This window comes from Dermacentor andersoni, chromosome 1, assembly GCF_023375885.2.
Source record: "Dermacentor andersoni chromosome 1, qqDerAnde1_hic_scaffold, whole genome shotgun sequence".
NCBI lineage: Eukaryota > Metazoa > Arthropoda > Arachnida > Ixodida > Ixodidae > Dermacentor > Dermacentor andersoni.
The window spans coordinates 164693886-164838064 of NC_092814.1; the positions used below are offsets into that span (position 1 = coordinate 164693886).

Genomic DNA, 144179 nt, shown 5'->3' on the forward strand with positions numbered 1-144179 from the left:
TGACTTGTTGGGACGATTTGTCAAAAAAGAATCGCTTGGGTCCGATATGCAAGGTTTTATACCGAAGTGAAAAAGGTGTGGCTTTGCTTTTCGCATAGTGATAAGGTGCTTGCGCGCGGTTAGAGTTTGAAAAAATCTTCGCCAATGCTGAATGCTGTAGCCTTCAACTTTCGGCCGTTTGCCAAAATTGCGTCTTTTGTTTTAAAATTACAAAATTTAATGATGATGGGACGGTTTCGGCCGGGAATTTCATGTTCAAGGCGATGTGCACGCTCGATTTCATCAGGCTTAAGTTTAGGCACTCGGAGCAGTGGCGGATGATTATTTCCTCTGAGCGCGCGAAGGATTCGTTGGAAGAAGTGTCATATATGCCATAAAATATCAAATTATTTCGTCTAGAGCGGTTTTCAGCATCCTCTAGTCGGCTTTCCAGAGTACAGACACGACGAACCGTTTGAACGGTATCGATTTGTACGCACTGCATGGGGTCTATATGCTGACAGCTGGTCTCCACAGTGGCCAGTCTCTTACTCAGGTCCGAAAGGGCGTTGGTTGTTTCTTTCAATTGTGTTTTTAACTCTTGGACATCGCCCAGCAACTTAGACTGCCCTGCAGATAGCTTTTTTAATTCTGCAAGAATGGCAGCCATGTCAGGACCGGGATTTGTCTCGATATCTCCAGCGAGCAGCAAAAGAGAGCGTACAACCGATATGCAATCACCAATAGTAATTAGTAAACACTGCGGGCTTGGCAGCTGGACCAGAAAGTAATTATTAGATTTTTTAGCAAATAGGCTGTTTGGTGGACTAACCTGCATAACGGGAGGAAGCTGGTTTGACGTCTGTTTAGTATCACAGCCACCAAGCCCACAGAGGGATGTAGAAGGGTGAGGCAGTTTTAAAGCCGGCGTTCCCAGGAGTGTCGCTGTCGATGGTTTCTGCCACGATGAAATGAGGACCACAGGCTCAGATAGTGGTGTTGTTTTCCACTCCCAAGCACTAGAAAATGGTAACACTGATGCACGGAAAGTCCACCCGTCATTGCCACGGGGCGGCAGCTTGAATACGGGCATCGTTATTGGCCAAGTTGAGGCATGGGCAGCAGGCGAAACCGGCGTACCAGTTGAAGCACAGGGCTGTACAGCGCTGTCGCTGGGTGGCCCCGCAGATGCGGGCAAGGACCAAGTCGAAGAAGGGTTGCCACAGTAACCATAGCTTTGTGGTCACTGTGGTACACTGACGAAGAAATACAGAGGGCCCGTCTGGAGCATAGGCGGCGGCAGCAGCGAGAATATGTGTGTCGACGGCGGGCGAATACGGATGCCAAGCGTGAGCGTTGTGCCCGTCACCAGACCCCGACTGCACACACTGCCGCACGCCACCGCCGCACGTTCACGCTGAAGTTGTTCACGCCCGCTGCCGATGGTGGTCAAGTCCCCGGCAAACCACAGTCGATCAACACCACACACGTGGTGCTAAACGGGTTGCCCACAAACTTCCGTTCGAACCTCGGCGTCGCCCCGGGGAAACTTTCGGATGGATTGTAGCCACGTCGACGCCTTGCGTTTTCCAACTCGCGGTACTCGGGGTCCTGACGGGCATAACGCTTGCGCTTGGCATCCGCGGCCCGCTCCTCGTCGGTAGTATTCGTCCGCCGTCGCCGCACATATTCTCGCTGCTGCTGCCGCCGACGCTCCAAACGGGCCCTCTGCAATATACTTCGTCGGTAAGAGGGCATGGTACTCGATGGTCCCGACCCGTCGGCCGCTGCGCGTTCGGCGGCAGCGGCTTCCCGTCGCTTTCTCGCCCATTCGCGCTGTTGTTCACGTCGGCGCTCTTTGAGGGCACGTTCTCCTTCTTCAGAGCGAACTACGCACATACTGCCCATAGCAGTAGTAGTAGAAGGAGAAAATAGAGAGAGAAGGCAGGGACGTAAACTAGAAATGCGTCTGGTCGGCTACCCTACCTTGGGGCACGGGAAAGAGGGAATAAAAAGATAGGATAGAAAGAGGGAGGGGAGGGGGAGGAAAGCCGCGGTAAGCTCGCACACGCACGCGGAGGGCCTGAGCGAGTCAAAAGTGTTCACATGGGCCATAGGTTCCATAGAGGTTTCTGCCCATGGCATGTCCACAGTGCATCTGCTGATAACGTCGCTAGGGCGATGACTACGTCAGAAAAAAACGAGGCGCAACGATTGGTGGGCAGATGATGACGTTTTATTTTTTCTGTCTATGTGACTCGATAGACGGAGGGAAACATTTTCAGAACCTAGCCATATACAGCTTCGCTGTAAAACGTGAACACAAGTTGGATGGTCACCTTCCAACTTGTGTTCACGTTTGTGAACTTGTGACAGATCAAGCGTGATCTGTCGTCTCTTCTCTCTTTTTCTTTCATTTGTGGCGCTAAAAACCCCGCCTCAACATCGAAACCAACTAGTCAAACAAGAAGGCCTTCTACGTCTTATTCAATTCGGGTATCGCACATACTGACACGGCTTCTAACATTGCGATACGCGAGGCAAGGTAGTGGCCAACACAAGCACTCGTTTCGCCTACTTTCTTGAACCGCGATGTGTGTACTATATATGTCTGCTTGCTTGCCAAAGATTGCTTGTTGAACGCTGCTAAACTTCAATACAAATCACGTTTCTGGGCTTTGCTATTTCTAGAGAAGAGAAAGCAACAACATGTTTCAGTTTAATGAGTGCCAGAAACCACCAATTCCTGATGGACTCGTCGGTATACAACCAATATGTTGTCATGTAGTGGGTTCTACTCTTTGGTTGTTTTTCACCGTAATTATTTATAACGGCCCAGTTTACCAAATGATTGGGTATTCTCCAAGCACACTACGTATTAAATAGTAAACTTTGTTTTCAAGCCTTAAACTCTTTTACTTTGGCGTGCATACTCTTTATTTCTGGGCACAATAAACCTTAAAAAAAGCAGAAATAAATCTAGAAAAGGAAAATATATAAATCTAAATAAAAAGAATTAGTCCCGGACCAGGACCTATTTTTCTTCAACTGCGAGGCTTTTCTTTCGAGGCACCCGTATGGGTTTCCTCTGTAGCAATTGCTACGATTGGGTAGCAATTGCTACAATTTTCCCTTAATTAATTACTTCTCTTCGCCTTCCGGGTTTCCGCAGAACTATTGCGTCAGAAAAAAATCTGTTTCGCTGTTCTCTGCTTTTAATTATAATGGCAACAAAATAAATATGCCAAAAGTAAGAATCTATTGGCGTCTCAGCGGGATATCGTTGCGGGGACAAGGAAGACGTGCAGCACCAGGCGGCGCGCTGGCGGCGAACGAGCTCGCCGAAGAGATCCCGAAGCTCCTCCGTACGCACGGTTCAACTGGTGAGTTCTGCCCCATGGATCTCGAATCAGACCCGCGCCATTTCACTCAGACGGACTATCACGTTGGCCAGCATGTGAGTTGGGTCCTACCTATTATAAGCGAACTCGCTCTTTTGCGCATCTGAAAACAGTTCTCGATATCGACATACACAGTCCAGGAAAAGATGTGTATAGATATATTGTGGTATTACTGCAGGCGCATCCAGGAAAGCATGGCAGACACTCAAAAGTCATGTGTGGTAGCTTACTGATATTAGTGAAAGGAAAAGTATCTGATCAATGCATTTGTTAGACCAGCACTGACAAAGTGATGGATCGGAATACGAAAGCCGGAACATTCAAGAAACACGAAGACAGCGGTATGGATTAGGGAGAAAGCGGGCGTAGGCAATATTTTAGAATGGAAATATCGCTATTATTTGCCCAAATATTATATCCCTTAATCTAAACTTTGAGAGTAAAAGAAAGAAGAGTTGGACAGGCCGTGCGGTCCAAAACGCAGATAACAGGTGGTGTATTAAAGTACACAATATGTACCAAGGGAATAGAAACACAATCGAAGGTCTATTATTATGCGCACCGGGTGCGACGAGGTTGGGAATTTTGCAGACATAGGATTAAGTCGGCGGAAGCAGGACACCGGTAATAGGAGATCACTTCCAGAGACCTTTGTCTGGCAGTCGATATAAAATGGCCTGTTGTCGACGATAGGGACTTGCGGTTGCCCCCGGCAGGACGACGGTCGGCGCGGTAGTCGAAGCCTTGAGGGCATCGTCGCCTTGAGTTGGCATTGCAAAGGTAGCCATGGACCGTCCTCTATGCGGATTTCTGACGTGGCGCAGCTATTCCACGATGAAACAGCTAACTCCAGTTTGCACGACTTGTTCTCGGTGAGATGAGCACTCGTACGTTGCATCACCATTGCCCAATTCTCACAGCGAATCCGTACAACATCGACCATAACGCAAATTATTATCACCAGATGGTGCTCCAGGTAATGCTGACGCTACGAAACGCACTACGAAACGGATTTGTGGCGGATGGACGTGCTTTTCGGGGCTCCGTGGCGACGACGAAATCATAAGTTTTTGTGCATGCTTTGAGCTTGCTTCTGTTTTTTATTTGCTGGTTTTTTGCATTTAAATAGTAATTGGGGGGTTTTCCTTTTCTTTCCCTTTTTTTGTCTCTCGTATTTCGGGTGCGCGGGTGTGCTTCGTGTAAATTTGTTTTGCAGGATGATTAGAGCGTCCTTTCGTGCCACGTGTTCCAACACGTGCAGCCGGGTGGGACGTTGAGTGTTTGTAGTCTTTAACTAGTAGCTTGGAAGTGGCAAGACAAATAGCTATTAGCGGTTTTACTGTGCGTGTTTGGTAGAAAAGTGAGAGCTTGGCCGCGTGGTTGAGCGCGTGCGAGAGCGTGTCATACCTTCGGTCTCCGAGACATTGTTTATTTTTGAAACAGTGGTGACAGTTGCTTTGCGGCATTTTGAGGATTTGGATCCTGTGGGTATCGTTTTTTTCTAAAAGGCACGTGCTCTGCATTGCTATAGTATTATAGTATTTGCAAAAAGCCGTGCAATACATGGCGAGAAAGCCGGTAAAGCAGGCAGTACGGGGGGGGGGGGGGGTCCCTCAAGGCAGATGAGGAGACGGGTGAGAATGGAGAGGGCGTCGAAACAACCGGCACACAATGTGATGTCGATACTAGGCGGCATAAAATGGAGGCTTTCCAGGAAGAGCTTCTCCAACAGGTGCAAGAGCTCAAAAATGAGCTAAACAGTGTGTCACAATCCACCCCGTGTCGTGAACAAGGGAGGGCTTCTCAGCGTGGTGGTGCTCAAAGATTACTGACCGGCGAGCTGCCGTGCTCGTCGGTGTTTATTGTGGTGCGGGTGACCACTGTTGCCTGCCGAGCTAGCAGGCCGCCGAGCTTGGCGGGTGAACCAAGATTATGTCCGAGGGGGCGTCACCTACTTGCTACAACCCAACAGTGGTCACCCGCACCACAATAAACACCGACGAGCACGGCAGCTCGCCGGTCAGTAATCTTTGAGCACCACCACGCTGAGAAGCCCTCCCTTGTTCACGACACGGGGTGGATTGTGACACTGGCGACGAGGATGGGATCCTCCTGACTCTTGCGACGAAGCTGGCGACGAGTACCTACGGAGCGTCCCACGCCGCCGCGAGCGGCGAAACACCGCCCCCCGTTGCTGTCGCCATGCCGCTGTACGGAAGGCTCGAGCCGTTCGAGGGAGATGGGTCCGCCTGGCAAATTTACGAGGAACAAGTCCACGTGTTCTTCCGGGCAAACGACACACCCGAGGCCAAACAGCGGGACATTTTCCTGGCCAGCTGCGGGACCCGCGTCTTCAGCCTCTTGCTCGACCTTCTGAAGCCAGCCACGCCGCACGTTAAGACGCTGGGTGAGCTGCTTGCCATACTGCGCTCGCATTTTAACCCAGCACCGTCCACGCTAATGGAGCGTTTCCGCTTCAACAGCCGGAGCCGCCGGGAAGGAGAGACCCTCGGGCAATTCGTTGCTGCGCTACGAGGGTTAGCGAGTGCCTGCGCCTTCGGGGACCAACTGGACTCGCTGCTCCGGGACCGTTTCGTCTGCGGAATCAACAACCCCGCCATGCAGACGCGACTCCTGGAGCTTCCCGACCCGTCGCTGGACGACGCCGTGAAGGCAGCGCTAGCAATGGAAGCTGCCGCCAAGGACGCCGGCGAGATTTCCCGTGCGACTGGCTCACCGTCGGCGGAAGCGGCGGTCAACAAGTTCGCGACAAAGGGCAGTACCTGCGGTCGCTGTGGTGGTGCCCACTCCCCTTCACAGTGCCAGTTCTCTCAAGCACAATGCTTTACGTGCGGGAAAACTGGGCACCTGGCACGTGTATGCCGAAGTGGGAGAACGAACAGCAAGCAGCAGCCTGATTCAAGCCCAGGTACAACACAAGCCCGCGGCAGGGTAGCCGTCGCAAGGGTACGCGGCGGAGGCATGCGGCAGCAAGCTCAAGTTCTTCCTCGGCCAGGCTCCACGTCGTGGCCGAGGACCCGCCGATTTTCGACATGTGGCACACAGGCTTTGTACCGTCGTCTGTGCCGCCATACATGCTGACCGTCGAAATCTGCGGGCACCCCATTTCCATGGAGCTGGACACGGGGGCCAGCGTGTCTGTAATGGCCGGGAAGCTCTTCAAGCGGACTTTCCCCGGCGTGTCCGTCGAGGCTTCGGGCGTGATGCTGCGCAGCTCCTCCGGGCAACTCTCCCAGGTCCAGGGTCAGGCACAGGTCAGCGTTCGCTTTGGCGACAGGGAGGCAACCCTTCCCCTTTACTTAACGAAGGGGTCGTCGCCGACGCTGCTGGGCCGAAACTGGATTCATGCATTGGGCGTTCGTCTGCCACAGTACCAGAAAGCCAGCCTGCATGTAGTGCAAGACGTTCCGAGCCTCCTGACCCAGTTCAAGTCCCTGTTCCAGCCAGGGGTGGGCACATTTGCCGGCACGACAGCTGGCATCTATGTACCTGAGGGAGCCCGGCCACGTTTTTTCAAGCCTCGCCCACTGCCGTTCGCCCTGAAGGACGGGGTTACCCAGGAGCTGCAACGGTTGCAGCGAGAGGGCATCCTGGTGCCCGTAAAGACATCTGAATGGGCCGCTCCCATCGTGCCAGTCCTCAAGCGAGATGGCAGTGTCAGAATCTGCGGGGATTTCAAAGTTACCATCAACCCCGTCGCTACCGTCGAGAAGTACCCGCTGCCCCGGATTGAAGATCTCTGGTCAGCATTGTCCGGCTCTGCAGGCTCGTTATAATGTGCCGCATCTCCCGGTTGATTGGCTGAGCCTGCTCGCTGGACACCGACGACGCCTCAAACTCAGTGCGTAGATTCTCGTACTCTCGACGAATCTGCACGATGTTGTCCTCGAGGCGAATGACCTCCGAGCGAAGCTTCTTCTGGACGAGTGTCGCTCCTTGCTGTCGACAGCCAAAAACTCACACCTTCGCCACATTGAGCAGATGGAAAGCGAGGAGCTCGTTGTCCAGAAGAAGCTTCGCTCGGAGGTCATTCGCCTCGAGGACAACATCGTGCAGATTCGTCGAGAGTACGAGAATCTACGCACTGAGTTTGAGGCGTCGTCGGTGTCCAGCGAGCAGGCTCAGCCAATCAACCGGGAGATGCGGCACATTATAACGAACCTGCAGAGCCGCAACAGGCAGCTCAAGAGCGAGGTCTCCCGCAGCAAGCGCAAGCTGCACAAGGCTCAATCAGAGAAGCAGAAGCTGGCTGCTGACCAAGGATGCCGTCCCGGGCCTTTGCCGGAGTCGGGAGCTCCAGTTTTCGCCAGGAACTTCCGTCCTGGCTCACCCTGGTCTGCCGGACAGGTGGTGTCTCCTGCCAGCGCCTCATCGCTGCTCGTCCGCATGCCAGACGGGGCCATGTGGCATAGACACGCCGACCATGTCAGACCACGCCTCGGGACCCGGCCAGCACCCTCGACTGCCACTGAGTTCCAGCCCGCAGGAGGACTAGCGGCAGCACCAGTCGCTTCTAGCGGAGTACCACCTACCTCGGAGGCGGCAACCGTAGCCAGTGGTGGGGCACCCGTGGGACCGGTGTCAAGCCCGGCACCACTCGCAAGGCCGACCACTACGGACCCCCCGGATGGAGCAAGGCTGGCTCAGGCAGCACCCGGCGTTGCCACACCCGACCCGTCAACACCGGTGCCCAGGCGGAGTACTCGACGGCGGAGGCCACCAGACCGTTACTCGCCTGGGTAGCAGGCACTGTCGACCCAGCAAGGGTAGAGGCAGAGCCTCATAGTGTGAACTTGGACGTTTGTTTTTTATTTTAACAAACAAACTGGGGGTGAGGGGTTGTAGCAAGTAGGTGACGCCCCCTCGGACATAATCTTGGTTCACCCGCCAAGCTCGGCGGCCTGCTAGCTCGGCAGGCAACAGTGGTCACCCGCACCACAATAAACACCGACGAGCACGGCAGCTCGCCGGTCAGTAATCTTTGAGCACCACCACGCTGAGAAGCCCTCCCTTGTTCACGACACGGGGTGGATTGTGACACAGTGAGCGTGAGGCACGGAAGGTAGTTGAAAAAAGGCTTGAAGCAGCCGAGGAAAAGCTGAACAGGGCCGCCATTGTGAACGGCAATGTGCGTGACAATGGAACGCTGACCCCCGAGGCGACACGCGAGGGAGGATCAGAGAAATACGTCGAACGCAGGCAGGGTGATGAAGGGTTAGCTGGAAAGAGCAGCACCTACCTTGAGGCCGCTACGCGGAAAAAGCAGGAGCCCAGGGGACAATCCCCCTTGTCGAGTCCGAATCACGCGGAAAATGGCAAAGGGAAGCAGGGAGAGGTAGGAGAAAGTGAAATGGTCATTATCGCTGGCGATTCAAACCTGGCTGGATGCTCAAAAGCAATTGTGGAGAGGGTGAAAGGCGACAGAAGAGTGGCGGTAGGGACATTTCCAGGGCGCACACTTGGTTCTATCATGGAGCGAGCAAAAGAAAAGCTCGCGGAAAATGCCCACGTGCGCAACTCGTCATAGTAGCAGGTGGGCTAAATGACGTCCTAAACAGGAAAGGGCCAGGACTAGCCCAGCGCTTGGCGAAGGGGGTGGACGACTTGCGTGAGCTATCCCCTCAGGTGCAGATCGTGGTGTGCACGGTACCGGAGGTGCCTGTGCGTGACAGTCACGTACAAAGAGCCGTAGTGGCTGCTAATGAGGCAATCTGGAAAATGAGCCGAGAGAAAGGCTTCGAGGTTGTCGAAGTAAACAGGGAAGTGAGAAGTTGTGGTGGTTTTAAACGAGACGGGATCCACTTCAATTACAGGTTAGCACGAGAAGTGGGCTGGCGACTTGGTGGTCGCGCTGTTGCTTTTTTAGGGGGCCCTCAGGCGCTCAGGAGGTCAGCGCAGATAGTAATGAAGAAGGTCCCCTAGGGGAACATCAGAAGAGCATCGCCGTCGATAATAGAAAAAGGAGGAAAACAAGAAAAAGAGTTCGCCATGCAATAGGCTACATAAACATGCAGGGCGGCAGAAGAAAGGAAAAGTGGGCAGAGATTGAGGAGCAGGTACACAGAGAACAAATAGGGGTGTATGCGGTTACAGAAACGCACCTTAGAGACTCAGAAGAGCCGCCAGTTATTGATAATTATGTTTGGGAAGGGTGCAACAGAACTAAGTCGGAAAGAAAGGGAGGGGGAGTCGGAACGCTCATCCATCAGGGAGCCAAATGGAAAAGAGTAAATTCACAATGTCAAGAGCATCTTTGGTTATCAGGTACAATGAGTGGGAAAGAAACTTGGCTGGGTGTTACATATTTGTGGACCGGAAAAAATTGCACAGAGAAGAATAAAGAGTTAGTGGAATGCATAAGCGCTGATATTAAGGGTTTCGGGAGTGGTGCTGAAATTGTCCTATTAGGTGACATGAATGCCCACATACAGGATTTAGATGGCTATACCGACAATAACGGGAAGTCAATGCTGGACCTTTGTGAGCAACATAACCTCGTGATCGTGAATACAGGGCCTAAGTGTGAAGGACAGGTCACGTGGGCAGTGGGAAACCGGCAATCAACCATTGATTACTGTCTGATGACAGAAGGAATTCATGATAAGTTGAGAGAAATGGTCCTCGATGAGGAAGGGTTTAACAGCATAGGGAGTGACCATAAACGCATCATATTGAAAATGGGATATGTAGTTGGGAAAGAGAGCAAGGAGAGCAAAATGGCCAGTCCAAATTTGAACGCTGAACAAATAGCAAATACAATCACTAGAGTTGAGGAAGAACTTGGCAAATGGCCAAGTAAAGAGTGGGAATATGGTGAGCTTCTAAGTGTAATAACGACAGAAATACGGAAAGAGAAACAACATGTTCGTTGGAAAGGAAAAAAGAAACCAAAAAGCTGGTGGAACAAGGAGATACGAGAAGCGATCGCCGAACGACAGAAAGCATCTCGAGAGCACAGGCAGGCAAAGAAGGCGCAGTTGTCACAGGATGAAGTAACTAGTAAATGGGAAATATACCGGGAGAAAAAGTCTATGGTTCAAATACTGGTGCAGGCAAAATTAAAAGGTGAAAGTGAACGTTGGTTGTCAGAAATACGTGAGAAAAAGAAGGCCGCACCTAGAATATTTTGGAACCACATAAACTTATTAGGCAGGAAGTCAACAACAATACAACAACATATCCTAGACGAAGATGAAAGCAGACTGGAAGGAGAAGCGGCAATAAATTACATCCGAAAAATAACAGCCGAATCTTTCCAAGGCAATGACGAGGTTGTATTTGAGGAAAAAAAGAGCATGAAAGAGACCCAGGAAAAGGAGCTGGTTCTGACAAATTTAAACTGGAAGAAAGCGGAAGAGAAAATTCCTAAGAGCACAGCCACAGGGCTAGACGAGGTTCCCGTTAAGCTGATAAATGAACTAGGACCAAAAAGTAAGGAAGCTCTGGTGAAAGCAGTGGAAAAAACTTTAAAAGATAGACGGATACCAGACAGTTGGCGACAAAGTAGAATGAATTTAATTTATAAAGGTAAGGGGGAGAAAGACAGAATTCACTCGTATAGACCGTTGACCATTACATCGGTAATATACAGGCTAGCAATGCAGGCAATCAAATTAAAGCTTCAAGCATGGACAGAGAATAATGGCATTTTGGGAGAGCTTCAGAATGGTTTTAGAATAAGTAGGCGTTTGGACGATAACTTGTTTGTTCTTACTCAGTGTATTGAAATATCAAAAGCAGAAAGCAGACCGTTGTATGTGGCCTTTTTAGACATTACAGGAGCCTACGACAACGTAGACCGCAACATTTTGTGGGATATTCTGGAAGGGGAAGGCTTAGGTAACGATTGTATACAGCTTTTGATAGAGATTTACCTAGAAGATACCGTTTGCGTTGAATGGGAAGGGATGAGGAGAGCGGAGAAAGTTCATATCAACAAGGGACTGAGGCAAGGGTGCCCTTTATCCCCGCTGCTGTTTATGATGTACATGGTGAGGATGGAGAGGGCGCTGGAAGGAAGTAATATCGGGTTTAATCTCTCATACAAACAGGCAGGTACAGTAATAGAGCAGCAACTCCCAGGTTTATTTTATGCGGACGACATTGTGTTGCTCGCTAACAAGCAAAGCGATTTGCAACGTCTGGCTAATATCTGTGGACAGGAAGGCAACAATTTAGGTTTGAAATTTAGTGTTAGAAAATTAGGTGTTATGGTATTCAATGAAAACAGTGAACAGACAGTGGAGATACAGGGCCAAGAAATACCTCGGGTAACAGAATATAAATACCTTGGTATATGGATAAACGAAGGCAATGGATATATGGAAACACAAGAAAAACCATAACAGTCAAGGGGAAGAGAAATGCAGCCATAATGAAGCACAGAGCGCTGTGGGGATACAATAGGTACGAGGTCCTCCGAGGTATGTGGAAAGGGGTAATGGTTCCAGGACTTACGTTTGGAAATGCGGTTGTTTGCTTTAAATCAGGGGTACAATCAGGACTCGACGGGAACCAAAGGTCAGTGGGTCGCCTCGCATTGGGCGCTCACGGGAAGACTACAAATGAAGCTGTGCAGGGGGATATGGGCTGGACTAGTTTTGAAGTGAGGGAAGCTCGCAGTAAAATGGAGTATGAAGAACGGCTGAGGAATATGGAAGAAAGTTAATGGGCTGGGAGAGTGTTCAGGTATCTGTACAGGCAAAACATTGATTCACAGTGGAGGAAAAGAACTAGGAAGCTTACCAGCAAGTATGCGGCCTGTGGGGTGGGCAACACAGCAACAAGGAAGGTCAAGCGGAAAGTCAGAGAGGCTGAATTAATCTCATGGGTGGCGGCAATGGAAAAAAAACCTGCCATGAGTAACTACTTAAGAGGAAAAAACGAAATCAGGAAAGAAACCATCTATGATAACTCAAAGGGAAGCTCATTACTTTTCGAAGCGAGATCGGGATGCCTTAGAACACGCACCTATAAAGCGAGATATAAGAAGGAAGAAGAAGCATGTGCTTGCTGCGGTAAAGCTAGGGAAACGACGGAGCATACTTTACTAGAATGTGAAGACGTCTACCCAGCGGTCGATTTAGGCACCACTGGCCTCCTTGAAGCCCTTGGGTTCAGCGGGAGCAGTGGTAAAGCAAACAGGTCCGCAATAGACATTAGTAAGAGGCGATTGGAGGATTGGTGGAAGAAAAGTAGGGAAACGAAAAAAGACGGAGACGTACAAAAGCACAATTCGCAATAGGGGATCAGAAAGTTTGGACGCGGTAGTTCATAGTGTTTTTTTTTTCTTTTTTCATTGGTTAACCTAGGTAGGACATTAGGCAGCATAGTAGCAAGAGCTTGGTGGCGCAACCCACCGCCCCGTTCCAAAGGGGACGCTTATAGGATCCATCCATCCTACGTGGAGGTTCATCTTGAGTGAAAGCAAGCTGAATCTCATCAACAAAGGCAAAGGTGATAAGGATAAGGCGAGCTCGTACAGGCCAGTTACATTAACGTCGGTGATATACAGAAAGGAAATTCAAGCCATCAAATTAGATATGTCGAAGTGGGTAGAAAAAAATTATACAGTGGGTGAACTACCCCATGGGTTCAGACCAGGCAGACGCACAGAGCATATGCCTGTACTAACTCGTTGCATAGACCTTTATTGACAGATATTAACTGCGCAAAAAAACTGGCACAAAGAAGGAACAGACGACACAAGCGCAACTCTCAACTATAGTTTATCTCAGGCAAAACGTTGACACGTAAGTACTTCATCGTTACATGATCACCCTGGTGGTGGAACTGAAAATCACAAGAAAAAAAGCGTAAAGACCAAACGGACAAGAACAGCTATCCCTTGACTAGGCTGGAGTTACAAATTTGTTCATGAACTTTAATGGGCGTCGCGACACGTGCTGCGCAAGAAGGCAAATTCTTTTTCTGACAGTGTGATGGAGGGCTGACTGACACATGCATCATCCATGTTTCTGATATGAAAAGCCTCGATGATTTCCCTGTTAATTTTTTGTTTGGCAGTCGAAAAGATGCGCGTATTCGTTGTTTGTTGCGGCAACTCATACATCGGCCAAAGCGGTTGCTGTATTAACATAAGACTTATGGTGCATGAGTTGGCCCGCTCCAACTCATCCGGCACCCATTTAGTTTATCACTTTAGTTCTAGCGGCCGTAACGCTTCGTTGCCAAAGGGTGCAAAAACAGGCAAAGGGCGAAACAGAAAGTCCCTGGACTGATGTATGCGGGTGACATAGTGCTACTAACGAACAAAGTAAGACATCTACAGGGACTTTCGAATATGTGTGGCAACGCAACGACAAATATAGGCTTTGGGTGTAGTACACAGAAATCGGGAATTATGATCTTTACTGAAGAGATGAGTGATTAGGTGTTATCAATTCAGCAGCAATTTAAACCCATAGCCCGTCGTGGTTGCTTAGTGTCTTTGGTGTTACGCTGCTAAGCACAAGGTCGTGGGAAGAAATACCGGCCAAGGCGGCCGCATTTCGATAGGGGCGAAATGCAAGAACACCCGTGTACTTAGATTTAAATGCATGTTAAAGACCCGCAGGTGGTCAAAATTAATCTGGAGTCCCCCGCTATACGGTGTGCCTCATAATCAGATCGTGGTTTTGGCACGTAAAACCCTATAATTTTATTGTGATAGCAATTATATGGTCACTCCAGGCGTATTTCTGCCGTCGCCGTCGGCATCGCCGTGAAGTTCCGTATACAGTCTAAGGGGGATAAGATCGTCGCCGAGCGCCGTGTGCTGTACATGCGAGTGAAAGCGTGCGATGATGAGCCGGCGATCGCGGTTCGATTTCGCGCACGCAAGCGAGGAAAGCGGGAGGGGGTAGAGGAAGCGTACCATCTTTCGTCGCGCAGAAGGATCGTGGGGGAGGGTAGGAAGGGGGGCGCGTTCTACGCCGGGCGGCCCCGGCGGCCGCGCGCGCCAGCCAGGGCCGCTGTATTTTGAAAGCCATCTGCGACGGGGACAGAGACCGCCGCGCGCTGTGTTTTCGCGACTTAGTTCGCGTTGATGCGAGACGCAGCACGAAGGTCATGCTTCTTCACTCTAGCGTTTTGACAGCGAGTTTCCGCGGTCATCGAGAGATGTGTTCATATTTGCTTGCGCGCGCATGACACCATGCTTGTTAATTTAGTTAGTATGCCTATGATTACAAGTTTATACGGCCAATAAAACTTCTATATCCTTACTCCGTACAGATAGGTGTCCACTAATTTGCTATCGCAATTGATCCTTCGCCTTTCGGGTGGAACAGCGACGTTTTATAGACGCCTGCAACCGCTACACAAACACCGCCTCCACGTGCACGCACAACGCGTACGTCGCGTGCGCCACACCAGGCAAGGCAGCGGTTGCGATCGATGGACTCGCCGAGCACGCCGCCTTCAAGCTCGCTATGCGTGCGGACCGGGGGTTGCGCGATGGAGACCTCAACTCCTTCCGTACAGTGTTCACCAACGTCAAGTGCGTCATTGTGGACGTATGCAGCATGATGAGCAGCGTCACCCTCACACATGTCGATGACCACCTACGACAGATCACTGGCAATTACAACGATCTTTTCGGCGGCTCGGACTCCATCATGTGCGGTGATTTGCGCCAGCTGCCCTCCGCGCCAGCGAGCTGTGCAGACGCAGTAAAACGCGCAACAACGTATTCAACACCCAAGTTACTTGGCATCACCTCTCCTACTTCCCACTTGTGCAAGTCGTCCGCCAGAGCGACGCCATATTCTCCTCTATACTGTCAATGATCGGCGATGGTCGTGCGCTCGAAAAGGAAGAAGTCGACATGTTTCACGTTCGCTTAGTTTCCAAACACTACTCAAAATGCCGCTGTCCTCAGGCGGTCAGACTATTCTACTTTAACAAGGACGCCGAGGCGTAAAACACGCAGGACGCCGTCCAAGACGTGGATGCTATTCACGAGGCTATGGAGACGACGCCATCATCGACTACCGCAGCGATGCTCACTGTGAGAGGGCAAAACGTCGTCAATACTGGCTTACCACTGCTGAGGTCGCTAACCTGCCGAGAAAAGTCGTACTATGCTTAATGAAGCCGTACATGCTTACCCTCAAAATTGACCTGTCTGACGGCTCAGTTAATGGAGAGGTGGGTCGTCTCAAGGACATGCAGCTCGACGAAATGGGCCTCCCCAAACGTCTTTGGCTCTACTTTCGCTGTCAGGCAAGTGGCAACATTGCTCGCCTCAAGTCCAAGTCTATTCGTGAAGTTGCTGGTCCTGTAGTTCCTGTCGATTCCGTTCCCACCGAACTGCGCACTGCCACTGTAACTTTGGACAGAAAAACGGGCGTGTCCTGCCATCGCAAGCAGTTCCCCGTAATGCAAGCGAGTGCTGTTACTATACATAAATCACAGGGCGGGACATACAGCCAGGGGGTCTACGATTATCAAAAGCGCCACTCGCAGAACCTTCTTTATGTTGCTTTAGGCCGAGCCACCACTCTGGACGGTCTATTCTTAACGAACACTGAAGACTTCCTCTTCTACCATGGAAGAGAAAACCCCGATCGGGCCTTGTTGGACAAATTTCATCGATTACGAAACCATCCACTCAATACGATCACCGCCAAGTGGTTCGCACACCTTAGCGCTATGCAACATCAACGTGCGCTCGTTGCCTGCGCACGCCTTCAAAGTCTCGCACGGCCACGTCGTCTGCGAGGTACCACTACTATGCTTATCAGAAACGTGGACAGACACTGCCGTCGACTTGCTAGGTTGCAAGTGCCTTGGCCTCGCAAAACCACACGATCACCGAACTGCTGGAGTCGCCGTTTATGAGCACTTCGACGGAACCACGCTTTTACTGCGAAGCGTTCCCTCCAACTCAACTCGTTGCCTCAGATGAGTTGTGACGATGCGTGTACCGTTAAAACATCACAGGGCTTCATTGTCGCAGCATTATACCTCTCACCAAGAACTTCGCGTACCGACGTCACTAACTTCTTGCTCCATAAGTTCCGCGCGGTGTGCCTCGAGGATGCGCCGGTGATCATTACTGGAGGTTTTAACGTCAGTGTGCTTCAACGTGAAAACGATCGAGTGCATTGTCGTGTTCGTTGATGCCGAATTTGGACTTCACCTCCTGTAGGACGTCAGGCTGCCTACTACACGCCACAACACCTGTTTGCATCTTGTGTTCGGAAAGGGTGTCGCATCCCGAGTGCACTGTGTGCCATTGCCAACCTACTTCAGCGGCCACACGGCGGTTGTCGCGGTCGTCGAGCGAACTGTGTTCCACTTATATTCACATGTGTTTACATCATAATACTATATCTGGTGCAATTCGTTTCTACCCCTCATTAATTACCCCACGTACTTCTGGTCATGTGATTATTGCCTTACTACATTTCTAAGCACATTCGAGCGAGCGCTCCATCGCATATGTGCCCCGCGCGCCCAGTGTGATCTGCTGAGCGCGCGATGGCGGCCACATCAGGGCGACAACGAGCCGAGACCTCTGCTGCAGTTTTACCTTTATGTGCGCTATCCTCCCTCGCGCCGTATGGGCAGAGTTAGCTAATCTGCTCATTTCCCGACGCACGGCATGCATGCAATACCACCCGGATCGGCAACACAGAACGTATATAATAGACCCTCGCACCTGCACGCGCTGTCCACGGGAGCCGCTTCTCAATGCCACCGTTTCACACGCGCCTTGTCGTGGTCATCCACTCTCTCTCTTCTATCGGTTTGGCTACGCCGGGGCACACCTGCTTACTTAGCAAGCTCACGTTTACTATAATTCATATTGCACCTAAAGCTGCTAGCCTTACTTCGTATAACATTACAATGCGTTGCTATCGCATTCATTGCTTCGCCCTCGCGGCTAAACTGTGACTTTTTTATGTCATACCCATGGTCAAGCAATATAAATACCTGTGCGCATACATAAACGAAGGAAATATTTACTCAGGCACCAACCAATATAATCTGAAATTAAAGGCGTACTACATAGATAGAGATGTCCTGAGGACGAGAAAAAAAGATTAAGGAGATGTATAGAAACATTCTAGAATGAAAAGCATGTATAGCATACCCTATTAACTCAAGCAGGCTAGGTGACTATTTGTCACCGCCCCGTTTCAAAGGGGATGCCAATAAGTCATTATCATCATCACCACCACGTCATCCACTCTGTTCAAGCTGAAAAGACGGTGAGAATGATCTCACCCTTTCTCGTCTCGAAATCTCTGACTGAAGTCTTTGGACCAGGTTACAAAGCATCGAAAATGGCAAGCGGTGATCGGCTACTGGAGCTCCGCGATTAGAAATAGCATGAAAAACTAGCCAATCTACTGTCCTTTGAGGATGTTCCAGTGACAATTACCCCGCACCGTACCATAAATACCACCCGCGGTGTCGTCTTCGATGCTGATTTATTGGAGCTATCTGAAGCTGAACTCCTGGAGGGCTGGAGTGATCAGAGCGTTATCAGTGTCAAACGAATTAAGATGAGGCGGGATGGAAAAGAAATCCAGACCAAACACCTAATACTTTCGGTTCAAGTGTTTTGCCCGAGACCATCGAGGCGGGGTCCACCTTAAGATTCGTGTTAGGCCATATGTACCAAATCCCCTCAGATGCTTCAAGTATCAAAGGTTCAGCCACAATTTACAGTACTGTCGAGGCCGGCTGACTTGTGCCAAGTGTAGAGACAATGACCGTTACTCTGAAACCTACCGGGACACTCGACACTGGGTCAACTGTGATGGCGAGCATGACGCATACTCGCGGTCCTGCCCATCTTGAAAGAAAGAAAAAGAAATAGTCCCAATCAAAGTAAAAGAAAATGTAACGTTTAAGGGGGCTTGTAGGTGGGTATCACACCTGCCAGCGAACCGCTTTGCTGAAGTGGTGCGTCAGGGGCGGTGCCACAACGGCGCCCGGCGGCTGTCTGGCCCACACGCAGTGAGCCGGCGGTGAGGCCTTCTGCTCCCTTGGTGGCTCCAACTAGCCCTGCTCCGCCACCCCAACAAAAGGGACCATCGACCTCCGAGCTCGTGGCCTCAAAGGCCTCTTCCGACGTATTGAGGCCGTCACGTCAAGCGTACCGCTCGCAAGAGCGCGTGTGCAGCGCCTAACAAGAGGCGATGGACACAACAACCAGCCAGACGGCGCCACCAGCGCCTAAGGAGCGGCGAGATTCTCGCGATCTCTCCAAGAAAGACAAACCTAGCCTCACGGCACCTGCCAAGGGCCCCGTGGCTGATCTTCGTCTCTTATGCTCACAGCACAAACACTTTCTTCATTATGGAGACACAAATAGTACAATGGAATGTTAGAGGACTCATTCATAACCTCGATGATATTAGAAAACTCCTACTCAAACACAATCCAAAGTTGCTCTGTGTTCAAGAGACACATCTGAAACATACGAGCACTAACTCTCTTCGTAATTACACCATCTTCCGAAAAAACTGCGACGAGGCTAACACCGTTGGTGGAGTAGTAATAGTAGCCGACAAGTTTGTAGCTTGCCGACACGTTGCCCTTCAGACGCCCCTTGAGGCAGTGTCAGTTCGGGCCATTGTTTTTAGTAAATCGGTCCCTGTATGTTGCATTTATGTACCCCTGAAACATCATCTCGAAAAGACAGCCTTTTATAACCTCATTGATCAACTTCCCGAACCTTGCATACTCGTGGGAGATCTTAACGCTCACAACACGGTGTGGGGAGGCTCACGATGCGACGCGAGAGGTCGACTCATTGAAAACTTCCTTTTAAACTCCTGTGCGTGCCTCTTCAATAAGAAGGAACCAACGTATATAATCCTCACCATAATTCATACTCGTCAATAGAACTGACGATCGGCTCCCCTTCTATTTTCACTGATTTAGAATAGCTTGCAATCAAAAATCCATTCGGAAGTAATCGTTTCCCAGTAACGCTGAACTTAGTAGCCCGACTTGGCTCCCCTCCGTATGTCCCTCGCTGGAAACTGGTTTCATCTGACTGGGAAGCTTCTAGGGAATCCACCTACTTATCACGAAATGTTATAAATAAGTTTACTATAGATCATGTTGTATCATTCTTTACCGTTTTCATCATTGACGCTGCTGAAATGTTCATTCCTCAAACAAGTGGCACTTCATTCAAAATACGGGTTCCTTGGTGGAATGACCATTGCAGGGAGGCACGAAGGAGACAAAGCTTGGGGCAAGCTACGTTAATGTCCTAAGGCAGAAAATCTAATAGAATTTAAACATGTTAAATCCGATGAAAGAAGGACGCGACGACATAAAAAGAGTGCAAGCTGGCAGAGGTTTCTCTCAGCTATATATTCGTATACTCAAGAGGCTAACGTACGGGACGGGCTAACAAGGCTAAAGGGACGAGAAATTCATCCGTTACCTCTAGTGAACGATGAAGCAAACATCTTGGAAGACCAAGCAGACGCTCTTGGCGAACACTTTGGGCGCGTTTCCAATTCTAATCATTACTCCGAGGCATTCTTAAAGCACAAACAAATAGCAGAACGCAAGGCCATCGACCGCAAATGCCGACAGAACGAATCCTATAACCTGCCTTTTAACATTGCCGAATTGAGAGCCTCCCTGGCTGCACGTCAGAGCTCTGCACCTGGACCTGAGAGGATCATGTACGGCATGATTAAATACCTCCCCAGTGATACTCAAATAACGCTACTCGCGCTTTTCAACGCTATATGGATTGCCGGCTACCTTCCTACTGCATGGAAAGAAGCCCTTGTCGTCCCGATTCTGAAAAAGGCAACGACCCCACAGTAGTAACAAGTTACCGCCCAATCGCCCTCATGCACGAGTTGTATTTGCAAGCTTTTTGAAAAATTGATAAACCATTGTATTTTACACTTCCTTGAGTCAAACAAAATTTTTGATCCATATCAGTGCGGTTTTAGAGAAGGGCGATTTACAACCGGCCATCTCGCGCGCATCGAAGCAAATATTCGCGATGCCTTCGTACATAAACAATTCTTCTTAACCGTGTTTCTCGATAAGGAAAAGGCGTACGATACAACTTGGCGTTACGGAATCCTGCGGGACCTGTCGGCGCTGGGCATCCACGGCAAAATGTTAAACATTATAGAAAGCTACCTACACAACCGTACATTCCGGGTGAAAAGGGCAACGCACTGTCGTGTACATTCATACAGGAAACTGGCATACCCCAGGGAGGCGTACTCTGAGTCGTTAAGATGAATACGCTTCGTACGTCATTAGCACCAGCTATTTTTTATTCCGTCTACGTAGACGACATACAAATAGGTTTCAAATCCTGCAACCTTAGAGTGTGTGAGAGACAGGTACAGCAGGGCTTGAACAAGGTGCCCAAGTGGGCAGACAAAAATGGATTTAAAATAAATCCCCACAAAAGTTCTTGGGTTCTGTTTACAAGAAAGAGAGGCCTGGTTCTAGATCCTTTTGTAGAACTGTGGGGACAACAAATAGCTGTCAACAAAGAGCACACATTTGTAGGTGTTATACTTGACTCCAGGCCTACTTTCATTCCACACATAAAATATTATAAAGCAATATGTCTCAAAATAATAAACTTACTGAAAATCTTATCCCACACAACATGGGGTAGCGACAGGAAGTGTTAATTGAATCTTTACAGGGGTCTATTCGATCACCATTGGACTATGGTGCCGTAGTATATCGCTGTGCCGCCCCGAGCGTGCTAAATATGCTAGATCCCGTCCACCATCTGGGTATCCGCCTGGCCACTGGGGCATTTAAAACAAGGCCTGCCGAAAGTCTATACGTATGGTCATGGTACATATGGTATGGTCATATACGAATGGTCACTCCATTTTTAGAGAACATACATCAGCTTCACCTACTTTCTCAAAGTGCACTATAATCAGGAACATCCGTGTTCCACAAGCGTTAACGACTTGGCGTGTGCAACACTTTTTTGTAATAGACCCTCTTAATAATAGACCCTCGTAATAGACTACCTTTTTCACTGCGTGTGAGGGAACTTAGCGAAGAAATGGATGTCCCAATTCTCGAACATCGCCTAATGCCTCCAGCTAAGCTATTAACGCCCTGGGAGTGGCAGATGATAGAATGTGATGTATCCTTTGTAGAGGTCACAAAGCAAGCTCCTGAGCTCGAAATCGCAATGAATTTCCGTGAACTTCAATGGAAGTACTCTTGCTCCGAATTCTACATAGACGCGTCAAAGTCACATGCTAGCGTATACTTGCTGCTAGCGTATACCGCTGCTGTTTTACCCTCTGTTTCTAAATCTGATGTGTTGAACCCCCTAACAAGTATCTTCACTGCAGAAGCCTATGCAGTACTGTCTGCGGTAAAACATATAAAGAAATTAAAACTTGAGAGAGCAATAATATTGCTACGGAACAATATGTGCGATCACGAAAAGGCGAGCAGTGCGAAGACGACGACGGCGATGAGAAGCTAGCGCGGGCTGTTACCTCTTGGCCAAGCGCAGCGTATTTTCTTGTAAATATACTTGCACATAGCTTTTCGTCTGCGTCTTCCTACGTAACATATCTGGTGGAGGTGAACGTTCCCTGTACCTCGTCACGGAGCTTCGCAGTGGACGGTACGTCGAGCCTTCCTTCATGGCTCCCGGCGACGACAACCGGACTCCCCCGGCTCTGACACCTGCTGCCACTTCGACGACCTACATCACTCTCCCCGCGCCCCGTGATCCTGGCGTATTCTCGGGCAAAGATGAAGAAGACGTCGATGTCTGGATCAGCCTGTATGAACACGTCAGCCGCAATAACCGGTGGGACCCTACTATTATGCTCGCCAACGTAGTCTTTTACATCGGTGGCACACCTAGAGTTTGGTATCGTACGCACGAAGATGAGCTCACCAGTTGGGATTCACTAAAGACACAGCTTCGGGACTTGTTCGGCAACCCCTACGGTCACCAACTTGCCGCGCAGAAGGCGCTTTCCGGCCGTGTGCAGACGTCAACAGAGCCCTATGTCACGTACATTCAGGACGTCTTGGCTCTGTGCCGCAAAGTTGATACCCACATGACTGAGTCAGACAAGGTTGCCCACATCCTCAAAGGCATTGCCGATGACGCCTTCAACTTGCTCGTTTGCAACAACGTAGCGATGGTGGATGCTGTTATATAAGAGTGCCGCCGCCTGGAACTCGCTAAAAGCCGACGTATTGACCAGCACTTTGCCCGTCTGCCCAACACCCCAGCGACATCTTCCTGTGCCGACACTCCTCGTCCCAACAACACTGCCGATGTTACCAGGATCTTCCGGCGTGAGATCGAGGCCACCTATCCTGCTGCCTTCGACTCCAGTCCCACCAACACATCTGCAGTCACGGTCTCACTGATTCAGGCAGTTGTCCGCCAAGAGTTCGAAAACATGTGTCTTCACACCATCTGCTCGGCCCATCGTCCTGATACCCGCCCGGCTTCTTCGATTCCGCCCCGTCCCGCACCTTCTTACCCACCACGTTTCCGCAACCCATCCGAATGGCGCACTGCTGACGACAAGCCCATTTGTTTCCACTGCCATCGAATCGGGCACATTTCTCGGCACTGTCGCAGTCGCTGGAGTTCCCCGACCCGGTCTACTTATACCGCCGACTCTCGCCCCCCAGGTGGCCCTTCTCGTCCCTACGCCGCACGCTCCGATAACGCCGCCGCTGATTCTCCTGCACCGAACCGCTCCTATTCTCGTTTGCCTTCGCCCCAACAACGACAATCTCGCGCTCCCCTGACAGACTCGGTAAGTCTTGTAAAAGCGTTAACGCCTTTACGAAAGCATACAACTCCTGTTTTTATTGAATTTTACTCACTTTTGTGTAACATTTATTATCTCATAGACATGTAGTAATATGCTGGGTTCCTGACCACAGAGGATCGAGAGTAATGTGCTTGCCGACGAAATCACTACATCAATAGCATCGCAAGGTATTCATTCCGCTGCTGCCCTTGCCATAGACATAAAGCCTTTCTTATGAAAGAAACTGCGAAGCCACTGGCAACGCTTGCAAAATGCTGAAATGAGCAATAAGCTTCACGTGATTAAGTCGAAATTAGGTTTCTGGCCCCCAACTACGAAAACATGACCAGATGTCCTATTCACTCGACTCAGAATAGGACACACATTTGGCACTCATAACTATCCGTTAAGTGGCAACGAGCCTCCACCCTGTGGTAGATGTGGTGACGGGCATCACGTCTTCCTGGAGTGGGCATGCCGAAAGAGAGAGGAAGAAACATTTTCCTCTTGCGTACCGTTGTTGTGTCCCTCTTCATCCGGCTATGTTCCTTGGCAAAGAACCGCTTTTTAAGACCAAGCTATCCTCACTATCTTGAATGATGTCCTACATGATATACGCCCGCTATACGCAACTGAGCGTTTCGCGACTCGGCGCAAGGGCAACTGACGATCGCGGCTCAATCTCGCGCGCCGCATGTGGAGGAAAGCGGGGAAGCAGTGCGGGAGGGAGTGGGGGCGGCCTCGGCCAACACCACCTAGATAGCACAAGGCCTTTTCACTCCGATCCATGACGTCATTTTACCTAGCCCGGCTTCCATAGAATACAATGGGGATGATCCCGAGTAGGCAACAGTGATTTTGACGTCACCGCTTTCGTCACCCCAGCCTTGTCAATGGGAATTTAGGGCCATGTTTGTGACGTCATGGATCGGAGTAAACAGGCCTTGCGCTATCTATAGGTGGCATTGACTCGGCTCCGCCAATAAGTGCGTACGTTGCATGGCCGCGCGGTCGCTTGCGTCGTATCTCGAAAGGTATCTGCAGATGGCTCATACCTTTCCGCGCTCTGTGTTCTCGTTGCTCTTGAGTTGAAGCAGTAAAGCGTACGAAGGTCACCTCGCTCGCTGTTGCTGCTGCTGCTGCTGCTGCTGCACTTGCTCACACCAGCGTTTTGACAGCGAGTGTCCGCGCTCATCGAGTGTGATCTGCTCATGTTTGCTTGTGCGCGCTGACGCCACGCTTGTTAATTCAGTTAGTAAGCGAATGTTTCCAAGTTGATACGTCCGATAGAACTACTATCCTTACTTCGTATATAGCTGTCGACTAATTTGCTATCGCAATCGATGCTTCACCTTTCGGGCGAAACTACGATTTTCTTTAATTATATGACGTAATTTGTGTGCCGTTTTTCTGACACGGCTTTCTGATGACGGTGGTGCGCAGAATGAGCCAAGTAAAGATCTCGCAATAAAAGAAAACCTGTACGAGAGCGGGAACGTTTGCATGCCACCGCGTTCGTTGCCCGAGTTCCCCATCAGGCGCCAAGGCGAAAGACCCGCGGTCTGTGGCCGCCAGCCGCACAGGCGGCGGCGACGCACAGGTTTCTTTGCTCCAACGACGATGGGCACGTGCCAAAACATGCCAGATCGGCCGCGTCGCTGACATACGACGCATCATTCCGCGCTCGAGTGGTTTCAGATAGCCAAGGCTTTAGGCTGCAATCATGCTGCAACCTCGAGGGACGCCACAGATGGGGTTTGCTTCGCTTATCGCACAAAAGTGTTCCGCCGCATTTATCGTTCGCGTGACGACGCGTGTTGGCGCCTGCGCGAGCGTTCTCGCTAGGACAGCTGCGTAACTTTTGCCACCATCTGAGAGAACGCAAAGAGCAAACACGAGCGTAGGCCTCCTCCGGCATCCCTCCTCAGAGGATCGAGCGCCGTATCACGGGGACGGACTGGCAGACCTCGGGACAAGCAGTCACTTTCGCGTTGGGTCACCGCTTTTCTTCACAATGCTGACGGGCATGATCAGGTATACCTGTGGTCGTTTTCTTCTGCCCGTCTGGCTTTTACGACGCACCAGCTATTTGAGCATGATACCCATGAACGAAGCCCCTAATCTTGAGGCGCGATCTTGTCGCATTCAGCATCGCAAATGAATGGCCCGCCTTATGCATTAACGCAGGGGCTGTTGGCTGGGTTCCAATTCACCGTACTGCCACGAAGCGACCCGTGACTCGCAAGGCACGTCGTGTTGTCGATGGCTATGCGTGTAGAAAGTTAGTCTTATTTTAACTATAACTTTTCTGTCTTTCTTTAGCCTGCCTGTCGCGTTAACGAAAGAGTACCGCTCCCTCAGTATAACGGGAAGTCTTTACCGATTTTGATCTACATGCGGCTGGTTTTTTTTATCGCTGTGTATGTGGTGGCGTTAGCACGAGTCATTGGTGCTTTCTTTTTTGAGGTTTGAATTCTGATTGCCTACTTTCGTCGAGAATAACAATACGTTGCTTCGCATTCAATTGTCGCGTATAAATGCATTTCGTGGCCATAACAAGCCAACAAGCAGTATACACAAGCACACAATTTTGTGAAAGGTGCATGCTTCGCGTTCTTTGCTGACAAAAATTTTGTGAAGGGACGCCGACAGACGCTGTTTCACATCTTTTTTTCATCTTACTCATTGTGGTTTTTACTATAGATTGTACTTTGTATTTAGCTGCAGAACGTGCGATGTCTATTTAATGACGCTTACTGCGACCAGGACCATCGACGGATACTCTTGCGGTACTGGCTTGTGGACTCGTAATAACCGCACTCACCGTTTTTTAAAGCGATATATTTTTTTAGGTTCTTTGGTCACTTCGGATGGTTGGATGATCTCGCACTATAAGCAGTGGTCTACTAGTGGTCCAAGCTAGTAGACAAAACGTTGTATACCAGCTTGGACCACTAGGTATGCGCCGGCTGCTGTCTGGCCTAGTAGGCAACTTGTGCCCGAACTGACACAACTTCGCCGCTGTGTGTGTAGTATTTGGCATGCGGCCATTCTTATACAGCGTCTCAGAATGTGTGTGCCAAGGTGACACAAATGGGTACATATCCTTAAACATATTAAAGCGATAGCGCACCATCTATAACAGACACTTCCGCGTCGTGTGCCGCCACTCGATGGATAGACATTGCATAGAAGTTGCAGCCAGGATTCTGGAGATGATAGGTGTTGCGGCGGAGTTCCCACTGGGATGCTGTGATTACAACAAGACGCGTATACTGTGTCGTGGTATCATTCGGCACTGTGTTTGGCTGCGAGACTGCCACTTCGCTTGTCTGCTGATGTGCCCATAAGGTTTCGTGATTCACGGATATGGCATGGGGGTATGCAGCAGGTTACACAAGAAAGCTATCGCTGACTTTGACAATTGCCTTAGATGGTTTCGGTTACAATTTTTATTATTTGCAAACGCCTCTGGTCAGCCTCATACGAGCAATTATAAAGACGGCTTCAATGCGGGTCTTGAATCGTATTGTTTTGAATCGATATAACGTACCGGCTTTGTCGTATGACTTTGCTTTGACTGTGAAACAAGCACACTTAATTTAGCAGCTACATCTTATGCGTCTGATTTTTTAGGGGGGCTAATACTGAGTGTCTCGTTAGTTTGTTCGCCCAGTGGATAATCAGCTGTTCCCATGGGGGGTCACACCCAGAAGCTCACGTGACTGGCCAGGACGAAACATTTGTGACATTCTTCGCGCGCTAGAAAGAAAAGAAAGTGCGGCATTATCATCACTAACCAAGGCATTAATCCCGGAATGCAAATCTCTCTCTCTCACTCTCTCTCACACACACACGCACGCACGCACGCAATTTTGGGCCAGTCGCCCACATTTGTTCTCTCTCTTTTTCCATACAGTGATAGCGATTACAGGAACATTATAGAAAATGCCGACCTGGATATGTCCAGGTTTCGGAATTGTGCCATTGTTAGCTACAGCTACGTACATGCATCTACCAAATGGCTTGAACCTGGTTTTCAGCAACTTAATTTTGTTATTAATCTTTATTTATTTATGAATACTGCGATCGTTTGTCAAGATTGTATCAGGGTGGACGAACATTTTGTCACACAACACAAACAGCCAGGCTCAAGATAAGTACAATGCAGGTCATAATTTCAAGTCAGGCGCTTTTCAAACGATGACACTTAGTCCTATGTTACTGAGGTTGTTCCATTCTGTTATGGTTCTAGTTAACTCTAGTAGATAATGGCTTAATGGTGAAGGAATGACGTAGCCGAGTTGCACAGCGCGTGGGGTACGTTTTCCAACGTAACAGATTGGTACCGTTTCGAAAGATAACCTCTCATCCAACCTAATAACTGATCGTTCCTTATTATGTAACATAATTTATAAACAAGCTTGTTGTGGGAAACCTTGTAAAAATCCTTCCTCAAATCCATAAAGATAGCGTCGGTTTCTTTTCCTTCATTTACTGCAGTACCGAAGTCATGGGTCGTTTCGGCTAAATGTGTAATGGTTGATAGCCTCACCGAGACCCATGCTGCCTGTTTGTTGAAACACTGCGCTCTTCAAGAAATTCAACTATAGGCTCATGTATTATATTTTATTTTAGTTTTATTTAGAACATGCTGCAGGCCCAGTGAAGGGCCCTGGCAAGAGGAACAACGTGAGCACAAGATCAAAAAGGACAAGGCAAGATATGAACAAAAACATCAATTCACAGAACGACCTGTTCTAAGGCGTCAATGTCAACGAGCGAAGATATTGGCAGTTGACTCCACTCGGTTATAGTACGTGGGAAAAAAGAAAATTTGAAGATGTTTGTTGTGGCAAAGTAAGGTGCTAGCGTATTAGTGTGCCTGTTTCGTGTTGACCTGGACGTTATCGGTTTAAGATACAAATCAGGAGCCATTGACAATTTAATTCTTATTTTTTAGTAGAAAGATGAATTTTAACCATTGTATTCTGGGCCGAGCTTCTAAGGACTTTATGTTATGTTGAAGCATTAGAGTAAATGGGGAGTCACTGGAACGGTATTTGGAAAATATAAATAGAACAGCTTTGCGCTTAACTCTTTCAAGCGCATTAATATTAATTTTTTGTGAGGATCCCATAGAGTGCACGCATACTCAAGTTTTGGTCTAATCATGGTGTTATATGCCAACTGTTTAACGCTTGAAGGAGCTTGTTTTAACCTATGTCGAAAAAAACAAAGATTACGAAAAGAAGATCATACAGTTTCAATATGTTGATTCCAGCTAAGGTTATTCGTTAGTGTTACTCCAAGGTATGCATATTTTTTGACCTCTGAAAGATGACGAGTTGGAAGATTATATGAAAAGGAATGACTGTTTCTTTTGTTAGTGATCCGCATAAATACTGTCTTGTCAACATTTAGTTTCATCCCCCATTTAGTACACCATTCACTAATATTATGTGGGTTAGAATTAAGTAAAATCTGGTCACCTGGAACATTAATTTCATGAAACAAAACACAATCGTCGGCAAACAACCTAATTTGAACAGTATGAGTGATGACGTCTGTAACATCATTAATGTAGATAAGAAACAGTAGTGGTCCAAGGACACTGCCTTGCGGGACACCAGAAGTGACTGGAAGTTTGCTAGAACAGTGACCATCGATATTGAAGTTGAAGTTGAAGTTGTTGAAGTTGAAGTTGAGGTTTATTTTCTTTCAAAGATGAAAGAGGGAACTGCGACAAAAGGCGGTAAAGCCTGACGAGGTCAGAGTTCCCCAAAACAGCCGATACAGCAGTGAGCAACACAGAAATAAATATTAACATAGTATGATAGTAAAAAATACATTGCTTCAAAACAACATTGCATCGAATACGTTGCATCATAGTATGATAGTGAACAAACTACATTTCATGAAACGACAGTATTACCGTGAAAAATGTTACTTTTAATACAAAGACAGTGCACCATAAATCAAAGGCAGTGTATAAACATGGCATGAGGTCGATAAAGAAAACACACACATAAACAACTTGATACGAAAACAAGAGATGCTTCGCTAAGTAAAAAGTGAAATTATATTGAGTCAGTGCTAATTAGTAACTTTTTTATGTCTTTTTTAAATTTGTTCTTAGGGAGATCAAACATGACGCTTAAAGATGGGTTATTGAGAACAACTGTAATCTGGTAATCGAGCTTTTGTTTGCCGTAATTTGTCCTCGTTTTAGGGACCAAGTTTCTGTGTTGCCGAAGGGGATATTTAGAAGGAGGGCGGTTTGGAGCAATGGAATACAAACGATTACGATGGATGTACTGTAACAGGCGATATATGTAAACATGGTTTGCTTTAAGTAAATTATGCTTATGATAGAGTGGTAATGTTGGTAGGTTTTCGGGCCTGCCATGGTAACCCTCAATAGCCCGCAATGCCTTCTTTTGCAAAAGCAATAACTTCTGTAAATTACTTATTGTTGTAGTGCCCCAGACCAGTGCACAATCGGACAATTTGGAAAAAAATAGTGCATAGTATATGGACACCTTTAGGGAAACGGGCAAGAGATGGCTGATCCGGTAAAGACAAGCTACAGTTCTACTAAGGTCCGTAAGAAGTTTTGAAATATGTGTGTTCCATGATAAGTGCTCATTAAACCAGACACCAAGAAATTTCTGAGTTGTTACCTGTTGCAGTTTTGTGTTGGCGTCTTTCAGGTTAAGTGTGTAATGAACAGAGGCATTAATAGGTCTGAAAATTATGTACCTCGTTTTTGACAAGTTTAAGCTAAACTTATTCGCCTGCATCTAGGCGTATAATTTTACCAAATAAGCGTTCACGATAGTTTCTAATTCCGGCAGAGTACGTGATGTGAAAAAAATATTTGTATCGTCAGCGTACATAACCAAATCTGGAGAATCAGGTATGTTACAGATGTCGTTTATATACAATAAAAACAAAAGTGGACCTAATATAGACCCCTGCGGAACCCCTTCGGTAATGCGCAAACGGTCCGAAACAAAATTATTCCATTTAACGTATTGTATTCTGTTATTTAAGTAATTTTTCAGCAGGTTTAGAGCTATTCTGCGTATCCCGTAACTGTTCAGTTTACTCAAAAGAATTTCATGCTGTACGCAGTCAAAAGCTTTCCGGAGGTCTAAGAACAGACCGAGAGTGTATGCCCTGGATTCAATGTTGTCAATGATCTTTTCTTTAACGGCGAGTAATGCTTGCTGAGAAGATTTATTTTTCAAAATACCATATTTAGAAGGGTTAATAACGTTATGTACGCTAAATAACTTTTCTAATCTACTATTAATGGCTCCTTCAATTACCTTCGATAACACTGGTAACACGGAGATGGGACGATAGTTTGTGATTTCATTTTTATTTCCTCCTTTATATATAGGACAAACAAGAGCAATCTTCAATTCACCTGGGAACGTACCACTTGTGAAAATCAAATTTATAATATACGTTAGAACCACGCATATTAATGCAGACACATACTTCAATGGTATCGCTTTGATGTCGTCATGGCCTGCTGAGACATTGTTTTTTTATTTTCCCAATGTAGGTAGCTACTTCTTGTGGGATCTTAGGCAGCAACGAAATAGAGTTAGGTAAAGCGATAATGAGGTTGCATACGGGAGCATTAGACAGAGCTTGATCTAATGTAGGCTTGCCAGCTTCAATGAAGAAATGGTTTATGGTGTTATGGTGGTGCTAATTGAGTTCCGCTAGCTTGGGAATTAGATGCAGCGATTTCCGAGTGGTCCCTGCACTTGTGTTTGTTGATTAGTTCGTTTATCTCACCCCAAACTTTCTTGCGATCATTATAAATTCTGCAGAACCGTTTTGTATAGTAAGCTGTTTTTGCAAACTTGAGGTCATTATTTAGTTTATTCCTAAATTTTTTGAACTCTCTAAAAAGGGCTGCATCGCGAGTACGTACAAAGTCATGATACATTTTATTTTTAATACGTATCCTGTTATATAACACTTTATCAACCCACGGCTTTCTAGATTTTCGGAAATTGTGTTTTACCTCAATTGCAGGAAATGCAGCATTATAACATTCCATGAACTTGGCAAGAAAAGCAGTATACGCTTCGTTGACTTCAGATATGCTGTATACGTTCTCCCAACATATATTCTGAATAAGAGTCATAAATTTGGTGAGATTTTCATCGGAAATTACCCTAGTTACCCTCGCGGCATTTTTCGATACTGTCTTAATGCGTTTCACAGGAAGAAAACAAAAAATCGGGATATGGTCACTGATCACATATGAAATCACATACTGGTATGTGAATCACAGTATGGCCACATACTGAAATCGGTTAAATAGATAAGCAGAAACCCAGTTAACAATGAAAGAAGGAAGACCAATAGTTTCAAGTTTTTGGAGAAGTTTACTGTGTGGAACTAAATCAAAAGCTTTCTGAAAATCTACCAATATGACATCCACTTGGCCGGAAATGTCAAGACCCTGAGCGAAAGTGTGAATTACTGATGTGAGTTAGGTGACCGTAGAAAAGCCTTTTCGAAATCCATGCTAAAAGCCGATAATTTATTGTTGTCACCAAGAAATGTTTTAATGTAGTTGGCTATAATATGTTCAAGAAGTTTGCAGCATGATGAGGTCAACGATATGGGGCGGTAATTAATACAAAAATGCGGCATCACTTTTCTTGTGTATGGGAACGACACGGGCCACCCTCCAATCGGGTGGTAGACTTGAAGACAACAGAGAAGCACGAAAAATGATGACAAGAAAGTGCGCAACCATTCCAGCATAACGATGTAAGAATGCATTAAGTATTTCGTCTGATCCAGGAGTTGCTTTTGTTTTAAGATTCAATAGCATTGTAAAAATACCAGGTTGGGATACAAGATTATGTACAGGCTGGGAAGAAGAATCACGGGTTGTAAAATTATTTGTAGGTATGGAAAACACACTGTGAAAGTACGAATTGAACTTATCAGCAACATCTTTTTTGTTGGTGAGCAACATGTCCTCATGCATCATTGCAGGCAGAGATTTCTTTTGTTTGCTTAAAAAATTCCAAAATGTCTGAGAGGCCTTTCGAATGAAGCTCGGCAAAACATATTAAAAGTAATGTCGCTTAGCAGACGGAACTGCTTTGTTCAAAGAAACCTGCTTCATTTGAATGATGGTGCGAGGGACACGTGCTCTTCTTAAGCGTTTACGTTTTCTTTTGGGTTTGAAGATTTCTCGCGTAATCCAGGGATTAGGTTTGCCAGTTCATTTGGGTCTTGTAGGAATAAAGTGACTGATACAATATTTGCACATGTTGTTAAATTCAGACCAAAGAGCGGACGTGTCACTTTCGTCAAAACTGCTGAGGCACAGATCCAAGTAATCTAATACACTCTCATCCCTGGCATTCGAGAAATCTTTCACAATCACGGTTTGGCCGGTGCGGCACGTTTATCAGCGACGAATTCACAAGTGAAGCACACCAACTCATGATCAGTCCTTGATGGATCGAAACAGAAAATGTTTCCAGAGAGCGGCTCACAAAACCCAGGTCAAGAACAGAGTTAGATAAACCATGAATACGCGTAGCTTTTCCTACTACCTGTTTCAAATCGTGACAGAGCATAATATCAAATAAATGTTCAGTATTAGCGCAATGTCGCGAGTTAGATGAAGCCAAATCCAAATTAGAGCCGGGTAAGTTAAAATCGCCGACAAGAAATATGTTATCGTGTTTGAATGATGACATGTCTTCAGACAAATCGCGTAAATACTGGGCAGGGGAATCTGGAGCTCGATAAGCTGCGAATAGGAGGATGGAACGGCCCCTAAAAATAGTTTAAGAGAGATGATTTCATGGTTATCGATCTGAGGAATTAAAGTAGCTTGGATATTGTTTTTAACCAGAATCGCTACTCCACCACCTCTTGATAATCTGTCGCGTCGATAGACTTGATAATACTGAGGAAAGACGTCTTTATTATCCATTTAATCGCGAAGCCATGTCTTGGTTAGGACGACATGTGGGTTGTAACCAAGAAGATTATCCTCAAGCTGCTCGCTTTTATTGATTATGCTCCTCGCATTTACGTTTATTAGTCTGAATTCCTTCGTAACCTGCTCATTACGTCAGTCATCCTTTCGTGTGCGCTGCGATTGCAGTTTCACCGTTGTGCAAGAGGTATCATCCCATGAAAACCTTTGGCCAGCAATGAGCAACTTATCATTCACTAACTTCACATTTATTTTGCTGCCTCTTTCCGCTTTAGCACTGTCCCATAACATTTTTCGTTTCCTAAGGGTTTCTTTCGAGTATAGTCGTGTTGAATCATATATCTTTTCCTTTCAGCTTGTGTGCGTTTTAAGGACATTTCGTTTTTCATTGTAATCTTGGAAAAATATTATCACAGGTCTGTTGTTACTGTTGTTTCCTAAACGATGAATTCTACCGACAGAAGTGCAATGGCCATCAAGTGTTTTGGAGAAGATTTCAGTTAGTACCTTCTGTTTTAGGTCGCATTCTGTCTCGTCTTGCTCCTCACGTACACCAAAAACGATCAAGTTGGAACGTCTACTGTAATCTTCCATATAGACCAGTTTTGACTGTAATGTGTTAATTGCGCTCTCTAAATTGTCAATGCGTTCTCTTTGTTTTTCTAAATCCGCAGGACGTGCACTATAAGTCAGATATAGTTTTCTCTAAATTTCCCTGATGTCTTCTAAGAGCTACAATCTCGGCTGTTAACTTGGAATGTGCTGTAAGCAACTGTTTTAATAGGTCTGAAGTGTCCTCATTTGATTTATCAGGCCCGTGGTTCGTTTCAACGTCACCGCATAAAAGCAGTGTGCCCACACAAGAAACGTCTTTAGCAATGTTAGCACAGTGCTGTGGGCACGGCAGGACCAAAAGACCGCGGCAGTCACTTCTAATTGTAGTGGAATAACCACCAACCTGTACAAAGTAGAAGAACGATGCGTAAGGCAACATGCCTAAGCGTGGTCCGCTATGCCCACTGAAGTTGAAGTCTGGCTGTAGGTCTTTTAAACGTGGGTCCGGGGAGGTCACATGACACAAGGGGGGCATTGCTTGAAGAAGGTAATCATCCTGCCAGGAAAAGATATCCCCCACATTTGGCATCACATAGTTGTGAAGGCATGTGTCGACTGCAGCGGCATCCTGCTGAAGGGTCAGTTTGGACGGACCGAGTAGTAGAATAACCTGAACAAAGTAGAAGAACGATGCGTAAGGCAACATCCCTAAGCGCGGTCCGCTGTGCACACTCTTTTAAGGCGAAACCCTTCAGTAGCTCGTTGCAATGACTCATACTTAAAAAACGCGGCGTCTAGTCGAGTGGTACAAAATATATCATCATCAGCAATGGCTTGCATCTCTGTAAGCAAGTAAGTAAAGATGCAATGGCTCATACTCCCTTAAGGCAGAGGCTACAAGCGTTCAGCAAAGTGAAGCGAACAGTGCATACATTCTATTAACTGAAATCACCCATACAACAAACATAACAGCATACGTTTCAATAAAGAACAAGCATAAAACAAGCATCCTAACCATCAATAAAGCATTGCATACCCCCCTCGGAAGTACACTACGGCCGAGGATGCTTGCCAAGCGAGAAACGAGGTGCGACGTTTGAAGCGGCGGGAGCAAGGCGTTCGACCGCAAGCGCTGCTTTACCCTGCTGGGAGGATGCAACTTAAAGTCGAAGAGAAATGTCGTTGGCGCGAGTCTGACCCCGCAGCGCGCGATGCCGCTGCTAAGCGTCGAAAACGAGGCGAAGAAGCCCAACTGCGAAAGCAGCAGCACGACGATGTGAGACGGCGAGGTAAGAGGCTGAAGTTCGCAGACAACGGCTTGCCACACGTTTACATCACACTGCGGCTCGTTATGTCTTGCAAGAAGTCTGACCCCTCGGATCGTATAACTTAAGGCATTACCAAGTGAGCAGCAGGCTTTCGCCTTCACGTGTTACATGAGTGTAACATGCTGCCGAACTATCTAGAATTTTGCAGGGCGTAGACGTTAATCAGATCGGCCGATAATTTTGAATGAACGTTTTGTCTAATGTCTTAAGCAAAGGCGTGACACTGTCAGTCCTTCAGTCATCGCGTAACGCACTTTGATCAAGGGACCGAGTGAACGACATACACAAATACTTTGAAGACCACTCAGGCTTGACAGAACAACGTACGCCTGCGCGCACATCAAACGGCTGATGGTAGCCACGCGCGTACGCGCCTACTGTGTACGCGCGTACTAGGGGAGGGTAACAACAAAAGAGGAGGGTAACAACGCGTACTAGAGGAGTAACGCGCGTACTAGAGGAGGGTAACCACAAAAATAAAAAGATTTTTACAAACATGGCCATCCACCAATGCCAAGGCTTGGCATTGGTGGATGGCCATGTTTGTAAAAATCTTTTTGTTTTTGTTGTTACCCTCTTCCCCCCCCCCCCCCCAGGGTACCTTCCAGTATTTATTTCATTGACAAGGGAATAAAACGATAGTTGCAAGTAACACTCTGTTGGTGTGTGTTTCTCTTCTGTGGGTGTCGTCCAAATGTTGCGTAATCGAGCCTCTAATATGCTATACCAACACGCCCAGTCCTCAACCTTGATAATATTGTCATTCTTCCAGTCTTTTGGGACCCTTGTAGTCGATAGACACTTCGTATAAATAGCCGCCAGTTTTCCAAGCATTATGTCTTCTCCATCTTTGATTAAATCAACAGTTATTCCATCTTCTCCTGCCACTCTTACTCGTTTCATGCCTTGCAAAGCCCTTCTGACCTCATCGCTAGTTATAGATGGAGTATCTGCAACCTGTTCATTACTACTGCTTCGAATGAAGGTATCGTGGCTCCTCTAGGTACTGTACAGGTCAGTATAGAATTCTTCCGCTGCTTTTTACTGTACCTTCGAGATTGCTGATGATATTACCCTGCTTATCTTTAAGTGCATACATTGATTGCAAATTGCATACATTGAGTGCAAATTGACTTAGGCAACCGTATTGGGCAATGGTACACCCAGTGATTGGATCCGTTGGTCGGATCACTGTGGTGCACGCACGTTTGCGCAGACCGACGTCATTCAGTGCCACCGGCCAGCAATGTGAAGGAAGGAAAATCTGCTCCGACAAGATCGCGCAGCAACGACACATTTCCGGCGTCACTGAGCTTCATAAAGAGTCACGTCAGGGCTTCTCCTTAGTTTTTTTTTTCTTCCTCCATGCGCACTAATAACGAACGCGTAACATCTGCACGCACGCGATGGCAGCGCACCAGTTTCACTCGCGAAACAACGGGCGCATGTCTGCTTACCATTACTTCAAGATGAGCGCTTTTTCGACTAAAGTATTGACAGCTCTGCAACAGCTTCAGCGTCATATGCCAGCGTTCAACGCGCTGGCCTGTGACGCTGGCAACAATGAAATAATACGCAAAGGTAATATTCGCTCCTCAGATTTGTTACTCCTATTTGCTAATATTTTGGGACTAAAAGGGCTGTTCTACTTTTGATAGTATTTTAATGGAAAGATCTTTCCCACAGGGGCTTTCTGGGGTCTAGAGAAGGTCGTTTTATTTTGATTTCGTTTTAATTAAAATATTTAGTTCCGCAATGGCACTCTGGAGCTCTTTTTCCTTCTTAGTTAGTTTTTTCTTCTTTTTTTGTTTATATCTAGTGTTACGTTTCGCCTACAACGCGCGGTAATGCCGGCGCGGATGCAACGGACGCCGGGGCTTTGTTCAAAGCGGCGGACATTTTGGCCCGTTCAACGACGCCGCAACGCCTACCCGCCAAGCGTGTCCAGGCGTGTTTCAGTGCCACGTGTCTTCGTGTGTGCGTGTGTGTGTGTGTGCCCTCGCTTGTCAAAGCGCGGCAGCCGGGGAGCGGAGTTCCCCGAATGAGGGGCCTGGAGGTCTCTCGGCTCAACCGCTCGCGCCGTCGTGGGCCCCTGCTGCGCCGTCCCGTGACCTTCATCCCGTGACCTTCCCTCCTTCCCTTTTGGACCGCGACGCCGAGAGTATAAGAGCAGCTGCCCCCGGACGCCAGGGGAGAGGCTCCGATTTGTACTGTTGAGTTACGTGCTCTCCCGTCTCTCCAATTCGGTCGACCTGACCGGCCGCTCTTTTGCTATGTTAGAATAAACAAGTTGTTCTGTTACCAGTCTTCTCATGCTTTGCCGGGACCTTCGGATGCTTCCAGTGCCCCAGGCCGCCAGGCCAACGCTACCCTTGGGGCTTGCGACCCATTGGCAATAACGGGCGTCAGCACCGAGACCCCAACAACTCGGGCCAGCGGTGCGATTCCAACATCTGGTTGCCAGCGGTGAGATCGCGACAACGGAGGCCAGCAGCGAAGAGATGCGGTTGACTGTATGCTGAGCAGCACAACGACCATCCGGGAGCAGTGCAACGAGCCCTGTGTGATGACTGGTTGCCTGCAGCGGAACGACTGCGCGGAATTCTTGGCTGCAAGGTTTGGTGAGTGCGGGACTTTCTTCTTCTGAGTTTTGCCAGGCTTTTGTTAGTGTTAGAAACAGAGCTGGTAATTGGGGTTGTCGTTGCTGCCGGGTTAGTTTGCGGCAAGACAATAGTAGACAGTAGAGAAAGCAGCATTCAGAGCAGCCATGGATTTGAAGTCGTTGCGCAAACCGATATTGCTGGAGCTTGCAAGAGAGTTGGGTCTGGATGTCTCAGACAAACTCAGAAAACCAGAACTGCTAAGGGCTATTCTTGAGTTAGAAGCTGAGGATGACGAGCTGTCGGAATGCCTTGAGACCATTGAGGAGAGGGAGCGTGAACTTAAAGAACAGAAAGAGAAAGATGAGCGTGAACGAAAAGAACAGAAAGAAAAAGAAGAGCGCGAACACGCTTTGGAAATGAAGCGTCTCGAGGTAGAGATGGAACGCGCTCGTAATGGAAGTCAGGCACACGGTGTAGGAGAACGAGTATTGTTCAAAATGACTGACCTGATGCGGCCGTTTAAGCTTGGAGAGGACATTGGTTTGTTCCTGGTTAACTTTGAGCGAACGTGCGAGAAGCAGGGGTTCTCTCGGGAAACGTGGCCACAGCGCTTGCTCACTTTGCTACCCGGCGAGGCGGCCGACGTAGTCGCTCGCTTGGAGAGAGAGGAGGCAGAGGATTTCGACAAAGTGAAATCAAGTCTGCTAAAAAAGTACCGGCTGTCAGCGGAGGCGTTCCGTCGGAAGTTCCGGGAAAATGAGAAAGGCAGAAGTGAGTCATATACAGAGTTTGCGTACAGGCTTATGTCAAACATGCAGGAGTGGCTCAAAGAAGAGAAAGCGTTTGGTGACCACGAGAAAGTTCTGCAGTGTTTCGGGCTAGAACAGTTTTATAGTCGGTTACCTGAGAACGTGCGGTACTGGGTCTTGGATAGGCCAGACGTTAGTACGGTGGCTAGAGCCGCTGAGTTAGCCGAGGAGTTTGTGACGCGTCGGGCTCGCGGAGCTAAGGACGGTCAAAAGGGTGAATTTGGCTCCAAGTTTGAGAGGCCGAAGTTCACACCCATGAGAGCAAAGGGGGATACACGTAGTGCGGATGCGAGTGAAAGCAGTCCGACCGAACGTAAGGAGACGGCGGCAACCGAAGCCGAACGCAGAAAGCGGTTCGAGACGAGGCAAGCGCGCGTTTGTTATACGTGCCAGAAGCCGGGTCACTTTTCGGCGCAGTGTCCAGAAACAAAAACACAAGTCGTGTTTTTGTCTATATGCAGCACTGACGAGAACATGAAGCTTCTCGAGCCTTACATGCGAGACCTCCTCGTGAACGGGAAAGAGTGCCGAGTGCTTCGCGATTCCGCAGCTACAATGGATGTAGTTCACCCCTCTTACGTAGAACCCGATATGTTCACGGGCGAGTGCGCATGGATCAAGCAAGCAGTGGAAGCTCATAGCGTGTGTCTGCCGGTAGCAAAAGTGCTTATTGAAGGACCTTTCGGAGCACTTGAGACGGAGGCCGCAGTGTCATCTATGCTGCCCCCCCAGTACCCGTACCTATTTTCGAACAGGTCCGATCACCTCCTGCGCGAGAAGGGGCTTTTGTTTGGTGAGGCTAGCGTTCAGGCCTTAACCAGATCGAAGGTTCGGGAGCTCGCTGCAAAGGCGGTAGTTGCGGGGCCGACGTTGTTGAACGATGAAAAAGGGTCAGAGGCGCAGCAAGCTAGTATTCAGAGCACGCCTGAACGGGATAAAATTGAGCCTGTAGCGTTAAAGGCACCAGATACTGGAGAGGAAATCCCCGATGCGGGAAAGTTAGAAGAGCTTCCGGTCGAGCTTCCGGGACTAGGCTCAGTGACGAACAGGAAAGACACCGATCAAGTCATTAGTGACTTAATAAGTAAAGCATCGCTGTCGCCTGAGCAGAAAACAGAACTACACCAGCTCTTACAAGAGTTTCAAGGTCTGTTCTCTGAGAGGCCTGGTAGGACTTCTGTCCTTACTCATGACATAGAACTTACCTCCCCAGAGCCAGTACGATCCAAGGCGTACCGGGTGTCACCCCGCCAGAGCGATATTATGGAGGCTGAGGTAAAGAAAATGCTACAGCTCGGTGTTATTGAAGCGGGTGAGAGTGATTATACTTCCCCTTTGATTTTAGTTGAGGTACCGGGCAAGGAACCTCGTCCTTGCGTCGACTACCGCAGGCTTAATTCCATCACTAAGGATCAAATTTATCCGATCCCTAACATCGAGGAGCGCCTTGAGAGAGTGAGTAGCGCTCAGTTTATTTCCACCCTAGATCTTGTCAGGGGTTATTGGCAGGTTCCACTTACAGAAGAGGCTAGTAGGTATGCGGCGTTCATTTCACCAATGGGGACATTCCGTCCTAAAGTTTTGAGTTTTGGTTTGAAGAACGCGCCATACTGCTTTTCAAGCCTCATGGATAAAGTGTTGCGGGGACAGCAAGAATTCGCTTTACCGTATCTAGACGACGTAGCGATATTCTCCGCATCCTGGCCGGAACATATGGCGCACTTGCGGGCAGTGCTAACCCGCCTGCGCGATGCGGGCTTGACAGTCAAGGCTCCCAAGTGCCAGTTAGCACAGGCCGAGGTTGTCTACCTCGGACACGTGATTGGTCGGGGTCGACGCCGCCCCTCTGAAATAAAGGTGGCCGCTGTGCGAGACTTCCCGCAACCGCGTACGAAGACCGATATTCGGTCGTTCTTAGGTGTCGCCGGCTACTATCAGAGGTACATCCCCAGGTACTCTGATATCGCGGCTCCCTTGACGGATGCTCTAAGAAAGACAGAGCCGCAAACAGTCGTCTGGGATGAGACGAAGGAAAGAGCTTTTAGCGCCCTAAAGAGCGCCCTAACCAGCCAGCCTGTGCTACGATCGCCCGACTACACAAAAGGGTTCGTTGTTCAGTGTGATGCTAGTGAGCGAGGCATGGGCGTTGTACTGTGCCAACGGGAAAATGGAGAAGTAGAACACCCCGTCCTGTATGCTAGTCGTAAGCTGACCAGTCGTGAGCAGGCGTATAGCGCCACCGAGAAAGAGTGTGCGTGTATCGTGTGGGCCGTTCAGAAATTGTCATGTTACCTAGCCGGCTCGAGGTTTATCATTGAAACGGATCACTGCCCTCTCCAATGGCTGCAGACCATCTCTCCCAAAAATGGCCGCCTCCTGCGCTGGAGCCTCGCTTTGCAACAATATTCCTTTGAGGTGCGTTACAAAAAGGGGAGTCTCAACGGTAACGCCGATGGCTTAAGTCGAAGCCCCTAACGTGAGAATCAGCCTCAAAATTGCTTGTTACTGATGTTTTTCTTCCTGAGGCAGGAGTTTTAACGTATTGCTTTTGTATAGTGTTTCAAAGTGATGATGTGCTTTCTAGTGCAATTTTCCGATTTGTGGACGCGTTCTGAGTGCTGCTAAACTACTGTAAGGAACTAGGCAGCAGTATAAAAGGGGAAAGAGCCTGGCAGGGCTTAGTGAGGGTGGTGCCGTGCTTGCTGACTGAGCGGTTGACTTTCGGCGTAGTTCTAACGCTTGCCGGAAACGAGAACAAAATGTCAACTCTCCCGAAGTCACTTTGCAGTGTCCTGTGTGCACCTGAACGTGAGAACTAGGCCTTCTCTGTGCACTGCGCTCAAGAAACGCCAAAGGACGCCCGACTTCGGTTATGGGCATCATCGAGCGACATCCCTCCGGACAGCGGATGCAGTCCCCTGACCATCGGGATCTCCTTCCCCCGGCGGGGCGGTCTGTTACGTTTCGCCTACAACGCGCGGTAATGCCGGCGCGGATGCAACGGACGCCGGGGCTTTGTTCAAAGCGGCGGACATTTTGGCCCGTTCAACGACGCCGCAACGCCTACCCGCCAAGCGTGTCCAGGCGTGTTTCAGTGCCACGTGTCTTCGTGTGTGCGTGTGTGTGTGTGTGCCCTCGCTTGTCAAAGCGCGGCAGCCGGGGAGCGGAGTTCCCCGAATGAGGGGCCTGGAGGTCTCTCGGCTCAACCGCTCGCGCCGTCGTGGGCCCCTGCTGCGCCGTCCCGTGACCTTCATCCCGTGACCTTCCCTCCTTCCCTTTTGGACCGCGACGCCGAGAGTATAAGAGCAGCTGCCCCCGGACGCCAGGGGAGAGGCTCCGATTTGTACTGTTGAGTTACGTGCTCTCCCGTCTCTCCAATTCGGTCGACCTGACCGGCCGCTCTTTTGCTATGTTAGAATAAACAAGTTGTTCTGTTACCAGTCTTCTCATGCTTTGCCGGGACCTTCGGATGCTTCCAGTGCCCCAGGCCGCCAGGCCAACGCTACCCTTGGGGCTTGCGACCCATTGGCAATAACGGGCGTCAGCACCGAGACCCCAACAACTCGGGCCAGCGGTGCGATTCCAACACTAGGGAAGACGTATCGATAACGTCTCAGAAATGTATGGACATTCCAGCCATTCGAGGAGATCATGGTGAGACACGGGGTTTCTTGTGATGTCCCTTTCCAGATTTTCCCTATTCTAATGACCACCCTGTCGTCACGGCTATCGATAATATCAGATATAAACCCTTAAAGAAGACATCTCAACCAGTTTCGAATCTCGGACTCTCCGTTCTCGAAACCGACCTTCAGCAGACGGCGCCACCCCACAACAGTGGCAAAATGCTAGCGTAAAGAACAAATGACTCACAACGCCAAGTACAGGATTCGGTGAAGGAGAAGTGCAACACGGGGTAGGAAGGAGGAGTAAGCTGAAGCCTTGATTTCTCTGAACGGGATGGTCGCATGATATACTGCGAATGTTTTTCGGTAACTGACACTGCGGCAAAACGCGAGGTCTTACAGCGCGTAAAATGCGCTATCGCTGCTCAGAGCTTCGTAGCTTGGGCAAAACTGCAACTTTCTTTTTCTTTTGTTTCTGCACCTATCATTAGAGAGTGCGTGTAATTTGCTCAATCGGAGCCAATCGCATCTTCCAATGCGTGAAAAACGAGCACTTTGAACTGCATCGAAAAATGCCCTGGACAGTGCTCGTGCCAGGCTTGGCGTCACCACCGAGGCTGATGGGAGCCTTCGTGACGGCACTTTCGGAGCTGTTCCAACTTGTACAAGGCACTGCTCCTTTCGGTTCGTGCGAGTCATTTCTTTGACTCGTTTTGCGTTCTTCGCGTGACGCCTGCCGCGTCAAGCACATCGTCTTTGTCACTTGACCAGAGAGGGCAGAAACACGCTGAGCACGCAGAAGGAGATAAAGCCTGTCAACACAGAAACACAGAACGACCGTCGACCCGACTGCTATCAGGTGGTCACGCCACAGAAGCAACGTCACCGGTCCGGGGGCAATCCTAAGGCGGTGCACTGACAACGCGTAGTGTTTGGCAAGCGAAAGCCCTGTCAATGCGCGGCGTCGAGGCTGCAATCTCCCCAGGCTGGCCGAGGTATCGGGAGTGCGTACGCGTGCCCTTCCACATCGAGAGTCTACAAGCTCGCGTGCATTGCCCATGCGCTGTCCAGTCTTATCACGCCTGTTGTCGCCGAGCCTTGCAACCCGCGCAACGCGATAGCGTAGAGCGGACACCAGGGAAATGTGTCACAGAAAGCGGCGTCGGTAAACAAGAGTCTCTATAGAGCAGTGACTGTCGATGCAGCACTCTGAGACAGACGAACGAGTCCGGTCGACTTCTGTCTTTGGCGCACTATACCCAGTGCTTTCTTTTGGCATCGCATAAACGAAGGGCAGCTTTGTGACAATTATCTGCGTTTTCCCCAATATATCAGCTCTCCCAGTGGCAGTTGCGGGCATGAGTCGGTGTATTTGGTACACACCTTTGATGAACGCGTTCACATGGATTCGGAGTCGGCCTGACGCCGCACACCTGCCTATGACACATGTCCGTATGATAAAAGAAAATATATTTATTTTAAAGTAATGCACGAACAAAAATGAGATTTTTTTATACGGTGACGAACAAAGTAATCCCGGCTCTCCCACTGCGCTGTCTAACATAGCATAAAGGTGTATATCCGGGGAGTGAGGATTATACACATAACGCATGCACAAAACTGAACGCGGTTCTTCCCGCCACGGTACAGCGTTTTGCTGTTGAGCCTCGAGGCCGCGGGTTAGACTCCCGGAAGCATTTCAATGAAGGGCGGAATAGAAAAATATAGAAAGGTGCTCATGTAGGCCATGCCATGGGGTGCACGTTAAAGAATCACAAATAGTCGAAATTGATGCGGAGTCCCCCCTCCCTACGCGATCTCTGATATCCCACGTGTTACTTTGAGAGGTTAAACCCTGTAATTTAGAACGAAGTTCTAGCGTTTGCGTTTGGACCAAGTCACTTGGATTGGCCTGCTTCCAAATTTGTTTCAATGAAGGTTATCAAATGCGATACTGCTGAGTAGTGTGTTGCGCACCGCACTTTTTTTTTTGTTAATGCTTTCGGCCTTCCCAGTTATCTACAATAGAAGCCGCTCGATTGCTTGCGCTGCGCATTCTGCTCTTCAGGATGCCCTACTTTGATGCCACGCACTGCAGTGACTGACTTATGCTTCTGTGCGCGTGATGTCAAACTTACCCGCCGTGGTTGCTCAGTGGCTATGGTGTTGGGCTGCTGAGCACGAGGTCGCGGGGTCGCATCCCGGCCACGGCGGCCGCATTTCGATGGGGGCGAAATGCGAAAACACCTGTGTACTTAGATTTAGGTGCACGTTAAAGAACTCCAGGTGGTCGAAATTTCCGGAGTCCCCACTACGGCGTGCCTCATAATCAGAAAGTGGTTTTGGCGCGTAAAACTCCACAATATAATTTTATTGTCAAACTTAGCATGACCATTCAATAACCTTGTGCGCTTTGCTGCCCCTTTATCGCTATATGGCGATTTTCTGCCAAGTGGGCCCAACACAGGGACGCTTTCTTGAGGAACCTCCCCATGAACGTGCCCTGAACGTTTTGAACACATGCTTTGGCATTTGTCGAACAGTGCATGATACGTTCAACGATGGCTTATGCAGGTTATTCAAGGTAGGTATAGTCTTCAACAACGGTTAGCAGAACTTTCTTTCTGGGAAACTTTGCACTCGGACTTACTGAGTGCCCCTCCATCGTATAGGACACCGAAGGTCAAGTGATATTGTGAGTATGTGTCTCCCACCTGGCTCTAAGTTCGAGGCTTTTACAACAACAGACTGTTCGTGAAAAACAGCGCTTTTTTATAGTCGGTTAATCTCCGCGGTGACTGAGTGGCTATGGTGGTCTGCATGCTGAGCACGAGGCCGCCGGTTGAATTGCCAACAGCGGTAGCCGCATTCGATGGGTGTGAAGTGCAAAAATAATACTCGTGTCCTGGGCTTTGTGCGCATTTTAATGGAGTACTGACGCAAAACTTTCCTGTCCCGCTTTTTTTACTTCTTTAGATATATACCTGACCAGGTGTTGCTTTCGTAAATTAAGATGAATGAATGAATGAACGAACGAATGAATGAACGAATGAATGAATGAATGAATGAATGAATGAATGAATGAATGAATGAATGAATGAATGAATTTACATGTAGTGTATGCAGCACTGCGTACCATTTAAGGGCAATATGTTCGCCCGCAAGGCCGGCTAGCTCTGAAGTCCTGTGCACAGTCTTTTGCGGGTTTAAAACTATCGTTGTTGAGATCTATACACACCCCAATAATGCAAAGAATTAGATTTTGTGTTCTCTTTTTCAGCATCTCGGAACAGAAGTACCGCTTCGAGGTTAACTAAGAAAACATCATTTATTCCATGCGGGACTCTGTAATAAATGAATGAACGAATAAGTAAGTAACTAAATAAATGAATGAATAAGTAAATAAATGATCAAATCAATCTGCAGATACACCGCACATCTTGGAATCTATGGTATGGTATGAAGAACTTTATTTAGGTCCTGAGGGATCAGCCTGGGTCTGATGCTGGCCGCTCCCACATCGGTACAGAGAGGCCGAGCCCCTCTGCCGTCACACGGGCCCTCTTGACAGCCCTGAGTTGGTCCGCCAGCACTTCACTGTGCAGCATCCGCTGCCACCACTGTTCACCTCGAGAACCATCACCGGCCAACGCCAAGGAGCGCCAAAGCGTGTGTCCTAAATCGAGCAAACCCCCACACTTACCACAATAGACTGAAACCCCGCAGTCCGGATTAATTTTATTCATGATGACCGGGTTAGGGTACGTTCGTGTCTGCAGAAGCCTTAACGTAGTCGCCTGTGGCCTATTTAATTTAGAATGTGGCAGGGGGAATGCCCTGTGCCCTAAGTAATAGTGCTTGGTGATTTTGTTGTAGGTTAACAGTTGGTCCCTGTACTCAGGAGCGGGAGATCCAGTCCCTTCAGGGAGTACACGGCACACTAATCCTCGTGCCTCCCTGTGCGCCACCTCGTTGAGGTTACGCGGGGCTCTCTCCACTGTCCCCATCTGCGCCGGGAACCAACTGTATGCCAAGTGATATCCCTACCCTGCAGCAGTCTGTTAGCCGGTTCCGCAACAGGTCCTCTCGAACAGGCTTTAATCGCAGATCGCGAGTCACTAAACACCAAAACTCTTCTTGAATCAATTAGTGCTTGAGCAGTAGCCACCTGTCCGGCGACCCCATGATCTTTGGTATAAATGGAAGCGGCATTTCTAACGCTCCCTTTGACATCTACCACCACCACCGAATAATCATTTTTAGCATTAATCCATGCGGCGTCAACAAACGCAGACTCCTCCTCCTGATTCTTTGCCTCTCGTAACAAAGCCCTAGCTCTCGCGACCCGCCTCCCTACATTGTGCACAGGGTGCACATTCCGCGGTAACGGACGAACCATGATATTTGCCCTAACGTTCACGTTCAACTCGTGTAGGGGCGCCCTATCATGCGACACCGTCACCGATTCTTCAATTGACTCTAAAATATACCTACCCGCTGGTGTACCTAGCAACCGCTCTTTCTGTGCAGTACGCTGAGCCTCAGCAATTTCATCTAAAGTATTATGCAAACCCAATCGTAACAACATATCGTTTTACGTAGTCATAGGCAAACCAAGCGCAGCCTTGACGGCTTTTCTGATTAATACTTCAAATTTATTTTTCTCCCCCCTATTCCCATTTAGCATAGCTGCCACATACGAGAAATGACACATAATAAATGCGTGAACTAAGCGCATCGCACCTTCTTCTCCTAAACCCATATGCCTATTAGAGATCCTTCTTATAAGTCTTATGGCCTCCTCCGTCTTCTTGGTAATACGCTGAATGGTGCTAATGTTTGATCCGTTCGCTTCAAGTACAAAACCCAGGACGCCGATTGCTTCAACTTTGGGTATCACCGACCCTTCCCTAGTATGAATTCTAATGCAAGGCTCAACTTCCGGTACCTAACCCTTCGGCCTACGACCCAGCTTCTTAGATTTTGAAGGTCAACAACTCCGACGTTTTAGTGGAGCACTTGAGCCCCATGAGACCCAGATACTCCTCCGTAAGCGTTACCACCTTCTGCATCCTAGCCTCAAGCTCTCCATCACTACCACCGACACTCCACATAGTCATGTCATCTGCGTAGATAGAATAGCCAATATCCTGGACAGTGTCCAGTGTATTAGCCAACTTCGACATCGCCAGATTGAATAACATAGGCGAGAGTACGGATCCCTGCGGAGTACCACAGCAACCCAATTTAAAGGCTTCCGACTTTATCTCCCCAAACCTGAGACATGTCCTTCTATCCATGAGGAAAGCCTTGACAAAATGGAAAAGCCGCTGCCCCATATTAAAGTCCGATAGCACCCGTAGAATGAAAGAATGTCGGAGTTTATCGAAAGCTTTTTCCACATCAAGTCGAATTAGTGCCTTAGTATCCCTTGTCCGCCGGTCAAGGAGCTGATGCATAATCCTGATCATAGTATCCTGAGTCGAGAGGCCAGGCCGAAATCCTATCATCGATTGCGGGAAGACTCCATTGCCCTCAACATAACGCGTTAGCCTATTTAAAATGACATGCTCAGCGACTTTCCTCAAACACGATGTCAGGGAAATGGGTCGGAGATTTTCAAGCCCTATGGCCTTCCCCGGTTTGGGTATCAGAACAGTAGTTGCAAGTTCCTATTCTTCCGGGAAAGAGCCTTCCTTCCATCGGCAATTGATCTCCCGCGTAAGGAACTCAATTGACCCGTCGTCTTAATTCTGTAACATTTTATTCGTAATGCCATCCGGCCCTGATGCCGATCGACCATTAAGATTCTGCAGCGCCAACCTTATATCACGTTCAGTAAATTCCTCATCAATAGCTGCATTTTCGTCCCCACTATATTCCAATATCACGTCAGGTGTGTCGTGCCAGGTCTCCAACGGAAGGTATCTCTCAGCCAAATCCTTCAGCAACTCCTGCTCCGTGGAGTCCCGACACGCCTGATGGACCAGCTTATCTATCACAGTCCTCGGATTAGATTTACTATTTGTCTCATCTAGTAAATGTCTGAGCAAACTCCAGGCGCCTCCCCTCTCAATGCCACCATCAATAGAATTGCATACTTCATCCCATTGCTCCACCACCCCCCGAACAAAAGTAAGATCAGGTGTCGAATCTCTACATGTCGACGTGCCACATCTGGTGGAATACGAAGGGTCTGTAATCAGAGTTAAATTCAAGTCTAGTGCCTGCTACCATAGTCTCTCCCCCTTAATAGTGCTATAAACATACTTCCACACATGATATGGTGCATTGAAGTCCCCTCCAATAAGCAACGGTGCATCCTTAACCAGATTGGTTGCCTTGTTCAAGAGAGATTTGAAACTCTGCTTCGTGTCCCGGGGGCTACTGTACAGGTTAAGCAGGTAAACGCTCCTCTGACATGACCTTCGCCGACCTAAAATTACCTCCACCATAATATATTCAATCTTGCAATCCGCCATGTGAAGATCATGTCTAATATACGCCAACCTCCTATTAATGAGAGTAGCCAGTCCTCTGCCCTGTTCATTATCCTTAACTTCCGCTTTGAAATCCGTTAAGGTCACGTTAGACGTCAGTGTTTCCTGTAACATGATAACCTGAGGTTTCAAACCATGCGTTCTAACAAACTTCTGCAGAGACGCCTTCTTATGATTGAACCCCCTACAATTTCACTGCCAAATACTAAATGAACTATTTAATAGAGCCATCTTGACCACGGAAACTTGGTGAACTAGTTTTGAGCTCAAGTCCACTCAGTGACTTACCCTGCTGGGCTAGCGGCCGAGTGCACTTCCGCTACATAACAGGGACCACCGTCTCGTTTAGATATATTTCAATTTTGGCTAATCTCTGATCCGTGATATTTTCCCGTTCTTCTATCCGCTCCAGTCTACTAATGATCTGATTTACACTTTCTTGCAATGTCGCCATCATTGCTTTAAGCTCGGAACCGACTTTGCCCTGAATCCGCACCGTGGAGGATAGGGCCCTCTTTTTCAGAGCAGGCGTCTCCTTGTCCGCCATGTTCTCTTCTGCGACCTCCACAGATCTTGGTACCTCAACCGAGTCATCATGTTTCCTAGCATGTCCTAAGCTATCGCTGTTACCGGAAGGTAAGCCGTTCCTTAGTTCAGCTATCTCTTTGGTAAGCCCGCCAATGGCTGCTTTTAAGCTATGATTCTCTCTCTCCAATTGCACAATCCTATCCCTACCCTATTACCATCCGCATGCTCCTGGCGCTGCTCGCGCGCTCGGCCGGCGCTGATGCGGCCCTTGACCTTGTCAACCCAGGTGGTTTGGCTTCCAGCTGCGCCGCCGCCTCCACCAGCTGCAGGAAAGCGCACCCGCGCCTCCCTAGAAACGGAGCGGCTCCTGGTCGTTGGAGTCCCAGACGATGGCCGCTGCCTCGACGTGGAGCGGCTCCTAGAGCGCGAGCGTCCCTTAGAGCGTTGGCGGGCGCTCACCAGCTGCACCATCTCGGCTGCCTCCTGTTCCTCCGTTAGCTCCGCCCTGGCTCTCTCCTGTCGTGGAACACGCACGACGTAGAGAAGCTGGTATCGTTGTCTGCATTGTTTATCCGCGGTCAGGTGTCGTCCGCCAAAAAGCTTGCAACAAGGCACACAGTTGTGATCCTCTTCAGGGTTCCGAGCCCCGCATCCTCGGCATTCAAAACAATCGGGTGCCGGACAGACATCCGCTCGATGTCCAAGCTTGCCACACATATAACATACATCCAACTGCTTTCGATACAGGAAGCACCGGACCAGAGTTGGCCCATATCTGACGAAATTGGGCACATTTAACCCCTCGAAAACAATGATAACTTATCCTGTGTTCTTGATTCGTTTGACCGCCATAGCCAGCGGATTGAGATCGTTAACGATGTTCCGCTCAAGAGTCGCTGGGCCATCCATAATGTCTACATAGCGAATGACCCCCTTACACGTAGTGTGGGGAGCCGTCTCGTTCGCACTGACTTCAATATCCTTGTCTGCCGCTCTGATTGACCTGAGTCTCACATATCGTCCAGTGTTGCTCCTTTCTGGCGTACTAGCCACAAAGATATCTTGCGTAAAGTTAGGGCAAATAACATGTTCCCTAATCTGCTCAATACTGAGGCCTGCCGCCTCTACAATTACCTTGCCCACCACTGTAGAGCTAACTTTCTCCAAATTCAGTCCACCCCGTGGGCGAATGACTATATTAATGTGTTCTTGTGGAATCGGTGGCATGCGCGACGCCTTCACAATGCGATTCTTGATTGCCGAGCCTCCGCGCCGTTCACCTGCGCCCCGTCGTTCAGGCATCTCGCTTGGCGAACCGCCATCACCCAATCCAGGCCTCGTCGTAGCTCTAGATTTTCGGCTGGACACTTTCCGCCATCCCAGGTCTTCAGTAATGTCCTCCGCCAGGAGCACTTCCCGTTCAACGTGCATTAGTGCCATGCCGCGCTAGGTCTACCAGACGCTAGCTCTCGGCCAGCGCGGCGTGAGCACAAAAGTTCCAATAAAGTCCAGAAAAGGGGTGGCCCACTTCAAAATCAGGTGCTGAATCTTCTCGTCTTCACGGGGGGTAAAATGACTTTTAAAAAAAGTCGAGCGAGGTGGGGTGGAATCTGTGTCAAGTGGTTAATTAAATGCTATAAGACTGTTCCTTTTCCAGAACGTGTTTTGCAGCAAAGCGATGATGTACCTGCCCACTATCTTGTTAATACCGCAAGATGGCGGCCATGATAACATCAGTGCTAGCTATGTATAGACACGCTAGTACCATCTTTCTCGTGGCAAACTCGGTTTTCCAAGGCATATACCTTTTGAATGCCTCTGCTAATCTCAAATTCGCTTAGCTAATTCTCATAAATGATATGGAAACAGAAATAGACACGCATAGTAGGAGTTCACGGCTCAGATGGATATTTGAAACGCCTAGACAACTATAGTCGCATTGTGTGCGTGTGTTGTGCGTGTTTATGTTTGTGCCTGCGTCCGTTAAAAGGTGCGGGCATGCGTATTTTCAACATCCGACTCTCTCATGAATAATGAAGAACAATAAATTCGTGCTCACCCTCCATAGCAAGCTACTTACACGACTCTCTTATGTCGATCTCTTCGTGAGTTGCAATCGAACCATTTTCTTATCATGATGCATTGTACACTGACAGGGCACGCAAGATGTCGTCAGCCTGGCTGTCTATTCCCTTAATATGCACGAACTGGCAGACAAAAGTATTTGGTGTTCGTACAGTGTCTTACCAAAATGGCATTATGCACAGTTCCCCTAGCTTTTCACGAAAGTTATAAATTATTCAATGTTTTTGGCGTTCATCCTTCTCGCCTATCTTATGTGTTTTTCTTTTCTATTTTGAAATTTTCTACTCTGAATCCAAAGGTCTGCATAAATAAATAGAAATGAAATCAACTTTTCATAGCAGTAGCTAGAATGGAAGCATTCTCTACTGTCAAAGTCTAGAGGCAGATTATAACGCTTTATTGTCAAGTACAGCAGTTTATGAACGAAATAAGATTTTGCAACTGTCGAAAAAGAAAAAAAAATGTGAATAGATGTGCTAAGAAAAAAAAAATGATGTCTGTGGTACCGTGTCATGATACGCAGCACAAGAAAATCTTTATAAAGTCACATAAAAAGCCGGTGGTCGGTTAGATTAGAGAAAACATAATCCTACCATTTCCTTAAGCTTAAGTTTTTTGTGAGAAAAAGTTTCATAGCCTTATATCTCCATAACACGTGTATTTGAGGATAGCTAGAAAATTTCCCTTTGAGCAGCATTCTTAATCTGAGATCTCCATGGTATAGGTAAAACAGTTGCTTAAAAGAAAGAATTATAGAAAGGAAAAAGACAACCCAAAGATAAAAAGAGGGCAAACGCTGAGCTCAAAGTTTATTAGAAAAGACGCCTCAGAGAAAGTATCTGATAGCGTTTTGGCACTTCGCGGGCTTCTTTTAATCCCACCGGATTCGGTTCCTTCTCGCCCGCTTATTGTCACGTATTGTACATTGAAGGTGGTTGCCCTAAGGGGCGTTCCCCTTCCCCTTTCCTTCAGTGGCATTCATCGTACGACATGACCTTCTCACCGCCGGTGATGTGACTCACCGGGGGGAGATAAACTGCTTCAAGTTTTATATGGGCTGTAAAAGCCCAGTCCCTCACTGCTGACCGTCGCAGTGCGAATGAGAAAATGTGCGAAAGCTATGGGATCGCTCCTGCTGCTCGGCCAACGGCTAGAAAAACGTCAGCCCGTAAGCACGTTAGAAACAGGTGAGCCGCTTCGTCGCCTGTTAAGTGTTTTTGCGTTAGCATAATTTTCTCTTTGTCCTTCAGTTAAAAATATTGAAATGCAATATGCAATGATAAAATGCGTGAGGATGCTGTGTAACTGTAACTATATATTGTCATTTCGGAGTATCGGGTGTATACCATGCGCTCTTTCAGACTTTGAAGACGGGAGGATTCATTATCTCGATAACATTTCTCATCAGTTTGACTTTGTTATTGAGTAGTATTAGGAGCATGTCTTGAGCTGTCTACGAGCTCGCTATGGCGTTCGGCATGGCGAATACTATGTACGTGGCAACTTCCACTCCTGGTTATGGCAGCCGCAGTTTGAAAGAAGCTCTCGTGTGGAGAGTTTGGTGTGTTTTGGTGTGCAAATTTGGTGAACGACGAGTGGTAAAAACTATATTACAGAGCCTTTCTCTATAGCGTTCTCTAGAACCCATAGTAAATTCAGCTCTGTAAAAAAAAAAAAAAAGAAAAGATTGCCGTAGTTGCTAGGCCATTCATAAGCGAGTTTACCTGGAATCCATCTTGGGAGAAAAATAGCGTCTCCTTAACTTCTACCAGGACTTATATCACGAGAAGCACTGGGGAGCTTGCATTAGCTCCTACCTCTCACTCGTGGCAGTCCGATCACATAAAAAATAATAGAGAGAGAGCGAGAAATGGTGCTTTACTTCAAAACGGGAGACAAAAAGGGAGACGTTAAAGAATTGAACAAATATAGGCACATTAGCTTACTCCCAGTATTATATAAAATATTTACCAAAATGATCTCTAATAGAACAAGGGCAACACTGGACTTTGGTCAACCAAGGGAACAGGCTGGCTTCAGGAAGGGCTACTCTACAATGGGTTACATCGATTTCATTAATCAGGTTATCGAGAAATCCTCAGAGTACAATAAGCCTCTCTATGGCTGTCATATTTTACGAAAAAGCATTTGATTCAGTAGAGATACCAGCAGCCATAGAGGCATTACGTAATCAAGGAGTAGAGAGCGCTTACGTAAATACCTTGGAAAATATCTACAGAGGTTCTACAGCTACCTTAATTCTACACAAGAGAAGCAGGATGATACCTATAAAGAAAGGAGTCAGACAGGGAGACACAATCTCTCCAATGCTCTTCACTGCGTGCTTGGAAGAAGTATCCAAGCTATTAAACGGGGAAGGCTTAGGAGTAAGGATCGATGGCGAATATCTCAGCAACCTTCGGTTTGCCGATGACATTGTTCTATTCAGCAACAATGCCGACGAGTTACAACAAATAATTGAGGACCTTAACAGGGAGTGTAAGAGCGGGGTTGAAGATTAATATGCAGAAGAAAAAGTTAATGATGAATAGCCGGGCAAAACAAGAGTTCAGGATCGCCAGTCAGCCTCTAGTCTGTGAACCCTGATCATGAGAAGGAAATTCATAGAAGAATAAAAATGGGTTGGATCGCATATGGTAGACATTGTCAGCTCCTGACTGGAAGCTTACCTTTCTCATTCAAAAGGAAGGTGTACAATCAGGGCATTTTACCAGTGCTGACATATGGGGCAGAGACTTGGAGACTGACAAAGAAGATTGAGAACAAGTTAAGGACCGCGCAAAGAGCGATGGAGCGAAGAATGCTTGGCGTAACGTTAAGAGACAGAAAGAGACCGGTTTGGATCAGAGTGCAAACGGGTATAGACGATATTCTAATTGACATCAAGAAAAAAAGATGGAGCTGGGCAGGTCATGTAATGCGTCGGTTAGATAACCGTTGGACCATTAGTGTTACAGAATGGGTACCAAGAGAAGGGAAACGCAGTCGAGGACGGCAGAAGACTAGGTGGGGCGATGACATTTGGAAATTCGCGGGTGCTAGTTGGAATCTGTTGGCGCAGGACAGGAGTAATTGGAGATCGCAGGGAGAGGCCTTCGTCCTGCAGTGGACATACAACAGGCTGATGATGACCTCAAAGCGCAGTATTGCACGAAAATTTGGTTTAGCTTATAGTTTACATTTTTCTGTGTGTATGTGTGTGTGTCTTCTCTTGTGCTACATTTCGCCCCGAGATCTCGCAAATATTTCAATTATCATTGGCGGCACTTACTAGGTATCGCCTGTGCTAAAGTGTACATCCTACGTTCGCCGCCACAACTCTGGCCATCATTCGGTAACTGTTTCAAGGCTAGGTAAAAAGAACCACATACACTTGCTGCATCTCCTTAATGCTCAATAATCTGCTCCTCTAAGTTTTCTTATGAGCATTGATTCAGGTGATTTTATTGAGCTGTGTTCAGAGTTCAGTCTTACGCGGATTGTTTCTGAGCCTACTCGCGGTACTAATATATTAGACCTTATTCTCGCAACAGAGCCACATAGCTTAAGCCCTGTCATGCAGCTTCATGGCTTTAGTGACCCTAACCTACTGCAGTTCTGAATTTATATTCCACTGAAATTTGCTGGTGCTGAACGTAAGATGATCAGGGATTATAGCAAAGCAAATTACGAACGAATGAACAATGAACTTGAGTTTTTCTTTCAGAAAACGTTTCTTCCATCATTCACAAATACTTCTGTTGAAGCGAATTGGAATTCATTTAAAAATATTATGTCACTTCTAGTGGACAAATATGTGTCCCTACTAACTATATCTAATGACAAACGTAACCCATGGTTTAATAAATCACTTAGATCACTCGGAAATAAAAAGAAAGGGTTATATGCTTCTGCTAAATGGCTACCATGTCCCTCGTCATGGTCTACATATAAGGATGTTTAAAATCTTACTGTTTAACAATATATGAAGCGAAAAAGAAGTATTTTTCCAAAGATCTGTCCTGATTTGTGCACACTAACCCTAGAAAGATTGGCAAGCTATCTCTCCTGATCGTGACATTACATAACGCTGACAATGTTCCTGTCTCTGCATCTGAGTGTGCTTCAACTTTCAATTCGTTTTTTAGCTCTGTGTTCACCAATGAGGACTGCTCCTCCGTTCCCTGTGTCTCCGACCTTCATTATCGCTTCATGTCCCTTATAAATATTAGTGTTGAAGGCATTTCAAAATACGCCATCTAAAGGTGTCTACATCATGTGGCATTGACAATATTAATTCTGAAATGCTAAAGAACATGTCAGCTATATCCACTCAGATTTTGTACTACATTTTTCAACAGTCTTTATCAAAAGGTCTTCTTCCTGCTGACTGGAAGATAGCCAAAGTTATTCCTATATTCAGAGGTAGAAACAGAAACTCACCTGGTGACTACCACCCCATTTCACTAACATGTATTTGTTTCAAGCTTCTCGAGCACATCATTACCTCCCATCTATGCAGCCATCTTGAATCTAATTACATTTTCTTTCAAAATCAACATGGTTTCCGTAAAGCGTCGTCTTGTGGCACCCAACTATTGGAATTTACGTCAGATTTACATTATGGCATGAATAATAGCAAAATTATTTATTGCGTCTTTCTCGACCATGCAAAAACATTTTACAGAGTTGCTCACTGTCGTATAATAGCTAAATTCACTGCTCTTAGGATTGACTCATTACATTATCTTGGCTTCGCAATTTCTTATCTAATCGGCAACAGTTCGTATCTGTGAATAACTTCAGCCCCTCCACATCTGTTGTAACGTCAGGTGTACCCCAGGGTAGTGTGTTAGGCCCTCTTCTTTTCCTAATTTTTATCAATGATTTTCCGAGCAACATTTTCTCCTGCATACGACTTTTCGCGGATTATCCCTTTGTGGGATAACGGGACAGATATATGTCCCGCTTTTTACTCTGACAAAAATGCATTAGCAGCCGATGCCAGTCAAACGCAGTGTAACAGTAATGTGCTGCCATCTATTGTGGGTGTCTGAAGATGTTTTCTGCCAATGTTTTGAAGAGCTTCCATAGGTGACGCTTCAGGTTCATAAAAATGAAAATTGTGTTGTTTAGAAAGTTGCGCTCGGAATTTTCGCTCCCGTAGGACTCGATCAACGAGAGTTCGGCATGAATGGTAAGATTTTCCTTTTCTGCCCATTCAAAGCAATGCTTATTGCATGCAATGATGTGAGAAATTTGAAAATCAGAGCAATGGGTCGCGCGATAGTGATGTCAAAGCCAGGATACTCTAAAAGCGTACCCTTACTTTGCTAGGCCTAATTGACCCGAACTTCAGATGTGATACATTCTTATTATTTCTGGTTTTATGAATTTGCAGTGGATTCGCTCACACGCGAAGAGGCACTGGAACTCTTTTTCAGCCTGCCAGATAAGTCCGAAACAAGTGAGGACGAGGCACTGAGTAGCGAGGATGAGTTCGTTCCGGAGCTTGCACCACCAGATTCGAGTCCCGACGAAGATGACAACGAAGCAGGTCCATCAACAGGCAAACGAAAGAAACGGCGACCAACAATTTCAAAGAACAGGAAGAAAAGCAAGCGGGAAACAGTCGAGCCGTATCAGGAAGATGACGTGCTAGAAGAGGAAGTTGGTGACAAGTGGAGTACAAATGAACCGCCGATCCGCGTTGGGATTCCAAAATCATGGGACCCTCAGTTCTCAACAAAGCCAGTGGTGCGGGCAGCCGACTGTTTTTATCTGTACTTCGACGATGAAGTGTTGGAAATGATTTTAGAGCGCACAAACCGTGCCGGGGCACTAAAATACCATAAGAAGTGGGCGGTGCTCACAAGTGATGAGCTGCGCGGTTATTTTGGATTGCTGCTTCTGATGAGCGTGTCCCCACGACATCACTTTTATCATTACTGGAGCCGTGATTCACTTTTCAACTGCGAAGAAATCGCCAAAGTTATGTCTTTCAAGCGCTTCCAGTATATCATGAACTCCCTTCGTGTAAACGACCCAAGCAAAGAAAAGAAAAGAGGAGAAGATGGTTATGACAGGCTTGCTAAGCTGCGTCCCCTCATTGATAAACAGAACAAGAAATTTCAGGAAGAGTACTCGCCGTCATCTCACCAGGCAATTGACGAGAGCATGGTTGCTTTCAAAGGAAGATCTAGTATGAAACAGTACCTTCCAATGAAGCCCATAAAAAGAGGGTATAAAGTCTGGTGCAGGGCCGACTCAAAGACGGGGTATTTGCTGCAATTTCAGGTGTATGAAGGGAAGAACGCACAAAGACCGGCCAATCAAAGCCTTGGTGAGCATGTCGTTCTTTCTCTGTCAGAGAACGTGCAGCCTGGAACGCGGCTATTCTTTGATAACTATTTTACCTGCACTCGCCTAATGGAAACTCTCGCTGAGAGGAGCATCCTAGCCGCAGGGACGGTTCGCACCAACAGAAAGGACTTGCCCGAAGAACTGAAGCGAAACAATAAGCTAAAGAAGGGAGAATACCTGTGGCGCTCCAAAGGTCAGGTCACAGCCTATCAGTGGCGTGACACTAAAGATGTTCACCTCTTGTCGAATTTCCATGATCCGACAGAAACTGTCGAAGTGTCACGGAAGCTTGCCAATGGCTCTTCGGTTGCTGTGATCTGCCCAAAAGTACTGGCAGACTACAACATGTCGATGGGGGCCGTAGACAAATTTGATCAAAAGCGAAATACCTACACTTCTGATAGGCGTTCCAAGAAGTCCTGGTATAGGATATTTTATTTTCTCTTCGATGCTTCTGTCGTCAATGCATTCATTCAATACTGCGCCAACAATGACATAACATACTTGTGGTTCCGGCTTGTTCTAGGAAGGCAACTCATAAATGGACAAACGTTGCACTACACTAGCACAGGACCATTCCGGAAGAACAAGGAGGGCTGAAAGAACGGCCAAAAAATGGTTGGAGTCTCAGAAGAAATTCGGTTCACAGGGAGCGGCCACAATCCACAAGTGCCCACAAGGCGAAGGTGCAGGTGGTGCTCCACCACAGGAAATGAGGTCCGCACAAAGTTCATGTGTGGGGTGTGCAAGGTGCCCCTGTGTGCCACTTGATTTGGTGCCTTTCACACTAAATAGGCACAAAAGGGATCTCAGCATGGTGCCTTCATGAGACAACGGGACAGTGTTGTCCCACTTCCGAAATCCACGGAATGTGCCAATGGGACATATATGTCCCACTTTTTTCTAATAAACTAGGCATGTTATAATCCTCAAATTTGTTTAGTATCATTTGTGAAGCCTTCAGGAGCTCAAAAATGCAAAGCATTTCCCTTTTTTGCTAGAAAACCATATATGAACTCACAAAGGGTTATTGCGTAATTTACAGAACGATTGACTGTCATGATGATCATTTAACTTTGCAAAATGACCTTCACCTAGTTAATCAGTGGTGCGACCGTTGGCAAATGACACTTAACACATTTAAGTGCTGCGTTCTTTTCTTCACTCGTATGAAATCATATCCTAAGTTTCTTTACAAAATCTGCTCGTCGGAAGTTCCTCGTGATTCTACTTACAGATATATTGCCATTTATTTTTGTACTAAACTTGCCTGGAGCTTTCACATCGAGAAGATATGCGCTAAAGCTAACAGAACTTTAGGCTCTTTACGTCGTCATCTGCACCTTTCGCCATCTACCATCCGTCAACAGGCCTACGAAACTTTTGTACACCCTCAATTTGAATATGCTTCATCGATCTGGTCTCCTCATCAACAATACCTACCTCTAACTACAGTCGTCAATCTAGCATTACCCAAATTAAACGCGATGTTCCCCTGCCGGACTTGGATTCCCGCCGCTCTGTTGCTCTTCTATGCCTCTTTCATAAATACTACTATTACTCATGGGCCATCCGTTTGTCGCTTGAAAGTCCTTCTCGCACATCTACTCGACTTCATAATCATCTCAGTGTCAGGCGCATTTTTGGCCGCACACACTCTTTCAATAACTCTGCATTGCCGCCCGCCATCGCACTATAGAATAGCCTTACAAATAATATTGCCTCAATAAAAGATCCTGCCAAATTTCATGAACATTTGGAACTTCACATGTTCGCTTGACTATGCTGTATTTGTATTGTATTCGCTTTTGTATCGTTTTTCGACATTGTTTTCCATTGCATTCCTTTGTATGCATTTTTTCCAATGTACAAATTTATTTGTTTCTCTTACTATGTAGTTCCCTTTTTTGCGTTAAGTATTTGTCATTTTTTGTGCTCCTCCGAGCCTGTAGGGTAAACTGAATAAATAAATAAATAAATAAATAAATTATGTGCTGCTGTCAGAGACACGCACGCAGAATTCTCCAAATTCCTTTATTCGTCGCAAGAATCCGCCACTGAAGTTTGCTTTCAGTGGGTGGCGCAAGCGATATTCGCTTGAGGCAAGGAAAGAGCTGTTAAGCGTTCACTGAATGTTCCACCAAGTTTTCATTCATTCTCGTCGGGGTCCGCCTTGGGGAACGGCGTCTGGCATTGCCTCAAGCAAGATTCCGATGGTCAACAGGTCGTGACATTTAATTTCGACGTGCCTTGTGGGTTGAGCAGAACTTCTGAGATTGAACGGTTCCATCCCAGATTTCGCCTCAAGCGACTGCCACGAGCTCACTTTGGCAATAATTAACTTTTACACTGAATGAAGTTGATCAACAGGAATCGTGACTGCTGACAGCAGCTCAAATAACCTTAAGATTCAGCTATTGGAACATCCTAAGAGAGAACTGGTCAATGTGAAGTGTTCGGAAGTATGTATTCAGAGATGAAATTAGTTTGTAAATGCGTCACTACACATAAGATATTCAAGCAGAAATTGTCCAACGTACCGAGTTTTCCTCGTTTGCTCATATTCTGATTCGAGTGGAGCTCTTCAGGGCCTTCTTTAGACCACTCGGGGAGTTTCATGCGAAACGAAAAAAAGTGCGAAATTCAGGTCTCCAACCAAGACAAACAATGACTCGCCAAGCCGGCCTTGAGAAAGTGGATGTCCAGCGAAGATGTTGAAAACCACCACTACAACTGCTGAGGAAGGTATGCAATGCTTTATTGCTTTATAGTAATGGTAGTAATGGTAATTTTGGCGGCACGTCGCCGCTGGTCGTATTGCCATTTCTTTGTCCATTTGCCGCTCCTCGTATTCACACTGCTCTTCGGGAATCCTAACTATGCGTTGCCTACCCATAGCGGTACTGCAACCGCAATGAAGCCAGTTGCTAGGTTGGTTCTTTGATATAAAAGAAGGCTAGTGACGTCACTCCTCACGTCGCACGCTGCCGTCGCCACGGCAGCTTGCGCAACTGTAATATTTACCAGGAAACGTATGCTGGGAGCGCTACGTGCTTCGCGTTGTTATCAGTAGTACCATATCATAAATTATGTGGTACGGATGCTTGTATTGTGCTTGTTTATTGAAACGAATGTGGTTCTGTATATAGTATGCACAATTCCAAGGAATGTATGTGCTTTTCGCTTCACTTTGCTGAGTGCTTGAAGCCTGCTTCACCTCCGTCGCGGGTCGGCCCGGCATTGTACTACTTCCGGGATAAGCCCAGATTTCCCCCCACGGACGACGACACTAAAGATGCTGACCAAGAGAGGCTAACAGCTTCGCTGCAAAAATTATTTGACGTTTTGATCCCATACTGGCTTGTTGTTCACAATGCAGCCATGTCCACTGTGGGCTGAGAACATCCGACCATAAGTTTCTTGCATTCAGTTGCACTGCTATTCTTAAATACGCTTGCCTCATACCATATTGATTTTATGTTGAAAACTCTTAGTGCTTGTTTACTGCTAAAACGTTATAACTTGCTTGCAAAGGTTATCGTTGTTTTAAAGAAGCTTTAAAAAATCCACGTGTGCGTTACGAGAATGGGACCGACTTCGTATCCTTTTAAGAAACTCATAGCATATATATTACTTTGAGCTTAGCTAATTAGTGAACAATCATTAATTTATAAACATTTAGAGTATATCACTTTAAACGCAAAATCTTCAATAGAGAAGCTTTAGAGCGTATTGGAAATATCGAAATAATTTCTTTCTGGGGTGTTAGATGCTACGGTCTTAATTTTTTTTTCTGGGATGCGAAGGAAGTTCTCGAGATTTAAAAAATAACCGCCCGACTAGTCTCTTGCGCCCAGCGAGATTAGCGCTGCCAAACATGGTACCAACGAACAATCGATGCTGCATAGCCGCAAGCAAAAATAGACGGTTTTAGTTGGGCGTCCGCAGCAAGCTACGTATACGCAGCACGCGAGATCGTGCGTACGCCGCGAAGCGCGCTCCCGCGATGCGGCAATAGTTGGCCGCACGCAAAAGAAGGGGATTGCTGACTTGCACGCGTAGGAACCAGTATTGCAGAACTCAGCGCCGCCATATGCCACTTTCTGTCAATGTCAGCCGCCACGAAGTCAAACCACAAGCCGGAGTCATATCTTCGGCAAGAGCGATGTCGAAAAATGCGCTCTCGTGGACACGTGAGAACACGCGAGGACGTCCCGCAAAGCCCGCAGCGGACGAAAAGCTGCGTACGCAAGAGCCTGTGCGCGCTCCTGTGTGCTGCGCATGCGCGCTGTCACATACGCGGCTTTACTGCGTACGCAGAGCTGCTGCGGACGCCCAACTGTCTAATGATGCGCGCGCGCGTGTTTCGCCTATTTTTCTCCCTTGTATGTCACTGCCAATACCTCGTACGCAGTGACCGCAACTGCCACAAGCCATACATATAAATACAGGAACGTCGGTTGAGACATTCGGAATGAATTAGATAAACTGAAAAAAAAAAATGAATGAACACTAACCAGATTCGAATTGACGCGGGTATATTCCAAAGGCCGTAGTCAAGCGGTAATGGTACTGCCGCCACGTTGGAAGTACAGTTCTGGCTGCAGTACCATCAACTGCCCTTTCTGAAGTACTGGCTGCAGCACCATAAACTTCTCCTTCTGACAATACTACTGTGTACAAGAACTTTCCGTGAAACCATGTATGTTTTTATTTCACTCCCACAAACCATTAGTTAACCCTTGCCCCCTAATACTTATACTAAAACCACACTAATAACTTTTTGTATTAATCATCAGCATCCCTAGGTGTACAAAATGTTTGCGAGTGAAGTGAGTAGATGCGGTGGGCTTGCATGTATGAAGGAAGGGAAAAAAGACTCGGAGAGAGAATGACGGTCAGGCTGCTAGCCTCGGCAAGCAAACCTCCTCTGACGTCACCCCTCCTTTTGGGGGGGTTTCGTGGTAGCTTTTGCTGACGCCCTGGTCACCATCGCTTTCACCGTCCGCAATGCGCGTTACTTTCCCCATGATTCTCTGCGCGCTTGGTGGCTAGGAATTTACGCGTGCTTATTATGTGGTGAGGTGAGAGACTACTTTATGTGAGCCTCTCCATATATATATATATATATATATATATATATATATAATATTTACTGGGCTTTAAAATTGTCACGTGATGCTTCCTCCTAGTCTTTTTCCTTACTCCATGCGTGCATGAGCCTCAGAGGAAGGAGACCCTGCTATGAGAGCTTCATTGTATCCGAGTAATCAATTACCTCTCTCTCAATTAAAGTGTTTAGGCGATTGCAGCATTTATGGTATTGTTGAGAAATTGAAGTTCTCGTTGTCTTGCGGCGAATCAATTATGAAGGCGAAAGCCTTAGACGGCTCTCGGGACGAAAATTGGTCCGTCCGGAGTTACGTCGTCGGGCGTTGTGGCAGCGAAATTCAACGGCAACAAAATTGGGGGTCGAACCCTCGGCCTTTGGTGTTAATTACGGCAAAGTGAATTAAGACACAGTTATAAGGCATCGCTTATTAAATCACAGTTAATTAAGGTAGCATTAATTAAGGCACTCGTACCCTCGACCTTTGCTGGGAGTCGAACCCACTTGGAGATTTGGGCAAACTGGCGATATCTCGAAGTTTGATTCCTTTTGACATCGTGAAGAACGTCAGTCGAACCCACTACCATTGGTGTTAATTAAAGCGAAGGTGATTAAGGCGTGGCTAATTAAGATATCGTTAAGTCACTCGAGTCCACGAGCTTTTGTGGCAGTGTAACCCACGACCTTGGGTGTTAATTAAGGCGACGTTAACTGAAGGGACACTAAAGGCAAATATTAGGTCATACTAAAGCGATAGATTAGTGCTCGAGAATCTCTAAGGAGTCAATATTATCGCCAAGAGAGCCTTAATAATCGAGAAATTCAGGCAAATGCAGGACATGATAAGAGACTCCCATGGCAGATTTAAGTACTTTCCCGATGACGAAAGCACACCTCAGTTAAATTCTGTCACTTGTACTCAACCATTCGTTGCAAGAAAGAATCCTTGCATTGTATTATCAGACGATATAAAATGCTATTTGTCCAGTTCTATTTCATTTTTAGAAAAAATAACTCGTTGAATTACCCTTGACAACGACTCGGGCGGTCTCGAAAGGTTTCGTTTATCTCGACTCTGCGCCGCCACTGCTTTCGCGTTTCAGTAGTTTTATTATCGCATAGTGCTGCGCTAGTTTTGCTGGTTCGCGAAACTAGCACAAACTGCAAATAGCAGACAATTCAACTTCCGCGTGATGTTGCGGTATGCCCGAACGGTCTACGCCACTTTACCAAAAGTAACCAAAAAGCAGCTCAACGGCGAATCCACCGCTCCAAGGAGGAAGGAAACTCTTCACCACTCTCTCTTTATCTGTCTTTTCTGTCTTGGCTCGGTACCGCCCTCTGTCGGGCGCCGTTTTATTCACCGACGGCAGCAGAGTGTGGTGATGGCGTATGCAACGTCACCGCTGCCTCGGTTTGGTGGCGGGAGATTTGAATTTAGGAAAGGGATTCGGACCCTTCAGATGCAATTTTCTCGTAAACTAAGTCGTGGTACAAAACAAGCGTTGCGAAGTTTCTGGAATGGTATTTAAACAGGGCACGTCGACTTAGTACTTGCCTTTAGTGTCCCTTTAAGGGACAGTCAATACAGGTATAGTTAATTAAAGCACAGGTAATTAAGATGACGTTAATTAACGCACTTGTACCCTCAACCTTTGGTGGGAGTCGAACACCTTTGGGGATATGGGCGAACCGGCGATATCTCCAAGTTGGATTCCAATTGACATCGTCAAGGTGGAGAGTCGAACACAGGACCTTTGGTGTTAATTAAGGTGAAGCTAATAAAGGCATGGCTATTTAAGATAGCGTTAATTAATACGCTGTAACTCACGACCTTTGGTGTCAATTAGGGCGAAGTTAATTAAGGTAAATGTAATTAAGTTATAGTTAAGGCCCACGACCTTTGGTGGATAGGAAGTCACTACGCATTAGAATGAAAGCGTCCAGTGATGCATGAATGTCTCGTGACCGGGCAGGCTGAATTTACCTTCATCCTCTTTAGCGTATGCTAAAGTGACGGTCAACTTTTTGTTCACACTCAGATATGGGTCATTCCACGCCAACCGTGGCGCTCTAGAAAAATCATTTCTCTCAAATAATTACGAAAAAATTCCACTGATATAAGCGTTACTTGAACAGTATTTCCGCAAAATATTCTGAACTGAGAAATTTTCGGCCACGTGAGCGCCATTTGAATTTCACGACATGATGGAAAACCAGGGGCAAGAAAGAAATTCGCCAAAAATCGACCTTATTGCGCATTATTTCAAAATTTGGGGTTTTGCGTTGTCTGAACATTGATGTTTCATTATAAAACAGTTTCACAGAATAACTTCATGGTTTTACTCCTTAGCACCGAGATGAAAATGAGCAAATTCTAGCGTTTATGCCAAATTTTTCACGAGAGAAGGTCAGGGGAGGAAACCTGGAATTACTTTTATAGAATTGTCACTAAAGCTTACTATCTTCTAGGATAATATAGGAATAACTTTATAAAATGCCAGCAACCGACGGTTTAACATGTCGGGACATTGGCCAAGCGTCGACCCGGGGTTATGCCTTACTCTGCACTACCCCAGTTCGACCCGTTTGTGGTGGGTCGTGAGGCTTGTGCTTTTCGAGCGAACCCCGGGCCTATACTCGACGGTCCATAGTTTAGTGTCCTTGTCTGTAGACTGCAGTGCACTTTGAAGTTCAGGCGGGTATGTCCTGGAGGTAGCTTCGGTCGCGAACCTGGCACAGTCCCACGTGATGTGCCACTGGTCCGCCGGACTCACTGCACAAACACCGCACACACCATTCGGTTAGAGTCCTGGGTGAAGCACGTGTAGCACTTGCGGGGCGAGGAGCGACCCGGTCTGTATCTGCCTTATGATGACGGCTTCCTCCCGACTAAGTGCCGGGGGGGGAGGCGCCATTGTCCGTCGAGCTAAGTGGTAACACTTGGTACTTCGCCCTAACTGGTCCCTCGGCCCTTCGTTTCGAACCACCACACGGTCACTCTCGGGGGCGAGGGAAGATAAGCACTCGCGCCGCCGAATGGGTCGTCTCGTTGTGGTTCGGTGTGGACGCACGCTCGCCGGCGTGCGCCTGGAACCACTTGGTACGTATGGTGCTGCCGCCGGTCTTCTATCTTCTAAAATTATATTTTCGCCTTTGTGATGCTCACGGGCTCCAAAATAAAAGCCTTAATTTGGCAAAAACGTTATTTTGGCCTATGTTCAGACGTTAGTAACACGCTAAGCTGGTTCATAAAAAAATAAGCAGGAGAGCGGATATCATTGGGAAGAATAACACCTTTCACGACGGAAATTTTATTCAAGGTAATTTGCGTTTTCATTGAGAAAAAAATTTTTGAATTTGAGTCCCACCATTGCATTACTTTGGTTCATGCTTCCACTTCACCTGATAACATGTTGGCAGGAAATGCAAAGCAGGGTGGTGCACATGGTGGTCTGTGTGGTGAGGAATAAAAGCCGCTATCACCAGAAGTTCGTAAAAATTCGAATCTTGAAGGTATGCTTACTTAAGGTAGATCGACACTGCGCACTTCCATGCTATTGGAAGTACACATATATGCGGGCGCCTAGGCGTTAAGTGGTAGAGCGGGCCACAAATCATTCATTTTCTCAGAATACTTTCATAAATGTAGTCTGAGAAAATGGTTTCCTGAGGCATGACATCACAAAGGCCCTGTGGTTCGTGTTCCAATAAAAACCTTGCCGACTACTGTCTATCTGACCCGAAGTAGCAGGAAGAATAGTATAGACAGCACAGAAGCAGTGAAATACGCTCGAGAAAGCTCCACATAAAAAATATTCACCATATAATCGGTCTGTTTTCACTGCTTTCAGGCGGACTGAACGTGTTTCGTTCAAGTGGGGCTTAAAGTTCGCGCTCATGAAAGTGATTTGTGGCCCGCTCTAACACTTCCCGCGTAGGCGGCCGCATATGTATACGGGCGGTTTCACTTGCGCGATAACAGCAGCGAGAATGCGGCCTCAAAAAACTTCCGGTCACGGGCTTTATCAGCCTACTGCTCCAGAACACTAAGTGCGTTTTTAAGTTGTTTGACTGTGCTGAAAGTCTATATTTAAGTTTTTATATAAAAAATATGCCCATTACGCCTCAAAACTAATACAAAAAAATTTTTCGTATAACGTATACGGTAACATTCACTTGTAGAATTGTCGTCATGTATAGAGGAAAAGTGTTGAAAATCTGCGGGCTTATATTTTAACGCACTCCTGCTACTCGATATCACAGCCAATGCCTTTCTTGCTCGCTAAATTTGCCTATCGCAGCCAATGCCTTTCTTTCTCGCTACGTCAATGAGCAAAACACGGAAGCCGTACAGGGTCTATGTTTGTAAACAGTGAAAGGGTCTTTACTTCCAGTAGCAAGGAAGTGCGCGAATTCGATCTGCCTTAAGTAAGCGTAGCTTAAAGATTCAGATTCTTATGAACTCCTGGTGATATCTGATTTGATTCCTCGCCACACATACCACCATGTGCACCACCCTGGTTTGTATTTCCCACCAACATGCTATCAGGTGAAGTGAAAGCACGAACAAAAGTAATGCAATGGTGGGACTCAAATTCAAAATTTTTTTTCTCAATGAAAACGCAAATTATTTTGATTAAAATTTCCGTGGTGAAAGGTGTTATTCTTCTTAATGAAATGCCTTTTTCTGCTTATTTTATTATGAACCACCTTAGTGTGTTACTAACGTCTAAACATAGGCCAAGATAGCGTTTTTGCCAAATTTAGGCTTTTATTTTGGAGCCCGTGAGCATCACATAGGCGAAAATAAAATTTTAGAAGATAGTAAGCTTTAGTGGCAGTTCTATAAAAGTAATTCCCGGTTTCCTTCCCTGACTTTTTTCCGGGAAAAATTTCGCAAGAACGCTAGAATTTGCGCATTTTTACCTCAGTGCTAAGGAGTCAAAAAACACGAAGTTATTTTGTGAAACTGATTCATAATGAAAGAGCAATGTTCAGACAACGCAAAACCCCAAATTTTGAAATAATCCGCAATACAGTCGATGTTTGGCGAATTTCTTTTTTGCGCCTGGTTTTCCATAATTCCGTGAAATTCACATGGCGCTAACGTGGACAAATCTTTTTCCGTTCAAGATATTTTGGGGAAATACTGTTCAAGTGATGCTTATATACCTGTAATTTTTTTCGTAATTATTTGAGAGAAATGATTTTTCTCAAGCGCCACGGTTGGGACCGTTTGCGTGGAATGACCCTTATAGTCGCTCTAAGTAGTCTTCCTCAGCCTTCTCAAAGGTCGCTGCATCTTGTGGATACCTTCGCAGAAAAGTTTCGTCATTCATTTGTTCAACTGACATGTAGAAACCAATGTTGTAGCTGATTCGTCCCTACTAGTGGCCATTTCCCGACTAGTCGCCTGAAAAAACGTCTCTCCCGTCCTCGATAGCAAATTTTGGTTATGCGCTGGAAGTTGTTTCGTGTCCTCTAGGGAGCGTTCTGCCACAAATTATCCTTAACTCGGCTCATTAATAGCCGCGATAGAAATATTTCAGTGCCGCGAACCCATGATTTCAAGAGGCGAGCTCCACTGCCAAGCGAGACACTCTCTCCACTTGCCCCGTCTAGCTTCCGCAAGAGAAATTCCTTCCCTGCGTTCTCCCATACCGGACTTGGAGGATCGCGTGATGCATACGTGACGGGCCCCGCCTTCATTTTTTTATCTCCTCGCTTTTTTGCTACATTCTAGCGACCATATTATTGCGGCGCGGCGCACTTGAGCTGACGGCGTCGCGCGCGAGCTGTTGTGATTGTCTCGTTTCGCGCAACGCACAATTTTGTGCGCTGTGCACGAGGACACCTGACTAGCGGTATAAGTCTGTGCTACACGAATACTGAGGCAGACACAAGCGGATCACAGAGCATGATCCCGCGCTGGAACACGGTAGAAAATGACAGTTTCGCTGTCTGCGCGCGCGACTGCACGACGTGGGAACAAGCAGACGAAACGGAAGTACGTCTCTCTTGCTGCGGTGCGAAGTAAAACAAAAACATGCAGACATTCGACTTGTGTGTTTTATTATTTCTCTAAGTTTTAATTCGTCTGTTCTCCGGGGCTAGCGCGTATTTTCCCTACTGAAAAATTTTCCTCACTACGCCTCCATCGCCAACAGCTCCTTTCTCCAAGCCTACAATGCCCAAATCGAGGATCCAGCTTGTCAGAACGCCTTCATTTCCTCCTCTAAGTGTCCACCGTGAAAATGTGTTCCGGCTCTTGTGGAGGCCGCGGAGAACATTTGTTTTGCGCAAAACCAGCTCCAAAGAAGACTGCAGACAACGCTGACTGAACATTTCCTGCTTCTCTTTTCGAGGGGGAGCGAGGGAGAGAGAGGTCCGAGACTGAGAGTGTTTTCGGGCGTTCTTTAAAAGGAATATAAGGAGAAAAAAACAACAAAACGACAGCACGCGTTTTAGGTTTTATAATCAGACTGACGGCTCATAGGAGTGGGAACCAGCACAGGCTGGTTCCGAGTCCTTATCAAGAAGACAAGGAGAGTACAGTGAAAAGGCAGCTGCTAATACTTGCTTCTGTTCATACTGCACCCGAATGAACTACATGGCACGGCCAAGCGACAGGTACTTAGCTCATGTTGTTCACTAATTTGCCTAGCAGCAGCAATTCAGCTATGCAAGTTTGCGTGCGCCACGCTGGCATGTGAACGTCGGAGATGGTTTAATTAAGCATTAACAAAAACAATTTTATGCGCATGATTCACGACCGTAGCCGCATCTTACATGTTGAGCGCTTTTAGGTTTGATTCGGGGGCTAAAGGTCCCAAAGCCACCTAAGGGTCATGAGAAATACCGTTGTGGAAGGCGCCAGATTAATATTAGCCACCTGTGGTTCTCTGCCACGTACCGAAACCTCGGTACACTAGCGTTTTTGCATTCACCTCCCATCGAAATGTGTGCACTACTGTCTGAAGTAGAGCTTTCACCTCCAAATTAACGAGGTGAAAAGCGCCTGCAGCGGTTTCAGCCAAATGGTTGACAGCACCTCGACCGCGTCATCCTAGGAGATGCGAGTAAAATTCTACTAAAACCTATTACCGTTGCCCATTATCCTATTATTGCAAGGACTTAGTTCATAAGAAGCCCCAGCGCGGACTAATTTGTTACTAGCGTGAATTTTAGGAAGTGTATATTTCGGAAGAGTCGTGCGCAGTAAGTCATCGCCGTGGCGATCGTCTCGTTACGACACCCTTCGCTATCACGAATGTTGGGCGCCTGAACAGTGGTCAATTAAGAAACGTTCTTACGTAAGATAAATTTTGTAAATATGAGCTGTAGTTACTAAAATGTGGCGTATGGTTCAAAAATATATCGAGTAACGAAGCTTTGTAGTTTCCTGTCTTTGCGACTGACTCAACCAGGTGGCTGCGCTTCGCGGTGCAACTGTTGACGAAAGCTGTATTTTGCTCCAATGTTATTAGATAGTGGTGGTTTAGTGACAGATCAGCAAAGGGAAACACATGTGCAGTACTGTTGGAGAGTATTGGGCATTGTACCCAAAAACAAAGCCAGCAGCGGCGTCGGAGCCACATGGAGAACAATGCGCGCGCCCGGGGCTGGCTGGACGGGCGTGTATAAATAGCGCGCAACCTCACTACTATATTTCACTGATTCGCTTTACTCAAACCATATATATATATATATTATGTTGCGATAGAGGTGGTAGCCTACGTGCTCATCTTACTGGTAAATGAACGGCTTTTAAGCACGCCTCTTCTAATAAGCCACGTGAAGCTTTTTCACTCTCGGGTATGACTCACTCACATGGCGGCACGCTATTGTTTCCGGACATCGCTTCAGTGCAGGTGCAGTACTTACAATGAGCCTTGTCTAAATGAGAATGAAAGTGAGGACAGCTTCCGCACAAGGAAACCAACGAAAGAAAGCAAAAACATAAAACCCCCTTGGTGTTGTACACTTCGGCTGAGCCAGTCGAACAGCTATTGGCGACACGTCAGCGTTGTGTGACTCGTTCTGCGATCGCAAAGGGGGTTGCTATTCTGCTGTTCGCTTTGTGCTCTTTTTTACATGCCTCAGAATGAGCCGGGAAACGCGCGGCCGTACTTACAGCCCCGTCAGTTCTGTGAAAGGCCAAGTCCGCCCGAATACCAACGTGGGATGCGGCAGCAAGTACAGCAGGAAGGCATATCTTTCTCCAATGCGTTGTATGAGGAAGTGCGGACAAGGCTTTTCTCCTGCACCGCGTTCCTCGACGTGGAAGGGGAAGTGAAAACGATGGGGGATTTGGGCGGTAGGGGAGCTCCCCCTCTTTCTTCAGCAAATGGGGAACTCCGCTTTATCTTCCCAGAACCCGATTTTTCAAGGTCGACCGGTCGGTCGGCCTGCTCGTTCAGGGAACTGAGTTCCTCCCCCCCCACCTTTTTTTTTTGTTGTTGTTGCAGGTTGCGCTACTACAAGAAGACCCTGCTAGATATGGTGCGGCGCATCCTCAGTTATTTCCTCACTGTGCTCACGCTGCGCCTGCGCTCCTTCTTTTGCTGGTGCCCGTCGTCGAGGCAGAGTCTGGACGATGCCGAACGGCGAGTCCTTGGCTGTGAGTATTCGCTTCCACGGTAGATCGCTTCACGAATGCGTTTCATAATGATTAGGTAATTATTAGGATGTCTCATTTGCACAGCCCATCTTGCGCAACAGTGAATGAGCAGTGTGTTTTGAGCAGTGCTCGTGCGCCCACTTCAACACGTGGACGGTGCGCACGTGGACAGCGCGCAGGCTGCTTGCGTCATGCGGCCTTCGCGTGTTCCAAGTGTGTGTTATTGGAATGAGTAATCGACAAAGTGCACAATTATCGCTTAAACGTGATTATTTGGTGTTGTTTAGGAGGCCTGGTTATGCAGAATGTGGCTCGACTGATGTAAGTACGCGCTACTTAGGCGGGATGAACAGTACGCTATTTAGCCCGACTCTTCATGTACGCGGTGAAGTTTAAACGTATCAGTAGCCGGCAAGCTGTCACCGGCAGATTAGTCGCCAGCAGTCACAGCATCACCGTTTTGATTGTCATTGGATTTGTCGATAAATTATTTTATGGTTGGTGCTAGTTTTTTTCCCCATCCCATTCTGCTGTCCGTTCTATTTTGTTGCCTTGTTGCGGTGTCATTCTCCATTCATTGAATGAACGCGACATGCCTGAGGTGTGCTGTGTTGCGCATTTTAACCCGATGATATGTCACGCTCTGGTCATTCATTGAACATGGCGTGCGAATACATTGTGTTGCGTTGCGCTTATTGTCTACCGCTGTTTTGTTGTTCGCAAGAACTTGTACGTTAGGAAACCCAGTGCCTCAAATTAAAAAAAATTATATCGTGCACAACGGAGTCAGCACCGACTCACCTGACCACGTTTTATATATTTTAGGCATTGCTCCTTTGTTAAAAGCAGAAAAAAAAGATGCTTGAATAAACAAGCTTTGCCGTCGCGAATGAGTGCTGAAAATACTTTTTATATATGCTAGATTAAGTTTTTGTATTTTTCTGAGAGTCGCTTGAAAAGATTACTCTTGTCGGCGAAAAAACTCAAGCGATGACTGAGCTTCCTCGTCTGAATATCTAGGCACCGATGACGTCACCGTTTGAGATGATAGGCGACGCAGTATTTTTCTTATCTCACTCCTTCGTTTTACTGATTAACTTTTCAGAGTTGTCATATTGAATTTCCCTTTATTTTGTCGCAGGCTAACTTGTTCAATAATGATTCATTATCACTGACCAGTCAGTTCCGAACTGTGAACTTACAGTGGTGTTTAAGAAACTAGATGGGGACATCAGCGCCGGTCTTTCACTTTTGAGTTTTATGCCAAAACTGCGCTCTTGGAGAACGCGGGGCATTTGCTGTTTGAGAAATACCAATCTAGGCGTATGACCTCATCATTTTCATTAAGAGTCCCTTAACCGCTTGAGCTGGCCGTGTCGTGCTCACACGTGACGCTTCTCTCGCAGCGATGGGGAAACAATACAGCGGATACTACGTGGACGTGGGGCGCATCAGCGACAGCCCGCCGCGTAGCAGCCGCGTGTGGACGATCCAGCTGGAGCCGGACGAGGAAGCCGACGGGGCGCTGCCGCTAGTGCTCGTGCACGGCTACCTGTGCGGCGCGGCGCTCTGGGTGCTCAATTTGGAGGCGTTGTCCCGCCGCCGGCGCGTCTATGCCATCGACCTTCTCGGGTTCGGCAAAAGCTCGAGGCCCGCGCTGTCCAGCGATGCGGGGATGGCGGAGGCCCAACTCGCTCAAGGTGCGCGCCGATAATCTGCCTGGCTTGATCGCTGTTGGACCAGCCGAAGCAGTCGTCTTGGCTTTCTGTTCTTGTACATACTGGTGCAAAAGTAAGACCAGGGCACAAAAAGAAGGAGACGTACGGCACAAGCACATGGGTATTAACACTGGCAAATCAGAGCCGACCACTCTGGTATGCCACGCGCTATTTCCGTGGGTCTCACTTTTTTGCGTTTGTCTTGCTTTTGCTCTATGCTCTATGGTATATCCAAGAGGTCAGCGCCAACTAGTTCAGCAGTAAACCTTGTTACGGCATTTAGTTTATCATATGCGTGAAGAGAAAGGGATACAAGTCACGTGCCTGCTGTCTTAGAAATGCTGGTCGCATGCAATTCGAACCAACGACAAGCGACAACCAGGCGTATTCGCTGACGATGCTTCGGAGGCGCATTAATTATCCCCGGCCGCTAACTCCCCACCGCTAGTGCGCGAGAACCTTACGGTACAGCAAATTGTTTACATACGAGGTATTTGATGAAGTGCCATCGCATAACTTCTTTCGTGTGAAGGTGTCAAGAAGAATCTGACGAAATAAAATAGGTCACCCGCCACTTCTTTCGCGTTTAGAGCTAGTCGGACGCGCAACTAGCCAGTGTGCAGAGGTCGTCAACGAATATTTTGACAGGCATGCCTGCCGTAATTTCGGGGCAGTTGGTTCATTGATGGTTCGCCCCCTTACACGGTGCGCAGCTCTGGAGGGGTGGCGTTGCCAGATGGGTCTGGAGCGGTTCGTGCTGCTGGGTCACAGCTTCGGCGCCTTCGTGGCATCCGCCTACACGCTACGGCGGCCCGAACACGTGGCTCACCTGATCCTCGAGGACCCGTGGGGATTCTCCGAGAGCCGCGTGCCCGACAATGCTTTTCAGCTGCTGCCCTGGCTTGTCGCCGCCTTCACACGTGGTCTCAAGTTCTTTAGCCGCGCCGACATTTGCACGTTGTTGCGCGCTGGAGGCATGCTCGGTGAGTAGGTGACCGCTCTGCGTGTTCGCCGTGCGCACAGCGGTGATTAATAGCTCATGGACTGACTAAGAAGGAAATTACATATCCATGTACCTTGTCTGTTCGACGTAGCCATAAGAAAGCTCAGTGCGCTCAGTACATCGTTTGCAAAAGCCTGAAGTAAATATTGTGGGCAGGTCTCTGGCATACTGTTCTACTGTGAGAATCCCCTCAGATACCTTTTAAAGATTGGTTCTTTCTATCGTTTTGCCCCTGTGGAAACCCTAGAACAGTCTGATTAATCGAACAACGTTGCTGAGGCTGATTATTGATGCAGTATGTACATGGGCAGAAATTATTTTTCATAATAAATCGGTACCTCTATAAACCGGTGCAAAATCGGTGTACACGGGCGGCGAACGCGAACAGGCGCGTCGAAATGTCGTTCCTCGCGGATGACTAATCACGTAGTCGGCAAACTGCGATTTGAGTGTTACACGCGCGTCGACCACTGAGGCATACTGCATGCAGCAGTACATGTTTTCGCTTCCAAAATTTTGTCCGCACTCTCTCTATGTGGGAACAGTAGAAGCCTACAGAAGTCGCCAAACTTTTGCGGACAGTTTGCTAAAACAAGCAAACATGATATTCATCATCATCATCATCAGCCTGTTTTATGTCCACTGCAGCACGAAGGCCTTTCCCTGCGATCTTCAATTACCCCTGTCCTGCGCCAACCGATTCCAACTAGCACCCACGAATTTCCTAATTTCATCGCTCCACTTAGTCTTCTGCCGTCCTCGACTGCACATCCTTTCTCCTGGTAACCCTAATCGTCCAACGGTTATCTAACCGGCGCATTAAATGACCTGCCCAGCGCCATTTTCTCTCTTGATGTCAATTAGAATATCGTCGATACCTGTTTGCTCTCTGATCCAAACCGCTCTCTTTCTATCTTTTAACGTTATGCCTCGCAATCTTCGTTCCATCGCTCTTTGCGCGGTCCTTAATTTGTTCTCAAGCTTCTATCTCAGTCTCCAAATCTCTGCCCCATATGTCTGAACTTGTAAAATGCACTGATTGTGCACCTTCCTTTTCAGTGATAATTGTAAGCTTCCAGTCAGGAGCTGACAATGTCTGTCGTATGCGATCCAACCCAATTTTATTCTTCTATGAGTTTCCTACTCATGACCAGGATTCCCTGTCAATAATTGAGCTAGGTAAACGTACTCCTTTGCCCGGCTATTCATCATTACCTTTGTCTTTTGTATATTAATCTTCAACCCCACTCTTACACTCGCTCTGTTGAGGTCCTCAATAATTTGTTGTAATTCGTCTGTATTGTTGCTGAATAGAACAATGTCATCGGCAAACCAGAGGGTGCTGAAATATTCGCCATCGATCCTTACTCCTTGCAATCTTCCAATCACGCAGTGAATATCATTGAAGAGATTGTGTCTCCCTGTATGACCCCTTTCTTCATATGTATCTTCCTGCTTTTCTTGTGTAGAATTAAGGTAGCTGTAGAACCTCTGTAGATATTTTCCAAGGTATTTACGTAATCATTCTGTACTCCTTGATTACGTAATGCCTCTATGACTACTGGTATCTCTACTGAATCAAATGCCTTTTCGTAAAATATGACAGCCATATAGAGAGGCTTATTGTACTCTGAGGATTTCTCGATAACCTGATTAATGACATCGATGTGACCCATTGTAGAGTAGCCCTTCCTGAAGCCAGCCTGTTCCCTTGGTTGACCAAAGTCCAGTGTTGCCTGTGTTCTATTAGAGATAATTTTGGTAAATATTTTATATTATACTGGGAGTAAGCTAATGTGCCTATATTTTTTCAATTCTTTAACGTCTCCCTTTTTGTGGATTAGTATAATGTTTGCATTCTTCCAGTTTTCTGGGACGCTTGCAGTCGATAGACACTTCGTATAAAGAGCCGCCAGTTTTCCAAGCATTGTGTCTCCTTCATCTTTGATTAAATCGACTGTTATTCCATCTTATCCTGCCGCTCGTCCTCGTTTCATGCCTTACAAGGCCCTTCTAACCTCATCGCTAGTTATAGGAGGGGTTTCTGTATCCTGTTCATTAGTGTTTCTAATGGACGTATCCTGACTCCTCTTGGTATTGCGCAGGTCGGTATAGAGTTTTTCCGCGTCTTTTACTATATCTTTGAGATTGTTGATATATTACCCTGCTTATCTTTCAATGTATACATCTTTGTTTGTCCTATGCCGAGTTTCTTTCTCACTGATTTCAGGCTGCGTCCATTCTTTACGGCTTCTTTAGTCTTTCTCACATTACAGTTTCGAATATCACTTATTTTCGCCTTGTTGGTCAGTCTTGACAGTTCCGTGAATTCTATCTCATCTCGTGAGTTGGACACTTTCATTCTTTGTCGTTTCTTTATTAGGTCCTTTGTTACTTGGGAGAGCTTACCTACTGGTTGCCTTGGTGCCTTGCCTCCTATACTTCAATTGGTGCCTCTGAAGCCAGCCTAGTTACGCTTTCATTCATTAACTCTATGTCGTCATCATCTCTCTGTTCTAAGGCTGCATATTTGTTTGCAAGTAAAAAAAATTAAATTATGGGGTTTTACGTGCCAAAACCACTTTCTGATTATGAGGCACGCCGTAGTGTGGGACTCCGGAAATTTCGACCACCTGGGGTTCTTTAACGTGCACCTAAATCTAAGTACACGGGTGTTTTCGCATTTCGCCCCCATCGAAATGCGGCCGCCGTGGCCGGGATTCGATCCCGCGACCTCGTGCTCAGCAGCCCAACACCATAGCCACTGAGCAACCACGGCGGGTTGTTTGCAAGTACCAGCCTGCATTTGTCTGCTTTTACTCTTACTGCCTCTAGGTTGGCCTGTTTCTTCTTGATCAAGAATACTCTTTCTTTCTTCAAACTGAGGTGAATCCTATCCCTCACTAAGCTATGATCACTACACTTTACCCTACCCATAACTTCTACAGACTGCACTATGCTGGGATCAGCAGAAAGGATGAAGATAATTTCATTTCTTGTTTCACCATTAGGGCCTTTCCAGGTCCACTTTCTGTTGCTACGCTTCCCGAAAAAAAGTGTTCATTATTCGAAGCTTATTCCTTTCTGCGAATTCTACCAGCATCTCTCCTCTAGCGTTCCTAGAATCGACGCCGTAGTTGCCAATTGCTTGTTCACCAGCCTGCTTTTCCCCCCACTTTTGCATTGAAGTCGCCCTTTACTACAGTGTACTCAGTTTGCACTTTTCTCATCGCCAATTCAACATCTTCATAAAACTGATCTACTTCCTCATCATTGTGCCTGGATGTTGGAGCGTAGGCTTGTACTGCCTTTAATCTGTACCTCTTATTAAGTTTGATTACGACTACAGCTACCCTCTCATTAATGCTGTAAGATTCGTCAGTGTTGCCCGCTAGGTCCATATGGATTATGAATGCTACCCGGTATTGCTTCTTATCTAGGAGACTTCTATAGCAGAGGACATGTCCGTTATTCAGTAATGTATAAGCCTCACCAATTCTTCTAATCTCACTAAGGCTGGTGCGTGAAGTCAAATTAAGAGGTTGCTATACATATTTTGTGAACTCGGTTTTAATTTCATTCAAACAGCACGCCTCGGGAGGAGAAACGCCATCCAGCGCAGGCCGAGTTAGTTTTGCGCTCACAAACGTGTTTTCGTGCTGATATGAATATAAGTTGGGTGGTTCGATTCCGGCATAAGTTCTTTCTTTTTGCGCTCTGTTTGGGATTCCTAGTTTTTTCGCATACAACCATCTGTCCCTGCTTTCGTTATGACAGGATTTCGAATTCAGGTACTTGGCGGAGGTAGTGAATAGTGTCGCAGTATATATGGGAGACTGCAGAGGAACAGTACACAATACGTTTTGTTTCACTTTTTGGCGCTTACCTTGTGCCCAAACAATAATAGCCATCTATCTTGCGTGTATTTTTTCTTTCTTTAACACTGCGCTCGCTACTTTCCTGTCAAGAACGCTGTTACCCTGATACGTGTGCGCTGTTCGTGACCTCAAAGTACCAGACGCGTAGCGTTAATGAAAGCGGGCAAAACAGACGACGATTATTGTTGAAGGACAAGGTAAAACCTACAGCGTGTAAAATGTTCTTATAGTGTAATAGTGAAGTCGATGGTGTGCCATGTCAAGTCAGAGTGGGCAGATTGAACCTTGACGTTCAGAATTTTACGGCATAGGCTTCAAGGCATTCATTGCCTTGAGTGCTTCGTACGCAGGAGCATTGTCATTTAAGTAAACAACTTGCAGCTTCGCTGGTTTCTCGCTTTAGCATTGCGTTTAGTTAATAGCAAGGTGCCAAAATGATCCATGTTCACGATATATTAATGGAGATGGGTGATAGACATTGGAGTAATTTAATGCGATAGCAATTACATGGACAATCCAAAAGCATTTTTGCCGTCGGCATGGGCGTCGGCATCGCCGCGAGGTTCCATATTACGTCCAGGGGCGATAACACCATCGCCGCGCGGCCTACGCTGTATGTGCGATTGAAAGCTTGCGAGGGGAGCCGATGATGGGCTGGTCAATCTCGCCTGCCTGAAAAGGACAATGCGAAAAGGAAGCGCGCCGTCTTCTCTCTCGCGCGAGGCACCTAACGTTGCAAGGCGCCGGGGAGCGGGGGGGGGGGGGGGGGGGAGGAGCTGCAACTGCGCATGTGGCGGCTGCGCGCGGCCGTATCTTGAGAGGGATCTGCGTTGGAGGCAAAGTCTAGATACAGTCGCGATCAAAAATACGTGGCCCACGGCTCCGGGCGCAGGAGCGGCTGCGAGCCACATCGCGGCGCTGCTATTTCTATCGGGCGCCTGCTGTGAGGCTGCACCGAGTGGCAACAAACTTCGCCTTCACTCTCGTGCAGCCGCGGCCCTCAGCTGCGGAGGGTCAGTGCACAGCAGGGCGCTTCCATTTTGCTTCGTTTGCCGTGCTGCCGTAGTTCTTGGCACGGCTTGCAGGTTCGGACGGTTTCTGCAATGTGAGTCTAGTAACGCTTTCGCCTTACAGGAGAATGCAACATTAGTCAGGACGGGCGTTGACACCAACAAAGTGGTGGCTCTTTGCTTGCTACTCCTATGCACCAATGCCTTGCCATGGCGCCCTTCACTGAGAGCCAGCATGCACGTGTGCCGTCCGATCAAACGCCAGGCACGGAAGCGCGGCACACACGGGCGCGAGGCGCACGTAAACATGAAACGTGAAACCAAATCGGGCACTGCCAGGCATACGTCCCGTGCGCTTACACGTTAAAAAAATTTTACACCCTGTGAGGTGTATATCTGCTACACAACGATAATCGTCACCTGCCTTGCTTGCGTTTCCTTTCTTGAAAACGCCGCGCGCTACTTTCCTGTCGGGAATGCTATGTCATGCTGATAACGCGCATGCCGTTCGTTACTGCGAAGTACCGGGCTCGCAGCGTTAAAGAAAAGAAATGCGGACACGATAGATGACGTTTATCGTTGTGTGGCAAGATACACCAGAAAATATGCGCCCCATCTCCCTTACCTCTAGCTTAAGTAAACTCTTTGAGCACGTCATCCTAGCTATAGACTGCACGGCCACATGGAAGACACCGGTCATTACCCACACTCAATGCTTGGATTCCGATCTGGCCTATCCACACAAGATACCATACTTCAACTCACGACCCCCTCATATCTACGCACACCAAAACGGTACTGGCGATTAACCTCAAGAAGGCCTTCGACAACGTCACTCACGAGGCCACCCTAAAAGCTATGTTATACCTAGGCGTTGGCCAACGAGCATACAACTACATAAGGGCTTTCCTGCAAAACCGAACGGCCAGCATGTGCGTAGACAACCTTCACACGTGCCGCTACACACTAGCGAACGTAGGCACACCGCAAGGCTCCGTGCTGCCCCCTTTCCTTTTCAATGAAGTACTTATTCCGCTTGCACGAAAGCTACAGCAAATTCCGCATCTCGACCATACTCTGTACGCGGGTGATATCACCCTGTAGACTACCTATGGATCAGATGCCCAAATCGAAGAAACACTGCAGACATCCACAATGGTAATACAGGACGAGGTCACCATAGTAGACGTCACCTCCTCACCGGAAAAATCTGAACTTTTCTTGGTAAACTGTATCATACTCCTGTCAGAATCTACATGCACAATAGGGAGGTCCACTGGTCAACACCATTCGAATCCTGGGCCTCTACCTGCAACAAGATGGCAGAAATACTGAAACAATCAAACGCTTAAAGAACACACTAGCAGCCACCACGCAGCTAATACGCAGAGTAACAAATAAAGCTCACAGCCTGCGTGAATCAGATACTCTGCAAGTGATACTAGCGTTTACCATGAGTAGAGTACTGTATTCTACCCCCTACCTGAACCTAAATGTAACCGAAACCCAAACAATAAATTCTACAATCGGGCAAGCTACCAAGGCAGCGCTCCGTCTGCCCAAAAACACCAGTAACGAACGTCTGGCGCAATTAGGTGTGCATAACACCATACAAGAAATAACCGAAGCACACCTACAGGCACAATATGTCCGATTAGCCAGCACCCCTACCGGAAGACATATACTTTCTAAACTTCAAATTAGCCTTCCTGCTAATCATGACTCACTAAAAGCCCTTCCCATGGCAATTCGTCAAACGCTACGCATTCGACCGCTCCCCCGTACCATGCGCCCCCAACCAAAACCGTGAGTGACGAAAAGCCAGAGCAGCAACCCTTCATAAACATACGGCAATGAACAGAATGCAATATGGATAGACGCTGCATGTGATCAGCACGGAGCCACAGCTGTTGCTTACACACCGAACCACCCCTCCCTTAATACAGGAACTACCCCCGGGAACAGACCCAGATGAAGCTGAAGAGCGCTACAGCGCTAGCGCTCGGCAGCTCCAGTGCTACCTACTTCCTGAGTGACTCTAAAGCTGCACTGCTAAATTATGCTAGGGGCAGAGTTCACCCTGCCACCTTCCACACACTGACCCAGAGCCCCCCCTTCTCCCGCAGCGCTGAGCTCAACTGGGTGCCCACGCGCTCGGGAAACCCCGGCAATGAGGCCGCCGATTCTTTAGCCCAAGGGTCGAGAAACCGGGCACAGGCGGACCTCATGGGGGGTTTCTCGAGGGAGCGTGCGTGTGCCTTCGCTGACCTCATCGCGAATGCTCGTGCCTCTCGGCACGAGCATACCCATTCCCTCACTCTTCCCTCACTACCAGAGAGCAACACTTATGGCGCCGCCTGCAAACGCGCACGCTACCTACTCCATCTCTCCTATCCCCCCACCGACCCATGACACCTTCTTGCCCTCTGTGCAATGCGCCAAAAGCAAACCTCACCCATATACTCCTGGCCTGCCCATTTTTCCTCCCGCCGGCGGGCCGGTACCACTCCAAACCTGGGAGGACTGGATCTCGCTACGCTCCACGGACCCGGCAAGGCAGAAGATCGCCGCCAGCCGGGCTGCCAGCGTCATGGACATGTTAAACATGAACGTTTGAGTGCAGTGGGGTCGTGCGGGGACCCAGGGGGCCTGGGAAGTCCCAAATTTCTTTGCAAAATAAAGGTTTTTCCACCTCCTCCTCCTCAAAGGGTGTAAACTTAGAATGTATGCTAGAGGTGCGAGTTGGCGCGGGGAGGAAGGCAAGCGCGCACTGAGGAACCCTCTTTCCCACTGACCGTCAGCTGCGAAACAGCCGAACGCCGCACTTGAAATTTATCAAGTGCATTACTTGACTACAAGAGAGTGAGGGCGAAGATTGGCGTGGCTCCCCTCCGCCGCCGTGCAGGGTGAAGACAACCGCGTCGTCTGCTACGGCGTCCGCCATTATGATGCCCGCTCCGTAGGCAGGCAACGGGCGTCGCGCAGCTGCACGTACAGTTCGCTTTGATAGCGTGTGCTGCTTTAATGATATGTCGAGAACACGAAATGTTCGCATCAGCAGTGTGAAGATATCAATTTAATATTCTGTCATTTTTATTTTTAAAGCGGTATTTCCAACTGGACTTGCTGGCAGCAGAAAACTGCCGTCCACGCCAGCCGCGCAGACCTTAAAAGAACGTCTTGTTGGGCTAGCTGGTGACTGTTCACCTTGGTTAAAGGCACGAAACATACGCAGGCACGAGTCCCGCCGTCTTTCGCTGTGTCTGTATGTGAGTTTCGTGCCTTTAACCAAAGCGTAAAGACCGTTTGGCTGCCAGCTGAAACCCGAATTTGTTTAACAAATCGCGTGCCACCACGGGACAAAAGAATAATTGTCATCGCACACCCTACTTTCAAATCTTGTTTTCGAATCAATCATCAGTTAGCCCATTTACGGGCTGAATACTGCAACGCTGAGTAGAAAGCAATGATCGTAACAGTCAAATAACCACTCCGCGGTTGAAACGAGGCCGTGTGTTGGTGATGTTCTACCAATGTTGAATGGTTGTTTCGGGTTGACGGAAACTGCAGTGAATGTAGCAGCTTTTCATTTGTGTCTGTCTTACCTGTTTGTGTCTAGGGAAAACACGGGGAATGCGGGAGATTCCCCATGTTCCCCGCATTGGACTTGTTCCCCGAATTGACCAAGTGGACTTGTCTTCTTATTGAAGAAGACAAGTCCACTTGTCGAAACGTTGGCTCCTGCTTAAACCTTGTTCTCGTTTTGCTCATCTGTTTGTATCTGTGTTACCTGTGCTGACATTTGCGAATTTTTTCACGTCGCACATTTTAACCAATATCACATCCACGGCCTTTCTTTGTGATTTCGTAGCATCGGGTGTGATGGATCCGTGGTAGAGGGCATCGGAAATTTTTCCAGCCGTCCGCCCGGTTCTGCTCACAGGCGCTTTCTTCAAACTTTGCCTGCAGCACGCAAGCACGCAATGGTGACACCAGCTTATCACTGTTTAAATTGAAAAAGCTTCACGCTGACCTTCTAAACAGCCCAATATAACTAACACACACACAGGGACTTTCACGAACAGTGATAAGTGAAATTTAGGGGCTCGCTAATACATAATCAGGAAGAAGCCAAAGACTGTCGGCTTTCTCTGAACAAACAGGGACAATGTGAGGAAATTCTACAATATGAACTGAAGGCATGTGCGCTTTCCAAACTAAAATATTAAAGCTTCTTGCCTATACTGACAGGTGGAACAAGGGTAGTGAGCTAAGAAATCATTTTAAATATAGAAAGTGGCACCCTGTTATATTATATGTATGCTCAAAAAAGCAATGTTGTAGGTCAACACTGGCGTCATGCTGTCCACAAAGTTCGCGGAACCCAAACACAACACCTCTCTTTTTCGTCTAATTCTGTCACCGCCCAAAATAAATTTCTGTCGTTAAACGGACACGTAGCCTTGAAATCCTCTTCAGTCATCTCTTATCCAATATTCAAATAATTCGCCGATCATCGGGTGGGGAAAAAATAGCGAACGCACAGACAATGCATGATCAAATTACTCATGCCCAATGCACAACTACCTGGCTCCTATACATAGCAATAACCACCAATTAATTGTCACTAAATCAGTCATGATGAGTCGTGACATGACATGCTTGTCATGACCATACATGCGTCATGCGTGGTCATAGGTTTCATCCCCCCCCCCCCCCCACACACACACAAACACACGCATGAATACACACACGCACGGACACCAAGTACCGCCCGAGTTGGACAGCGGCACAAGAATAACGCCGGGAGAACACGTCAACACGATCCGTATGTCATTACATGAAAGGCAAGCTTAAAGCTCACCTTACCTTCTACTGCGCCATGCGTATGCTCTTCCAGCTAAGTCCAAATCAAATTGTACGAGGCGCCGGTCACAAAGAGCGCACAACGTACGCCTACTGTGCATCTTGACGATCTTGCAGCCGGTGTGCAACAAGCGATTAAAAACAAATCATTTTGTGTTATCCAGAAATAAACGAGTTGCACACGCATGCATATGTGCCTGGTATCAAGAATACAAGACGAACACGCTACGTGAAAAAGCACACAAATGAACGAATAACTACGAATGCAGAAATGGCATACCTTATGCTGCACACACACGACCGGTCCGTGGGTTGCCACTTGTCGCGCTTAACTTTAACCAGCCAGAGGAGTCGTCTTTTAGATTCCTTAGGAAATAGGAACGTCTTCCAGTCATTCCGTGAGTGGTTCGTTCAGTGGGGCACGCAACACCCGGGCATTTCGGACCAGAACACGCCTTGCATGAGTCTCTCTCGACCGACCGTAACGAAATGTGGGGAGCGCAATGGCAGCCGGCGGTCGGAAGGCGGCACTGACCCCTTCACAGAATGACTCCACCCTCCGAGAGGGCACGCGCATCGAGGCACCCTAGCCCGACGGAGATAGCAGCGCCTCGGTGTGGCTCCACAGCCGCTCCTGCATGCGCCAGGAGACGTGGGCCGCGTATTTTTGATCGCGATTGTAGGTCGGGGTTCTTAGCTTTGTGCGTGCTGTGTGCCCTCGGCGCTCGCTTTGCGTTGGAGCGATAGACAGAACTAATGTCACTTCGCTCCCTGCTGTTGTCGCGTTTCCTCACGCTAACGTTTTGGTAGGGAGTTTCCGCAGTCATCGAGTGTGGTGTGTTCTTGCTTGCAGTGGGCGCTCACGCCATGCTTAGTATTTTAGTTAGCAAGCGAATGTTGACAAGTTGATACGGCCGATAAAAGTACTATCCTTACTTCGTATGGCTGTCTGCTAATTTGCTATCGTAATCGATGCTTCGCCTTTCGGGCTAAACTGCCTCACTCACCGAGCATCATCGGAGGAAGAGCACCCGCAGGGTACTGCAAACGTCTGGACGTGGGAGGATCGTATGACCAGGTTCCACGACACACTACCAGTTACAAAAACGCGTATACCCATTCCCTCACGCTAGGTTAGACAGGATGCAAGCAGTACACTTCAGACAATTACACACAGATTCTTACAGAAACCCCAGACTCATGCACGCCATATATCCAGACATGTACACTACAAACAGAGGCACATCGTGTGACCAGGTTGCCACAGTTAATCACATGTTATGGAAATGTCAGAACTTAACAAACAAGTCGGGCAGTTTCGACCCCTCCGTCTCTTCCACCGCCAGCCTCCGCTCACGCTGGAAGACCGCACTGTTCAGCTCGAACCTGACAGCACAACTCTGGGCCGTCCAGCGAGCCAAGGAAGCCGCTTCGAGACAAGGTCTCGGAACCGCGTCCGCGCGGGTGCCCAGACCCACTAAAAAGACGCCGGACTCAAATCTTATTGATTTGAAAATAAAGTTTACGCTCTCTCATCTTGGCTGGCCATAGAAACACGACTATTGGTTGTCAAGAAACACACAGCAGCCGTACCAGTGACAATTTTTTTAAATTTTATGGTCACAGTGAGGTAATTACGTTCTACTGACAATGATCAACCGCTGTGATTTGTTGTGACCCAGCTGTCAAACATTTTCGAAAGCGAAATTTTATACACCTACTACACCCGTGACACTTCGTCGAAGTTCAAACATTTGTGCCCCCCTTTCTCTATTGCAAACGGTTCAGAAACTTCTAATAGAAAACATTTTACGAAAATGCTTTGTGACTGAGCAAATATTTCGCTGAGATTTGTTGGACTGTTGAAGTCACGGCTCAAATGTGACCTGCAGTAATGCTAATAGCTGGGACAATTCTATCTTGTTATTGCAGCCTAAGGGCCAAAATAAAATGTGCACAAAAACGAACAACGATACAAAAGAAGGGACAACCACTTGACTGTGGTAGCTGTCTTCCTGTCAACGCGCTATGCATGCGCTTCGTGTTGAAGCTGTGACCCCGGGTAAATGATAAATATTCATTGCTTGTACAACGGTCACCATGCTGTTTTCTCGTTCCTGTGGCTGCGTCTTTTTTGATGGCTTTCGTGCTACATAAACATGACGAAATCTTTCCTGCACTGCTGCTGCTGTTGGCGCTCTCAGGCCTTCCCACACGTTCGCTGTGCGGTTCTCACTACTGAAATTTCCCCCATACCAGTAGTAGACCCGGACAGGCACTCGTCACTTAGTGCTTCCACTCGCTTATAAGATAAATTGCTGATAAAATGTTTATAAAATCAAATAATAACAGCCCAGTGCTAAACTAATAAACATAAATATTTCGCTGAGATGGCTGAATTAATTTTTTTCAGGCAAATAACCTGTATAAATTTCAACATCGATGTGCGATAGAAAGGTGTGTTATTTTTAAATGCCTTCCAATTCCTGCGTAAACTTCTTCGTTCAAGTAAGTTGCCGTGTGTTGCTGGGATTGAAAATAGTCTCTAGACTTTAAACCATTTCCATCACCTTCTGAGGAACTGGGAAAGCATTTCTTTATGCCCATCTGGGCGTTTACCCGCATATTAAACAAAAAAGAAGCCCTCTATTAGGACGGTTAACTTCAAAACGTTGTTGAAGTGGAACCTTCAAACTTGTTTGATATAGATAATTTGACTATTCCCGTGAGCAGAAGTTACTGGCTCTATAAGCGAAGAAACTAAAGGAGACCAATGCATTTAGTGTACGTTTTATACTTCTTTGAATGAAAGCTTTAAAACTTGAACAACAACGTGGATCGCTTTGCCTCAGCATCATTGCGGCTATCCAAGTCTCTCATTCCGTAAAACGACCGAATTTCATCCATGCCGGTTCACGTAGGCCGTGAAATTTACCTTGGTCTTTAGGTGATGTGCTCACTTCTATTATGTTGATTGATTTTCTACTGAACAACTGCGCATGATGCGCAAAAGACTGCGCAGCACCAGCATCACAGCAATCCTGACTGTTTCGTTTCTGATGGCCTTTTCATGGCGATAGCTGTTTCTGCTTCTTACTATCACGTACGTACACTGTCCTCACGACGACAAAATTACACGCATATAGCGCAGGCAAATGATCCAAGTGGCCCTTTGCCGTCAGCTCATCCTCAATTAACTACTCCACTAAGAGTTATTTATTAGATATGCGCTCGTGCGCGTGACTTTTGCGTTTCTCACAACTGCTTGTTACACTCAGGGCTTCGCGTTCTCCTGAAATGTATCCGTAAGGCATAGTATTAGCTGCGTAAGGACGTCTCATTACAACTGCCGTTTATCGCTTTGTTTTCACAGGGCCTCTCTTTCTCGGGGTCGTGCTGGCGCACGAAACCAACATGTTCCGCAAAATTGTGCAGGACGAGACTGCCGTCGTCAGCTATTTCTACCACTGCAACGTGCGAAGACCCACGTGAGTCTACCCTGCGGTTTCCTTTGTATACTGCTTGGAACTACGCCGGTTACGCCGCACGCGTGCACAGTTCGTCACAAATGTCCACTTTGCTCCTACGTGAGGCGGAGCGGCATATAGTAGGCTAATGAGTGTGTCAGCCCCATCTCGCTGCCCGGCCTTGGTAATGTCCTCTCTTGTTCACTTCTATGGCAGCTTGGTGGGATGACTGCGCAAAACCGTCAATTTGCTGAAAGTAGTAATGAAAGCTCGCCAACTGACGACCTTGTATTATAGGGGCTACCATTGGTATGTGGAATAGCTTTGCAGAAGCTATAAGTAATTGTCACTATGGCACTTCTGCTGCACCCAGTACCTCACAGAGCATTGTCAGGCTTCGTATCTACTGTTTTGTACGCACTGGTTCTATACGTTGAGAATACCTAATCGGCATTGAAGAAACCAATAACCTCAGGAGCGGGCGTTCCGCTGAAACGTTATCCTCTTGAAGGGAGTGCACTATAAGGGGCTTCTCAAATTTCAATGGAAAAGCAAGGACCTTTGACGACTTTGAACTGTGTAATTACTTTCCATGTTGGTGCAACCTGCATGTTTGTGCTTGCATGATAACTACTTTCGACATTGTTACGTGCTCTGTCTACGTACAAGGGTTTGACTGAAGTATTATTGCTCAAAAAAAAAAAAAAAGGACACGGACATAAGAGAAGAAGAACGCACACGAAGTGCAAACTTTCAACTAAATTTATTGTGCCACTGAATCGGTTTATATATGTGAAGCAGTATAGACTGCGCATGCGCTTACATGAAGAAAACTATTTGCTCATTCGTGTAACATATTTATGAGTCATGTGATGCCGCCTCCAAGAAACTTAGTTCTTTTTCTGTGAGAGCCAGTGAAGGGAAACTAACACACTTATCACCCAATTTTGCAATCATCGCCGCGCTTCAGTTATTTCACGGATGAGCTGCGTCCTGCCACGGGACACAATCGTGCAATCGTCCTCGATAGGTTTCCAGCCATGATCTCGACAATGAATCGCCAAGAACCCACCGGTGCCATTCTTTACGTTGTCGCGGTGTTCGCGGAGCCGATCATTGAGGCAACGCCCAGTTTTCCCGATATATTGCTTCCCACACGAAAGCGGGATGTTGTAAACCACACGGTGAACACACTCGACGAACTTTTTACCTTAATGCTTAGTGCACTTATCGGACGCGACGGCATTTGGATCCGTCAACTTGCAAACTTGCCAAACTTGTTGGGAGCCGAAAAGACAACTCTTACATTTGACCTTTGGGCCATATTTGTCAAGTTATGGGATATTCCGTGCATGTAGGGTACAACACTTACTCTAGGGCGTTTGTCGGGAGGCACATCGGCAACTGACTTCTGCGTGCTGTATCGCGCTTCTCTTAAAATGCGTTCCGCGACAGACACCTGCAATGCCTTAGGATATCCAGCCAAGGACAAACGTCGAGTTTGAGTTGCAAAATTTACGTCCGCGACATGGCAGCAAGACTTGCTAAGGACATTCTTGAAGCACAAACTGATAATGGCCCGCTTGGCAAGCTTAGAATGTGCGGACGTATATGGCAGAAGTGGCTTGTTGGCGCGCGGCTCATACGACAAACACGTGTGGCTGTCCTGAAAGTTCAGGCGAAGATCAAGAAAGCGGATAGGCCTCTCTACCGACAACTCATGAGTAGTTTGAAGGGGAACTAAGCACTTCTGAATCGTTTCTAACGCTTTCTTTGTTTCAAGAATGAAGGCATCATAAGAGCACTCGATGAAAATTAGAAAGTCATCAACGTATCTAAATATATTAAACACTGCAGTGCCTTGCACTTGTAGTAAAATGTCGCGGTCTAAACAGGATAAAAAAAGTCACTAAAAGCAATGCAGGCGCGAATACAAACTCCGCTCTTCTGCAAAAAACATTGGTTATCCCAAGTAATGAAAGTGGAAAGTACTGTTTAGTACAGGAACAGTCTGTACTGTTTTAGGACTTTTGTTTCTTTCATTTTGGGATCTTTTTTTTGCTGGCAATCTGTACTTTTCGTTGTTGTTTTTCTTTGTTGTTCCCACTCCTGTAAGAGCCTGTAAAGGCTTACAGTATTAATAAAATAAATAAAATAAAATAACTAATAAGATAAAGCTGTAAAAGTTCTAAAAACTGACTGCAAGAAATGCCGGCCTCGTTCTGGGAGGAAACTGCACCATACTCAATACATTGCTCAACACAGGACTGTGCGCTTCTATGCGGCAAAGAATAATAGAGGTCCTTAACATCGATAGAAAACGCCTGGAGGCCACGGTCAGAATGTAATTTCAAAAAATCAGTCCCAGTGTCTGAGCTCTTAACAAGGAAAGGGTCGCTGACAGGCAGAATTCCCAACTTGTAAAAACTTCCCCAACGGCTTTTTCCAAGTATCAATTTCTGACACAATCACCCGCAACGGGACACCGGGTTTATGAGTTTTGGCACTAAAGAAAACTTGTAGATGATTTCGCTTGCTGCTTTCAAAGGCCTTGGTTAATATTTGTAGATTAGGTCTGTTGCACAAGCGCTTTGGCACCGCATTTACCTTATCCAGCGACACCTACCTATGACACTTAAACGTGGCCCTGATGGCTTCTAGAGCCTTGGCGTTAAAGTCCTCAGCAGGTAATACAGCAAAACCGCCTTCTTTATCGGCTGGAATCACAGACAGCGAATTGCCTACGAGTGAAGAGGCCACTTGATTCATCGATAATTTCGCCTCAAGCAACAGAAGCAAATATTCGCAATTATATGAAGCATGTGTATGCTGCAGCGAAAATGCGGGCACCAGTCGGCACATTCTAATGAAATGCGAAATAATCCATTCACTCGGACCAGTACGTAACGTACAACCTCCAGAAGTACTTGGATTTAAAATCGACGGAAGTATCGACCGGTCAGCCGTAGAGATTAGCAAGAGACGTTTAGAGTATTGGTGGAAAATATCGTCTCCGATCCACGCTGGGAAAGTGGTTGGACAGCGAAGCTGTAAACGACAAGCAGAACGAGTACCCATTGCGACGTAGGTTGAAGTTATTCACGTGACGACATTCACATGAAGTCTACCTAATTATTAGCCTAAGATGTTTCGACGGCCTGAGACTTCGCTTGCGCCGCTACTTCGTGCACCTACAGAGAGTGGACCAGAGAGAAGAGCAATTCGCCGCGCCTCGTATGCACGCTGCTCTTCAGGAGCACTCACTATACGTGGCCTTTCCGTAGCACTCTCACAACAAAAATCAATTGCTAGGCGGGTTCTTTTACCTACGAAAGTGTAGTTATGTCACTCCCTGAAGAAACTGCCATCTTTAGCCTCATTCTCTTCGTCAACGGGCAACCCTGTGCTCCTCCGAACTCGCTCGGCAACGCGCAACACTATCGAAATAAAGTTTAGTTCTTTTGTTCACGTCAGACGAAGCAGTCGGTTCTTTTTTGACCGGCCATAATATCCTCAATATTTGGTGCTGAAACCCGAGAGAAACGATCGAACTTGCCATTTCGGCAACGAGGTCAACAGACATCGACAGCAGAACGAGCTCGGGGGAAACCAGCAACAATCCTCGGGCAGAAAACGGTCGACGAGGTGCCCCTTCAACAACAGGACCTGAGGACGCCACACCCAACGGAAAGCGACACCACGATTCAAGCGCCATAGAGGTAAGCGAACTGTAAACATTGATGCCACGATGGAACGGCTGAAACTGAAAGGAAGTGCACTGAGGACTCAAGTGACTAAAGTGATGTCTGAAGCTGACTTATTCTTGGAGAGTCATGGAGACGAAGGAGCTCTTAATATATTGTCTGCGAGGTTTAGCGCCCTCCAAATACACCTAAACGAGGTGGACGCAGCGATCGAACCTTTAGGGCAAGACCAAGACACAGAGAAAAATTATGTACTTACGCACGACAGAACACGACTGTATCGTCGCACACACGGCAAAACTCCGCTAAGAAGCAGAAAAAGACCTGCGAACAAAACAAGCAGAAATGGCGGCGACGCAGGTGCAGACCGACGGCCCTCCGGCGGGGGCAAAGTCCAAAGTGAAACTGCCGAAGCTCGTGTTACAACGATTTAGCGGCGCCGCCACGGAGTGGCAATCCTTCTGGGAGCAATTCTAGCAAGCGGTGCACGGAAACGACGGCCTCTCCAAGAAGTTTCTGTACTTGCGATCAGTGTTTTCGGGAAAAGCCGCAGCTGCCATTGCCGGCGTTCAAGTGACTGGGGCAAATTGCACCACTGCCATCAAACTTCTAAAAGAGCGCTTCGGTCGACGAGATGTGCTGATTCCAGAACAAGTGACTCAGTTACTCGACTTGCCACCGGTACAGACCGAAAAGGAGCAAATCGACCTACGTCGACTCTATGGCCATCGGCAACGCAATATCGCTGGTTTCACGGCGCTCGGAGTCAAAACGGGCAGTTACGGCGCCTGCGAATGCTGCCAACACATCTTGTTGTCGGATACCATAAAGGACTTTCCGCTGCAAGCAAAGAGGACGGGATCAGCATCAAGTGTTTGCAAGCTTTTCTGAAAACAGAAGTAGAGAGCCGGGAAAAGGCACTGCAACCTGAGAGAACCAGAGAAGCCAGAGAACCAAAACGTCGAGACAAAAAAAAAAAAAAAAAAGGAAACAAAAAAGAGCAAACCACAAAAATGGTCAGCAGCTTCCCTTTTTTTCTGCGGGTACTTCGAAGCAGTCCGATCCGTGTGCATTCTGCACACGGATCGTGATTCGTGAGTCGCAAAAAATCATGCGACTCACGATTGTCAGGCGCACATCTCATTGGATGAAAAGAAGAAAAGGCTCACTGCAGCTGGGCGGCGCTTCCGATGCTGCATAAAAGGGCACACTTAAGGGAATGCCGCAACAAAAGAATAAAATGCAAGGAATGTGGCAGAAGACATCTGACTCAGATGTGTGAGCCGACATGGAAGCCACCCGAGAACAAAGCCACAGAGTTGCACTCTTGGATAGAAAAGAAATCTGAAAAGGTACCAACTGTGCTGCTCCAAACCGCTCAAGTATGGGCAAAGGGACGAATTAGAGCGCTCACTCGTTTCCTCTTTGACGGAGGTAGCCAACAAAGCTTTGTCCCTAAAAACCTTTCACGTGAACTGCAACTGGAAGTCGTAGGTGAAGAGGACATCACAATCTACCCATTTGAAGAAGCAGGAAACATTATCAAAGAGAAGTGCCGAAGAGTAAGAATTTGGCTAAGAAGTCAATACGACCACTTAGAGCACTCTATCGAAGCTATGGAAATACCGGAGATCTGCTCTGATCGGCTTCATGTTCCTGAGGTGTGTGGTGAAGTCAAGAAGTCAAGAAGCTGCAAGACGCACTAGTTGTGGTACAGACCGAATTTGGCTGGACTCTGCAAGGAGCGATTCCCAGCCGTAGCTCAGGTACCTGCTACTCAACCGTGGCAGTGCTTCGTGCCGCAGTGTTTGCCGGCACAAGCAGCTTGTCCAAGGAGCTTAAATCGTTTTGGGAACTTGAGAGCATTGAAATTATCGACTCTTGGTCCCAAACGAACGAAGAAAGCAAAGAAGTCATGAGCACATTTTCGGCATCGGTAGAGAAAATGGACAAGCGCTATGAGGTAGCACTGCCCTGGAAACCCCTGAACATGCAAGTCGCCGACAGCAAAGCTGTTGCAAAGAAGCGCACGACTAACCTCAGGAAGAAGTTAATAAAAGATGAGACGATACTGATCAAGTATGACGAGACTATCCGTCAGTACCTAGAACAAGGGTTCGCAGAACGACTTCCATCGCAAGAAACCAACGACGATGTAAGCAGATTATACCACATGCCTCATCGTGCAGTTCTTAGACCTGTCAGCCTTTCGACCAAGATTAGAGTCGTATTTCACGCATCTTCTCACGATGCAGGTTGTATATCTCTTAACGAAGCCCTAGAACCAGGACAGAACTTGAATCCAGATTTGCTTAAAGGGCTGCTGAACTTCAGAATTCATCGCATTGGATTAAGTGCAGACATTGAATATGCATTTCTGCAAATTTCGGTGCAGCCGGTGGATCGCGATACCCTCCGATTTCTCTGGTATGGACATCTTCCAACGAATCAAGACCCAGATTGAATCAAGACCTATTGAGGTCTGGAGAATGACACGTGTCCCTTTTGGCGTGACAAGTAGTCCATTCCTCCTCGTAGTCACCGTGCGCCACCATCTGTCCACAACAGGAGATTATCCAGAAATAAGAAAAACGACCAGCGAGAGCCTTTACGTGGACGACCTCATAACAGGAGCGAACACAGTGGAGGAGGCTACAGACTTCTACCGAGGGGCACTAGATCTCATGAACCGAGCAATCATGACAGTGCGTAAGTGGAACTCAAATTCCAAGAAGCTGCAACAGCTGTTCAACGACGAAGGAACTGGATGCGCCCTTAATTGGCTGCGTGGAATGTCCAACAACAAGTTTCTCACGAGTCCTCGGACTTTTATGGGATAAGGACAGAGATCATCTGACATTTTCCATGGAGGCCTTCTTAGATTTCCTAGACCGAAACAGCAACACAAAACGATTCATCCTTCAGGCATCGGCAATATATATGATCCACTTGGTCTCATTTCTCCGGTCACAGTGACAACTAAGCTCATGTTCCAAACACTGTGGGAATTGAGTATTGAGTGGACACCCTCTGCTTGAAGAAGTCATAGCAGCTTGGACGCAGTGGCACACCCAGATGCACCATTTAATGGACGTAACAGTGCCAAGATGATATGGTAGCTTACTCAACAATAGCTGTACGGAAGTACACATCTTCACAGATGCCAGCTCCAAAGCTTACGGCGCAGTTGTATATTTGCGCATATCTGGGGTCAAGGAAGCAAAGGTTACTCTGGTCCTCTCAAAGTCCCGACTAGCACTAATTAAGAGAATTTCTCTTCCAAGACTGGAATTGATGGGCCTGGTGATAGGTGCTCGACTGAGGGAATATCTGGAGGGGTCACTGAACCTTCCAATAGCCAAATGGTAGCTGTGGTCAGATTCATCTATTGCGCTGCATTCGGTGCGTGGTCCCGCACTGAAGTGGAAAGCCCTTGTCGCCAGCAGAGTGTTGGAAATTCAGCAGCGAACGGATCCAGACATCTGGAATCACTGTTCTGGGATAGAAAATCACGCCGACGTTTTGACAACGGGAGTCGCACCTCAAGCACTCAACTCGAGTTCACTTTGGTGGAATGGACCTGCTTCGCTTTCGCAGCCATCTACTTGCTGGCCAAGGCATGTAGGCATCGCTGACATGACCATCGCAGAGGAGGAAAGAAGAACACTTCATGTTCCTACCGAGATTATAAAGGAATGTGTCCTTGCCTCTCCAAAAATATAGCTCCGTCTCTAGACTGGTTCGAGTGACCGCCTGTGTTTTACGATTTTTCGACAACGCTAGGCACCCCAGCCAGAGATACGAGGGCCCTATTACGACAGAGGAAGTTCAGAGATTCTTCGAGCACAATTCGAGACTTTCCAAGAGGAACTCCAGTGTCTTCGCCACTCGACACGCATGCTAAGCGATTCCCCGATACGTGATTCAGCGTCATCTGCGACAACGGTGGAGTGCTGAGAGTGGGAGGAACGCTCAATGCAGCCGAGTTGTCCTACAGCGTGAAGCGTCTCGTTATCCTACCGTCGAGATATCCCTTCACAGAGCTAACGATCAGCGCAACCCACCGCCGTCTCCTGCATGCCGGCGCCCTGGAGACTCTTACCGAACTGAGGGAACTGTACTGGATCGTGCGGGGAAGGCAAATGGTGAAAAAGGTGCTTAAGAAAAGGGTGACTTGTGCAACCGTTTTATCAGCCGAGGTGCTACTGAGCCCGTCGCTCCTCTGCCTCATGAGAGGGCGACACAAGCTCCACCCTTTGACGTTACGGGTGGGGACTTGGCTGGACCACTGAACACAAAAGACCAAGGAAATAACAGGAAGTCTTACACCGTTATTTTCACGTGTGCAGTGACTTGCGCATCACACCTTGAACCGGTGACCGACATGCCCACCTCAGACTTCGTGATGATGTTCCGAACCTTATCTCGAGAAGAGGAGTTTGTCGAGTCATCTTTTCTGACAACGCCAGGACATTCCAGCGTGTTTCTAAGGATCTAAGGCGCCTATGGACAACAATAAGAGGAGAAGAAATTCACAACTTCTTCACAAGCCACCAGATCGGCTGGAAATTTATAACTGCGAAAGTTGCTTGGTGGGGAGTATTCTGGGAAAGAATGTTTCGGTGCGTGAGAACATCATTGAAGAAGGTCTTGGGACACAGCTACTGCAACTTCGAGGAGCTCACGACAATACTAATTGAAATCGAAGCTGTCATCAACTCTAGACCCTTGACCTACGTCTACACGGAGGCGAACGAACCCGAACTTCTAGCACCATCGCACTTTCTAGTGGAAAAGCGACTGACCACTCTTCCTGACAGTGGTTCCGCTACTGAGGTGGCTCAGCCCCCTCAGCAACTCACTCGTCGCTAGCGCTACCGACAAAGGACGGTCGACTAATTTTGGCATCGCTGGCAAAAGTAGTACCTGTTGAGTCTCCGACCAGCACATCTCGTTGTGCCAAGTTCGTCAAGCGCACTGAAGAAAGGAACTCTCGTTTTAGTCCATGAACACTATCTACTGAGGCAACTCTGGAGAACTGGACAAGTGGCAGAAGTTCTCGGACGAGATGGAAGAATCAGAGAATGCCTGGTGCGCATGCCTAATGGAACCACATTGAGAAGACCGATTCAACTGTTGTACCCCATGGAATACATGGACGAGTGACCTGAAGCTCATGCCGGGGGGAGCTAGTATGAAGAAACTGCCAACTTTAGCCTCATTCTCTTCGTCAACGGGCAACCCTGTGCTCGTCTGAACTCGCTCGGCAATGGACATCACTATCGAAATAAAGTTCAGTTATTTTGTTCACCTCAACCGAAGCAGTCGGTCCTTTTTTGACCTGCCATAATTTCCTCACTCCGTGCTTCGCATGCTACAGTCAAGCTGCTGTCACCGCGTGTAATCTTTACCGGGAAACGTATACGGGGAGCGCTACGCTCTTCGCATTGCATGTAGGTGCGCCTTAGCATCAATTATTTTGTTCGAATGCTTATTTTGAGCTTGTTCTTTATTGAAACGTATGCTGATGTGTATGTTGTATGCGTGATTCCAGAGAATGTATGCACTGTTCGCTTCACTTTGCTGACTGCTTGTAACCTCTGCCTTACGCGGGTATGAGCTATTGCATTTGGGGGTATGAGGTATAGATAATAACTTTCTGTCGACGTTACGCCACGAAGAAATCCCTGCATTCTAGCCATAGACAGCTTCGCTGTCAAAGAGTAGGGAGGGGACTGATACGACCGGATCCATTACAAGCATAGGCAGCGGTGCAAGGTAGGTAGCGAAGAATAAAAGAGGTTGCAATGCTATAAGGAAAAGCATTGATAGCATACCTGAGTAACTCAAGCAGGCCAGGTGACGATTTGTTTCCCGCCCCGTTTCAAAGGGGATGCCAATAAATATCGTCCTCATCATAGTTTCCACGGTAATATAAATTTATCTTGCTTCCGAATTAGCGTCACTTAGTAGATCGTAAGTGTTGCTTCGTTGAGCAAGAACTCCCGTATTATTACGTACCGTATGTGGAGGAAAGAGTGAAGGGTGGGCTACGGTGAGGTGCTGCCTATAGAGTTTCCGTAGCGGTTTAGAAATACGCGCCTATGTTGCAACAAGGGCGCTAGCACGTCAGATGTCAGCATCGGCCGTTTGCTTTGAGAGCGTGTAATATTCATTCCGCTGTATACTTTCCCACGCCGCATTTTTCTAATTTCCTCTGTTGCATTGCATTCACACTCTGTTGTGATAAAGTGTGTATTAAATATGTGGTTATATCGCTATAAATACAAGCTGTATAAATATGCGGTACAGATTATGTGGCTTTCGAAAGAGTGCTTTTGAAAACACATCTTCTCGTGTGCTTGCACTTGCAATAAAATAAAAAAGGCCTACAATCGATCCGCATCCAAATGAAATAGTTTGTTAACGTTATATTGTTGCTTGTCCGTACTGCCGAATCCCGAACGCTTGTTTGATATAAGAAACTCCAAAGGTATGTCTCTTCAGGAAGTTCGCGGTATAACATTGAACCAACAATAACCGTGAGCTTCTCTCGCAAATTAATGCTGACAGCGCTATGTACGAAGCGTTCTAAGATATACACAAATTGTGGTGGACGTTGAGGAGCGCGGCGGCAGAAGCAGAAAGCCTTGCGAACCGGCTCAAGAACGAGTGAGTCATAAAGCGGCGGCCCCGGCTCCACCGAGTCGCCGACAGTTAGCACCGCCGCGTGGACGCGGGTCCTTCCTATTGGCCGCGGGTCATTTCTCATCGGACAAGGTCGGGAAATCTCGTAGCCGCTGTGGCAACTAAACCGGACTCGCGTGCAGTTATCTGTGGTGCACATACGCGTTCGAGAAACAGCGTGCAAGGTGACGCGAAAGGCGCTTTCGCTGACCCAAGGCCCGTGCGCCGGCGTCCTTTTCACGACGATGCTCACCTCTTGCTGTTCCCTCGGCTAGGGACACTGCGGTGAGGAGCTTCCTCTGAAAGTGTGCGGAAAAAGAGAAAGTGATGTGTCTTGCAAATAATGTGGCGATTCAAACAGCGTATACGTCTTCGGAAATGAAAATGGCGGTTTTTAAGATCATTATCTCACTTTGGTTCGTGCGGCGAGGGACATGGCGTGTTGCTGGACAGCAGGTCGCGAGTTCGTTCACAGGCCTGGACCAGTCTGCATCTAGAAGGAGGCGCAATGCATAAGCGCCATAGTGCATCGTGATTTAGGCGCACGTAACCTTCCACTACGCTGTCTATCATGACCACGCGCGTGCGTGTGCGCTTTTGTGTTTGTGTTTATGTGTGTATGCGTGCGGGGGAGTGGAAGCAGCCGCAAGGAATTTCAAATTAATCATCCCCTCCAAGGTCGCGCGCCCTGCTTGGAATCAGTCTGAGTCCCGAACTATTCGTTTTTGGAAGTCAAAAAACACTGCCTGGGAGTGTGACTGAGATTGCTATATTGGCACTGCCTCATTGAGTAGCTGGAAGTGTCGTACCTGTGTCGAAATGAAAAAGACCTACGCAGCACTTGCTTTGCGCAATGTTGAAGCTTGCGGAATTTTGCACTGATGTTTGCGACCTTACACAGCTTTTTTTGGGCCTTCTGTCTAATTATAGAATACTGTTTACCACATACGCCATCTCGCTAGAATGACCTGGGGTCACGGGTAATGGCTCTGTGTATTTAGGTGGTGTCGAACACCCGCCGCGGTGGCTTAACCGCTATGGTGCTGCGCTGCTAAACACGAGGTCACGGGATCAAATCCTGGCCGCGCCGGTCACATTTCAATGGGGGCGAAATTCAAAAACGCCCGCGTTCCGTGCATTCGGGGCATGTTAAAGAACCACCAGTGGTCACACATAATCCGGAGTCCCTCCCCCCCCCTCCCACCCCACTCCCACAGCGTGCCTCGCAATCATATCGTGGTTTCACAGTATTAATGACAATTGCCGTTATGTGGACCATCCACGGTTGGTCACGGTTATGGGAAAAATGTGTCCCTGATGAGTGTATGAGTGTCACCTCATCACTCATAATGGCAATAACGAGGTACCCTTCCATCCACCGGGTCGTTTGAAACAATTGCTGTAAAAGAACTAAATGTCAGATCATAATGCAACTCTGTCAGTAAGGCAAGACATTGGAATTATCTATGGAGAAACTTTAAAGCAGTGTGTCTGGAGCTGGCGCAAGAAATTGAAGTGCAGCGTGTCATGCTAAAACCCCTTGGAAAGGGCGGAGCTCTATATTTTTTTTATTTTTTTTATTTATCAATACTGTAAGCCTTGAGAGGCTCATACAGGAGTGGACATACAAACAGTACAGGCGCTTTGTTATACAGAGGGTTTGCAGCAAACTCAAACAAAAAAGTAATGGTTACAATCGACGCGCCATGTTAGCAATAAGTAAATACAAGGAAACAAAAACAACCTATACAGTGCGTACACCATGTAAAGTGTAAGAAGCAGTTAATACAGGAAAAAATGCATTTGGGTGTGCCGTGTAATGTACAAACAGTATCAAGTGTAATGTATATTATCAGACGTGCGCAAGCACCAAGCGCAGAGAAGCACGAAAAAACGTATGGACACCGGCGTGTGAAAGAAGTTGGGGCATGGCAATACGTCATTGATAACTTTTGAGGAACGCTCAGCCAAGACGACCACAATGCGGTCATCATTCCGATAATGACTCGAAGTGCGATTCGAGTGTCGACACGAATGAATGCACAGATTGTGAGCAAACGATGTCACTTGGCAGGGAATTCCACAGATGTATTGTTGAAGGAAAGAATGGGTATTTTAGTGTGCCGCAACCCGAAAAGAATGGTCTGATACATTTATCATGGTTAGTTCGACTGGAGTGACGTCCGGGGGGCACCAAGTAGTCGGATTTTGTTAAGTTTATCAGGTCATGGTAAAGAAGGTAAAGGAACTTCAAACAGGCCAACCTTCTCCGACCAGCAAGTGTCGGTATGCCTGCTTGTGTGCGAAGCGCAGTTCCGCTGTCGTACCTTGAATACTTTGTGTATATGAATCGGAGCGCCCTGCTTTGGATCTTTTCTAATGCCAAGTTTAAATACTTTTGATGCGGGTCCCATACTATGCTGCCGTATTCTAATATCGGCCTTACCAGAGTTTTATAAGCAGTTAATTTCACCAAGGTCGGGGCTGTTGCTAGCTTTCTTCGTAAAAATCCGAGTTGTTTGAACGCGCGTGCGCAAACATTATTGATATGTACGTCCCATTTCAGCGATCTTGTTATTGTGACACCTAGATATTTGACTGAGTCTACTCGTTCCAACGAAGTATTACTTAGTTTATATGTGAAATTTAAGGGCTCTTTCTTACATGTTACAGTCATGCACCTGGTTTTCTGTGTGTTAATTTGCATGCCACATTTCTCGCACTAGGCAACAATGTTTCGTAGAGACTTATTAAGTTTTGTCTGTTCATCGGCTGTTTTAACAGTTGTGTATATGACGCAGTCGTCCGCAAAAAGCCTTATTGTAACCCCTGGTTCCATACATGAATGCAAGTCGTTAATATATAAAAGAAAAAGAGTTGGCCCCATTACCGATCCCTGTGGCACACCAGAAAGAACATCAAGATAGTCCGATTCAGTATTTTTTACGCAAACAAACTGGGACCGATTCGAGAGGTAGGCTTCGATCCATGAAACAGTCTTGGGATTAATACCAATTGATTTGAGTTTGAAGATTAGTAAACTGTGTGGAACGCGGTCGAATGCCTTCGAAAAATCGACAAAATAGCTCCCTATTAGCTCTTTATTAGCTATATTAGCTCCCTCTTTTTCCCTGTTTTTATTAATTACATTTACGCGTGGCTATTGTCAAGATCTAATTGAGCTCTCGCGATTTAATACACATGACAGAAACTGGCTTTTAAATACGAACTTTGTATTTATCCGATTATTGCTCTAGATGCTTCCAGTGTCTATTGTCTCGAAAGTGAGACACCAAAAATTTTAGCACTGCTGTTTCGGTAATCTTTGCGCGTGTTTCAAATCTGCAATGTTTGTTAATGACACATGTGTTTAGTCTGTGAGTGCATGATGTACTTTATTCTACTGATTTCTGTTTCGGTATGTATTAAATTGTTTCCATGCCCTTCGTACAACATTTCGTGCGGGACCGTGCTCTAACGCGGCGTTTATCGGCTTCTTTTCACAGCGGCGAGGCTTCTGTGAAGGCGTTGATGCACAGGTTTCCGTGGGTGAAGCACCCGATGGTCACCAGGCTCGTGGCACTCCCACCCGAAGTAGGGCTCACCTTCATCTATGGCGCACACAGCTTCATGGGTCGAAAGCCTGCATTCGCCATCCGCGATGCCAGAACACAGTCCTTCGTCCAAGTTCACGTGAGGGACCATGCTTGAACGATTTTCCTGTAATATGCCTGCTGTCATATCCCGCATGAAAATTCACCGTGCTTTTGCTAGGCGCCTTCACTGTCATTCAGAAGTAGATCTTCGGTTCACGTGGTCACACTTATAGAAACGGGTCTATGGGAGGGTTCTGCGATAGAAATAACGTCGCCTTGATAAAGCTATCAATATTCTATCACGAAGTATTAATCGTTGTGTATATTCAAGGTATATTCAAGAAAAAGAAGGAAAGAAAAGAGACCAAGCATACTATGATTTGACATGCTACCTAAAAGGATTGCTCTCTCCGTTGACAGTTTATACTTAAAAAGAAAAGCTAAAAGAGGTCTTTATTTTATGCTCGATCAATCGAGTGGTCGTTCTGCAGCTTTCTGTTGCATTAGCATTTCAGAATGCAAGGCTGCAGTCATGCTTGAAGTAGACAGCGAGTAAGCTAAGAGACCTGGAGGCATTCGTGAGTGTACTCGTTGATGGGTTACTTATCAAAACTAGCACAGGAAGTGGCTCTTGATTAACAAGCTTTATGCAAATTGTATAGCTTTGGATAATATTTTTTTTAAATTTCTGCTGACTTGATCCTCTAAATATGTAGTACTTTTCTGTGCCTTCGCAAATAGGTGCTTGAAGATTGTGGACACAACCTGCACTACGAGAAGCCAGAAGAGTTTTGCGACGTGGTCAACAAGGCGTGTGAACTTGTCGACGAGAGGCTACATCAGAAGATAGACTAAAAGAAACCATCAACTAAGAACTCGGTTCCTTGTCGAACCACGTAGGCGCCGAGAAAGAAAATTTGTACAGTGCATTTACAAAACATGCTAATGTGCCGGTCACCTGCAGCATATTTGTTTCTGCTTGTCGTTAAAAGGTATCACACTAGTGTGGAGGAGAAGCAAAGTGCTGTGTAAATTGTTTTTCCCGCAGCTTCTCATGACGCATTGTAGCGCGAAATTGTTTCTCCCTCTTACTTGCAGAATTCCTTTGACCATGTGCGGGGCTTCGAAACGCTTAAAGCGCCCACCGTATTACTGTCACACAGGCAGAGTACGTGGTATAAGCGTTATACCGGCTTTGTTGAATTAAAAAAAAAAGGAAACGAAAAAGTTGTGAAGATTTAGAACATGGTCCCCAAACGGCTTTGCGTTGCGCGAAATCCGAGCTGCTTCGTATGCCTTTCGCGTTTTTTTTTTTTTTTTTTGTGCGTGTGGGTGATAGCGATTCCTAATGCTGGGTTCCTATTTCTAAAACACCCTAGTGTCTGTTTAAACAATGCAAAACAGGCAGTTATACTTCACTAAAGGTTCTGCCATTGTAGATATTAACTAGTTTTGTTTACTTTATTTTTTAAATAACCGCCTAACTTGATGAACTGAGCCCTATTCGACATGCCTAGAACCTGGTTTATGTTCTATAGGTTCATAGCTGGAGTACGTGAAGAAGCCTTCTTTTTGTAGCATTTGTTGATCTTGTAACACTAACTGTAGTTCAGACGCTTTAGCACAATGTTTTCTTTTTTTTTTTCGTTTGGACGTAGCACGTTCATTTGCATTGTAAATGTGTGTTGACTGAGACCAATTTATTTTTTCGCACTGGTTTAATTTTGCGGCGTTGATGCTTTCGTTTGGGTGTGCAACGTTGTCTTGTATTTTTTTTTTTTTTGCGAAATATTGCTTGATCAGTTTCACAAGGATCATTCGCTCATGCTGCAGTGTCGGCGGAAGCCGGCCCTGCTCATGATCATGTACATATTTATTGTCATTGTGGTTTTAATGCTTGTTCATAGTTTGCTATTTGTCGCTGTGAAGATAGCTGCTGAAAATTCAGTGGTTGTTGGAGGGCCCCGTAACAATCCTGACTGCTTTTTGTGTGCATCATGTTTTCGCAGACGAAAGGATGAAAATTTCTCGTAGCCCGCGTTCTCTGTGTGTCCCCTGTCTCTGCTGTGTGTCTGTCCTGTCTCCGTGCGTACCCTGTCCCTGTGTTATCTCTGTCTCTGCGCGTCCTCTGTCTCCGTGTGTCCTGTCTCCATGTGTCCTGTCTCCATGTGTGCTGTCTCCGGTTGTACCCTGTCTCCGTGTGTACCCTGTCTCCGTGTGTACCCTGTCTCTGTGTGAACCTTGTCTCTGTGTGTCCTCTGTCTCAATGTGTCCCCTGTCTCAGTGTGTGCACTTGTTCACTGTTTGTCCGCCGTCTCGAAGCACTGTGTGCTTTGTATGTGTTAAAGGACCTTGCCTTTCATGAGGTATTGAGGAACCTCGGCGAGGTCTTAAAAATGTCGGATGGAATGTAAAATCGCCCGTGATCATGCAGAAAAGCAAACAAAGGTCCATGGCGTTTAATTATTGCAATTTTAGCGAATAAGTACTCGATTTGTGGACCTCAGTGTTAGCATTTTCTTGCCCAGCGCACACGCGCCCTTTCTTTTAGCTCTAGCGTGTGCTTCTTTGCAATGGTTTATTTTCTTTCAGCGAACTATCTGTGCTTAAGTATTCTGTGTTGCACCTGTCTGCGCGTCGCGCGTCACTGTTCTCGCATTTTTGTTAATTGTGTGGCAGAACGAACTCAAGTATTTATAAATTTTTTCATTATTCGTGTACAAATGTAAATACTTTGAATTCTGACACTTGACGCTGTGATTCGACGTTTATTTATCGTGGATGTGCGACAATAAAGCATTGCTGATGAGATCCGGCGTGGTCTTTAATTACCACCTCCTCTGTTTTTCTACAACTACTGGACGCCTTTTAGAGTCGTATTTTGCCGGCACAACCGTAAGCGCCCAGATCCTCTCGCATGAAACCTAGAAACAGTGAACAATTAACTAGACTCGAGCAGACGCTGTCAAATGACGTCAGTGGTAGTTGGTGCGGGAACTTGAAGGTGGCGTCGCCGCGCGTCTTTCGCATTTTGCGCCTTTCTTGATTTGCGAAGCTTCTTGTCATGGTAAGCCTGAGCTTCTGGATATTCGAAATGTGTCATTTACCAATCAATATCCCAACCAATATTCTAATTTAGTGTCCCTTTAGGACATCGCAGTACAAACAACAGTCGCACACAAATTGAGGATAAGCTCGAAACATTCAGTGTGCATTTGTGCCTGCACTTTCTGCTTGTCCTTCCTTATTTTATGCTTGTTAGTGCGTGTGTTTTCAAGTGGCATGAAGCAGATTTTTTTTTATTTGTGGATAGACTGCGCAGGGAATGATGTTGATTGGCGTAAATTTTTGCCTTTGACTGCGGTTCATGGCGATGAGCAGATAAGCCATCGCGAAACGCCTAGACGTTGTCCGAACGCGCCTGCATGTATTGTCCGATATGTCCGCGTGTTCTCGTTTTCTGCACGGTGAAACCGAAGTGAGCTTTGCCGTCGGAAACTGGCCATTCGACGACTGGCGCTTTTCGAGAAACCGTTGTTCGGACACCCCGCTTGTGCCAACAGTTGCTTTAGCCATGCTGGCTTTCCGCGTCCATGCGCGCCTTGTGGAATCTGACAGCCAGCACATAGTGGGATGGGATGAGTCTTCGATCTGGGGTTTTACATGCCAAAACCGCTATTTGATTAAGAGGCATGCCGTAGTGGAGGACTCTGGATCAATTGGGGCCGCCAGGGAATCTTTAACGTGTCCCCAATGCTGTGTGGTGTCGGTGACTGAAGTTGTATTGTCGAATCATCTACAATGTGCTCAGCTCGTCACTTTTAACTTAAGTGCACAGCCAGTGCCCGATAATGAGCATCTGCATAATAAAGAGTGACAAATTCATTACGCCTCCTTTTTTTTTTTTACCTGCAACAATAATGTGTCTGTAATAGCTCTGCTTTTTTCCCTTTGGATACTGTTCTCTCTACACTGGGTGTCCCAGCTATGTTTAGCCAGAATTAAAAACATGCGAATGCCACGCAGCTGGACAGAACCAAAGTAATGTTGTTTGCCGCCGCTTGGAGATACTCAGATTATTTTTTTTTCATTCCGCCTAATGAGGTAATATGTCTTGATTAATTAATCAACTTCTCAAATATTAGAATTGGATGAAAAGTGTAAATGAGGAAATTGTAGAGCATGAAAAGCTCCCAATACAGCTTTCTATTGCTCAATACGTGCCAGATAAAAGTGTTTTTTCAAGCGTGAAAGAAGCCCGCGAATGTACGCAAAATTGCCGCGCGACTGGCCGCTCGAGGCGCTTTGCGTGCATTTGTTGGACTAGTTTTGAAGTGAGGGAAGCTCGCAGTAAAATTGAGTATGAAGAACGGCTGAGGAATATGGAAGAAAGTGAATGGGCTGGGAGGGTGTTCAGGTATCTGTACAGGAAAAGCATTGATTCACAGTGGAGGAAAAGAACTAGGAAGCTTACCAACACGTATGCAGCCTGTAGGGTGGGCAACACAGCAACGGTCAAGCGGAAAGTCAGAGAGACTGAAATAATCTCATGGGTGGCGGCAATGGAAAAGAAACCCGACATGAGTAACTACTTGAGAGGAAAAAGCGAAATCAGGAAAGAAACAATTTATGATATCTCAAAGGGAAGCTCATTACTTTTCGAAGCGAGATCGGGATGCCTTAGAACACGCACCTATAAAGCGAGATATAAGAAGGAAGAAGAAGCATGTGCTTGCTGCGGTAAAGCTAGGGAAACGATGGAGCACATGTTTTATTAGAATGTGAAGACGTCTACCCAGCGGTCGATTTAGGCACCACTGGCCTCCTTGAAGCCCTTCGGTTCAGCGGGAGCAGTGGTAAACATGTCCGCAATAGGCATTAGTAAGAGGCGATTGGAGGATTGGTGTAATAAAAGTAGGGAATCGACAAAAGACGGAGCCGTACAAAAGCACAGTTCGCACTAGGGGATCAGAAAATTTGGGTGTGGTAGTTCATAGTGTTCTTTTTTTTATTGTTACCCACCGCCGCGTTCCAAAGGGGACGCTCATAACATCCATCCGGGCACCTTTCACGCTCGGAAAAACACTTTTATGTAGAACGTATTGAACAACAGAAAGCTGTATCGGGAGTTTTTTATGTCGCTCTGCAATTTTGTCATTGACGCTTTTCAGCTAATTATAATATTTGGGAAGTTGATTAATTATGAGATTATATCTAACTAAGCAGAATGCAAAAAATAATTGCAGTATCTCCAAGCAATGGTGAACAACGTTACCTTGGTTCTGTTCAGCTACGTGGCATTCGCATATTTTTAAACTCTGGCTAAGGTTAGGTGCGATACCCTGTATATTGTTTATCGCACGCGACTTCCTCAGTCCAGTTAGTGCTTTACGTTGTACTGTAATTAGTGTACAGAGTGTATTGTTGCATTTAGTTTATACATATCGCTCGCAGATGAGTGTCTAACCGTATTATTATTATTATTATTATTATTATTATTATTATTATTATTATTATTATTATTATTATTATTATTATTATTATTATTATTATTATTATTATTATTATTATTATATGCGGTTAAACTTGTAGTCCTGGACGCAAAGATGATTACTGCTAGGCTATCCATTTTGTTCACCACCGTTGTAACATCTTGTATTTTCCTTTCGGGGTGCAGGAAACAAGACAAGATCAATCAATCAATGAATCATTATTGTACGTGCCCAGGAATGACGCTGAGGTTTGCGTGCGTGTGCACAGAAAAACGAAAGACAAACAAACAGGGAGTAGAAATGTGAAACGACTGCAGCAAAAAGCCATGTGATAAAACAATTAGAGTAACAAACAAGAAAGAACTGGGTATACAGCTACGTAATGAGAAACAATACAGCAATAACACACAATGAAGAGACAGAGTATGCAACAAAAGAGTGACAACACAGGTGAGGAGTATAGCTAGAATAATAATAATCAATCAATAATTTACTTAATGTGCCCAGGAACAACACTGGGGCCTGGGCGCTAGTGTACTGAAAGTCAAAAATAAAAGGTAAAAATGTTAAGCAACTAGGACTAAAAGTTATGATAAAAAATAGAATGAAAAAAGGAACTGCAGGATTAACAGCAATGCAGCGGTAAAGCACAATTGAGAGTATACGTGTACGGAAGGAGAGAGAAAGTGTGGGAAGACAAGAGCGGCAGTTCAGCAAGAAAGAACGCTCAAGCGAAAGTGCGAAGCTCGGAAGAGAAAGAAGAAAACACGTTTTGAAAGACATCAAGATAGAGAAATGGATAGTGGCAAAGATTCTGCATTCGGTGGAGCGGCGAGTGTCTGCTGAAAGAGGCAGGAACATGAGAGGGTGCATCTTTCCCGATAGTATTCCCTGGAATTCGCACTGCTATAGAAGCTAGTAAATACATACATGGATTATTTCCATTAATTTCCTATAGAACGAGGACGTCGGTACGACTACATCAGAAGTGACGGAAGCGTAGGATTATTATTCGGACTTGAAAAGTTAGCGCGTCAGGTGAGAAAACTGTGTTTTATTATTATTATTATTATTATTATGATTATTATTATTATTATTATTATTATTATTATTATTATTATTATTATTATTATTATTATCATTATTATTATTATTATTATTATCTTAGCCTCAACAATTCTAAGGCCCAAAAAATTAAATGTTCCTTTCCTTCGAGCGCTTCCTCACCTTAGGTGAGGCCTCCTTACACCGATGGAGGAAGCAAGCGTACTCTGAAAGCTCCCTTTGGCCGTCCTCACGTAACGAACGGTTGCCGCACGCCTGGGTTCTAGGTGATCTCTTAAAAGCTTTACGCGAACACCATTATTAAATAAAGAAATGCTGTATCGTCGCACAATATTTAAATTGAAGAGCTAATATAGAGATGCGTGGACGCTTTCTTCTAGTTTTGTTTACTAAACGTAAGAAAAAGTACCGCATTACTGTGCAAAACTTGATGTGCTCCAGCAACGCTGGCACGCCGGCGTCGTGCAACGCCTAGCAACGCTTTCATGCCGCACGTGTGACTGAAACGAACATGCCTGACAAGACGTACCGTGCTCGCGCTTCTCCGCAGGTGGGCGACAGCGCGCATGCGCAAGCAAACGTCACGTGGCTAAGTAGTGAGGTGAAGCGCTCGTTCAAGGCCAGGAGTGGCGTAATGACGCATGAAGGTAGCTTCGGAGCTACCTTACGCTGAGGAAGCACCAAGGAAGCCTTCACCCAGGGCCCCTCAGTAAGGAGCTTTCAGAGTGACATAGGGTGGCCTCACCGCAATGAAGGCTTCCTTACTGAGCTAAGGAAGATTTCATCGTTTGGCCCTAAGACCAAAATTATGACCTTTGCTCGTAAAACCTAAAGTATTATTTTTCTTATTCTGTGGACTCTTTTCCGCTTAGTAGTGAGGGTTGCTGAGGTTAATGAACTCGGTGTACTCTTTAATGCCTGCTTAAACTTTTAATCTCATACTGAGCACATTGCTATGCGTGGTCTCCGCTCTCTGTAGGCTCTGTTTGCCGCCTCTCGCGCGAATTCAGATCTTCCACTCCTTTTCTAGTGCTATATCAGGCGATGTGCCTTCCCAAACTCGAATACGCGTCCGTGGTGTGGAATGGAACTTCTAAATCCCACAATCATAGACTTGAAAGAATATAGAAAAAGTTCTTAGCAATTTACCGCCATCGTCCTTGCGCTGGCATTCGTTAGTCTAGCAGCGCTTGCACTTTACCCTCGCTATACCGTCCCTCAGCTGCCGACGTATTCGTGCAGATTTTCTGTTTTTGTACGTATATACCGAAACCTGAACTGCGCTGAGCTACTTAATTATGTCGCGCTTCGGATTCCGCAGAAAGTCACAAGGGAGCACCGACCATACTTTGTTCCTGCTTGTCACAGCAAACATTCGTCTGTGTATAGAAGTCAAAATCTGTATAATACCTATATCACTGATTCTGATTTTTCATCAATCACTTTCATCGTTCGGTTCACAGCTTCGTATTGTCGCGTGTTAGTTCATTTTTTGTATACGTCTCTTTCGCGTGTGATTAAGTGCATTTTCAGCCAGCTCGCCTGGCGATGTGTCTAATGTTTCAGCGGCTTCTTTTTTTTTCTTGTACATTTAATGTTCTTGGTGCGTTGCATTTACATGTATTTTACATGAATCGTTTCCCCTTTCTTTATTCACTTTCCCTTACGTTTGTGCCGCTAGCTGTACGGTTTTTTTTTTTCATTGTACTTGTTCGCTAATCTTCTGTCCATTTTCGGTTTACCTTATCTTTGTCGATCAACAAGAGCTTGTTTTTGCAACTTTCCATGTCCTTTGTTGTGCGCCAGTGTTATGCCTAAATGGCTTTTCTGTGAATGCATCTTTTTTTTTTGCCTTGGTATTCTTTTGTTAAAACCTGTACATTACATTTTCGTTAGATCACCTGTGCACCAGTATCGTACTATTTATTTTTTTTTTCTGGGCACATATATAACCTAAAAGCTGGACTGTTTAAGTTATTTTTAGTGGCTCTCACGCATTGTTCGTGTTCTTTTCTGCCATTTTCAGCTGCGAATTCACCATGGCTTTGTTGATTGTAAACTGTTCCTTTCCATAATTGTCGTTTTAAAGCTCATGCTTTTTCCCCTGAGTTTGTATTTGTATGTTTTTTTGCCCTGCGCCAGCATTCAGACCTTAGGGTTGTTCCTGCGGACATTGCATAAACATTGTTCATTTAGTGATTCAGTATAAGTAGTAGTATTATTATTGCCCCAGAAGTATACCAGGTAGCATTCAGCGTTTCCTGCGTAGCCTTGTTGCAGTAGTTGCTGTCGTATGGCTCGACTTCAAAACATTTCTGATAAGTATTCTGCCTGTATTGAAATATTTGAAAGTTAATTCCCAATGTTCAGCACATATGTAGATAATCATGTTGTGTGATTAACTGTCTTTCACGTTCGCCTGGTTGTTTTTTCCCGATTTGTTTGTCTACCACATTTGTCTTCTCTGTACATTTTCTCTTGCGTATTAGTCTTTAAGTGCACCAGTACAAAGGTTCCGTAGCTGTTCCTGGGCACTATAATAAACATTTGTTTGATCATCATCATCATCATCATCATCATCATCATTATTATTATTATTATTATTATTGTGCCTCATAATCAGAAAGTGGTTTTGGCACGTAAAACCCCATAATTTTATTATTATTATTATTATTATTACTATTATTATTATTATTATTATTATTATTATTATTCAGCTTTAAATGCTATGTGTGCGCTGGGACCAGCGACTATGTCTAAGCCTGAGTCAGTTAAGTACTTTGCGTATCGTCAGCCAGCCTCCTTTAAGGCGTTGACTGCTGGTGTACCTGGATCCAACGAAGCGGCAAATAAGCGGTTGCAGACGATGAGTATCGGTTCACCTGACACCACGTTTTTTGTTGACGCTAAACACCACGCGAGACCGAAAAAGCTTTTCGTATCGTAGCTCTCGCCAGACGCAAGTTCGCAACTCACTGCCCATCTATCTGCTGTTACTCGACACCATCGTCCGTTAAACGACTAAAGATGAAATACGATACGCATGCGTCATTCCACGTCCAGGTGTCCGATGACACTTCCAATCGTCTCAGTGATTTTTCTCTATCGCAATGTCTTGCTTGTTCAAGCCGTTTCGTAGTAGACTCCCCGACAGCATGATCTTGTGTGAGGAGCAGCAAGAGCAGGAGGCAGTGAAACATGGGACAAAAGCAGTGGGACGTGTTAGTGACGCAGCAGACGAATCCAAAATGTTCGAGGCTTACGCACAAAAGTGAATGAGTTTCTTTTTTTTTTCAAGTATTGTTTCTTCTGTACATTCTCTAATAGCTTTTATTGAAACCTGACTATTACCTCAAAAAGCATCTACTTTGTAGTTTACTCCGTATTATAACGTCTTTCCTAAGGATAGACATTATTTCTCCTTGAAGCAGCAAGATGGCGGCGTCCTTATCGCTGTTCACAGCGTCATAGGATGGATCCGTCGCTTGGATTTAGAGTGCGATAATGAAGCTGTTTATATAGACATGCACTGTTCAGTGGTGAAGGGCTGTTGCTTGGTGCATTCTATGTAGCACCTGACGTAACTCCTGCTGCATTTGGTTTTATTCTGGCATCAATCAGCCTTCTGCGATGCATTGTGGCGCCATCGTGCGGTGGCCACGAGACACAATTTGGCAGGCGCCGCTGCGCGCCGCGTCAGCCGCCCCACGCGAGACTCGCGACCAAATAAGCAGCGTGTGAGACAAGACTGAAACAACGTGTACGCGCCGTCATATTTTGTCATCGTCAGCTAGCCATCGAGCCCGCTGGTGAATGTTTTGTACCCGGAGGTTTCTTCAGCATGACGAACGGCAGGAAGAAGAGCTTCGGCAACGCTTTAAAAGCTCCTCCATGACCTGAAACCGCTGAACCGGTGGCGTAAAGTGAATAAGTAATGAAACAGTATGAGTACGCACAAAAAACGCGTGACTCGAATGGGGCATGAGGTGTAGTTCTTAAGGCGAATATCACGTTTCGCCACTGCATGTCTTGCTTTATGGTGTGCCATGTGCTAGGCGTACATACATACACAAGCAGTGGAGAGGCCAACAGAATGCCGAGCTGCATACATTATTTACTCACATAAAGTTTGTGTACATTTACTAAAATGCCAAAGAAAAGGTCAGAATGACCAATATCGGGGATACCCCCTGTTTGTGGGGCGCCTGTCTTAGAACACGCCGCGGTACGAACATAGCGGTCGACCGCGTGCTTTTTTTTTTTTTTTGAACTGGTGCGTGTACACAAACAGCGTCGGCATTTTCACGTAGTAGTGACGGCAAAAAAACACGGTAGCAATACTGTGAATGACGAAACTAACTTTTATTGGCCGAACTTGTGCCCACAAAAACAGGCTATATACAGTGATCTCTCACTTGAGTGAACTTCAAGGGACCGAAGGAAATGGTTCACTTAACTGAAAGTTCACTAAACTGAATATTCACTAGACCAACATAAGACATGGCATACAGAGTCAAACGTTTGAAGTGCAATTCATGGAGCAAAATACATGGCATCCATAGTGTTAGAAATGTGTGAAATGTAATTTGTACATATCAATGAAAAACACACCACGTGGGTCGTTTGTGTGCACACGCGGAACCGACGAGACTGGAAAGAAAGAGACGACGACCATGCCCCGACTAGCCGGTCGTAAAAAAGCACACACCACGTGGTTTGTGGTGTGACAGATCGCCGCTTTGCTCTGGCGGCATTGTAAGCGCCAGCGATGTTACTTTGTTCATGGCCTCCGAGATTACATGCTTGCTCGTTTTGGGCGAGCAATCTTGGAGGCCATACCTTGTTGCCGTTCGTTTTCCGCGCCGCCGCTTTGCCCCAGGGGCGCTGTAACGCCAGCGACATTACATTGCCGCTGGAGCGGTGGTTTGATGAGGGCGGGCATCGGTTGCGCCTGCAGTGCAGTGCAGTGCAAGCCTTGGTCCTCTGAGCGAGTTCGTTAAACTGAAATACTGACTGTTCCGAAATTCATTTGAGTGAAACATTTTTGCATAGGATCTATCAGAAAACTGCCGGGGATTTTTAAAAAGTTCGTTATTCTGAAATATTCGATAAACCGACGTTCGTACAACTGAGAGTTTACTGTACACCTAAAGCACAACGATAGCGGCGAGCACAATCGGCGATAGTCAAAATCTGATCAGCGGGTCAAGCGCGTCAGCTTTTATGCATGAGCCATCGAACGTTCGAGAGTAATCAGGTTACATAAGGTTCGGCGACAACAGACAGCGGATAGAACGATCGATAACATTCGGGAAACTTCCGGTACATGCGGGCGCGTCCCGCGCTGTACGTGCCATAACATTTGTTTGACGGTGAAAAGTGGCCTCCCGAGAAAGATAAACAAGTACACGTGTCAATATGAAGTCCAGATGTCTGGGCGACAGCGAAGGCGCCCCTGAAATGTGTCAGTTACGCAATAAGACGCGCCACACGACTCCAGAAATACCGCACAGGAAAATGAGCCTTACTACATACCGTACTACGTCCCGATTCGCTAAACGAACATAAAATGCTTCTGCAAGTAAATATTACTTTACTTGGTGCCGACAAGAATGACGAAACGACAACCAGCAACGATTCTAACTATAGCACCATCAGCTACTTCCACAGTGCACGCTGTTTCACACGTCAGCCTGGCAGTACGGGTGAGCTTCGTTCCGACAGATAACGCAGACATCAAGCGCATTCGCTGAGCGTTTATAAAGCTGCAAGTGGGCACGGTGTGAAGTTGCGAAATGACGGCGTTCTAGCGACGGACGCACAGAAACGAAAAAAAAAAAAAAAGACGCTTCGCGTTTCACTCAACCAGGTCGCGCGAGCTCAGAGATCGAAATTTGTTTCGCTGGCTCAAACATACATTTGCGTCTTCGTCGAGATTATTCGTATGAGTCAGTAATGACAAAAACAGAGAGGTAAATTGCATGTGCCAATACATACCTGTCGCAAAGTGCAGCCCTAATCTAGGCTTCACGGCGCTGTCGATCGCGTTTTACCAACGGAAATCGGAAAATCCGAATTGCCCTGCTGGGATGGTCATGGGAGGTGCAGCACGACATTGGCATCGCGCCAAATTTCGATGGCAATAATGTTCGAAAGGCGTTCCGTGCGCGCGGCAGCGAGGATGGCAAGGCTAACAAGTGAGTGCAAGAACTTTATTGGAGGTCCGGCGAGGACGCGCACTCGTCGTGCACCCGGCTAGTCCCACTTCGGGACTGGCAGGTCTAGCCCACCGGCCCGGTCACGGGCACGCCGGACAGCCAGGATTCGCTCGTCTAGAGCGGGGCCAGGCAGACGCGAGTCCCCCTCCTCCTCGCTGATCTTGGGGTATCTCGACCCGCACTCCCAGAGCACGTGTGCTAGAGTGGACGTCTGCCCGCTGGACGGGCAGGCGTCGTTGCGATGTACGTCGGTGTGAACCGTGTCGAACGGCAAGACACGGATATGTGCCGGTATACAGCTAAGAGAAATGGCTGGCGCCCTATTCCGCTGACAAGTGCAGCGCCTGCCACGGCCGCACTCCACTCACTCGCAGGAGAGAGTCGAGTCTGGCCATACGCCTGCCAAATTGCTTCGGTCCTCAACCACTACCATGCGCAGTTCGGCGTCGCAAAAGGCGGATTGAAATCAAATGAAATATAATTTCGCATAATAACCAGAAAATGTTAATTAATGGAGACCCTAATGTACCCGCCATTTCATGAATTAGTACTGTATGGCAAAATTCCTTTTTAGATTTCTCAGAAATGCCACTCCTTGCCTGACTTTATTTATTTTGATTCCATGCAGCAGCTAAACTTCACTGAAAACTGCTGTGTCAACGTTCTAGATCTTTGTATTGTTAATCTTGATACTGTTTCCGTCATGAGGAGCAACGTTGATCTGGTTGCATCAGACAAGTTCCACCCTCCTTTTAGTTTTTCTTTAACTCTGGCAGCACAGAAATGCAGCGTAAATTCCGATGACAACACGAAGCGCACCTTCAACTTTTCCCTTGGGGAGCATACGTTGGCTTGTATCCGTTATCTTGAAAACACCGACTGGTCGTTCGTAGATGCGACACCTGATGTTCATGAACAGGTTAATTTGTTTTACGAAAGTCACTGAAAATGCAATGCGCATATTCGTACCTATAAAAAGGTTCAAAAGGTTTCTTCATTGGGTTTCTAAAGAGCTAAAAACAGCGATAAATCTGAAAGACCGTGCGCACAGAAAAGCGGGGCAAACATGCCTCGATAAGTGGAACGTTGAATGTGGGCGCTGTCGTTGTCTTTGCACATTTTATTATAACAATGATCACTACGACCATATTGAACGTGTTGAAACCAGCATGACACGTAATTCAAGATATTTCAGGAGCTACGTGCGCTCTCACTTTTCTAACAAGAGCGCCGAAGATGCATATCTTGTTGATGAAAATGGTGATGTCTCGAACACTGCTGGTGTCATTGCAGAACATTTCTGTTCTGTATTTAGTGTAAATGATGCTTCTACCTCAAGTAATAAAAAAGGCACAAATTACTCCTATATTCAAAGAAGGCAGCGGGACCGTCGCAGCTAACTCTCGTCATATATCACTAACAAGTATCCCTTCAAAACTTTTAGAACACATCATATCAAGCAAAGTGATGACTTACCTCGAATTAATAAACTTTTTTATTACGTTCATTAACGCGTATCTTGCAAACACCTGTCACGCGAGACAGAGCTTGCAGAATTAACCCACAATTTATTAGTTTACATGGATGCAAACCTTGTGATTCACGCTATTTTTCTAAATTTGTCGAAGGCATATGACCGTGTAGCACATAACCACCTGCTTCTAAAATTATCGTCACTTGGATTTCCTGCTTCCTTGACGCGGTGGCTTGAGAATTTTCTCAAAGGACGAAAGCAGTTTACCACGGCCAATAATTGGCATCCTCCTCTCACCAGCGTAACTTCAGGTGTACTTCAAGGTGCCGACGTACCGCGTCTTTTATTCGTAATCTACATCAGTAACTTGCCTATCACTTTAATAAATATTTTTTTATTATTGTTATTATTAGTATTATTGGTGATGTCGTTGGTGGTGGTGCAGCAACATAGCCTTGCAGAAGCAGTATACTATACATGTGTAACATGAGGCTGTGAGCTCGCGCCGTTCTGGTCACCGTGCACTATCGCCTTTTCAAGCTACTATGAAAAAAAAAAAGTCGATATATTTGCAACACTGACTCATTCTCATTTGTAATCTGCACTGCGTGGGTATACCCACGCAGTGCAGATTACAAATGAGAATGCTTCCATATTACAAATGAGAATGCTTCCATATTAAGCTATAGCTTAATATGGAATTTCGAAAATTAACAAAACCTACATTTAAGGTGACGTAAAATATGGCAAAGATTTTGCAGTCACACCGCTGGTGCCTGGAGGAGGCAGCAAGATGCAAATCGGTCCCATAGCGAAGTTTGACTGCTTCGTGCAAAAGTCACCTCATTTCTTGCCTGCAGAACTTTATGCTGCATCTCGCAGTGGCAACGTGGAAAGCACAGGCCAAGCCACTCCGCATGCAGCCTTTGCTTGTGTCTGAAAAAGGACAGTAACGTTTGCGTTTTTCGAAGTCGCAAACGGTGTCACTTTGCAGAAGGTAGTCGCAATCCGTTGAGCATGGCGCCTACTCTTCATACGGGTACTAAAGGTGGTCGTGCATCGGTGACATCTGCGTCGATGATTCGGTAATATGCAAAGCTCCCACCGCGGGATTTCCCTCGTCCCTGCTTATAATGCCGTTGGTAATCGCAGAGAGCGGAATTGCTTCCCTGTTTGTTAGCTTCACGTTTGTTAAGCTAGCTATTTTGTTCTACTGTCTTTGTGGCAATGAGCATGAATTTCATGTATTTATTGTTATGCAAGAAACCGAATACTCGTTTAGCATACTGCAGTCGGCAGCATCTAGACGATTCAGCTAAGATATAATCAACACCACGCCGCTAAGCTTATTATGCTATTCCACACTCCTTTTATGTAAATAACACAGACATGAACATCAATGTTAAGGTGTCAATGTATCAACATTGCGTTGACCCTAGCACCAAAAGCTTAGGTTCCGAAAACAAAGTTTTTCTAGTATCAAACGCTTTGCATAAAAAAAAAGAAATAAATTATAATAATGCCCACATTGTTTTTGCGCGTTGACGGTCTAAAAGTACCTAGAAGTAATCGGGGTGAGAGAAACAACTATTTATATTTCGCGCCTTGGGTGGCGGCTACGCCTTTGGTGATGCCCTGTAGATGGCGACATCTGTACACAACCTGTACAGATGCACTCACGGGAAGACTACAAATGAAGCTGTGCAGGGTGATTTGGGCTGGACTAGTTTTGAAGTGAGGGAAGCTCGCAGTAAAATTGAGTATGAAGAACGGCTGAGGAATATGGAAAAAAAGTAAATGGGCTGGGAGAGTGTTCAGGTATCTGTACAGGAAAAACATTGATTCACAGTGGAGGAAAAGAACTAGGAAGCTTACCAGCAAGTATGCGGCCTGTAGGGTGGGCAACACAGCAACGGTCAAGCGGAAAGTCAGAGAGACTGAAATAATCTCATGGGTGGCGGCAATGGAAAAGAAACCTGACATGAGTAACTACTTAAGAGGAAACAAAGAAATCAGGAAAGAAACAATTTATGATAACTCAAAGGGACGCTCATTGCTTTTCGAAGCGAGATCGTGATGCCTTAGAACACGCACCTATAAAGCGAGATATAAGAAGGAAGAAGAAGCATGTGCCTGCTGCGGTAAAGCTAGGGAAACTATGCAGCATGTTTTATTAGAATGTGAAGACGTCTACCGAGCGGTCGATTTAGGCACCACTGGCCTCCTTGAAGCCCTTGGGTTCAGCGGGAGCAGTGGTAAAGCAAACATGTCCGTAATAGGCATTAGTAAGAGACGATTGGAGGATTGGTGGAAGAAAAGTAGGGAAGCGACAAAAGACGGAGACGTACAAAAGCACAGTTCGCAATAGGGGATCAGAAAATTTAGGCGTGGTAGTTCATAGCGTTTTTTCTTTCTTTTTTCATTGTTTAACCTAGGTAGGACATTAGGCAGTATAATAGCAAGAGCTTGGTGGCGCAACCCACCGCCGCGTTTAAAGGGGACGCTCATAACATCCATCCCATCCATCCATCGTGTAACGCATGCATTTGTTTTTCAGCGTGTGCAGCATTTAAAAGAACCGAAGACATAGGCGGCGGACGTAGAGCTCAAGGTTACTTTAGGTTTGAAACTCTGATGTTGCCAACATGGCTTACGATCGAAAACCTTGACCTAGGCAGCCGTTACGAAGCACGTCCTGTAAAGGTTTTCGCCGCTCCTTCAGAGCTGTGGTAGAGCCCATTTTTACAACAATCGCATCGACAAAGAAACTTTATACGTATATACACTGTGCGATTACAAACAGGTCATCATTTATGATTCTGGTGATTCTAAAGCCGTTCTGCAGTTTTCCAAATATCTCGTTCAACTCTGTGCAAGTTTGAAACTTCACCTTATGGCTTTCATTGTTATCCTGTATACTACCGATGATGTTAATCGTTATCAGTCATTACATTTAAATATTGGCTTTATTTCTATCACCTTATTCATTCTACTGTGCCGCCAACTTTCTGGAATTTTGTTGTCATGACAAGTAATTTTAGCAATTCGTGCTTGGTATTCGGTCCAAGTTCCTTACTTAGCCTCATCGTTTTCGCATCCAGTCCACTTGCGGTGAAGATTAAAAGGGTAGACTACCCAACCGTTGACGCAGCCTACCATCTGTCCACTCCGGCTTCTTAAGCGATTCGACACTCCACCCTCACTTTATCAAAATTTGCATTACCATCACCGTCAACCGCTGTGATAATTCGTACACACTTCACCTCTGTTACGAAAATGAGACCAGTCGTCACTTTTGTTCGCTGACTCTTCGGCGGAAAAAATTCGCTTTATGATTTTAAGACTTCTGACCAGCTCTTATGACAGTGATTGGTTCGTACAATAGGCGACACCAAGCCTGCCAGTGCTCAGTGATCTGCAGTTTATGCATTCGCACTTTCGGTTGCTGACACGTAGCGAAACCAGTCAATGCCTTGGCGGCATTGCATGGCGAAGTTGCATAGTGAGGTGGGTTATTTTATTTTATGTTGCGTTGCAAAGTAGGTAAGCAAAGATGCCGAGTGTTCCATTGAACTACGTGGACCAATAAGAAGACAGAGACCTTGTTGAGAAACTTGAGTGAAAAGGAAGCAGCGATGAGTGGGAAATCCTCTATTAATCTTATTCTAAGAAAAAAGCAAGTCACTGTTAAGGCTGACCTTGTAGTGCACGCTGGACTTTACTCCGCCTGCCCCATTTCCAAGTGAGTTTCATGCCAACTGTTTCTTTTTCACAAAGAAACTTTCTGCAGTGCCACACGAGATATTATTCCAGCGTGCACTGGTTCAAGTTTTTGAGGTGGCCTAACCCTCCAGGAGGAGGTGGTGTTCCACCTTGCGGTAGTCTTGAGCCCTGCGCCCACGTGCGCTTGAAAACAACATCTTCATGGGCAATTCGAAAAAAAAAAAACTTGCCCATACTGATGGTCCCGCTCAGTGCCTGCGACCCTGGACACGTCTAAGTTTACGATCGCAGACGCCACTGAACATCGATGGTGGCTGCGCCATTAGCCTTAGACGTGCTGTGCGCGCCACTTGAAAGCTCTGGGCCTCTATCCTAAAAGGTCACCAGGTTAAACTTGCTGGATTCATGGTCCCTACCATAGTGCACAGCTGATGTATATCGCCAGAAAAGGCCTACACATGCAGTATACATATAACCATTTATCCGACAGGGCTAAATATTTATTCGACAGGGCTAAATGTTTATCCTTTCAAATGATCTCAAACTGTTCTTTTTTTCACTATGAGCTCCCCAGGTTCCGGAAAAAACGTCCCCGGAAAGAAAGTCTCCGGAAATAATGTCCCCGGAAAATATGTCCCTAATGTTGCTGTAATGTCCCGCCTTCAACCCCCCTTCTTTATTTCTCAATAAATAAATAAATAAATAAATAAATAAATAAATAAATAAATAAATAAATAAATAAATAAATAAATAAATCCCCGCAAAGGTTGTAGTTTGCAGTGCCGAAAGAAACTGCGCAAAAGAATATATCTATATAATATTTCCACGGAGCAAACTACGAGGACAAGACGAGAAAACAAACTTGGCGCAATAATGACAAAGCAACTCGCCCAACCTTCGACCATATCTGTATATATTTCATGTCAGATACAATGTCAGACACAATGCCTTTGTCAGATGCAATGTCATCTAGCTATCACACAAGCCAGAAACATACGGGGGGGGGGGGGGGGGGGGGCAGTTCAGCGCCTATGCATTGCATCTGGAGTCAGCAATTTGGTGGTCGAACGCACCAGCACTCGTAAGGTAAGTGTACGGATTACCAGACGTGCAGTAACAGTACGCAGAGCGCTCAAAATTGGATACTTGTCCTGGTGTTGACTTAAACGATACGCTACTTATTTGCAGAATGGAGACATTCAAGTCGAACAAAGGAGGCACAAAGCTGTGCCTTGGCGGTTATGTGTACACAAGACAAAAAGATACTGCCTCCGGCAACCGCTGGCGTTGTGCTAAACGTAATGGATGCAAAGGTGCTTTAATTGTGGACAAATCCTCAAGAAACTACCGCCTAAATGTTCCCCACAACCACTTCGTAGATAATGCTGCGATTAATATTGCAATACCAAAGCAGAAAATGAAAGAGAGCGCACTTGTCTCGAGAGAAAAGCCTGCCACCGTTGTCCCAGATGCCACCAGAAATCTTAGTGATGAAGAAAAAGTCCGCATGAGCAGCGAGCAGAGCCTGAAATGCTGCATTCGCCAACAGTGGAGCAATATCTACGCACCGAGTACTGTCAGCCTCAGGGAACTTGTTATTCCGGCACCTTGGACTATGACTGAGGGCAACCATCCAGAGCTCCTCCTGTGCTACGATAATGGCCCAGAGACGAACCCGACTACTTGTATTCGCCAGCACAACACGCTTCAAGCTACCAGCCGAGAGCAGCACATGGTTTATGGACGGAAACTTCGATCTCATTCGCAAGGGATTGCTGCAGGTACACTTTATTCTTGTACCGCTACCCGCCGTGGTTGCTCAGTGGCTATGGTGTTGGGCTGCTGAGCACGAAGTCACGGGATTGAATCCCGGCCACGGCGGCCGCATCTCGATGGGGGCGAAATGCGAAAACACCTGTGTACTTAGATTTAGGTGCACGTTACAGAACCCCAGGGGGTCGAAATTTCCGGAGTCCTCCACTACGGCGTGCCTCATAATCAGAAAGTGGTTTCGCACGTAAAACCCCATAATTTAATTTCTTGTACCGCTAGGCGAGGGCGTTGCATCCGTTGCTTATGCCTACAAGGAAAAAGCAAGAAGGCTACGAAGGTCTGTTCAGGTGACTACGTGACCAGTGCGAACTCCTTGGGCTGACTTTGTATCCGGATGTCGTTATGTGCGACTTTAAAAGGGCGACCATGAATGCTGTCAAGGCAGTCTTTGGAGAAGACGTTACGATAAAGGCGTGTTTCTTCCATCTGTGCAAGAGCACCTGGCGAAAAATTCAAGAGCTCGGGTTGATCAACCTGTACCGGCAAGCTCAGGACAGTTTTCATAAAAACATGCTAAAGACGAAGACCAAAGGAACACATGCGACAGGACTGGCACTGTAACCAACTCGCCCAAACCAAGCTATTGTTGCAAGATCAGGAGTTTCGAACTTTCGTGGGAATACTGGACACCCTCGCTTTCCTGCCGCTTGGCGACATACAGGCCTTTTTCTCCCCACTCCCCTTACCCCGTGCAGTGCTGTTGAGGTGTCCTCCTTTAAGAGACAGTTACGGCACTGCACTTCTTTCTTCCTCTCATCCAAAAATCACTACACACACACACACACACATACAGGATGGAATGACCGCATTGATAGGTTTAATGCCAGAAGCTGGCCGAGAAACACCAGAATATTTTGACGCAACATATGTTTCAGGTACCTACAGGCGGGTAAACAGAGCTGACAACATGGTTAGTCTGCGGCGAAAACCTCCCACTTATCCCCCTGCGATGTGGAACGTCTACTCGGCCACTCTTGATAGAGGATACAGGACGAACAATCATGCGGAAGCCTGGAACAGAAGGCTGGGAAGCATGGTGGGCCGCAGCCACCCAACAGCGTGGAAGGGCCATTGACGCCTTGCGCTCGGAAGAAGCCACTGTGACAATGAAGATGGCCTAGTGTCGAGTCGGTGCACCCCAAAGAAGAGGAACAAGTCAGCGCTCATGGCCATGCAGCAGCGCGTTCACTACCTATGTGAAGACTACACTGCAGGGATGACGAGAATGGAAGATTTCCTGAGGGCTATTGGACATACGATTCGGTTTTAACTTCGTTCTTTTTTTTTAGTTGTTATGTTCACCGTGCTCCTGATCCTCAGCTCTGTGCGCTCCATCCTTTGGCCGTGCTTTTATTGGCTTGCTTTGCCATTCCTTTCGTTTATTCTTACTTTCACTGCAATATTCTGCCTCATTTCACCCAGAATTTCATTTCCTTTTACCATTGTCAACTTCTACTGATTTTTGTTTCTATCTTTTTTATGGTTTAAGCTTTCATCTTATGTTTTTTTTTTCCACTGCTTGTTTTTCTTTCCGCGTGCTGTAGCTCTATGCTGGATCGTCACTGCGCTATCCCCGCTTAAACTGCGTTTCCCCGCGGTAAGCTGCGACATTGTATGTAACAGTGATTCCGGCCCTTCAGCCAAGTCGCCGACAGGAGTGCTTTATGGTGTGCTTTATGGTGTGCTTTTTCTTGGCATGACCTGCACTACATGACTGTGATGTCCCCTGGCACTGTAAAACATGTCATGCTTTCATTTATTCTCGAAGCCATGAAAGTGTCCATTGATAGGCCCCTGTACTGTGCGATGTCAGGTGCATGTTAAAGTACCCAAGGTGGCCGAACATTATCCGGAGCCCTCCACTACGGCGCCCCTCATAGCCTGAGTCGCTTTGGGACGTCAAACCCCCATTAGCCTAAGCCAAATTTCGAATAAAGAGTGCAGTTCTTTGTCAAGCGAGTTCGCACAGAATTCGTTCTGCGGTTAATTTTTCACTTGGGGACCTTTTTTTCCCAGAGAGCGATTCCTGAGGGGACGTATATTCCGGGGACGTATCTTCCGGGGCCATGTTTTCCAGGGACGTTTTTTCCTACACCCGAGGTTCCCCCCGTATTCTAGAACATTCCTAAACTCAACATTCCACCTTGACTAAGCTCTACCTCTCGATAGAAGTGGTCGCTGCTCTTCATGATCATCGACGGCAAATAATGAGAAGTGTAGCGTCTTCATCAATCGAGAGGCGGCGCTTTGTTCACGACAGTGAAGGAAGAACTCCAAATCAAGGATCGTTTGGGAATACGGGAGAACTATCCGTTCAAGCCGTGAGGTTCACTGTTGATCCTTACAAATGTCCCTCCCCCGCATGGTAGTTACTTACCACCACCTCTCTCTCTCTCTCACACACACACACACACACACACACACACACACACACACACACACACACACACACACACACACACACACGCACACACACACACACACACACACACACACGCACGCACGCACGCACGCACGCACACACACACACACACACGCACGCACGCACGCAGAATGGAAAAATCCTGTCTTACTTCTGTTTTGCTTGAGCGCTATAATTCGTTACACAAGATAAGCATAGCACTCGAACCAATCAATTCTTTATTTAATCAATTCTTTTAATCTACGCCACTGGTTCCAGCGAGAACCAGTGGCGTACATTGAATAACTGTTTTACGAAATTGCTGGGTAAGATGACACAACCGAATAGTGAATAGTGAAATTGACGGATCAAATCAAATACAAAGATTCGAGAAAAATGAGTTCGTTTATTCTATGAGAGACACTTGCTAATGGCCGTTGCATGAATCAAGTCGTATGAAACTTGTGCACAATCTTGTCTAGTTGATGGTGTCATCTACATGAGGCATCGAAAAGGGAGAGGAGTTACTGTACGCTAGTCAGACCATCGTTTTGTTGACAGCGCGAGAGGGTAGCAGGCGGTAATAGCTGCGCCTTCTACCGAGATATATGATATTGACCACAAGTATTAGATGCTATGATTAGCGCTCCAGGAGCGTCGAATATATTTAGGGGTTAACGTTCACAGAAGAGAAGGTCGGTAGCATTAATTTTTCGGGCCGTACAATTTGCAGCCTAAATAAGTTCATCATCATCATCATGATCATAATTAACATCCAGATAAATAAATAAATAAATAAGTAAATAAATAAATAGCAAACGACGCGTCCGATGACACCCGCAAGTGCTGCGGCTGCACCTAAGAGAGTTCGCGCATGTAACTCACCACAGGAGGCAGCCGTGACGTCATGCTTTTACGCAATCAACGCGAGGAGGAAAGCGGAGAAGGAGTATGGCGAAAGGGTGAGGAGGAAAGGGGAGTGCCGCACGAGACGTGCTCAACGGCGAAGACTTTATTTATTTATTTATTTATTTATTACAGAACCCACAGCGCCAGTGTGGCATTACAGTGGGGGGGGGGGGTCAAATAGTTTATACAACAAACAGTACAAGTCATTTCATAATAGATGCAAAATAATTTACGTCACAACATATACATCCTGAGAAACACAACTTCAGAATATGTTATCTTAATGAAGAAAAAGAAAGATACATCGTCAGACAGCATTGGTCCTTAGAGCACAACTTCATTCATGAAAAGAACATGTTATAACAAGGAAGAAAAAAATGCATCATTAGACAGAATTGTTACAGAGTCCTGCGGTAACCCGTTCCAGTTTGAAATCGTCCTGGGGAAGAAAGACATTCTTAGCATTTTATTTTATTTTATTTTATTTCTCTTACCTTATTCACATGATCTAGACGTAAAAATACATAATCAGGCCTAAGTATGTACTTATCCCGTTCAATACCAATTCTAGAATGAAATATGTTATGAAAGAACTTTAACCTGAGTGATTTTCTTCTTTCCTCTAATAGTTCCCACCCAAGATTCTCTTTCGCACGTGATACGCTGAAATGCCTAGAGTAATTACGGAACACAAAACGAGCCGCTAAATTTTGCACTCGTTCTAACTTTTGTATGTCAACTTTTAGCCAAGGGTCCCATACAGTGCAAGCATAATCGAGGACAGATCTAACATTCGTATTATACAGGAGTTGCTTAGTTTCCGATGGAAAATGTTTTGCATTTCGTCGCAAGAAACCTAGTACCCTACACGCCTTGGCTGAAACGTATTCAATATGTCGGTGCCATGACAGATTGGAGGTAAAAAAAAAACACCAAGATATTTGAACTCGGATACAGATGACAGCTGTTGAGTGCTTATATTGTATTTAAATTGATGAGGAGTACGTTTTCTTGTAAAAGACAGGTGAACAGTCTTCTGCAAATTTATACGCATGCCCCAATTTTTGCTCCAATCCGTAACCTTGTTCAGGTCCTCTTGCAAGGCAAGACAATCATTTTCATTATGAATAACTCTATATAACACGCAATCATCTGCGAATAAACGTATAGGAGATGAAATATCAACACATATGTCATTCATGTAGATTAAAAATAGGAGAGGGCCCAGGACGGATCCCTGTGGTACTCCTGATGTCACCTCAATGTCATCCGAGTGTTGGCTGTTTGAAACTACTTTCTGGTGCCTTGAGCTTAAATATTCCTTAATCCAAGCAATAACTGATGTGTTTAAATTATACCATGGTAACTTCTCTACTAATAAATGGTGGGGAACAATATCAAAAGCTTTCTCAAAATCGAGAAAAACCGAATCAACAGAGCAGCCGTTATCTAATGCACTTGCTATATCATGTGTTAGTTCTGTTAGCTGCGTAACGCAGGAAAAACCTGTACGAAATCCGTGTTGCTGAGGACTTAGAAGTGAGTATCTGTTTAAGTGGTTTATAATGCTAGTAAAAAGGATACATACGAGCATTTGTCTAGCAAACCAGATTTTTTTTCAAGGGAATTTTCCACGTCTCAGTAATTTCTCTCGTCGTATTCGAGTGCTGATTGCCGTGTTATAGTTTGTTAACGAAGCTTCCCCTCAAGTCTAAATATTTTAAGGCAGTTTTCCTAGCCTCTAACGCCGCTCGAGTTCGCTCTTCTCCTTGAACGGCCATTTTTCCTAGAAAGTATGCCTTCCAACTACTCTGCCCTTAAACTGGCTCTCTCAACTACTACACGCAGAGACAAAGCAACAGCGCGCGCATCAGATCCCATAGATGAGATGAATATTTACAATTAGTATTAGGGTTAAAATTATATTCGAGTGCTGATTGCCGTGCTATCGTTTGCTAACGAAGCTTTCCCTCAAGTCTAAATATTTTAAGGCAGTTTGTCGTGTGCGTATCGTGGCTACGCACGCTTATATCGCATTCCGTTTCTCTACCACGGGTGCGCTTTAAAACCACGGCGCTGCAGTTTTTGCTTTTCTCTTCTTTCTTCTTCTCCGCCCTTAAACTGGCTCTCTCAACTACTACACGCAGAGACAAAGAAACAGCGCGCGCATTAGATCCCATAGATGAGATGAATATATATATATATAGAAAACTATCAGTCATAGCTCTCGTAGTATAGCCCTCTGTGCCGTTTCCTTTTTTTTTTTTTTCCGAAAGTAGTCTTATAAGGGTTATTATAATTACACGAAGGTACTTCGCCCTCATCAGCAGCAGTCCTTGGTATAGTTATTCTGGCGGCTAGCTTCCCACGCTATGCGTGCCGCCATCGCACCTGGTTAAGCTTTTCCTAGACGCTAGAGCTATGCGTTGTCCGCGCAACCTTGAGCGATCGGAAAGCACGTTCCCCCCTCTTGGCCGGCGGAGAAGGGATGCTTCGTTCCGGCCGCGAAGCTCTCCACATCTCTGTAAGGTGCCTTGTGGATGTCTCGTGCTGAAGATGCCCTCTCGGTGAGCGCATATTTCACCCCTCATCTTTTAAGAAGTTCAATACATACGAGCATTTGTCTAGCAAACCAGATTTTTTTTCAAGGGAATTTTCCACGTCTCAGTAATTTCTCTCGTCGTATTCGAGTGCTGATTGCCGTGTTATAGTTTGTTAACGAAGCTTCCCCTCAAGTCTAAATATTTTAAGGCAGTTTTCCTAGCCTCTAACGCCGCTCGAGTTCGCTCTTCTCCTTGAACGGCCATTTTTCCTAGAAAGTATGCCTTCCAACTACTCGGAATCAGCAAAAACCGACTATCGCGGACAACATGAGTCTCTTTCCACGTAAGTGTGAGGCTCGGAGGAGGAGCTGTGGCGCTTGAAAGTAGCCTGGGGCCTGACGAACCAACCGACTGAGCTATCTTTCCGGGCAACATCGAAGGGTCACGAGTTCAAATCACCTGTTATGTTCCTTTTTTTTTTTTCCGCCCCTTTTTCTTTCTTTTTTTTTTCTTTCTTTTAATGTCTTTTCCTTTATTTTATCACTGTACGGGAACCCTCCTAAAAAAAAAAAAAAAAAATAGATATATATCTTCAAATATGTATGGCCTCACATGTGCAGGTCATAAATACCAGGTTCTCTAGCCGAGTGCCATCCATGCGGTATAACCGAGCTCAGATTGGTCCACCTTGACTGACCAAGTAGGGCACCACTGTAGGTTAAATGAGGCGTACAACTCCTGCGGGACCCGCCGTGGTTGCTCAGTGGTTATGGTGTTAGACTGCTGAGCACGAGGTCGCGGGATCGGACCCCGACCACGGCGGCCGCATTTCGATGGGGGCGAAATGCGAAAACACCCGTGTACTTAGAATTAAGTGCACGTTAAAGAACCCCAGGTGGTCGAAATTTTCGGAGTCCTCCACTACGGCGTGCATAATCAGAAAGTGGTTTTGTCACGTAAAACCCCATAACTTAATTTTTAATTTAACTCCTACGGGGACGGTAGAGTATCCGTCTCCAGTGCAAGAGGACCGTGATTCAAATCCCGGTGCCGCGCTATTCTCCACCGGACAAAAAAAAAAAAAAAAAAACCGTGTGTTGAGAAAATTGCACAAACAGGCCTGGAGTGCGGCCTGATCCCGGTGACCAGAACCGGTAACGCACTCTCTCACCAGAGCAGGATTGGCCACCCTGGTGCAGTACTTGGCCACAACCTCCTATATGAATACAACAATCGAACCCCGGCCCTCAGTCCCCAGCAGCCGCGAAGCAACTGACCACGGCGACGGTCAGATCTGTGACGCTGCAGAGGGTGCTAAGAATACCTGGCTCCGGACAGGCCGCCATTGGAATCTGAACCTGGCAACGTTTAACGTTAGAACTCTATCTAGTGAGGCGAGTCTAGCAGTGTTATTGGAGGAATTAGAGGGTAGTAAATGGGATATAATAGGGCTCAGTGAGGTTAGGAGGACAAAAGAAGCATATACAGTGCTAAAAAGCGGGCATGTACTGTGTTACCGGGGCTTAGCGGAGAGACGAGAACTAGGAGTCGGATTCCTGATTAATAAGGAAATAGCTGGTAACATACAGGAATTCTATAGCATTAACGAGAGGGTGGCATGTCTTGTTGTGAAACTTAATAAGAGGTGCAAAATGAAGGTTGTACAGGTCTACGCTCCTACATCTAGTCATGATGACCAGGAAGTCGAAAGCTTTTATGAAGACGTAGAATCGGCGATGGGTAAAGTCAAAACAAAATACACTATACTGATGGGCGACTTCAATGCCAGGGTAGGCAAGAAGCAGGCTGGAGACAAGTCAGTGGGGGAATATGGCATAGGCTCTAGGAATAGCAGAGGAGAATTATTAGTAGAGTTTGCAGAACAGAATAATATGCGTATAATGAATACCTTTTTCCGCAAGCGGGTTAGCCGAAAGTGGACGTGGAGGAGCCCGAATGGTGAGACTAGAAATGAAATCGACTTCATACTCTGCGCGAACCCTGGCATCATTCAAGATGTAGACGTGCTCAGCAAGGTACGCTGCAGTGACCACAGGATGGTAAGAACTCGAATTAGCCTAGACTTGAGGAGGGAACGAAAGAAACTGGTACACAAGAAGCCAATCAATGAGTTAGCGGTAAGAGGGAAACTAGAGGAATTCCGGATCAAACTACAGAACAGGTATTCGGCTTTAACTCAGGAAGAGGACCTTAGTGTTGAAGCAATGAACGACAATCTCATGGGCATCATCAAGGAGTGCGCAATAGAAGTCGGTGGTAACGCCGTTAGACAGGAAACCAGTAAGCTATCGCAGGAGACGAAAGATCTGATCAAGAAACGCCAATATATGAAAGCCTCTAATCCTACAGCTAGAATAGAACTGGCAGAACTTTCTAAGTTAATCAACAAGCGTAAGACAGCGGACATCAGGAACTATAATATGGATAGAATTGAACAGGCTCTCAGGAAAGGAGGAAGCCTAAAAACAGTGAAGAAGAAACTAGGAATAGGCAAGAATCAGATGTGTGCGTTAAGAGACAAAGCCGGCAATATCGTTACTAATATGGACGAGATAGTTCAAGTGGCTGAGGAGTTCTATAGAGATTTGTACAGTACCAGTGGCACCCACGACGATAGTGGAAGAGAGAATAGCCTAGAGGAATTCGAAATCCCACAGGTAACGCCAGAAGAAGTAAAGAAAGCCTTAGGAGCTATGCAAAGGGGGAAGGCAGCTGGGGAGGATCAGGTAACAGCAGATTTGTTGAAGGATGGTGGTCAGATTGTTCTAGAGAAACTGGCCACCCTGTATACGCAATGCCTCATAACCTCGAGCGTACCGGAATCTTGGAAGAACGCTAACATAATCCTAATCCATAAGAAAGGGGACGCCAAAGACTTGAAAAATTATAGACCGATCAGCTTACTGTCCGTTGCCTACAAAGTATTTACTAAGGTAATCGCAAATAGAATCAGGAACACCTTAGACTTCTGTCAACCAAAGGACCAGGCAGGATTCCGTAAAGGCTACTCAACAATAGACCATATTCACACTATCAATCAAGTGATAGAGAAATGTGCAGAATATAACCAACCCTTATATATAGCTTTCATTGATTACGAGAAAGCGTTTGATTCAGTCGAAACCTCAGCAGTCATGGAGGCATTACGGAATCAGGGTGTAGATGAGCCATATGTAAAAATACTGGAAGATATCTATAGCGGCTCTACAGCCACCGTAGTCCTTCACAAAGAAAGCAACAAAATCCCTATAAAGAAAGGCGTCAGACAGGGAGATACGATATCTCCAATGCTATTCACAGCATGTTTACAGGAGGTATTCAGAGGCCTGGAGTGGGAAGAATTGGGGATAAAAGTTGATGGAGAATACCTTAGCAACTTGCGATTTGCTGATGATATTGCCTTGCTTAGTAACTCAGGAGACCAATTGCAATGCATGCTCACTGACCTGGAGAGACAAAGCAGAAGGGTGGGTCTGAAAATTAATCTGCAGAAAACAAAAGTACTGTTTAACAGTCTCGGAAGAGAACAGCAGTTTACGATAGGTAGCGAAACACTGGAAGTGGTAAGGGAATACATCTACTTAGGGCAGGTAGTGACCACGGATCCGGATCATGAGACTGAAATAACCAGAAGAATAAGAATGGGTTGGGGTGCGTTTGGCAGGCATTCTCAAATCATGAACAGTAGGTTGCCACTATCCCTCAAAAGGAAAGTGTACAACAGCTGTGTGTTACCAGTACTCACATATGGGGCAGAAACCTGGAGGCTTACGAAAAGGGTTCTGCTGAAATTGAGAACGACGCAACGAGCTATGGAAAGAAGAATGATGGGTGTAAAGTTAAGGGATAAGAAAAGAGCAGATTGGGTGAGGCAACAAACGCGGGTAAACGACATCTTAGTTGAAATCAAGAAAAAGAAATGGGCATGGGCCGGACATGTAATGAGGAGGGAAGATAACCGATGGTCACTAAGAGCTACGGACTGGATTCCAAGAGAAGGGAAGCGTAGCAGGGGGCGGCAGAAAGTTAGGTGGGCAGATGACATTAAGACGTTTGCAGGGACAACATGGCCACAATTAGTACATGACCGGGGCAGTTGGAGAAGTATGGGAGAGGCCTTTGCCCTGCAGTGGGCGTAACTAGGCTGATGATGATGATGATGAAAAAGGATGCGAATGGCATGCGGCGAGCGCGTCCACCGATACCATATATGGAAACAAAGCGCTGGCATGGACTTCGGATCCACTGCGAATGCACTACTTCGCCTACGCCGCCACCGCTAAAGAATGCGTTCCGCGCCAACCACGCCTAGCCATATTTATGTTTTCTTGCTGAATAATGAGCGACACAACCGGTGGAATGCTTCGTCTGCCATTCCTGCTGAACGAGCTGCCCGCGCAGAGGATTCGCGCCGCCACCGAGATGGCCCTGTCGAGCAGAATCAAATTCTTTGCCACAATATATCGTGAATTCAAAACGCCCTAACAAATGCGCCCGAAATTCGCATTAGGGAATATCGTAATCGTTGGTGAATTTCTTTTTTTGATACTATAAGTGCCCATGGTGACTAATGCTAACAGCTGACGTTTTGATGTCGCTTTTGTGCGTGCGCACGCGCCAAAGAATTTCCGCGGGACCAACCACTATTTCCAAAAATTTTCCCACAAAAAATTTCCTTGCAGTCAGTTCCTCTGTCGACTAACCGTCTGTCGAGGGGCCAAACTGTTGAAGTTACTTTCAGTTTTCTCCATTTTTTATCGCAGTATGACGGCTGGGTGGCCGTCGATATAGCTAATTTGTAGCGCGCAGCCTGTACGTTAGACAGCCTCCAGCCGCTTTCAGATAGTAATCAGCGACTCACTGCACAACTGAAAGCTGTCACACGTCCGCTATCGTTTCGTGATCTCCTCAGCCAGCTTCATCACGAACTGATGGCGGGCAAAACTCGCGAAAATGCTCGTGAAAATGAAGCCCAGTGCATGATCTGAAGCGAAAGGAGTGTCGGGTTATCTCACCGCCACAAACCTGCAACTCTCGCTCACGGATCGCTCCTGCTACAGGACGTGCCGCGGCGTAAACGCGTCGCGAGATCGTTTTTCTTAAGCGTAACGGCGGCACGCTGCTCCTTGCCACGCAGCCGCGGAGGACAGCGCCGCGTTTCGCCCAGCCTCCATTGAGCACTGCGCGCTCGCCTTGTCCATTGACTGGGACCTTGTCGGCCGCTCTAACCACCGCGCATAACACTCGACCTCGCTGATGCAGGGCTCACAGGCTCACCGAGTTGAATCAACCACAGTGAGAAGTGATGTATACTAACTGCAGTTAGTGACAAGAACTTCGCCAGACTCCGTTAGCGTTTCCGGCCGCCGACAGGAACCCTCGTGCACAGTCGAACCGAGGCCATTCCGCCGGTATCGGCTGAGATAAGTTTGTGGAAGCGGTAGGTGCCGACAAGAGGAAGTTCGCACAGCCACAGAGTTCGAACAGCCTGTGTTCGAAGAGGCCGCATCAGTATGGCAGGGACTGTACCACATCCTCTTGTCACGTGCCCCACGAGAAGGCGTGCTCCTTTTTTTTTCACTGAAATATCATGAACCAATAATGAATCACTGCAAGAATCAATCAATCAATCAATCAATCAATCAATCAATCAATCAATCAATCAATCAATCAATCAATCAATCAATCAATCAATCAATCAATCGATCGATCAATCAATCAATCAATCAATCAATCAATCAATCAATCAATCAATCAATCAATCAATCAATCAATCAATCAATCAATCAAAAAGATGAACAAAGAGATAGAACAACTGGACATAATACGAGAAAACGAACGCGTTGAATATGAAGGAGAATTATGAAAAAGACAGCATATGCAAAACAAAAAGCATGTTAATGTCACAACAAAAAGGAAGGGAAAGAACTTGAACCCCTCCCCCCCCCCCCAATGTGGGAAAGTTATTACAATAAAACACTGCAAAGCTCGGGACAAACCAATTACAACGAATTACGGAACATATTAAGATTAACAACATAACTGTTATAGATACTTGCTATCCTATGCCCAATTAAGTGTTGGCTAAGACAAGCAGGAACGTGACCTTACGCCGAAGTTGAAGCACGATAGAATCGACGAGTATGGGGTACGTAGGTGGGAATGCCACGAAGGGGAATTGGAACAGAAACAGAAGGCGAGCGATTACGTTGGGAACAATCTGATGGTAGTGACGGTAATGTAGCAGTGCTGAAACAAGTTTCGGTGTTGGTGTTAGTGAAGCGGTGATGGTATATGCTTAGAAACTTGTTTTGGGCCCGTTTTGTGATGTCACTGTTGGATCTAGAGGCACCATTACAGACTTACGACGCACGTTCAACTTGAGGAAGAGAGATGGTCGTGTACAAATCGAGGAAAGGTGCTGGAAAGTTCTATTGATTGTCTGCATAAAGAACCGAGAGATTCTAGATCCCGCCTTGCAATGTGTATTGGGGGCGAGCTCCACCACTGGAAAAGCTGGCGCCACCATCGGCGTGACATGGCATGAGGGATCACGTGAACACAGCGGCCGCGTCGGCTGCTTCGCCAGCGCCGAAGGGAGCAGAAAACGAAAGTTTAAAGTCCCACCTGCGCCGCGGTTCTGATTAAGTGGTGAGGCTTTCCCGCCTTGGGTGTCTGCTTGACAACATTTGAAAGCACTATAACAGGTAGTGACTGCCCTTGTAGGCGTGCAGCATGGTATAGGCTACTGCTCGGTGCCGCAGGGCCGGATGTACGCAACGGAGCTCGGTGTCAGCTTTATTCACACGTAGCCGCAGGACAAGAAGCTGCGTGAAGCTTGGCTCGCGAAACTTAGAACCGGCAAACAGCCTTCGGCTACAACTCGGGTATGCAGCAAGCACAGAAGCGAGGAAGATTTCTGCTAATGCGCGTGGGCTGGGATGTTCGGTGAGTAGCAGAAAACGCGCACTGAGACGCTCGATTGCACCCGCTGCCCGGCTAATGTCATGACCGTTTCGTTTATGAATTTGTAGAAACTAGATACTGGCAAGTGCACTGGAATGGAAGGGGAGCGGTAAGAAGCACATTAAGAAAAGGCATGGCATATGGTCATGTTTGTGTTATGAATTAATGCACTGGGGCCCTATAACGTCAAACTATTCCAATATGTTTTTATTCCGATCTCCTGACGTCAAATTTGCGTAACAGCCGACGCCAGCATCGGGTGGTCACCCGCAAGGTTGTCTGAACAGACCAATCAAACGCTCTCTTCGTTCATAGGAGGTCACTTTTGTATGCTCGAAAAACGAATAAAATTGCCTAGACTGAGCGGTTTGTCTTATCTAATTGGCTGACAAGAGGCGAGGAGCATGCTCAAGTGGAGAGGGATTCGATGGGGCCGAGCCACTGCACTGAATATCGATAACCGGATGAAGAGGGTGGTGCCGGCGTCTGCGATTGGTCAGCTTTCCCTTGCTTAGCTTGCGATAGCTGGTCGAAAATCGCGGGGGCATGCAACGGAAGCTTAAAAATTACAAAATTACGCTAGAACGGATCCTCAGCTAAAAAGAGTGGGCAGAACGAGGTCGCAAACGTGCCGAAAGTGCCCGAAAACGTTACACGGCCACGAAGACGGTTTTATTATGCAAATAAACCCATGCTCTCCGGCAGGTGCGAGTCGCCAGTGCCTGAGCGATCGGCGGCAGCCATCTGTTATTCCTTTCGGAACGGAGCAGCCTGCGGCTTTTCAGAAGAAAATCCAGCTTTGTTCGGCATATTAATGAATATTTAACGCGTACACGCCACTTTGATGGGGTGAGTTTTTGCGGTTTTGTGACGTCGCGTGACAGGCAGGTGAAGTGGGTGCAGCCCGAAAACTTTTGACCAATAGCCGAGAGCTAATGGCGAAAAGGCGTCGAATCAGAAATAACTATTTTTCTTTTGCTCGGTCAGATCGCGCATAATCAGTGTGTTACTCTTGAACGCGCAATAGTTTGCTTGCTGGCCTTGATATCTCATCCTTGGCACGCATTTGGCGTCGTTAGACGGAACTTGTGATGAGTGCGCTGGTGTGCATGAGCCAACCATTGCGAGGCATGCGAACGTCGTGTCCGTAAACAGTTCAAACAAGACACTCAGTATTGGAGACACAAGATCTGAAGGACGGGCAGGAAGAATGACCGAAAGAAAATAATAAAGATTTGCATGTTTAAAATTATTCAATGTTCCCGCTACTACAAAGTATCTTACGCTTTCTAGTGGAAGCTACATAAAATGGTTTCGCTTCACCAGAAGGAGATGTTTGATGGGGTTTCCTTGTATATGTGGATAATATTGTTATTATTTACAGTTGCACCAGCAGCAGTAGTAGCAATAGTAGCAGTATCAGTGTCAGTAGTAGTAGTAGTAGTAGTAGTAGTAGTAGTAGTAGTAGTAGTAGTAGTAGTAGTAGTAGTAGTAGTAGTAAGCCAGACGGGACATAAAAGAGACGCACGTCTGCTCTCGACAAGGCTCCTGCACACCATGTGTAATCTGTACATTACTGCAACAGTACATAAGTTAAGCCATTCAAGCGATATTGATGATGGTATTAACTTTCGTTTATTCGAAAACTGTATATTCCTTATTTTCAGCGCAATGATTTGAAACTCCAAAGTAATTGCTTAGGTAACTTAACGCCATAGTAATGTAAATAGATGCACTTTCCTCAGCGCTTCATAAGCGTGTCTATACTCCTGGGGTGCTATAATGTAAAGTTAATCCAAACTTTTCAATTCCAATTCTGCAATGAGCCCTCTGCGATTGGGCAAAAACTTTTTAGGACCACACCCACTTCGACTGTCTGTCACGCGACGTCACGAAAACCGCGATAGGCCCCTGCTGATATGACGTGTACACACTGATTATGCATGATTTGGACCGAGCAAAAGAAGAAAGTGTGCTTTCTGATTCGACACCTTTTCTCCATTAGACTTTGGCTATTGGTCAAAAGTTTAAGGCTGCACCCACTTCACCTGCCTGTCACGCGACGCCTCAACACCGCGAAAACTCACCGCGTCAAAGTGACGTGTACGCCTTAAAGATGCATTAATATGCCGTACAAAGCTGAGTTTTTTTTTTTCTGAACAGCCACAGACTGCCCCGTTCCAAGAGGAATAAAAGATGGCCGCTGCCGATCGCTCAGGCACTGGCTACTCGCACCTGCCGGAGAGCATGAGTTTATTTGCGTATAATAAAGGTTTTTGCATGGCCGTGTAACGTTTTCGAGCACATTCGGCACGTTTACGACTTCGCTATGCCAACTCTTCTTTGCTGAGGATCCGTTTTAGCAGCATTCTTAACCTTCTGTTTCATACCGCCGCTATTTTCGACCAGCCACCGCAAGCTAAGTAAGGGAAAGCGGACCAATCGCTGACGCCGGCACAACCCTCTTCATCCGGTTATCAATTTTCAGTGCACTGGCACGGCCCCATCGAATCCCTCTACACTTGAGCGTGCTCCTCGCCTCTTGTCAGCCAATTAGATAAGGTAAGCCGCTCAGTGCAGGCAATGTTATTCGCTTTTAAAGCAAACAAAAGTGACCGCCTATAAATGAGGAGAGCTTTTGATTGGGCTCTTCAGAGAACCCTGCGGGTCACCGCCCGATGCTTGCGTCGGCGGTTACTCAAATTTGACGTCAAGGGATTGGAATAGAAACATATAGGAATAGTTTTACGTTTTAGGGCCCCTGAAAGAATAAAGGAATAAATTTGTTTGAATGGCGCACAAAGTTGTGCGTCAATAAGATAACTTCATCGTCGCCTTTCAGCTGCGTTAAACTGATTGCGCTCTTTCAGACCGATGACGGAAAAATCGAATCAAGCGCCGTGACCTTCCACCATCACCTGACCACGTGCAAACCAATGCGAGCAACTTAACAATATCGACGCGTCTATCTCGTTTCGCTCGGGTATACCCCCCCCCCCCCCCCTCCCTCCTCTTTTTGCCTATTATGCCGTTGCACACAGCTTTCAGCCGTAACGGATGATGTCATGAGGGGATAACTTTCTAGGGTTTCATATGGATTCTAACTCCTTGATATTAATCCGCTGGTTTATCCTTAGCACTTTCCCTGCGGCAGTGCTCAGGGAGTAATAAATTAGTTCATGAGATGATGCATTTATAATGTTTTATACCGATTCCAACTGCACGATTGCAATCAATTTTTTTTTTTTTTTCGAATGGACCTTTCCCCGGTGAAAATATTTTTTGTACTTCAATGAGTTGCAGACTAGGCTCGGGACAGCATAACGCTTAGCACTAGTCACGCCATTCCCGAGAAAGAGAGAGCAAGAGAGGGAAAACAAGTAAATGAAAGGTGGGAAGGCCGACAGGACGAGCGTCCGGCTCGGTATCCTCTACACTGGGGATATGGGAATGGGGGAATAGAAAGAGGGACAGACGAGGAGAGTGAGCACAGAGTGCACGCGGCAAGATGCGTAGGAGCATTATAAGTGGTCTGTCAGGACAATGCACTCCAAGTACTGCACTAGTGCACGAATCGCTCTTTGCGCTGGTGACGGATGTGGCCACGGTCCGAGTATCTGACAGCGAATGTCCTCAAGTACAATATGTTTAAAGTTGTCCAGAGAGAGAGGCGTTGGACGTTGTAGCGAGGACAGATATACAATAGGTGCTGATTAGTTTCTTCGCACATACAGAAATCGCACATCGGGAGATCAACCATTCCCATGCCTAGGAGTAAGCGTTTGTAAACGCCCCAAATGCCACAAACGGCACAGCAACGATGTCTCTCCGCGGGAGCGGCTAGATGGCAATTGCAGACATAGCGAGGGGTCTTGCTTATGCAGTCGGCATTTAAAGACGCTTGGAAAACTACAGAAAACTTGCATCTCTTTGCGGGCAAACAGACGAATTTCTCTGGCAGCTTTCTTCCTCGCTAAAGGTATTGGGAAGGGTCAGGGTGTCTTCGAGGTGCAGACCTGGCAGCCTCCTTATCATCAAAGTTGTTGCCGACGATGCCACGGGGAGCTGAAAGCCACTGAAACGTCATTCCTGAATTTCTAGTCTAATTCATGGGCTTCTTTGAATGAGTTTAGTTGTAATAAAAACGGCCATCTTTGAGTACGGAAGAAGCCACTGTTACCGCGAGAAGTGGCTTGGGAAGCCACAAAACGCGAAAGGGAAGAAGGGTTGCGACGCCGCCTTGAGGTTCACGTACCAGCTCGTCTGGCGTCTTGTACTTTCAAGGAGTCTGTTCAAGCTTACTTGTTTTTTTTTCACTTGTAATGGACTACATCGTACTCTAAAATAGCCGAAGGGTGAACTTAGAAAATTTCAAGAGCTTTTAATGAGCCACAATGGCCCAGCGACGAGAAAATGCATTGCAATCCTTGACGTGACACTGGCGTACTGGGCGGACGTACCCGCCCGGAAAGAAAAGAAATGGAACTCTTGACCTTCATTTTCTCTTCTAATATGCAGCCTATATTATTGCAAAATTAATGAAAATACAGCTTGCAATAAGTACTTCATCTGTCTAAATTGATTTAGTGTTTTTATTTAGTGTCCCTTTCTGGCTCGTAAACTTGTCGCAGCATTGAAATTTCACTCGGACATGGTTCCGTCTGAAAGATCTCATGATGGATTTGTTCGTAAAAGACAATTTCAACCCATTATTATGACATACTATTAGTGAAGGTGGCCGGCCAATGGAAAAATGCCCTGTCGAACAAAAAAACTTTGGGAATTCGGCCCCAATTACTATATATATATATATATATATATATATATATATATGATAAAACTAAAATTTCGTCTTTGTCAGTTTCGTGCCTCAATTCAAACCTTCACCTGCCGTGGTTGCTTCGTGGCTTTGGCATAGCGCTGCTAAACACGTGGTCACGGGATCATACGTCGGCCGCGGCGGTCACATTTCGAAGGGCGCGGAACGCAACAACGGTCCTCTACGTTGTAGAACCTCAGGGGGTCAAACTTAATTCGGAGTCCACACTGCGGCGTTCCCCATAGTCATATCGTTGACTTGGCTTGTAAAGCCCCAGATTTTATTTAGTTTAATCCAATCGTTAATTAGGACAGTGTTTCGGCACCAGTACTAAACTATTTTCGCGTCATTGGGCAGTTTTAGAGCGCAGCTCTTAAGCGCCCGTTCCTGTGTTGAGCGTCGCCGTCGTCAGCGTAGCCGAGCGAAGGAGCAGAGCGAAGGATGAAAGAGCGAACGCAGAGGGCAGCTGGGGATGAGAAGCGAAGAGAGCTCGAGGAGGCAAGTGGAGGAGGAGGCTGCAATGAAAGCATGAGGCGGAAAGTAGAGGAGGAGGGTATGGCGACAGCGTGAGAAGAAAAGCGCATAGTGCCACTCCGCGGCGACGATGGCTACGAGATGGCGCTAGAGTAGCGCGCGTAGTCTGCTCACCGATGGCATGCGGCGGGCGCGTCCAACGATACAATATAAGGAAACAAAGCACTGCATTAGCGGATGTCTGTTTGCGGCGACTACTGTAAATCGCGTCCCCACGTGAGCCACACGCTGCCTCTCGCGATCTTTCGATTAGCGAGGCAGTCGCGCTACACTTCACTCCGTTTCACGAGGCAGATTGTCCGCGCCAGCCAATGTATCGCGAAATTAAAAAGCGTATAGAGCTGCGCTCAAATTTCGCATTAGGGAGTATCATAATCGTCGGTGAAATTTTTCAATTAGTGTATCGCAGTTACACATAGAAATTTTGATTTCACTTTCTTTTCCGCTGTGCGGTCATTTCATAAACAAGACGGTGCCGCCACCTTCCAGAATGCTGGTGGAATCAGTGTAGTTAATAGCATGATTTTACTGCAGTTTTATCTCAGTTCAACTTATGGTCCTTCTAATAATAAGTTGTACAGGCAGCGAAAAGGAATTTGTATCGGTTCATGTGTCGCTCCGTGCTTATTGAGCAGGAAAATTTACGAAAATTTGCAAGAATTAACGTTCGGCTCCCTCTGATTGCAGCGTAATCCTTGTTCCTCAATAAAAGGGGCACCATCTCCAAACAGAGACTATCTAAATTCATGACGTCATGAGTCGCTGGTGCTGTAGTTACTCGTTCTAGGCACTCGTCTTTTGTATATATACTTGCGTCCTTTTATGGCTTACCAAGCCTTCAGTTACGGTAAGACTGACGTATCTTGGCATCCTAGAACTGCAATACACCAATCCACCTTAACATAATACCCTTCTTTAATGCCCTTTTAATGATCGTAAGGCGTGTCCTGTGTTTGCTGGTGATAACAGCATTAGGCGACATATTGAATTTTCGTGCGCAGCTACTGCAAGCTAATCTGCAATTTTACTTCTTTGAATGCAGATACGTCCCATAACCCACTGCAAGGAAGCATAATGCTTTTTCTTTTTAAGATTGTCAGGTCATTCAGCACAGCATATGTTATGCTGGCATTTGGTAGACTTTTATCGGCACCACATGTCTTCAAGACAAAAACCCATGGAAATTCCGAACTTGTCATCCACTTTGTGGTGTCTCGAGCGTACTTTCTATCTCCGTAAAATGGCGGTGAGCAATACAACTATAGGAATATTTCATAAGTCTTTATGGCGTGCAGTTTTGTCTGGGCGGCTGAAAACTAGAGCACCAGCCGGCGGGACACATGAACGTTAAATTGTTAAATCGACAGCTGCTGATTGGGTTTCACTGCGCCGGGGATATGATGGATGACGTAATTGAGGGCTCCTGATTAATTTAGATCAACTAGAGTTATCTATAGATCATCTATAGCGAGCGTTTTTACATTGCGACCTAATATGTATGCGGTCATCACAGTTGAAAGTTGAGGCCAGGACTTCGTGTTCAAAAGCGTAGTGCCATAGCCACTGAGCCACCACAACATACAAATTCACAAACAAGAAGGGATAAAAATCGATTAGAAAAGAAAGGGTGTAATGAAATAAAATATATAAACATAATTCAATGGCACAAGACCGAGCTGCAAACTAAATAAAAAGCATCCAGGACAATAAAAAGGGCGAGAGAAATAAGAAAACAAACATCAGAACATACAGTTAACAGAGGTGAAACATATAAATCTTGCATCGATGTGTGCAGCACGTACGTGAACTATAAAAAAGACGGAAGGAAGGCTGATAGGCGCAATAGCAAGTTCGCTAAAATGTTTTATTTATCTAAGTTTTCGTGCATATAGGTTATGACCCACTCGCTCGCCCTTTGTAAAAGCGTATACATGCGGGCGTTTTATGGAGGACAAACAATAAACCATGTTTTTATCACTTAGTGAGAAAGGAGTTTTCCTAGTCTTTCGATAAGCGCGTCCACTAAACGAAAAATTTCGCTACATCAGCCTCCTTTTTACAACGCACTAGAATCAAGACAGCAGAAGAGCTCGAAGCCTAACCCACGTTGATTTTCGCTCAATATGGCGATCAATGCCGACTACGGGGCAACAAGACAGAGCATCTGTCCTGTTTTGTCCCTTCGTCGGCTCTGTTCGCCATGTTGAACAAGATAGCACTGTGTATTTTGATTCTTGTCCGTATATTACATGTCAACTTGCCGATGCCGTCGCATTGAAGACGTTTTCTCTGGAGATTTTTTTTTTTACATTAAATTATCGGGTTTTACGTGCCAATACCACGATCTCATTATGAGACACGCCGTAGTGAGGGGCTCCGGATTAATTTTGACCACATCGGGTTTTGGAACGTGCACATTAACCTAATTATACAGGTGTTCTTGCATTTCGCCCCCAACGAAATGCGGCCGCCTTGGCCGGAATTTGATTCCACGAGCTCGTGCCTTTTCCTTCTTTTTTTTTTCTTTTGCTCAACATCGAAAACTTTACCGAGATATGAAGATAATATAGAACACTCTGCCTGCAAGCGTGCTTTGACATTTACTTTCGCAATCCCCCTTGTCTTCCGCGTGTAACGACTCGCGAACCGCGTTCTGTATCGCATTCGCCTAAACTGCGACTGTGGAACGTGCTCCTTCGAACGGCTGTGTTGTTCGGCGTAGTTCGGTCAGGACAATATGACCATTAGAGATGGAGAGGCCGATTTCGACAGCTCCGTATCTCGGGCGTTTCATCGAAAATTCTGCGTTCCCGTGACATTGCAGCGCCGAGTGTCCTTTGTACTTTTTCCCATAGCGCCAACCGGCCGGAGGAACGTTTCGCAACACACTGCGTGCGGTCACCACTCTTCCCGGTGTGGGAAACGCGCGCTCCCGCGAAGGGCTGCAATGAGGCATTGTTCTACATATAGAACCACGATGAGGCGGCAGTAGCGCATTGTTCTGGTCAAGTGCGTGTCCGGTTACTTGCTCGGTGGGCGTGGAAGGATCCCTCCGGGGTGCCCGTCTCTGCGGCGGGCGCCACTTTCACGCTCGGCCAGCGTGCCCGCGTGGCGTACCGTGCAGCTCCGCGCACGGCCCGCGAGCAAAGCGGTTCTTTTGTGTGGCGCATTGACGTCGCGGTCTTTCCGCCAGTCTCCCTTTCACCTTCCGCAATTATTTCGTTAATTTCCTGGACTGTAAGTGCTTGTAGCTTGCGCGTCTACACTAGTTAATTAGATGATAGTGACACTAGTGAGTGAGTGAGTGAGTGAGCGAGTGAGTGAGTGAGTGAGTGAGTCTAGGTCGGTCGGCCAACAATAGAAACACAAAACCAACCCCTCTGGGTGCATAATATGGTGAAGGGCGTCCCTCGTAGGTTCTTGTATAGTTTGGGCCCGTCCATAGGTAGATGGCAAATTTCGCCTTCCACGAGGCATTATTAAACAAGATGAGACGAATACCTCCCTGCCTCACCATGCCTAGGCGGACTGAGCGGCGAGTATCCACCAAGGTAAAGCGACAGCCTAGATTCGTTTTGCTGTATCCTTTATAGTACGCAAGGTTCGTGTGAACTGGGGCGTAGTTTTCGAGAAGAATAAAATCCGCTGTTTCCTGGTTTTATTCGCTGCTGGTTTTATTCTACTACCCGAGTTTCCGCTGCGGCCAGCTCATTCCTCAATGTCGAGATATATTCAGCGTTCAACGGCGTGGAAGCGCTGGTTCATACGTACACCAGTTAAGAGGATGTCAGAGAGCGGCGACACGCAGCACACTACGCGGGGGAGTCAGTCGGAACATTGCCTGGCGCTTGTTGCTCGACGCAGAAACCATCGCAGCTAATGTGGCTCCACGTATATAAGAAGCGGGAGCTACCGACACTGAACAAGTACGATCACACCGCGAGGCTCTGGGGCTTTTGGATTTAGTTTCCTGTACGAGGAACGTCGAGTACCCCCGTAATCCACGCGTTGCTGCGTAATTAACTCAATCAACTGACGTCTGGTGATGCCAGTTGGATTATCTGGAGCCGCTATCGTTGACCAAGACGCGCTCGCTGGCGTTGTTTCTTTTGTTCCATGGCCGAACTAAGCCTCAGCAACGGGCGTGTCAGCGGACTTGCGGGTTAATAGGATTACGCACATGCGTGCGCTGCTGCCCGTGACACTCCCTTCCTGTGGTGAACACGCTTCTGCGCCCGAGAGATTGCATGGTTTGCCCACGTGGGACTTAGGGCTGCAGCCTGCAATTATGTCTCTTATTTTGGCGAGGAGCTGCAGGCAACCGCGGTTGCTGATTATAAAACCGAGCTTACCAGCCTGGATTATAATGCAAACCAGCATGGCTTAAACACGCATGCAAATGATTATATTGTCTGTGTTGGTGTTTGTTTGCCGAGAACAGCCAGCTGGGAGGACTCGATTGGAGGCAATAGCTAGAGCGCATGTGCGAGCTATGAAAATCGATAAAGCGGACCCCTTTGCAGTTCCTCTAAGCGGCATGCCATTGTCTTCATAAAAAAAACAAAGCGAAAGGTAGTTGTATTGTAACGCTTAAAGAGAGAAAGAGATGGAAAGGATAGGCAGGGAAGTCAACCAGACGCGCGTTCGGCTTACAACGGATTAAGGCGATAGAAAAAGAGAGAGAGGTGGGGATTAGGAGTGTGCAAATATTCGAAACTTCCGAATAACGAATCGAATATTGCCCTATTCGATCGAGTCTTCGAATCCAATAGTGACTATTCGTTAATACAAACATTTTCGATCACCAAGTGTGCGCAATCAAGCATAAAGTAGTAGCAAAAGTGCGATAACCTGCATCCCGGCCGGCCATATAGTACACATAAAACGTAGCGCAGCCCGCTATACTTCGCTCGGGAAGCAAGACTTTTCTGGCTAAAGCACCACCT

At 46.7% G+C, this 144179-nt stretch overlaps 1 protein-coding gene across 9 annotated transcripts; it reads left to right on the plus strand.

Moving 5' to 3' along the window:
• Window positions 1-3292: 3292 nt before the first annotated feature.
• LOC126547339 ((Lyso)-N-acylphosphatidylethanolamine lipase-like) lies at window positions 3293-104046 on the plus strand. 9 transcript variants are annotated; one of them, XM_072288054.1, is made up of 7 exons: window positions 3293-3362; window positions 71155-71306; window positions 72713-73006; window positions 73738-74007; window positions 87155-87269; window positions 101146-101332; window positions 101977-104046. In XM_072288054.1, exons 2-7 carry the CDS (start codon window positions 71186-71188, stop codon window positions 102088-102090), a joined length of 1101 nt encoding a protein of 366 aa, XP_072144155.1. In that variant the 5' UTR covers window positions 3293-3362; window positions 71155-71185; the 3' UTR covers window positions 102091-104046. The 9 variants fall into 9 exon arrangements, with proteins under 9 accessions (XP_072144155.1, XP_054918682.1, XP_050051267.1 ...); XM_055062707.2 differs by lacking the exon at window positions 3293-3362 and adding an exon at window positions 23124-23182; XM_050195310.3 differs by lacking the exon at window positions 3293-3362 and adding an exon at window positions 25058-25213.
• The last annotated feature ends 40133 nt before the right edge of the window (window positions 104047-144179 follow it).